Source organism: Schistocerca serialis, chromosome 2, assembly GCF_023864345.2.
Source record: "Schistocerca serialis cubense isolate TAMUIC-IGC-003099 chromosome 2, iqSchSeri2.2, whole genome shotgun sequence".
NCBI classification, from domain to species: domain Eukaryota; kingdom Metazoa; phylum Arthropoda; class Insecta; order Orthoptera; family Acrididae; genus Schistocerca; species Schistocerca serialis.
Window position 1 is genome coordinate 971,113,113 of NC_064639.1, and position 144,179 is coordinate 971,257,291.

Below are 144,179 nucleotides of genomic sequence, written 5' to 3' on the forward strand. Positions count from 1 at the left end.
TCTGTGTTTGACAGTGGAATTCCAATTACACTCTTAATGTTGCCACCCTTGCTTTTAATTTCACAGTAGACTGTTTTAACTTTTCTGTACACTGAACCAGGACTTCCAAAGATGATTTCATTTTCAATTTCTTCACATTTTTCCTGTATCCATTTCAGCTTGGCTCACCTGAACTTCCACAAGTGGCTTTCATTGCTGCATTCCTGTCTTTTCTGAATAATTTTGTACCTTCTTCTTTTGTCAATCAACTGAAGCATTTCTTCTGTTACTCAAGGCTTCTTCACAGTTACCTTCCTTGTGTTTAGACTTGTCTGTCCAACTTCTGTGATTAAACTTTTATCATTATATTACTTCGCACACATCTCATCATTCCTCAGTATATACTCCTTCTTTAAATCTCTCCCTCTCTCCTCTACACACAGACCAGTAAATAGGCATTGTGTTTTCCAGCATGTCGACAACAATGATGCATGTTGCTTGGATTCTGAGGCCATCCTCATTTCTTACAAGCAGCTGGTGGAAGGCATGAAGATTGCTAGCCTCGCTTGTGGGGTGGAAGCAGGTTGGTTGTAAATTTTAGTTTTTTTATTTATCAACTATGTGTTTCACCTTGTTTAGGCATCTTCAGACTGATCTTAATTTGGTATTTCTTAGGACGATCCTTTAGATAGTGTAGCTAAAGGGCATCATCGAGCACATCAGGCGAACATTGCCTTCGTTAACCTCAGTAAATACTTTCTAAATGGACACGAGTGACTCCAAGACCTGCATAAAAGGAGCTCCTGTGAACATGAACGTGTCACTGGTGTCCATCTAGAAAGTATTTACTGAGGTTAACGAAGGCGATGTTGGCTGATGTACTTGACAATGCCCTTTAGCTACAACGTCAAAAGTATCATACTAAGAAATACCAAATTAAGATCAGCCTGAAGATGCCTAAATAAGGTGAAATGCGTAGTTGATAAATAAAAAAACTAAAATTGCAACCAAGACTGTTTTCAACTAATACTATTAATATCCAAAACACTCGTTCTGGTAACTTGCAAAAATATAGTTTTGTAAGCGTCTGAAAATTTTCAAAAATAACCTATTTCTCATGTAATTATACTATGAAATTAGAGAATGACTATTTTGGATGAGGATAGCCTACTGCTCTCAAGAATTATAAAAGAGCAAAAGTAAATTTAAGCCTACAATTGACAACAGCAGTACGAGTTTATCACTGCACTTGTGAATGTTCAAAATTTCACAATACATCACAATACAAATTGGTACTGATAAATTAATGAAAGATTACGCAGAAGCAATGTGAACAGTAAAATATGTGAATCTACATATTCAATTGGCACACAAATCTTGTACACGCAGTCTCACACAAAGTAAAAAACCAAAGTCGGCTTTTACATATAAATAAACGTGTAAATAGTGCAGATTTTTCACTTAGCTGTTTCCGTGCCACCTTCCACACAGGCATGCCAAAGAGGAACACTGCAACGTGCATTTATCTCAGTCAAAATTGCTAAAATGTGCAACACCAACAAATTATGTCTTCTGCCTGTTGCAGCTAACAATGCAACAATGTGGTGAGTAACAATCCATCCATTTTATATTGTTGTTATTTCATATGAAAGTGTAATAGAGACGCCCAGGAGACTTAAAAGAGAAGCTTCAGAAGATGATGTTATTGTCATGAAATTGTGTTGGATGAATTTGGGGAACTTGTATTTGGAAGAAAGTGCAACAGTTCAACTGCCTCCATTGCATATCTCACATAGGAACCTTAAGAAGAAGGTAAGAAAGATTATAGATAAATTGAGGGAAAGTCAACCACTCACTTATAGTGGATCTATGTGTGGAGCACAGAAACACATACAGGAAAAAGCATTCACACTAGCTTTCAAGCACTAGCTTACTGTCTAGCAACAGTAAACACACACATACACACACACACATCTTGGCCATGGGATTATTCATTTGGGTGGTGGTTATGTGGTTGTATGTGTGAATGTATGTACTATTGCTAGATAAAGAGCTAGTGCTCAAAAGCTGGTGTGACTGCTGAGTGGTCATCCTTACTCTACTTTACATTTTGTTGCGTCCACAAATTCCCATTATTGTGCATACCAAGGCATACAGAAAGTCTTTTTTTTCCTTGCTCAATATGCAAATGGAATGAGATAGAAAATAACTAGTGTTAGTACAAAAGTATTGTGCTGTGACTTGCAGAGTATATATGGAGCTTTAAATGATTACTGGAATTTCATTCATCCAGTTAATCATATTCAATAGATACTATCACAAGAAAAATCTACAGGAGTGAAGAATGTGTTTAGGTATATATTAACAGACAAAATCATTTGTAAGAAACTGCATTAATAACTAACTAATGGATAAATGTCGTGATTACACAAGATAGATTTAATATAGTAAAATACAGCTTAGAATCAGCTTCTCTATGTCCCACTAAGTGATCCTCTTGGTTCTCAAAGTGCAAGGTGAATCTAGGAAATTGGGTGGTGAATCTACAAAATGTGAAAGGTGAATCTAAAAATGGTAAGTGCTACCTGACAGAGACTATGTCGTTTGATTCTGTGAAGAACCATCTGCTGATGAGAACAAAAATGGAAAAAAACCAGCATAGAGGAGGATCTACTGATAACAAATGATTACGTTATTAATGGCACAAAATTGTAAATGGATATTGTACAATAGGTTATTAATGGCACAAAACTGTAAATGGATATTGTACAATACAGACAGAGAAAATGAAATAAATAATTTCTTTATTATTTTAAATGGTCTTCAGGGATGTTATTACACCAAACAGCCAAAACAAATATTTAAAATTTTTGAATAGCTTGCTCAAAAGTTAATGTCATCTAGGCAGTTTCTCTACATAAACATGAGACATCTACTGTAATTAGGTCACAATACTCTTAGTACTGCATAACACTATCAGAAACTAATTATGCATACTGTATGTACTTCTGTCACCAAAAACTGTAATACTGTTGGATCACAACACAAATGTAGATATACGTTGTGTGTTTTAGTTTACATTTTGAATTATAAGGGTGTAAAGTAATGATCGTAATTACCTTTTCTCTATTTTCTTTTACACCAAGTCCTTGTAGTATATGCAACTTCTCTTTTTCAGAAATACGTGGATGTTGGCTAGGAGAATCATAAATCAGAAAAATCCAGGGTATAAACCAGATAACTGCAACTACTCCAAACAAGTAGAAAGCCATTGGCCAATCACTGGCTCCAACCAATACGCCAGAAATGGCCATGGAAATCAGGGTTCCAAAACTGGGAGCTGCAGGCATGAGAAAATAACATACTTCATACTTTCAGTGAGGAAACATTTTTACTCTACACTGAGATGACAAAAGTCATGGGATAGCTATATGCACATATACAGAGGTACACAAGGTATAAAAAGGCAGCATATTGTCAGAGCTATTATTTGTACTTACATGATCCATGTGAAAAGGTTTCTGATGCAATTATGGCTGTACAATGGGAATTAACAGACTTTGAGTGTGGACTGGTAGTTTGAGCTAGGTGCATGGGACATTTTATTTCTGATATCGTTACGGAATTCAATATTCCGAGGTCCACAGTGTATGCCGAGATACAAAATTATAGGCATTACCTCTCACCATGGACAACGCAGTGGCCGATGGCCTTCACTTACAGACTGAGAGCAGTAGCATTTGTGTAGAGTTGTTGGTGCTAACAGACAAGCAGCACTGTGGGCCTCAATCGCAGAAATCAATGTGGGATTGCGACAAATGTATTTGTTAGGACAGTGTGGTGAAATCTGACATTAATGGGCTATGGCAGCAGACAACCTATGCGAGTGCCCTCATCACTTGAAGCACTTCTCCTGGGCTCATCACCATAACAGTTGAACCCAGTTGGAAAACCATGACCTAGGCAGATGAGTCCTTATTTCAGCTGGTAAGAGCTGATGGTACAGTTCAGGTGTGGTCAGACCCCATGAAGCCATGGACCAAGTTGTCAACAAGACACTGGGCAAAATGGTAGTGGTTTCTTAACAGTGTGGGTTGTGTTCACATAAAATGGACTAGATCCTCTAATCCAACGGAACTGACCACTGGCTGGGAATGGTTATGTGCGGGTACTTGGAGAACATTTGCAGCCATTCATGGATGCCATGGTCCCAAACAGCAATGGAATTTTTATGGGTGGCAATGCAATACATCACTAGGACACATTTGTTCATGATTGGTTACAAGAAATTTCTGAATGACATGAGCAAATGATTTGACCACCGAGATCACCTGACACATATCCAGTCAATATTTATGGGAAATAACTGAGAGGTCAGTTCATCCCCTTCATCCTTTGCGGGCAATACTTGCTCAATTATGGATGCCTATAGAGGCACTACAGCTCAATATTTATGCAGGGGCTTCCAACAACTTGTTGAGTCCATGTCACACCTAGTTGATGCACTACGTCAGGCAGAGGATATGCAACACAATATTAGGAGTATCCCCTGATTTTTGTCACCTCAGCGTATACTTAAATCTATAACATAATAACAAGAACACAGAGAAAAGCAGTTAACTACTACCTTTTGATTCTATGGCATACATGTGAATCACTACCACTCAGATATGTGATAGGATTGCACAGTTACATTGTCGAAGCAAAGTGGATGATAAAATGTTAACAGCATACTTGTAAGACATTTTTATTGATAAGATATTATTCCATGCAACATATTTCATCAAAAGACAATATAGAGTCATGTAGAACAATGCGTGATGCAACTAAAATTGTCTAGAACTCGTGAAAAAAAGTCATGAGTGATTATGTAAGTCAAAGATACTGGGTGGACAGGAAATACAACAGTCAGAAAACTGACATAAAGGCCATTACAAAATCATTCTAAATGATGGCATAGCTACCAGTATGAAGCAGTAGAATGTAAATGGATAGATGAAAAATCTACTCACCAAGCAGCGGCAGGAGAACACACACACAAAATAGTTTAACTTTTACAAGCTTTCGGAGCCAGTGGCTCCTTCTTCTGGCAGAGGAGTTGAAGGGGAAGGTAGAGGGTTGAAGGAAAAGGACTGGAGAGGTTTAGGGAAAAGGACACAGTTCAGAAAAGTTACCCCAAACCCCGGGTCAGGGGCGATTTACCAAAAAGGATGGGAAGGAAAGGGTGAGTAGATTTTTTTATCTATCTATTTGCATTATATTTTCAATACTTGATTATTTTCGTTGTTAAGCGTGAAGTAGTAGGTAAAACAAAGACAGAGTAGACTAAGGTGAAGAGAAAATGCAGTGGCTTCTTCTAATGAAGTGGCTGCTTCACAACCTGTGCCATCTGTATCCTTCCATACATCAGTTTCACTGGATCATGTAGATGGGAACTCTTCTTGCAACACATTCTTTGATTCTGTTAACACTCATAGCCTCTATCTCCATTAGCACCTGTCCCACACCCTCCTCCATCCTTCTCACCATGCTCCCTGATTCACTCATCCTGTAATCACACCCTCCTCTCCACAGTCTCCCTCGTCCTCTTGTTCTACTTCCTCCTTTGAAACCATAGCTCCACCATGCACAACCCACCAAAACCCCTTACCCCAGTCAAAGCACAGTACCAGCAATGTTGTCCACCTGGGACAATATACGCATGCAGGTACATGTGTATTCTTTTAGTTCTGGAGGAGGTTTCATCCAAAGGCTCGACAACATTCTCTGTTTAGTTCATGTGCCAAGGAGCAGCTCAACACCCCACCTATGCAGTGAGTTGTTGCCTTTATTCCTTCCATTATTTAAATTCAACCAAGGACTTCCTACAACCCTACATCTTCATCTATGTTATTTCCTAAAATCTTTGTATTACATGTTCTTTAATTGTCCAAGCTATTTATTTTATTATTTACACCATGTGTTTCACACTATCTGATTTCAAAAACTACATACATTGTTTTGGGTTAATTCACAAAAAGATTTTTTTTAATAGGCACTTATTTGTATTATAAGTATTTAGGGCAGCCTCATTCCAGGCTCCTCCTTTGTCTGAGTCACTCTATAATTTTCATTTCATCAACACACACTGTAAGTTTCTGATCAACAATGTGTCAGAAATCATTAACATAAATAATAAATATGAAAATTCTTGCAGATTAAAACTGTGTGCTGGACTGACAATCAAACTTGGGACCCTTGCCTTTCGCAGGCAAGTGCTCTACCAACTGAGCTACCCAAGCACAACTCACGAACTGCCCTCACAGCTTTGGTTCCACCTGTACCTCATCTCCTACCTTCCAAACTTCACAGAAGCTCTCCTGCAAAACTTGCAAGACTAGCAGTCCTGGAAGAAAGAATATTGCAGAGACATGGCTCAGCCACATCCTGGAGGATGTTTCCAGAATGAAATTTTCTCCCTGCAGTGGGTTGTGTGCTGATATAAAACTTCCTGGCAGATTAAAACTGTGTGCCAGACCAAGACCCGAACTCGGATCCTTCAATACCCTTTCTTCCAAGAGTGCTAGTCTTGCAAGAGAACTTCTGTGAAGTTCGGAGGGTGAGGACGAGGTTCTGGTGGAAGTAAAGCTGTGGAGACACGTTGTGAATCGTGCTTGGGTAGCTCAGTCAGTAGAGCACTTGCCTGAGTTTGAGTCTTGGTCTGGCGTAGAGCTTTAAACTGCCAGGAAGCTTCATGTCAGCGCACACTCCACTGCTGAATGAAAACTTCATTCTGGAATAATAAATATTATTACTGTAAGTAAAGAACCTTTCAGCACACCATGTTTGATTGTTCATAACTTATGTCTGTACTTGATTATATTTCCTCTACCTGTACATCTGATTTCTGTTCATCATGTCTTGTACAATTTTATAATGTCACATTTTGCTTAAATCCCTTACTAGAACAGCTTCCCGTAACCTCAGAATGATTTCCACTGTCAAATATCTTAAGCAGGTCTTCAATTAACTCGTAAATCTTCTGTTATCCATCTAGAGATCTCACAATATGATTAACTAAATCTGCTGTTGTCACTTTTGTTGATTCACCTTCCCTGAAACCATGTAATGTCTGCAAAAGAATGAATGATACTGACATATAACTTCCTAACTCACATTTGTTCTGCCAACTTTACAAATTTTTAATACATCTGGATACATTTATTTATTTATTTATTTATTTATCTATTGCTTATTAAGCCTGACCAGATTAGGGCCTTAAGTCTCTCTCTTACATCTGACCAGGAGCGACACATACCAGACATATTACAAAAACTTCCCAATAATAATAATCACAACAATGCTGACAATAAAATTAATAATAATAATAATAGTAATATTGTTGTTGTTGTGGTCTTCAGTCCTGAGATGTTGTTGTTGTGGTCTTCAGTTCTGAGACTGGTTTGATGCAGCTCTCCATGATACTCTATCCTGTGCAAGCTTCTTCATCTCCCAGTACTTACTACAACCTACATCCTTCTGAATCTGCTTAGTGTATTCATCTCTTGGTCTCCCTCTATGATTTTTACCCTCCACACTGCCCTCCAATGCCAAACTTGTGATCCCCTGGTGCCTCAGAACATGTCCTACCGACCGACCTCTTCTTCTAGTCAAGTTGCGCCACAAACTCCTCTTCTCCCCAATTCTATTCAATACCTCCTCATTAGTTATGTGATCCACCCATCTAATCTTCAGCATTCTTCTGTAGCACCACATTTCGAAAGCTTCTATTCTCTTCTTGTCCAAACTATATATTGTCCATGTTTCACTTCCATACATGGCTACACTCCATACAAATACTTTCAGAAACGACTTCCTGACACTTAAATCTATACTCTATGTTAACAAATTTCTCTTTTTCAGAAACGCTTTCCTTGCCTTGCCAGTCTACATTTTTTTATCCTCTCTACTTCGACCATCATCAGTTATTTTGCTCCCCAAATAGCAAAACTCCTTTACTACTTTAAGTGTCTCATTTCCTAATCTAATTCCCTCAGCATCACCAGACTTTATTCGACTACATTCCATTATCCTCGTTTTGCTTTTGTTGATGTTCATCTTATATCCTCCTTTCAAGACACTGTCCATTCCGTTCAACTGCTCTTCCAAGTCCTTTGCTGTCTCTGACAGAATTACAATGTCATCGGTGAACCTCAAAGTATTTATTTCTTCTCCATGGATTTTTAATGCCTACTCCAAACTTTTCTTTTGTTTCCTTTGCTGCTTGCTCAATATACAGATTGAATAACATTGGGGAGAGGCTACAACCCAGTCTCACTCCCTTCCCAACCACTGATTCCCTTTCATGCCCCTCGACTCTTATAACTGCCATCTGGTTTCTGTACAAATTGTAAATAGCCTTTCACTCCCTGTATTTTACCTCTGCCACCTTTAGAATTTGAAAGAGAGTATTCCAGTCAACATCGTCAAAAGCTTTCTCTAAGTCTACAAATGCTGGAAACGTAGGTTTGCCTTTCCTTAATCTTAGTTCTAAGATAAGTCGTAAGGTCAGTATTGCCTCACGTGTTCCAGTATTTCTATGGAATCCAAACTGATCTTTCCCGCGGTCGGCTTCTACTAGTTTTTCCATTCGTCTGTAAAAAATTCACATTAGTACTTTGCAGCTGTGACTTATTGAACTGATTGTTCGGCAATTTTCGCATCTGTCAACACCTGCTTTCTTTGGGATTGGAATTATTATATTCTTCTTGAAGCCTGAGGGTATTTCTCCTGTCTCATACATCTTGCTCACCAGATGGCAGAGATTTGTCAGGACTGGCTCTCCCAAGGCCATCAGTACTTCTAATGGAATGTTGTCTACACCTGGGGCCTTGTTTCGACTCAGGTCTTTCAGTGCTCTGTCAAACTCTTCATGCAGTATCATACCTCACATTTCATCTTCATCTACATCCTCTTACATTTCTATAATATTGTCCTCAAGTACATCGCCCTTGTATAGACCCTCTATATACTCCTTCCACCTTTCTGCTTTCCCTTCTTTGCTTAAAACTGGGTTTCCATCTGAGCTCTTGATATTTATACAAGAGGCTCTCTTTTCTCCAAAGGTCTCTTTAATTTTCCTGTAGGCAGTATCTATCTTGCCCCTAGTGATATATGCCTCTACAGCCTTACATTTGTCCTCTAGCCATCCCTGCTTAGCCATTTTGCGCTTCCTGTCGATCTCATTTTTGAGACATTTGTATTCCTTTTTGCCTGTTTCATTTACTGCATTTTTATATTTTCTTCTTTCATCAATTAAATTCAATATTTCTTCTGCTACCCAAGCATTTCTACTAGCCCTCGTCTTTTTACCTACTTGATCCTCTGCTGCATTCACTACTTCATCCCTCAGAGCTACCCATTCTTCTTCTACTGTACTTCTTTCCCCCATTCCTGTCAATTGTTCCCTTATGCTCTCCCTGAAACTATGTACAACCTCTGTTTTAGTCAGTTTATCCAGTCCAGGTCCCATCTCCTTAAATTCCCACCTTTTTGCAGTTTCTTCAGTTTTAATCTACAGTTCATAATCAATAGATTGTGGTCAGAGCCCACATCTGCCCCTGGAAATGTCTTACAATTTAAAACCTGGTTCCTAAATCTCTCTCTTACCAGTATATAATCTATCTGATACCTGCTAGTATCTCCAGGATTCTTCCATGTATACAACCTTCTTTTATGATTCTTGAACCAAGTGTTAGCTATGATTAAGTTATGCTCAGTGCAAAATTCTACCAGACAGCTTCCTCTTTCATTTCTTAACCCCAATCTATATTCAACTACTATGTTTCCTTCTCTCCCTTTTCCTACTCTCAAATTCCAGTCACCCATGACTATTAAATTTTCATCTCTCTTCACTACCTGAATAATTTCTTTTATCTCATCATACATTTCATCAATTTCTTCATCCTCTGCAGAGCTAGTTGGCATATAAACTTGTACTACTGTAGTAGGCATGGACTTCGTGTCTATCTTAGCCACAATAATGTGTTCACTATGCTGTTTGTAGCAGCTTACCCGCACTCCTATTTTTTTTATTCATTATTAAACCTACTCCTGCATTACCCCTATTTGATTTTGTGTTATAACCCGGTATTCACCTGACCAAAAGTCTTGTTCCTCCTGCCAGCGAACTTCACTAAAACAACAACAACAATAATAATAGTAAAGTGCATTTAGAATGATATGGATTAGCTTAGCACATTTGAAGCTATGTTTATTATTATCAGAAGCAGAATGGATAAAGGAAGAGGAGAAGATTGAAATGACAGTGACAGTCTCTTTTAGGACAGAACAAAATATAAACAGAGAATGCTGATGACAAGGAGTAGGGAAAAGTTTTTGGGGAGGGGGACTAATGTGAATGAGTTGCACAAAGTGTAGGAGAGATGGCTACGGTGATAGAAATCTGATCATTAGCAGTCTTTTGAAATTTGGAAGGTATTTAATTTCTCTTATATTTTGATGAGGATTGTTGCAAAGTGAGGTTCCTGATATAGAAAATGATTTAGAAAACATTGCAGGGCTATGTGATGGTGGAGAGAGAATTTTAGTTTGTTAAGAACACGTATTTCTGCTGTGCTGTTCAGACAGTAGAGTAACAGTTGAGGACAAATAAGGGGGAGTGCAATGATTGAGAAGGCAGTAGAACAAACATAGAATATGATAGTCTCTAAACTTATTGACATGTAGCCATGATAACTGTTTAAAGGCTGGTGTGATATGGTCGAAAAAGTGTACGTCACAAATGTATCGTACCAAAGCATTCATTGTCAGTTCCCGCCTGTGTGAGCTTTTATGAAATTCTTGGAGAATGGCACCACCATAGTCAAATATTGGAAGTGTTTGTGTTACTATGAGCTTCTTTTTAAGTTCAAAAGGAAATACTTTTTCATATTTCTGTAGTGACTGAAAAGACACGTCTTCATTCAGTACAGTCTAAATGATGGTCCAGAATTATCCCCAAGTTCCTTGCTGAAGAAGAAAAGGTTATTTCCGAGCCATTTAGAATTAATGGTGGAAGAGATTCTCTGAACTGAGTTGTAATAAGACAGTCTAAGATTCCTTGCATTTTAGATGGGTTAAGTGTCAAACCTATACTCTGCACCCACAGCGATAGGGCAAGTAAATCAGCATTTACGAGGTGGATGGTTTGTTGGACTTGCACTTAGATATAACTGAATGTCGTTAATGTATATGTGATATTTGCTTTGACAGAAAATAGTTAACATGTCATTAACATATAATGAGAAGACTAATGGACCCAATACTGATGCTTGTGGGACCCCTGATCCTATGTCATTCCACTGTGAGCTTTTCATTCCAATCATTACACAATACTGGCGAGATGTAAGGTATTAGTGGAACCACTGTACACCACTTGAAGAAAAATTCTGACTTGTAAGTTTAGCCAGTAGAATGTCAAAGTCAACAGTGTGAAAAGCTTTGCTGAAATCCAAAGAGAACATAATAATCACCTGCTGTTTATCCATGGCTTGTTTCAGTTACTTAGTCAATTTCATAAGAGCAGTCATTGTGCTGCAATTTTGCCAGAAACCAGACTGGTATCCATCTAAAAGATTACTTGATGTTAAATAACTAATAAGCTGCTAATGTATTATAAAGCCTTGGATAGCACTGGTAGAATGCAAATGGGCCTGTAGTTGGAAGACTGTTTGACAGATTCCTTCTTGGATAATGGTTTTATGAGATCCTGTTTCCAGGAAAGATGCTGGAAGTCAGAGAATGGTTTAAAATGTCCGTTACTCTTGGCAGCAGAGGACTGATGAGATGATAGATCATTTGTACTGTTATATTATCATGCCCTGCAGCTTCTGAACAAATTTGCTCAATTGACTTCTGGACCATGTAAGAGCATAGAAGCTGCAGAAAGAATTTTTTGTCTGTAGCAACCATTGATACTTTAACGGAACTGATGGCTTGTGGCCTCATGCATTGCTCGAATAAAGATATTGGCCAGGCAAAATACTTATTTAGATCCTCAGTAGCAACTAGAGGTTTGGCTGAAGATTTGGGTTTGCTTACTCCTAGACTTCATAGGTTTTTGCACACAACGGCCGGTCTGTGAAAGTCCTCAGTCAGTGAGAGGGCATACCTGCGTTTTGCACTCCTCACAGATTGGCTAACTCAGTTGTGTAGTAGGTGATTGTAGGTAAGATGATTATCAGAAGTTAGGTGGCATTTGTATGTCCTCTGTGCTGCACTTCCAACACTCATAATGTATTTGAGGTTGTCTGTATGCCATGATGCATGTTTTCTCCTTACTCTTACTATTTCTGGAGGTCCACATTTGTTGTAACAATTACTGAATCTCGTAGTGAAGTTGGACGCTTTACACTGAAGTTATTTCTTGCCATTGTCTTCCAAGAAATATCATAGGCACCAGCTGTAGGCTCAGACATATATGAGTCCTTAAAATCTCTAAAAGTCACCACCTGTGGTTTGTTCTTTGGGAATTGCAATGAGCAGTTCATGAATATTACATCATGAACAGACAAGCTGGGTGCAGATATCTGATTGGTGCACCTTACTCTGTTTGGAGATTTAGTTGCAAATATATTGATAATGTATTGACTGTCTGCTGTATTGTGAGTATGCCCAAGTGGGATCAGTGTAAGGTATGAGCAGGAAAGCATACACGTGAATTTTGATACAGAAAGGCTGCTGTTTATAAAATTTATGGTGATAACTTCAGTCAAAATTATGTGGTCATACAATGATTGAAGGCTTGAGAGATTTAAAGCTATAAAGCTGTCCAACTTCAGGTGGACAAATATATTACATAGATGACACACATTTTACTGAGTGATTTGATCTCAATGAACACGTATCAGGTTGTTTGTCCTCATTTTTGGATGTGAGCACAACCTTGGGGAACAAATTTGCATGTGCAAATACTGTCATAGCTTCCGCCCTCATTTCCTATATCTGTGAACTCTCACAAAATGTAACCGTCAGGACTTACAGAATCAGAAGGGATAGCCAGATTCAGCCATGTTTCAAGGTCCTGAAATATGCAGCAGAACTTGGTCAGGTGAGCTGGTAAGGACTGCACATTTGTGCAAGTGAGCAGTAGTGTAAAGCTGTAATGAGTTGTCTCCACTACTATCCAGCAGGTAGGGCAGACAACTGTCCCAGAGTCAGTCATAACTGAGTGTCTTGTGGAATGCATTGAGTAGGGGAGGAGGGAGGCACATGGAGCTATAAATGGCAGGTAGGAAGTGGGATAAAACAGCTAGAGGAAGTGGTGAGTTCTGGATGGGGTACACTTGCCCAACACAGAGCATGTTTTCTAGAAATTGATAAAACATGGTGATAGTATGAGCAGTGTATGACAGTACGATATAATGGTAGTAAAAGAGTGATATACTGAAAATAATAATAATAGTAATATTAATAATAATAAACCCCGTGGAGGCCCGGGAAAAGAATAGGCCTCCGGTATGTTCTGCCAGTCGTAAAAGGCGATGAAAAGAACAAACCACTAATAGGGCTAACCCCCCTTTTAGTGTGATTAGTTGGTTCAGGACAGAACTAAAGAAGCCTCGGACAAGCGCCGTCATGGTCGGGGACGACGCTTGAACCCTATGCCCGCCCACAATGGTAACGACACTGCTAGCCAACTGGAAAATGATTTAAATCCAAATAGAGGTGTTTTGCAGGATATGCTTCCTGCAACCACCCTAGAAGGAAAACAAAGACAGAGGATGAGATGGTCAGATGAAGTTAATCGACACCTCATGTTCTGTTATTACCAAACAACAAACCTAGGAACCAACACAAATGGATACAGATCACAAGTATGCACAACATTTATTACCAGATACCCAGAATTAAAATTTTTAACAGAACAACGACTAGCTGATCAGATCCGTGTAATAATCAAAAATAACAGGATACCCCAGTCAGAATTAGACAACATCAAACAACAAGTACAACAAATACTGGAACAAAATAATGTGCAATTAGAAGAAGAAGAAAATACAGTAATGGACTCAAACATCCCAGAGCAAACAAACAAAGAACAACACACATCAATTAAACAATCAGAGGAAAACGAAATCTTAGGACAGCCACCAGAACAAGCACAAATAGAACACGAAGTGACACGGATGTTAGATATAGAAGAAGAATTTCAGCTGATATATATAGAATACAAAGACACAAATACAGACATTAGACCATTGTTGCATAGACCGCCAAATAACCCACAAGTCGAAACAACAATAAAAACTATCAACACAATCATACACAACAAAATAAATGAAAACACAACTATGGAAGAGTTACAACTACTGGTTTATGTAGAAGCACTCACTACACTAAATATACACACTAGGCAGAGATCAGAAGGAACCAACACACAGAAGAAACCCACAAAACCAGCATGGCAACACAGGCTACAGATCAGAATAGAAAAACTGAGAAAAGACATCGGACAGCTAACACAATTTATAAGAAATGAAATGTCGGAACAAAAACGAAAAAGGTTAGGTAAAATCTCACAACAAGAAGCGATAGAGCAATTAGATGAAAAGAAGCAAAAATTACAAGCATTGGCCAAACGACTTAGAAGATACAAAAAAAGTGAAAATAGAAGGAAACAAAACCAAACATTCAACACAAACCAAAAGAAATTTTACCAGACAATAGATAACACACACATTAAAATAGACAATCCACCAAACATAACAGACATGGAACACTTCTGGAGCAACATATGGTCAAACCCGGTAGAACATAACAGGCATGCACGGTGGATACAAGCAGAAACAGACACATACAAGATGATACCACAAATGCCTGAAGTGATAATTTTGCAACATGGGGCACCCAAGCAATTAATTCTACTCACAATTGGAAAGTCTCTGGAAAAGATAAAAAAGCAAATTTCTGGCTAAAGAAGTTCACCTCAACACATTCACATCTAACTAAATTATTTAACATTAATGATATGAATATAATAGAGGGAAACATTCCACGTGGGAAAAATATATCTGAAAACAAAGAAGATGAGACTTGCCAAACAAAAGCACTGGCAGGTCGATAGACACACAAACAAACACAAACACACACACAAAATTCTAGCTTTCGCAACCAAAGGTTGCTTCATCAGGAAAGAGGGAAGGAGAGGGAAAGACGAAAGGATGTAGGTTTTAAGGGAGAGGGTAACGAGTCATTCCAATCCCGGGAGCGGAAAGCCTTACCTTAGGGGGAAAAAAGGACAGGTATACACTCGCACACACGCACATATCCATCCGCACATACACAGACACCAACTGTTGCTTCATCATGTGTGGATGGATATGTGCGTGTGTGCGAGTGTATACCTGTCCTTTTTTCCCCCTAAGGTAAGTCTTTCCGCTCCCGGGATTGGAATGACTCCTTACCCTCTCCCTTAAAACCCACATCCTTTCGTCTTTCCTTCTCCTTCCCTCTTTCCTGATGAAACAACCGTTGGTTGCGAAAGCTAGAATTTTGTGTGTGTGTTTGTGTTTGTTTGTGTGTCTATCAACCTGCCAGCGCTTTTGTTTGGTAAGTCTCATCATCTTTGTTTTTAGATATAAATTATTTAACAGTTACATTGCAGACCCATACACATTCCCTGATACACTTACACATGGAATAACTTATCTGAAACCTAAAGATCAAGCAGACACAGCAAACCCAGCTAAATATCGCCCCATAACATGCCTACCAACAATATACAAAATATTAACTTCAGTCATTACACAGAAATTAATGACACATACAACACAGAACAAAATTATAAATGAAGAACAAAAAGGCTGTTGCAAAGGAGCACGAGGATGTAAAGAGCAACTGATAATAGATGCAGAGGTGACATATCAAGCTAAAACTAAACAAAGGTCACTACACTATGCATACATTGATTACCAAAAAGGTTTTGATAGTGTACCCCACTCATGGTTACTACAAATATTGGAAATATACAAAGTAGATCCTAAATTGATACAATTCCTAAACATAGTAATGAAAAATTGGAAAATCACACTTAATATCCAAACAAATTCAAATAATATCACATCACAGCCAATACAGATTAAGCGTGGAATATACCAAGGAGACTCATTAAGTCCTTTCTGGTTCTGCCTTGCTCTGAACCCACTATCCAACATGCTAAATAATACATATTATGGATACAATATTACTGGAAAATACCCACACAAAATCACATATTTGCTATACATGGATGATCTAAAACTAATGGCAGCAACAAATCAACAACTCAAGCAATTACTAAAGATAACAGAAGTATTCAGCAATAATATAAATATGGCTTTTGGAACGGACAAATGTGAGAAAAATAGCATAGTCAAGGGAAAACACACTAAACAAGAAGATTACATATTGGATAACCACAGCAACTGCATAGAAGCGAAGGAAAAAACAGATGCCTATAAATATCTAGGATACAGACAAAAAATAGGAATAGATAATACAGATATTAAAGAAGAACTAAAAGAAAAATATAGACAAAGACTAACAAAAATACTTAAAACAGAATTGACAGCAAGAAACAAGACAAAAGCTACAAATACTTATGCTATACCAATATTGACCTACTCATCTGGAGTAGTGAAATGGAGTAACACAGACCTAGAAGCACTCAATACACTTACACAATCACAATGCCACAAATATAGAATACATCACATACATTCAGCAACAGAAAGATTCACATTAAGCAGAAAGGAAGGAGGAAAGGGATTTATTGACATAAAAAACCTACATTATGGACAGGTAGACAATTTAAGAAAATTCTTTCTAGAACGAGCAGAAACTAGCAAAATACACAAAGCAGTCACTCATATAAATACATCGGCTACACCACTGCAATTTCATAACCACTTCTACAACCCTTTAGATCACATAACATCAGCAGATACGAAGAAAGTAAACTGGAAAAAGAAAACACTACATTGCAAGCACCCGTATCATCTAACACAGCCACACATCGATCAAGACGCATCCAACACACGGCTAAGAAAAGGCAATATATACAGTGAGACGGAAGGATTCATGATTGCAATACAGGATCAAAGAATAAACACCAGATACTACAGCAAGCATATTATTAAAGATCCCAATACCACAACAGATAACTGCAGACTTCGCAAACACCAAATAGAAACAGTAGATCACATCACAAGCAGATGTACAATACTAGCAAATACAGAATACCCCAGAACAAACCTGACATCATACTCACCAATAAAAAGAAGAAATTAACACAACTAATCGAAATATCCATACCCAATACAACAAATATACAAAAGAAAACAGGAGAAAAAATTGAAAAATACATCCAACTGGCTCAGGAAGTCAAGGACATGTGGCATCAGGATAAATTTGACATTATACCCATTATACTATCAACTACTGGAGTCATACCAAACAATATCCACCAGTACATCAATGCAATACAGCTACATCCAAACTTATATATACAACTACAAAAATCCGTAATTACCCGAAAGTTCCTAAATGCAATATAACATAAACCGTACAGTTAAAAGGAAGTCACGCTTGATCAAGGTCCGCGTCACTTTCCATTTTTGACCAGACATAACGTCTGAGAAAAGAAAGAAATAGTAATAATAATAGAGGGAACAGTAAGAGCAACAGTTTATAATAAAACAGGAATAAAATAATAGCATAAAACAAAACAGTAAGAGATGCAGGGAAACAATATATCTAAGGTTATGTCAATAATGAATTACATGATTATTTGGCAGTAAATTAACTGTCTGAATCAAAATCCTGTGAGACTATTGTAGTAATAGCAAAATAATGACTATATTGGTACTATTGAGTATGAAAACTGAACAAAAATATATAACTAATACTAATAATAAACCTAAACAAACAAACAATGATAACAGGAAACTGTTTCAAAGAAAACACTAGAGAACAAAATGTTTGTTTACAAAAGATCACTCTTTTCGAGCTCACACAGCTTAGTCTTCTAAGTTCCATACTGTTGCTCCCTGTGTGCTTTTTTGTAGCAGTCTGTACAATTATCGTACCATCCCTGGTCCACAAATTTTACAACCCGAACTGAGAGATGGCACCATTCAATACTTCCCTCCTTTCACATGTAAGGTTCTCATGTATGATTACACCTGATTTTGCTAATTTCTTCTCTGTCCCTTCTTCTACACAAGTATTCAGCACCTGTATAAGGTCTTTAGCAGATTGTTACTGCACTCCTTTATGAGATATGTTTAATTGCTTTATTATGTTTAATTCCTCCATATTAGTTGCTGTGATGAATACAAGGCCAAAAAAGAGTGGACTATAGTTATTTAAGGTGCTATTTTTAGTACTGGCAATGAAAATATTTAAAGTAGAAAATACTAATTCTAATTTTTGGAACTACGTGTTTTTTCTTCAGGAAGGGCAGCAGTACTGAATGAGAAAGTGTGGAGAAGGGAGGGTGTGATATGAGGTGGCTGTGGACATGGGGAGGCAAAGGTGAAGGAAAAGGAGGCAGAGAGAGTAGGTTGTCAAAGGTAATACATTAGAGGTTATGCTGTTAAGTGGCATAGCAAGATGTAAAAAACAGTTGAAAGAGGAAGAGAAATGAAAAATGGAAGGAATAATACAGAAGGAAAAGATGGAAGCAAAGGAAACTAGGGTCTCCTGTATAGTATCCAATGAGATCATTGGAGGTGGAGTATAAGCTCAGACTGGGGAAGGAAATCAGCCATGTTGTTTCTGAGGGAACCATCTCAGCATTTGCCTTACACAATTTTGGGAAACTATAAAAACCCCAAATCTGGATGGCCAGTTGGGGATTTTAATCACCATCCTTCCAAGCAAGTTGAGTGTCTTACCACTACATCGCCTTGCTCTGTCTGAGCCTCAGTGAAATAGAGGTCTGCATTCAGGAAGCTGACTTTCGATAAGTAACAGATCAGTTTATGTTGGTGAAAAGGTATTAAGCTTTGACGGAAGCAGAGCAATTCTTCACCACAAGTCTAGACCAAAATGTGCTGTCAATAGTGCTGTATCAAGCCAGGAGGTGATGTTTCTAGAGTATGATGAGGATTACCTCTTTGTTGACAGAATGTGTGCGACAATGAACAACGATTTTGGAAGACAGTCTGGTGGTCACTAGAAGACATAGTTTTCATGGGCTGAGTGCCCATGAGACATGGGATGGTAGGGCAAGGTCATATGGGTGATGATAAGGGAGGTTTCAAATGGACAGTCGGTGGAAAAGGATCTGAGACATTACCAGGATGGATTGGTGTCACTCAACCTACTTCTCTCTCTCTCTCTCTCTCTCTCTCTCTCTCTCTGCGCGCGCGCGCGCGCGCGCGTGTGTGTGTGTGTGTGTGTGTGTGTGTGTGTGTGTGTGTGTGTGTGTGTAGTGTGCACACACGTTGCTTGCACTGAAGCAGAATTTTTTATATTTTGTTTCCACTCATGATTTTTCATTGTGGTAAAATAAAGAGAATGCAAAAGTAGTTACACAACAGAAAAATAGTAATTTTCCTGTAACTCTTCAGGCTTTCCCGGTGAGATCTTGACATGTGGAATAATCGGGTCTACTGTACACCCCAGGAGCACCATCAGGTGGGCGCGGACTGCGAATGGAGCGCCCGACACTAGACGGGCCTCAGACAGCTGCCACAGCTGCAGATGGTGGGTGAGGCAGGCGCGGATGTCCGTCGGAGCACCAGGGAAGTGCCAACACCTCAGGAGCAGCGCCAAGTGGGCACAGACCGCGAATGGAATGCCTGACACAGGACAGGCCTCAGAGAGCTGTCACAGATGGCGACCAAGTCAGGCGCGGACATCCGAGGGAGCACCGGGGAAGAGAGAACACATTACAAGCAGGGCTAGGCGGGCGTGGACGGCAAAGAGAGCACCCAGTGCCCTCTGGGCATAAATACTGGACAAGATCCTCCAATACGGCAGTCTCAGGTAGCACCTGAAGGAGGCAACGAGCTACGTAGCCGAAATATTGTGCCAGAGCGACACAAACATCCGGCAGTAGACCCGATTATTCCACATGTCAGTCATTTTCCTGATGGTCATGTTTTCAGCATGGATGTGAAACACAATTTCGATTTGATAGGAAGTCACCTTGAGCTACCACTGCAATCAGTCAGTGATACAAAGAGTATTTTCTGAGTAGCTAAAATATGCAGCAGTTGTGTCCATTTATAAAAGTGTAGTAAGCTCTACTTACAAACTAATCCCATTTCTTCTTATACTTCTAAATGTTTTGAGAAAAGCAGATTACAATAGAATATATACCTACTTTCCTGACAATAATGTGAGGGCGACCTCTCACCTTGCCTTTTGTGAAGGTTTCTCTGTGGAGAAAGTCTACAAAGGAGAAAGCTAACAAAACGCACGTCACATCCTAGAATATTGCTTTAACTATGTGAAACTCAGACTTAATAGGACAAACGCAGGAATACTGAATGTAAAAAAAGAACAGTACAAGTTGTCACAAGTTTGTTCCATCATCTTTCAAATGTGCATCCAGAATAATATTTCTTCTTCTGATATTTTAGTTGATCACCTTACAGCCATCTTCAAGGTGAGCCCCTGGCACAATTTAAATCACTTGACACAATACTGTGGAGTAAATGCATGTGCATCAGAGATTCAGAGATAACATGGGTCACAGATTTGTTTAACTCATCAGAGAGTATCACAGAAAAGTTGAAAAACCTGAAGAGGTAGAAGCAGTAAAACAGATGCCAGCTAACCTGTGAAAGCCTGCTTATATTGTTTATTTGTCCCAGAATCATTTTAGTACACTGTTTGCACATGTGGTATAGGACAGTGGTAAGCCTAGTTAATTTACAATACAGTAGCCATTTTGACTACATAGTTGACATAATCAAAATGTATAATAATGTAGGTTGGTGTACTACATTGCTTCTGCATGTGATAATACCAGTTATTAAGTGAGATGACATGAAAAGCACAACGTAAACTATTTTATGAATTGACAATTAGTAAAATTTGGTAAATGAGGTTTACTTATTACGATGTTCCATAAACTCAGACAAAGAATAGAAGCAGTGGTCAAGCAAGATCTGTTTTAACTTTATTTTATATGCAGTTAATGTTTGGTATGCATTTGAGGTAAGAAGACAAATGGTTTTATAACATAACTCCAATATGATACACTCCTCTTTTGCATAAGTTTGTATTTACTGTATTCATGTGTAGGTTCATCTTCTGCCTAGTTTCATCTATGCATATATCATAGTTGTGTTTGAAGAAATTTTTCTTTTTTAAGATGCTGTCTTTTGTGAAAATTAGCATTTTGTATATATAACAGGTCCAGAACCAACCCTTGTGGGACTCCATAGCTGATTTTCTCTTCATCACTGTAAAAACTAGAAATTTTTTGTGTTTCACTATCTTTGTGTTTTATTTTTGTAATCTGCTGATAATTACTGAGGTACGACTGGAGCCACCTTTCAGACTGACCTCTAATTCCATCAGTAACATTGAAGGCTTTACTTAGATCCAGAAATATCCTAGTCTACCGTATCTTCCTTCGCCGTCGGCGTTGTCATGGTTACCGTGAGACACCGTTATACCAAGAGGAAAGGCGCGTCGATCTTAGAGCATGAGATATGATGACCTTAAGCCATTGACAACACACAACGGTCACGGTAGCACCTGATTCCAGAATAGCTGCAGTAGTTAAGATCTACGAACTATCCCCTGTTGACCAGGTCCCCGAAACTTAACTCGTAACGAGATCCCTTCAAAGCAAATTGTCATAACGATCATCTATAAAGGCTTCGTACAACGAGAATAAATGTTACGGTTTATGGAATAATAACAGATACGACCAAACTGTCTTGTCTCTTCTGCTTTATTTAACATAACTTCGTTCACAGTTTCATTTCGCATTCACCACTCATTCACCGAAACCCTTTGATGAACAGTTTTGGTTGCTTAACACCAACAGTCAATGATAATGATACAGCTTTTCTCCTTTTTATAAATTGAAGCCCGCTCTCCGTGATATAATAAAAAAAAACCGGTCTCAATACCGTGTGCCTCGTGAGACGCGAATAGACTTATCCTGGAACTGACCGCCCTGTAGGTGTACTCAATTTAATGACCACACTTCACTGTCGGCTATTTCGCATAACTGAATGTCCATTTGTTAATCTGATTATACACTGTAGCTATTTAAAATTCGCCCCTATATTTTTCACAACGCACAATTAGCACTTCGTTACTTGTTTTCTTTTTTTTCTTCTAAGAGTAAACGGAAAAAAAAAGACGCCGTATCATCGGCTTAGTCGATATAAAGCAAAACACCTTAATATGCCCAATTTTACCTCTTCTTATAGGATCGGCTACCTTACTCATTAATTTATTACATATTATTTCCAATAACGCTAAACAGGTATCGCCGTTATATTTTAATTGTATTCAAAAGCATGTTACTACTATTATGATCGACCAAATCATAACAAATCGCGCGGCGTGCGTTTTTAACGATAACTTTACGCTATTCAAGTTCCGTTACAGCTGTCTTGACTCGTAATGTTACACTAGGTACATGCTGCTCATCATCCAATGCCTTTAATACTTCAGTTTTGAAGGCAGAATTTGCTGTGAGTTGACTTTCCAGCTCTGAGCCCATGTTTGGAGTCACTTATCAGCATCCCTATATTTAAGAAAACTGTTAATCTTCTAAGGAACATTTTTTCCATAATTTTGCTGAAGCCTGACTATACTGAATCTGGCTTATAATTAGCAATATCACTTTTTGCACCATTCTTATGCAAATGTTACTTTTGCATTTTTTAGAGTATTTGGAAACATACCAGTCTACAAAGATGGATTTACTGTCTGTTAATGGTACTGCAATAAATGTCATGCTAGCTTTGATAATTCATTCACTTCCATGTCCAGTCAGCATTCCCAAAAAATAGTAGCTGTGATAGCATTGTCATTTCCTACATAAACATCTTGTATTGTGCATGGGTTGTCCAGGAGGGGGCATACAAGTGGGTGGCTTGGATATTCTTCAGCCCTGCAGTCGCAAGAGATGTCTGTGCTTGCTGGAAGGAATCCCCAGTTCTTCAGGTTGGTCTTGCATCAGGGAACGCACACTCTTATGCAGTTGAGGGACCTCCATACAGGGTATTGTAGGTTTGCGAGAGGAGCTAGTTGTTCTGGTCGATAATAGCATCTGGTATCTCATCAACACCCACTGAATATTTATTAGGTAATTCTTTTAGGATTCTTGACAGCTCCTCAGGTGTCGCTGAATACAAGAAAATGTGTTTGGATGAATTTTTTGGCCTGAGTAACTGGCTAACTGTTTGTAGAGGTGTAAAGTTTAACAAAACAGTATTAAGTGAAGAATTTTGGAATATACTAGAGCCCCTTTTGTGTCACTCTCACAGGGACCACAAAAACAACATTACACTAATTACAGCAAGCACAGGTGAATTTAAGCAGTTATTCTTCCCATACTTTGTATGCAATTGGAATGGGAAGAAAACCTGAACAGAATTTTCTTAGTTTTCATGTTAGGTCAATTGAGATAAAATTCTTGAGCTTTTGACAGCATTCATCAGCATTCATCACCATCACCCTCAGATTTTGGAGATGATTAAGAAGCTGAAAGCAGCCCAAAATGATACTGTGTTAAGTCTTGATGTATTGTCACTATTTATGAGAGTGCATTGCATTGGATCTTTTGGCTAAAGGTTTTCTACCCACTACAATATTATCAGATTGTTTTGCCATAGCCTAACAATAGCATATTTCCTGTACCACAGCGAATATTATGAAATGACAGGTGATGCACTCTCCTTTTTTGCCAAAAGTGGCAAATTTCTTCACAGAACATTTTGAAGAACAAACACTCAGGTCTGCACTATTTCAACCATTTTGCTTTTTCTGATACACTGATGACACTTTCTTAATATTGACTCACAGTGAATTGGCACCGCAACAGTTCACAGATCAAATGAATGATGTACATCGCTACATCAAGTTTGCATCGAAGTTGGAAAGGGATGGCAATCTAGTTTTCTTGGAGCGCTAATTGAGTGCAAGGTAGATGGTTGGCTTGGTCGTGTGATCTGCAGGAAGGCACCCCACATCAATAGATATCTGAATGCTGATAGTTTTCATCATGTTGTGGCAAAGTGGTCATGAACACTTTAATACATAGAGGTGTGGCAATTTGCTATGATGACCATCTTCAGTTCAAACTAAATCATTTAAAATAGTTAAACAAAAACAACAATTACACCACAAAAGATGTTCCAGACACTTTCAGGTGCAACTGATGTAGGACACTTCATGATTCAGCTAAATAGGCTATGTCAGCAGCATTTCTTCCTTAGTGTGGTGCAATGACTAACAATATAAGAAGTGTTGTCCAGAGGTATGTATTGTGAGACTGGTATTCTAGCCTGCTCCAAAAAAAGATTCAGGAAAAATTACGCTTCTATTAATGATTATGCTTGTCTTAATAATGCCAGGTGTGTATGTTATTCTGTACTCCATAGGACAAACCACCTAACAGTTGCCAAGTTCTGTGCTGAGTGCAGGCACACTATGAAACAAAGACAACTGCATTAGTCAGCCAAGGCTGGATATTGTCTATTGCAGGCCAGTCAGTAAGTGGCTAGGTGAGCACAAGTGCACATATTAACTTGCCATCTTTGTAGTGAGTGTTCACAGTACAGTGTGTCTGTTAGACATTATGTAGTGCAGGGAAAGTGCAGGCTGTGTGCTGTCTTCAGAGGACTGACTATATGGCAAGTTCACACAATATGGTAAGTAGCTCTTTTAAAGTTGATGAAAAGCACCATTCTGTTCAAATTAGGAACCTCAAGGTGTATGCCAGTATCAATTTATAAAATGTCACTGTAGGATCCCTAGCTACAGTCAGAACTTACAAACCTGCAGTGGATAGGAAGCTACGTGAAAAGGTTCATAATAAAATAAATTTTGTAGACTTGTATAAAATGTTTCTTTAACATAAATTTCCACAGCTTAACAAGGTCACAGCTATGATTATGTCAATGTTTGGGCCCACATATTTTTGCGAGTAATTTTCTTCTGCAATGAAGAGAGTGGAACTTATCTATGGAAGCTCATGACAGACTTCAATTTAAAATCTTATCTTCAAATCAGCTGTGCTCAGAAAGTAATACCAGACAATGATGCTTTAGTGACAAGCAAACGTAGAATTTGTCGACATGAAGTGTTTCTATATTTAGCGTATGAGCAAAATAGTTGCAAAATGTAAGTTGATGTCTATTTAAACTTCATTCAAAAACAACATTTATCATAAGGCTGCACCAATCATAATGAGTATCATGTTTCGTACTTAGCTGCTCCGTATTCTTCACCTCAGAGATTAAAAGAAATGTAAGTTTCATTTCATTGTCATTTTTCAACAATGCAAGAGTTTCAGGAACTAAATTTGGTACAAAAGGCATTAACTAGTCACAATAAAGCAATACACCTCAGCAAAACTATTGGCAGCCATAGAATAGACTTGTTGACAATAGTTGCTTGTGCTGAGCTACCATGTTCTGATTCCTCTCAACCTCCCCTCCTCTTCCCCCTTCCATTACTCGCTGTGAGCTTGTAGGTTGTTTACTGCTGACACACGAGTGTGAGCCAGCTAGCAAATGCAGACTGGTGAACAGGCCTGGCCTTGAGAATGACCATAGAGTACAATTTGAGTAAAAAAGGATCTAGGCTATGGTGACTAAATACTACAATTCTGATATAAAAGAAACAACCAAGACTGGATTATAGCATAATAATTTCAACAGAGTATATGGCCACATACTTAATAAGGTATGGGGGCTGCTTTGGAAACCAAACAGAAACATAAGAAATGCTTGACAGTTACAGATTAACAAAATTCTGTAAGAGTTAGAAAACTATTAGTATTTTATGTAACCTTACCAAGGTCTTTAATATATCATGAAATCAAAACATTAAAATATTGTGATGTCAGCTGTACACTACATGTTTGCGAGGGGAAACACAGAGAGTAGCATTAACATATTGTCGCACATTAAGGATATCGACAACTTCTGTTGAACTCCTCAAGCCACTGTACGTGTGGTGGAGAACAAAAAGTGCACAAGAATCATCCTCTTCCTTTTATATTCTAATCACTGACTGCCCACAGGACAAATAGTTGTTGCAATCTCTCTTTGTAACCATGAAATGTTCTTATTTTATCATTTTGGTCACTAAACTTGTTGTGTGACAGAGAGAACAAGTTTTCTTGGCTTACTTACTAAACTGAAATGAAGGCTTTCCACGGTACACTTTTTTAAAATGTTTCCTGAGCAAGGTTATTGAGCATTCCCATGATGTTCTCTTATATAGTGGGCAATGCTATGATAAATCACACAATTGTCCAATCAATCTTCTCTTTCTTGCTGCTAATGTAACCCGTTGAGCCCAGATTGACAAAAAATACTCGAAATTGAGAGAAAGATGGTTTTGTGAGTGAGTGCGTTACATAGTTATTTTTTTTTTGTTCATAACTGCAACCAGTCGCTATGATGTGAATGAATTAGTTTTACGATTATATTACACTTTCTCTGTAAAAAAATATGGCAACATGCAGACAATTTATGCAGTTGTCTTAAGTTATATTTTTTTCTCTCTCCTTTAAACACAGTGATTTCCATTGCTGCTCACAAAAATTGCAACAACTTGAACATGGCATACAACATACATCCAACTGGCATGAAGTGTACTATATGCTTGGATATACAAATGATTAGCATTTCAGTGCAATCACACAAGCAGGCAGGAGTAATGTCCTCCACATTCTGTACATAAGGAAAGGTTATACAGTGATGACATTTAAATATTGTTTGTTAAAACACTGTGTTGTGCTTTTTGTAAGAAACAGAAATAACTACCAGCTCATGTTTGGCAGTGGTACAATAGTGGTCTGTCGAGGTTGTAGTTTATTGTTTTGCAATATCTCTGCTCACTTTGGTTGGTACCTCGCAAGTTCATGTGAATAAGGAACTGAAGGGTTCAGGAGTGCCATACTGAGTACCACGCAGGGTCTCAAGAGTACCACACGATTAGCAGCTGAGAGGAAAGACCTACTGTATGCTCAGATGTTCAGAATTCCACAGCCATAACATGAACTTGTTGCACCCAGACTATTGGTGTGGCTTCCCTTGATGCAGCAACAGAGGGAATTGTGCTAGCAATGATACACCAACAACAACAACACAGGGTACAAGAGTGGTATTACGTCATCCTCTCAGACAGTACTGTGAACAGCATCATAATGGATTTATCCATGTACAGAGGCTCTGTGGAGAATGAATGTTGCCAGATTGCATTTGTCACTGTCATAAAGACCCAGCACCTGGTGTGATGGTATGGGGTGCCACTGGGTATACAAAATGATCATCTCTGGTTTGGTAACTAGTAATTTGGACAGCAGGCTTTATTTTTGTTATCTTTGAGGTCTCCGTGATACTATATTTCTATAAGACAATCCAAGACTGTCTATTGTCTGTGACATCCTGACCTACCTCAATACAGAGGATGGTTGACTGACGACCTGGCCAGCATGTTCTACAGATCTCTCACCCAATGAAATCATGTGGCCATTGGCTGTCGGGGGATTGGCATGTACCTTTTGACATCCACTACAACTCAGCCATAAAGTTGAAGCACCTTGTGATCACATACTTCTATCTGTCATCAGAGCTCAGTTTGAGTTGATGCCCAGCCGGGCAGCTGTTGTTGCTACCACAGATGGCTGTTCTGTGTACTACGTTTTGCACCTTGTATGACCCCCACAATTATTTTATAATGATACCATCAACTGGGACTCCTTTACTCAACCAGGGTTACTTTACACACCTCCCACTAAATTCTATTGAGCACCACATGTCACTGGTTTTGAAAGTTCTGAGTAAAATGGCTGCCTAGATAAGACACAGTGAACTTCACTAGTAGTCTTAAAATTGTAATTGTGTTGTTCATACATCATCCTGCTGAATGATGAATGTAATTAATGGGATGTAGATATTTTACATTGCCAAGAAACTTTCACTGTCATGTCATAGTTATGTTCTAGCTGTTATTCTTGTTTGTATGGAATGTATTCCAATAAGGGGTCAAGAGGTGGGAACTGTAGGTGAAGGTCTTATTTTGTTGAGGCATGTTACTAGCAAGCCGAAAACAACTGAACTCATGCTGGGGCGGGGATTTTTACAAAGGCTGTTAGATATAAACAAAAGTCAACTAGCACTACTGCGTGTTCAGTGTATTTGAGAGTTGTAGACAGCAAAATGGCCTAAGCATCTTTTATAAGGTCATTTACATATATGCAGACACTTATGCTAGTACACTTGTTGTTTTAGGTTCAGATTCAAACCCCAACACTGCCAAGAACAGATGGTAGGAAACCTGGTTCTCACAGCCATGCAGACTACATACAGCATGATATTGACTGTGTAGTAGAAGCTGTACAGAAGGGACTGGATTTGTGGCAGATGAATGCAAGTTCCACATCCCTATGAAAACCATTGTAAACAAAGTGAAGGAACTTCAAGGGAAAAACCCTGGAAGGCCAACATTGTTTTCTCAAGATGAAGAATTACAGTTAGTGCAACTGAAATGACTCACCATATTCCATTTATTCTTGTAACAGGCACCGACAAGTCAATAAAGCTATTAAAAGTGTCACACAACTTGAGATTTCTGTTTTGTTTGCATTTAAAATGTCCAGACACATATAAAGTTACCCATTGTGAGGGAATACTGTCGAATATCTCGCTAAGTACATTGTGTGATAAAAAGTATCCGGACACTCCCAGAAACATACATTTCTCATATTAGGTGCATTGTGCTGCCACCTACTGCCAGGTACCTGGCAGTACTCCGTATCAGTGACCTCAGTAGTCCAGCAGTCATTAGACATCATGAGAGAGCAGAATGGGGTGCTCCGCAGAACTCACGGACTTCGAATGTGGTCAAGTGATTGGGTGTCACTTGTGTCATACATCTGTATGTGAGATTTCCACACTTCTAAAAATCCCTAGGTCCACTCTTTCCGATTTGATAGTGAAGTGGAAACGTGAAGGGACACATACAGCACAAAAGCATACAGGTCGACCTCGTCTGTTGACTCACAGAGACCGCCGACAGTTGAAGAGGGTCGTAATGTGTAATACGAGGGGCGTTTGAAAATTCCATGCAAAAATAAAAACTACTTATGTGTTTGGGGTAAACCTTTTTTTATTTTTTGACATAGTCTCCGTTTGGACTTATACCTTTTTGTCCAATGCTGTTCTAAGTTGTTGATCCCTTCCAAATAATAGGAATTGTTCAAGTCTGCAAAATAGCTATTAGTTGCTGCAATCACCTCCTCGTTTGAATAAAATCTTTGTCCCACCAGCCATTTCTTCAAATTGCAGAACAAATAGTAGTCCGAAGGAGCCAAGTCTGGAGAATACGGGGATGTGAAACAAGTTGGAATCCTATTTCCATTAATTTTGCGACCACAACTGCTGAGGTGTGTGCTGGTGCATTGTCGTGATGGAAAAGGATTTTTTTGCGGTCCAATTGCCGCCGGCATTTTTCTTGCAGCTTGGTTTTCAAACGGTCGAATAATGATGAATAATATGCATCTGTAATAGTTGTATGCTTTTCCAGATAGTCGATGAGGATTATCCCTTGCAAATCCCAAAAGACAGTTGCCATAACCTTTCTGGCCGAAGGAACGATCTTCACCTTTTTTGGGGCAGATTCCCCCTTAGTAACCCATTGTTTAGATTGTTGTTTGGTCTCAGGAGTGATGAAACGATGCTTAAAGTCCTGTGGATTCTTCCTGAACAGCTGCAAACCATCCTTGCAACACTTCACACGATTCCGTTTTTGGTGAAGCATGAGCAATCGTGGAACCGATCTTGCAGATATCTTTCTCAAGTCCAAATGTTTATGCAAAATATTATGTAAGCGTTCATTCGAGATGCCCACAGCACTAGCAATCTCACGCACCTTAACTCTTCTATCATCCACCACCATATCACGGATTTCATCAATGATTTCTGGAGTTGTAACCACCACAGGGCGTCCAGAATGTTCAGCATCATTTATGCTCATAAGGCCACTCTGAATTTTGTTTTAATTTTTTTAAATTTTATAGCAGCAAAATAGCCATTATAGTTATACATTAGATTACAATCATTTGAGAGTGAATTACAAGGATGTATTGAGAGTTTGCATAAATCTTAGTAGTAGATTACATTCAGTGCAGGTATTATAACAGATTATCATTTGAACCATTTATTGCATAGTCTCTAATTGATCTGGTCCTCTTGTTGCATATTTCTATATGGTATCTCTCACAAGACTGTCCACATAGTGTACACTTGCAAAGGTTTGACGGTTCGTGGTACGTTGTATTTGCACAAATTTCATGGTGGAATCCGTGTACTGTGAGTCTTGTAAGTACGTGCCTCATCTCAAAATTTGCTGCTGTCCAAGTGCGGTCGACCATGGCCCCAGATCCATAGAATTCCGTTGGTACTTCCTCTCTTTTCTTGAGTAGCGATGTGTTGGGAAATAAGAACCTTGTCCTAGATCCTCTATGAGGAAAGATTCTCGGGCGAGAAGGTAGACTAATCTTGATCTTGTGGTTTTTGCTACCCCTAATGCTCTTTTGATATAGGTTGCTTTTACTCTTTCCAATGTTTCTAAGTTCTTTTCATTTAGGTGTATCCATATGATTTCTATCCCATAAGCCAGTATCGATATTATTTTTGATTTCAAGAGTGCCATAGCTGTGTCTAGATTTAGTGTTCTGATGGAACTTACTTCGTTTATTGTTCTGATGGCTTGTGTCGCTTTCTCTGTTGTGTGTTTAGTGAAGCACTTTGCGGATGGCTGGAGTGTTATCCCTAGATATTTGTAATGTTTTGTGATAGATATTTGCTTTCCTTGTAGTGCAATTCTTGTCTTTTTGGGATTTGCCCGCCTGGTCTGAATACCATCATTTCCGTTTTGTCGGTGTTGATTACGAACTTGTGTTTTGTGCACCATTTTTCCACTCTGAAAATTTTGAAACCACTTATAAATTGTTCTAATCGAAGGAGCAGAGTCACCTCAATGTTTATCAAGCTTCTCTTTAGGCGTTTTGCCTTTCATAAAGTAATGTTTAATCACCACACGAAATTCTTTTTCGTCCATTTTTTGACAATCACTCGACTCCCTTAATTCACATGAATGCCAAACACAAAGAAATAGACCAATATAGCTGAAGCTTGGTGTGCATTCTTTCCAAAGATGCTACTAACTAAACATGACCTTGATATGCGCCAGTGGTGCCATCTCTCGGACTTTGCACGGACTTTTCAAACGCCCCTCATAGGCAGACATCTACCCAGACCATCACACAGGAATTCCAAATTGCATCAGCATTCACTGCAAGTACTATGACAGTTGGGCAGGAGGTGAGAAAACTTGGATTTCATGGTCGAGTAGTTGCTCATAAGCCACACATCATGCCGGTAAATGCCAAATGACGCCTTGCTTGGTGTAAGGAGCATAAACATTGGACAATTGAAAAGTGTAAAAATGTTGTGAAGAGTGACGAATCATGGTACACAATGTGGCAATCCGATGGCAGGGTGTGGGTATGCCGAATGCCCAGTGAATGTCATCTGCCAGCATGTGCAGTGCCGAAGTAAAATTCAGAGACGGTGGTGATATGGTGTGGTCATGTTTTCCATGGAGGGGGCTTGCACCCCTTGTTGTTTTGCATGGCACTATCACAGCACAGGCCTACATTGATGTTTTAAGTATCTTCTTGCTTCCCACTGTTGAAGAGCAATTTGGGGATTGCATCTTTCAACATGATTGAGAACCAGTTCATAATGCATGGCCTGTGGCGCAGTGGCTACACGACAATAACATTGGACTGGCCTGCACAGATTCCTGACCTGAATCATATAGAACACCTTTGGGATGTTTTGGAACGCCGACTTTATGCCAGGCCTCACCAACCAACATCGATACCTCTCCTCAGTGCAGCACTCTGTGAAGAATGGGCTGCCATTCCCCAAGAAACCTTCCAGCACCTGACTGAACGTACACTGTGGAGGCTGTCATCAAGGCTAAGGGTGGGCCAACACCATACTGAATTCCAGCATTACCGATGGAGGGCGCCACGAACTTGTAAGTCATTTTCAGCCAGGTGTTTGGATACTTTTGATCACATATTGTATGTGTATGTGTAAAGTTACCCCTTGACAGGGTAACTTTACACACAATGGTTTGTTTTCTTTTAAAGGCATGTCACAAAGGTTAAAATTTCCTTAAGAACATTGATAGTACACACAAATCCATTTCTATCAATTATACAACTAATCACACTTCATAAAATAAAAAAAAACACAAAAAATGTGTGTAGTGACCGCAGTTGACAGGTTTCAATTTTTGCTTTGATAAGTGATGATCTTTCACATCAATGCATCCCATGAATAGGAAGTACTTGTTACGCAAAAACAAATAGGAATATTATATGTTTTTGATTATCAAATAACTAGCTGAGATTTCTTTACAAAACTTCAATTTCATGCACTTCCATGCCAGTACATATGCTGTTTAACCCTTTGAATGTGACATGTGAGACATCCTAGCCAAGTCTCATATGCTGCACTGTCACACACTCACAGTCACTTGCATGCTGATAACTCCCCCATGTACTTCCCAGTTTTCAGTTTTTCTTTGCTCCACGCTTTTGACAGGTGCTGGATGGGTTTGGAGTATTTACATTCTTTACAATATTTGCACTCTACACAGTAGTCTGTCACAATACAACAGTCTCAAAACAAAGTGCAAAACTGTGGAATGAACAGAAATCACAGGATGGACATTGAAGAATCATTTGTTGGGTTTACGGAAAACTGTTCAGTGCAGTGACATCTCATAGCATGTGTTGAGATTGAACTGAGAACAAAATGAGTTTCTGTACAGTGAAACATCATCTGTTTTGTTTGTAGCGAGCAAGCAAGTCTGGCAAGGGGTTTTCAAAGCCCTGACATGAAACCCAAGTCATGTACTGTACAATGACTGGCCACGCCTGTGTTTAGTGCAAACAATAAAAATTTGTGAGAATCCACCAACAGTGCTGCAATCAAATGGACATCATCTCCCACCACAACTAAATGATGAAAATCTGTAAGTCTCAAAACTTCTATAGCAATCACCAAGCCACAGACATGTTGGCACTGAACTGTTATGGCTGTCAACTGCTCTCGGGACACAGTACATTAACAGCCCACAATAGTTAAGTGGTTAATATCAATCATGGCAAATAATAAAGATCAGTTTCAAATGGACTCTGTTAAAAATGACTACAACACAACAAACAACAAATTATTTTCATGTCTAATCATACATGCATGACTGTTGCAGGGAGGCTCTTGTAGAATGTAAATACTTTAGCATTAACTTTAATCCTAAAGTATATACATGCATGGCTACAGTACAAAGTTGAGTTACTTACTCAGCTGCATAAAACTTGAACAAACTGTTCACAAGCGTAGCACTACAAATTGGAAATTAACAGAAACACAAAACTTAATTAAAAGAGTACGTCATTAACCACACCTCCTATAAATTATCTCTCTGTATATGAAGTCACTGTTTCTCTTATATACATGTGGCACACAGCCTAGTTAAAGAATCTCTAGTTGATAACATGTATGACGAGATAAAAGAAAATATTCAGGTAGTGAAGTGAGACGAAAATTTAATAGTCATGGGTGACTGGAATTCGTCAGTAGGAAAAGGGAGAGAAGGAAACATAGTAGGTGAATATGGATTGGGAGGAAGAAATGAAAGAGGAAGCTGTCTGGTAGAATTTTGCACAGAGCATAACTTAATCATAACTAACACTTCGTTCAAGAATCATAAAAGAAGGTTGTATACCTGGAAGAATCCTGGAGATACTAAAAGGTATCAGATAGATTATATAATGGTAAGACAGAGATTTCGGAACCAGGTTTTAAATTGTAAGACATTTCCAGGGGCAGATGTGGATTCTGACCACAATCTATTGGTTATGAACTGCAGATTGAAACTGAAGAAACTGCAAAAAGGTGGAAATTTAAGGAGATGGGACCTGGATAAACTGAAAGAACCAGAGGTTGTAGAGAGTTTCAGGGAGAGCATAAGGGAACAATTGACAGGAATGGGGGAAAGAAATACAGTAGAAGAAGAATGGGTAGCTCTGAGGGATGAAGTAGTGAAGGCAGCAGAGGATCAAGTAGGTAATAAGACGAGGGCTAATAGAAATCCTTGGGTAACAGAAGAAATATTGAATTTAATTGATGAAAGGAGAAAATATAAAAATGCAGTAAATGAAGCAGGCAAAAAAGAATACAAACGTCTCAAAAATGAGATCGACAGGAAGTGTAAAATGGCTAAGCAGGGATGGCTAGAGGACAAATGTAAGGATGTAGAGGCTTGTCTCACTAGGGGTAAGATAGATACTGCCTACAGGAAAATTAAAGAGACCTTTGGAGAGAAGAGAACCACTTGTATGAATATCAAGAGCTCAGATGGCAACCCAGTTCTAAACAAAGAAGGGAAAGCAGAAAGGTGGAAGGAGTATATAGAGGGTTTATACAAGGGCAATGTACTTGAGGACAATATTATGGAAATGGAAGAGGATGTAGATGAAGACGAAATGGGAGATAAGATACTGCGTGAAGAGTTTGACAGAGCACTGAAAGACCTGAGTCGAAACAAGGCCCCGGGAGTAGACAACATTCCATCAGAACTACTGATGGCCTTTGGAGAGCCAGTCATGACAAAACTCTACCATCTGGTGAGCAAGATGTATGAGACAGGCGAAATACCCTCAGACTTCAAGAAGAATATAATAATTCCAATCCCAAAGAAAGCAGGTGTTGACAGATGTGAAAATTACCGAACTATCAGTTTAATAAGTCACAGCTGCAAAATACTAACGCGAATTCTTTACAGACGAATGGAAAAACTGGTAGAAGCAGACCTCGGGGAAGATCAGTTTGGATTCCGTAGAAATGTTGGAACACGTGAGGCAATACTAACCTTACGACTTATCTTAGAAGAAAGATTAAGAAAAGGCAAACCTACGTTTCTAGCATTTGTAGACTTAGAGAAAGCTTTTGACAATGTTGACTGGAATACTCTCTTTCAAATTCTGAAGGTGGCAGGGGTAAAATACAGGGAGCGAAAGGCTATTTACAATTTGTACAGAAACCAGATGGCAGTTATAAGAGTCGAGGGGCATGAAAGGGAAGCAGTGGTTGGGAAAGGAGTGAGACAGGGTTTTAGCCTCTCCCTGATGTTATTCAATCTGTATATAGAGCAGGCAGTAAAGGAAACAAAAGAAAAATTCGGAGTAGGTATTAAAATTCATGGAGAAGAAGTAAAAACTTTGAGGTTCGCCGATGACATTGTAATTCTGACAGAGACAGCAAAGGACTTGGAAGAGCTGTTGAACGGAATGGACAGTGTCTTGAAAGGAGGATATAAGATGAACATCAACAAAAGCAAAACGAGGATAATGGAATGTAGTCAAATTAAATCGGGTGATGCTGAGGGAATTAGATTAGGAAATGAGACACTTAAAGTAGTAAAGGAGTTTTGCTATTTAGGGAGTAAAATAACTGATGATGGTCGAAGTAGAGAGGATATAAAATGTAGACTGGCAATGGGAAGGAAAGCGTTTCTGAAGAAGAGAAATTTGTTAACATCGAGTATAGATTTAAGTGTCAGGAAGTCGTTTCTGAAAGTATTTGTATGGAGTGTAGCCATGTATGGAAGTGAAACATGGACGATAAATAGTTTAGACAAGAAGAGAATAGAAGCTTTCGAAATGTGGTGCCACAGAAGAATGCTGAAGATTAGATGGGTAGATCACGTAACTAATGAGGAGGTATTGAATAGGATTGGGGAGAAGAGAAGTTTGTGGCACAACTTGAGTAGAAGAAGGGATCGGTTGGTAGGACATGTTTTGAGGCATCAAGGAATCACAAATTTAGCATTGGAGGGCAGCGTGGAGGGTAAAAATCGTAGAGGGAGACCAAGAGATGAATACACTAAGCAGATTCAGAAGGATGTAGGTTGCAGTACGTACTGGGAGATGAAGAAGCTTGCACAGGATAGAGTAGCATGGAGAGCTGCGTCAAACCAGTCTCAGGACTGAAGACCACAACAACAACAACAGTTGACAACATTTGAATAACTCTGATGTAATGTGTCTTTCTTGTTATGGTTTTGAGTAAGTAAGTATGATGCATGTGCACACAGTGTAGAGTCATATTTGTCCTCTTGCCATTGCTGCTGATGATCATAATAATCTGAAATACAATCATAATGATGATGAGAGAAGACAGATGGTGAAATCCAGCCTACTACTTTCGAATACCAACAAATGGAGTGCTGAGTTTAATATCTTCATCTGGCGATTGAATTACCATCAGCAGTAGCACATGCCCTCACTCCATGAAACAGTAGTAAGAGGTTTGGAATTTAAGCCAGGTCATTGGTGAAAAACCTAGCGACCAGGAGTGTTAGATCTTCTCCTCTCCTTACCTTGTGATCAAATCCTTGAGATGAAAATTTATCACCATCAGGATTCAAACTGGCTTCCTCTGTGGAGAGTTACCATGGAAGCATGTGTAAGCAACCTCAGTTATGTTAATTGCAAACAGCCTATCTTTGTACAGTATGAGTAGGTAGCTGTTTTCTTCAACATTAATTAAGATACTCGTGCAAGTTTATACTACAGAAGGGATGTGACAGTGCCACAGCTGATACGTAAACTCTTACCTATGCCTCAGTACATTTTTGTATTTTCAGTGTCTTGATGTTTGCTTTTCAGTGCTGTATTGAAAGGTATTAAAATTGTACATAACATCATTACAACACCAGCAAAATGATTGTAAAATGTCCATCATGAACTCTCAGTATAAAAATTAAAGGTGTTGTGTTGTGACAGAAGTATGATGCAAAGATCCTTTGGACAAGCATGCTTGTCTGAAGGAACAGGCACTGCAGTGACTATAGCTGTTACGAAATACACGAAATGTATACACAGTTGCGAATATGGACAAACATCAGCTGTATAATGGAATGACGACAATGAAAATTTGTTCCACACCAGGATTTGAACCCAAATTAACTTTCAATTAACAACTTTTCAATGTCATCATTCCACTACACAGCTGATGGTTGTCCATATTCACAGCTGCAAATACGTTTCATTAACTGACTATGTTTAGCTCATTTAAAAAACAAAATCTTCCACAACTTCAAGACATGATACTAAAATATGAGTAGACAGGAGAGTGGAGACATTAAGAAATTTCAGAAACAAAAGAAAACTAGATACATTAGCCAATAACAAAAGTCTGAACTATGTATTACACTTACCTATAGCAGTAATGATGACCAAGCCAACAAGAACCATAACATACAATTATTGCTTTCTCCAGCTTTCTGAACTGAAGACTCCCTGCACAGACAATGAAATAAATAACTGAAGAATGAAGAAGACATGGCGAAGTAAAAGCTGACTCAGAATATGAATACAATCAGATGACAGATGAGAACAAGTTGGAAAAAAGGAAAACATGAATTTTTCCTTCTTTGCTTCTCTGAGCATGTGATTATGTTCTTAACAGTTAACAGGACTTACAATTCCAGTAGGCCGACCAACATTTCACTGTGATGAAAGTGTTTTTACAGGTCTTTGCTATCTATTTAAGAAGAAATGTGACATTAATAATTGTCATCGAGTAACTCTTTGTTTATGAATTTCTTTTGAAGTTTTTCACTCTACAGTTGAATGGTAGTGACACTTTTTACTTATCTACTGATTCTCCATCATCCGAGTGATTCTTTACGTAAGTATTATTTGAAACTGCCCTTTTAATAATATTGTTTGATTTGAAACTGAAAACCTTTTCGTGTACAACAAACAGTAATGTAAAATATTATACAGACACTGAGCTGATCACAGAATACATGAATGTAAAGTTGATATGGAAGAATAACTTTTACATTCTATATTGTTGTTGTCACATATTTAAGGCATCGTTTTAGCTAGCTTTCATTATTTGCGATCAATAAAACAAAAGTGTCATCTTTGAGGCCAAAGCAGCAAGCTAGTGCAATGGTTCCTGATGTGGAAGAAGACAGTTTAAACCCTCATGTTAGCAGAAGTTTCATATTCAGTATGCGGTCAACAAGAAGACAAAAAGAGGTGGCAAAGTTTTCTTGATCAGGCCATTCAAAAAATCCCCAAACCTCTCAGCAGTACCTCATGGAATGAAGCAATGTGACATTGTTCAAACTGATTCATCCACAAACTGGAGACATTAAGCTCATTGATCCCCAACTACTATCTGGGGGTATTAGGCTATGTGCAAGAACCAAATTTCACTTTTTTCACTTAACTCTTTCTCTGACTCTTATAATATAACAGAATTAGTAGGATGAACATAGCACTTCATTCTACACACTCTCTTCACAGTTACCTGAACTAAGTATGGTACTTGTACTTTGAGCAAAACACCAATGATTCTAGAAGAGGAAGTGCCAAAGACTGTAAAAAAATTATCAATTAAGCAATGGAAAGTCTAGGATGAAATGGCAAAATAATATGCAATGGATTGAATGGCGCTCACCACATAAAGGAGGCATTGAGCTGCAGACACGCACAAAGAAAGATAATATTAAAAATATTTAAATTTTCACGTTGCTGAAGGGGTGTGGGTCGGGGTGGAAGGGTAAGGAAGAGGAGGGGAGAGAAGTAGAGAAGAGCAAAGGACTTGTAGGTGAATTAGTGGAACAGAAGGCGTTTGTGTACTGTAGTGGCAGCAGGGAAAGGGGGTCCACAGATGGTGGACAGGACCTAGCAAAGGCTACAGCCAGGGTGGTTAAAAAACTGTCCTCTTCAGCCGAATACGCCTCAGAAGGCACAACGGTACCAACCAACTGCAGTATCATCCTCAGCTGGTAGGTGTCATTGGATACGGATAGGGAGGGTATATGGTCAGCACACTGTTCTGGTCAGTTTTTGTGACCAGAGCTGCTGCTTATCAGTCAAGTAACTACTCAATTGCCCTCAAAAGGGCTGACTGCACCCAGCTTACAAACAGTGCTTGGAAGAGCTGGATGGTCACCTATTCAAATGCTAGTCAAATCTGACAACGCTTACCTTCAGTGATCTGCAAAACCAATGGCATAGTGTGCTTATGAAAATGAAGGACATGTTGTAGGGTGAGTTCCCACCACTGCAATTCAGAAAAGAAGAATCCAAGTGGCAAGGGCTGTGAAGTAGTAATTAAAATGAAGCACATCACGCTGGGAAGCATGTTCAGCAACTGGGTGAGCCAGTTGTCGTTAGGCCACAGTTTAATGGTGGTCATCCATACAGCGAGACAGCTTGTTAGTAGTTATGCCCACACAGAATGCAGGACAGTGGTTCTACATCTACATCTACATCCATACTCCGCAAGCCACCTGACGGTGTGTGGTGGGGGGTACCTTGACTACCTCTATCAGTTCTCCCTTCTATTCCAGTCTTGTATTGTTTGTGGAAAGAAAGATTGGTGGTATGCCTCTGTGTGGGCTCTAATCTCTCTGATTTTATCCTTATGGTCTCTTTGCGAGACATACGTAGGAGGGAGCAATATACTGCTTTTGACTCCTCGCGGAAGGTATGTTCTCGAAACTTCAACAAAAGCCCGTACCCAGCTACTGAGCGTCTCTCTAGCAGAGTCTTCCACTGGAGTTTATCTATCATCTCCGTAATGCTTTTGTGATTACTAAATGACCCTGTAACAAAGTGTGCTGCTATCCATTGGATATTCTCTATCTCTTCTATCAACCCTATCTGGTACGGATCCCACACCGGTGAGCAGTATTCAAGCAGTGGGTGAACAAGTGTACTGTAACCTAGTTCCTTTGTTTTCGGACTGCATTTGCTTAGGATTCTTCCAATGAATCTCAGTCTGTCATCTGCTTTACTGACGATTAATTTTATATGGTCATGCCATTTTAAATCACTCCTAATGCCTACTCCCAGATAATTTATGGAATTAACTGCTTCCAGTTGATCACCTGCAATATTGTAGCTAAATGATGAAGGATATTTCTTTCTATGTATTCGTAGCACATTACACTTGTCTACATTGAGATTCAATTGCCATTCCCTGCACCATGTGTCAATTCATTGCAGATCCTCCTGCATTTCAGTACAATTTTCCATTGTTACAACTTCTCGATATACGACAAAGTTTATAGATCCCAAGGCTGCATTCACGGATGTCCTTGCCTTTGGTGGTGTAGGAGGTGCCAGTGACATGGATATAATAGAAGGACAAGTCTTGCATCTGTGTCTATCACAGGGATATTAGCCATGATGCAAGAAGTTGGGACCAAAAGTGCAGTAGGAACAGACAAGGATATTGTGTAGATTGGCTGGGTGGAGAATACCAATGTGGGAGAGGTGGGGAGGATAGTGGAGAGGGTATTTCTCATTCCGGGATGAGAGATAGTCAGATCCCTGATGAAGACTGTGACTCAGTTGCTCGAGTCCTGGTTTGTACCGAGTCATGAGAGAATTGCTTTTTTCTGGCCTGACTATTGGTATGTTGGGGATTGGAAGTGACTGGTGAGACAAGGCATGGGAGATTTTTTTCTGTACAAGGGTGGGTAATTATGCTTTCAGCAAGACCATTGTTATACTTGGAGAGGGAAGTTTGCCACTGCAGATGCGATGACCAAGGGTGGCTAAGCTCTTTGGAAGGGACTTCTTGGTGTGGAATGGATGGTGGCTGTCAAAGTGGAAGTATTGCTGGTGGTTGGTAGGTTTGATGTGGACATGGGTACTGATGTAGCCATCCCTGAGGTTGAGGTCAACATTTTGAAAGCCTGTATGCTGGGCTAAAGGGGACCAATGTGAAACAAAAGGCGCAGGAGGTGTTTAGGTTCTGGAGGAATGTAGATATGGCATATCCTCACCCTCTGTCCAGATCATGAAAATGTCATCAACCAATATCAAACAACTGAGGGGTTTGAGATTCTTTGTGGTCAGGAAGGATTTCTGTAGATGGCACATGAATAGGTCTATATAAGAAGGAGCCATGTGGATGCCCATGGCTTCACCATGCAGTCAAAGGAGAAGTATAGTTGGTCATGGTGAACAGGAAGGAGGTTGTTTGTTTAGGGTCAGTCAGGCATTGGGAAAGGTAGTTCTCAATAGTGGCATGATCACGAGCATTGAGGAGATTATGTGGAGGGAGGTGGCACCACCAGTGATGAGAAGGGTGCCAGGTGGTAAAGAAGAAGCAACTGTGGAGAACTGGTTGCTCTCTTTTATATAAGAGGTTAGGCTACAGGTAAAAGGCCTAAGGCAGTGGTCCACAGGGGCAGTGATTCTCTATGTGGGGCACAGTAACCAGCCACGATTGAACACCCTGGGTGGTTGGGTTTATGGACCTTAGGAGGCATGTTGAAAGCAGGAGTTTGTGGAGTGATGGGACTAAGGAGAGAGATAGGGCAAATTTTCCGGAATGGAATCAAGGATTTGAGGAAGGAATAGAGCCTGTTGAATTTCTGGAATGGGGTCACTGTGGCAGGGCTTGTTGGTGGATGGATCTCGCAGTTGGCAGAGTCCTTCTGCCAGGTACCCCTGGTAATAACAACACTGGTAGAGCATTTGGTGGGACATAGTATTATAAGGCCAGGGATAAGACTGGTGGTTTGTGGTTCTTTCTGCAGATGTGATATTCATTTGCATGTTGATGGATTTGGGGAATGACGGTGAGATGAAGTTCAAACTTAGGATATTCTGGAAAGTTAACAGTGCGTGATTTGGGGGTAGTGGGGTGGAACACTGTTGGACAGAGAAGTAAACTGAGTCAGACAGGTTTCAATATTGGTTCTGGATTGAGTCTAATTGGTAGGGGGATAGGTGCAAAAGTGTTTCCACTATAGGGACCAGGAGAAGGAGAGTTAGTCTTTAACAAGCCCAGCATGACTAAATTTGGGAGTGGTGTGAAAGGGAAGGCCTCTGAAAAGGACTGATAGTTCTGCAGGACCAAGGCTTTTGGATAAGAGGTTCACTGCAATATTGTACAAAAGCTCAGTGTCTGGGTTCTGTAGGGTGGTGGGAGGGGGTTTCTGAGGATGTGGTAAATGTAGTAGGTCTGCAAGGCAGGGTTTGGTGGCTACAAGGGGATATGGGGGAGGTTTGGTGGAAGCTCTTGTAGTGGTGATGCATACTGGTAGTACAACATGGGAATATTAGGTGAATAGATTTTACACTTTTTTTAGGTGGCATTGTGTGTACTGCTCTAGTTCCTGGAGGGCCATGATTTCCTTCTGGGATATTGGATGCATGAATTTGGGATTGCAGTGCAGGAGAATTTTATGTATGTAGAAGAGGTAGTGGAAGGGGTTTGGACCTGTCTGATATGGTTTTACAGGGCCAGATTGGTGAGGCTTATGGACAGAAATTTGAACAGATAGAGTTCAATGTGGAAGGAGGGGTTGCAGCCGGTAATGAGTAATCTGATTGTCAGGGCATTTGGGGAGATTCCACAAGCTAGGCAACAACACAGTACCAGTATGTGGGACTGGCTTCTGGCTAGGGAGACTGAACCTTTCCTTTATTGGAGCAGATGAAATGAGTAACAATCCACAGCAGAGTACATAAAATGCACAAACTACCAGTTCCAGTCAGCAATGATCATCTTCAGATACTGGCATCGTCAAATAATAAACACAAAATCACTGCCAGCAGCATCACACATAATATAAAATATGGTATATACTAGAGTCATCTTGTTCACAGTGCTACTGTACAAAACAAACTCCCAGTTTGTTTCAAACAGTAGCACTGTTAACAAGACGACTCTAGTATATGCCAAATTTTATGTATGTGTGATGATGCTGGCACTGATTTTGTGTTTATCATTTGACGATGCCACTACGGCTCCATTACTTTTTCTCCCCTGGTAGTCTGAGGACCTACAACTTTGTGACCATAGACGTGAAAGATAGAAATTTATTTTACACTTTCTGGATCACTGTTCCATTCATGATCATGTCGCAGCTTGTGAAGCACAAAAATACATCCTCTCCAAATATAGCAGTGGTCTCGTTGAGGCTTTCACCTTGTCCAAAAACAGATCTCCCATGTCTTGTCTCACCAGTCACCTCCCATCCCCCATATACCCATAGTCAGGCCACTAAGCAGCACTCCTCTAGTGACTCAGTACCCCTCAGGACTGGAGCAACTGAATCCTATTCTCCACCAGGGTTTCAACTATCTCTCATCCTGCCCTGAAATGGGAAATATCCTCCCCACCTTTCCCATAATGGTGTTCTACCACACACCCAACCTATGCAATATCCTTCTCCATCCCTACTTCATCTCTGCTCCCAACCCATTGCCTCACGGTTCATACCCCTGCAACAGACCCAGATGCTAAACCTGTCCCTTGCACCTGACACTACTGCTTATTCCAATCCTGTCACTGGCATCTCCTAAATCACCAAAGATCCGTCTGTTATTCTGCCCTGAAATGAGAAATATACTTCTCATTATCCTCCCCAGCCCTCCCACAGTGATTTCTATCGCCTACCCAACTACACAATATCCAAATCCATCCCTCTTCCACCCCTGCTCCCAACCCATTGCCTCATGTCTCGTACCCCTAAATAGACCCAGATGCAAGACTTGTCTCATACATCCTCCCACTACCACTTAATCCAGTCCTGCCATTGGAATACCTTACACCTGCAAAGACAGGGCTATCTGTAAAAGCTGCTATGTGATCTACAAACTTAGCTGCAATCACTGCGCAACACTCTGTGTTGGCATGACTGCTAACAAGCTGTCTGTCTGCATGAAAGGCTACCAACAAACTATGGCCAAATGACAACTGGACCACCCAGTTGCTGAACATGTAACATCATATTTTCTGAACTGCACAGGTGGGAACTCTCCCTACAGGATGTGCTTTGTTCCCATAGCCCCCCTGGGTTCAACCTTCACTAGTCCCTATCTTCCACATTTCCCCTTCTCTACTTACCTCAGCACAGCCTCCCGATGCTACACCTAGCAGCTCTATCCTGGCCTCACCAAGTCCCTACACACTCCCACAGGCAGCAACAGCTTCTTGCCTCACCCCTACCCTGTTATCTCTCTCCCCCCTTTCTGATGTGTGCCTCCTCCTTAACTCCACCAACCACCCACACCCAGCAGATTGCTGTTCACATCAGATGCAGTCGCACTCTGAGCTTAATGCCACGTGTGCGAGTTGTTGTGTGAATGTTTTGGGAGTTCTACTTCTGATGAAGGACTTTGTCAAAAAGCTTAAATATCTCTAGTAAAATTTTCAATTATGTAGTTATGTTTCCAATACGAACTTTATTTTTGACATTAAACAATAAATGTACTGGCATGTAAGTGCAAGAGTTCATGGAAAAGGTCCATGAAAATCTTCTTCCATAACTCTATGTCATATTCTTATCAATCAATATTGGCCTCAGCACACTGCCTCATAAGATCATCCCGTAACATGGCAGGCAGAGAATGTATGCAGAGAGGCCAAGGCATAAAAAATGCATTTAATAACAAAGTAGGCTGAATTGAATTTCTTAATTTGTTAATCCATGTATTGATTGGATAATAAACCGTCATTCAGTGGACATTGTGGAATTTTGCACGTCAATTTTCATTTGTTAGCATGTGCCATATCTTCAGACATTCCCAATCCTTCCACAACCACCAAGAATCAGCTACAAAGGTTCCACCCCATTGTCACCCAATTTCACCATGGACTGGAATAACTGAACCATATCTTTATCAGGTCTTTGAATATCTCTCATCATGCCCTGAAATGATAGACATCCCACCCAAGATCCTTCCCACACCTCCTAAAGTGGAGTTCCATCACACATCCAACCTACAACATGTCCTAGTCTGTTCCTGCACCACTCCCACTTCCAATCCCTTGCACAGGGATCATTTCCCTGTGGCACATTAAGGTGCAAAACCTGCCCAATTCCCTCAACCAGCACTGCCCACTCCAACCCTAACAGGCTTACCTTACCATATCAGATGCCAGGCCACCTGTGAAAGCAGCTATGTCACACATCAAGTTGTCCACCAGGATGAATGGTCACTGCCAAACTGCTGTAAAGAACAAAGTTGATCACCTGCTGGCACAACATGCAGCTGAGCACAATACACTCAATTTCAAAGGCTGCTTCACAACCTCCGCCATCTGGATCCCACCCTCTACCACCTTCTCTGAACTGTGTAGATGGGAATTATCATCACGACACATCTTTTGCTTCCATAATCTCCCTAAACTCATTCTCCAGTAACCCACTGCCCCACACTCTTCAGCCAACAGTTTCCCCTTCCCCCATCCTGTCATTTCCTTCATGTCTCCACATCATTTCCAGTGTGTGTAGCTCCCCACTGGCTCTGACAGCCATGTGTCACCATTTCTAGCCCGGGTACCTGCCACTCCTCCCTCCTGCATTTCTAGCTGGCAAGCTGGCTGTCTCCCTCTGAGCCACTAGTCACTCACCACAATTCTACTCTCTGCCTCCCACTTCTCTCTCCCTCTATCCATGCCATCCAACACTACCCCCACCACAATCTAAGACCATTTGCTGAAATGCAGTGCTGGCACTGTTCGCCCAGGTGGCACCATATTAGGGCATAGGTAAGTGTGTGTGTGTATGTGTGTGTGTGTGTGTGTGTGTGTGTGTGTGTGCATGTGTGCGTGCGCGTGTGGTTCAGTTTACATTAACTAATAATAATAACACAGTAGGAACAAACTCATGAGTTTCACAGCCCTAAGGAAGCTTTTGATCTACTTCAATTTCAAAAGCTTATGTATCAATGTTGCAGCTATTTTTCTGTCCACATGAAACTGAGTGGACACTACAGGTATTTCAGGCTTTTCAGCTCAAAATATGTTCAGTGGTCACTGCACCACATCAAAAATCCTTGAAGATAACAAACAGACCTCAGAGATTCTTGAAATTAATTTAAAGTTGAAGCTCTTTTTTAAAATCCCTCTCACTTATGACTGTCAGTTCCAATTGACTGACATCAAGAGTGTCTTGAGAACTGTACTCCTCCCACAGAAAGTGGGAAATTTGTCATTGCAACATGTAGTGAAAATGTAGACACTGAACAAGATACAGCAAATGGAATGTCCTTAAGTGGATACAGATACAAGCATAATGTTAGAAAAATAAATAAAAATTCCATAAGTGTACAGAAACTTCAGAGAAATGTTTTATTTTACAGTGACTTATTGTCACATAATAAAGACAGGAAATAATAAAACAATGATATATTTCCAACCAACTTTCAAAGAAGCATGTGAGAACTCAATAATAATGAGATAAACATTAGTAATACAGTATACTTTGTGTGAAGTTATTCTAGGAGCACTCTCAACATACAAACTTGAGCAATTGGTTAGAAAACCAACTCGAGTTGGGAACATATTAGATATCTTGGCAACAAACAGACCTGATCTTTTTGAGGAAGTTAACCTAGAAGAAGGTATTAGTGACCATAATGTCGTTGTGGCTTCTATGTCAGTGGAAGTTGCAAAAAAAACCAAAGAAACAGTGTGGAGTTTTCTTGTTTGGGAAAGCAAATAAACATTAATGAATATCTTCATAGTCAGCTCCAAGCATTCACTGCAGCACACAAAGATATTAAGCATCTTTGGTTGGAATTTAAAGGTATTGTCCACCATGTGCTAGAGAAGTATGTGCCTAGCAAAAATATAGGAGAAGGAAAGGATCCACCTTGATACAACAAACATATTAGGAAGTTGCTGAGAAAGCAGAGAATTTTGCACAGTCATATTAAACGTAGTCACTGCCCTGCTGACAAACAAAAATTATGTGAAATGAAAGCAGCTGTCAAAAGGTCAATGAGAGATTCTTTTAATGAATTTGAAAGCAATACTTTATCTGCAGATTCTAAAAATAACCCCAAAAAATTTTAGTCGTACGTAAAATCTATGAACGCTACAAATAATTCAGTACCTTCTCTTGCTGACAGTACAGGTAATGTAACTGATGATGGTAAACAGAAGGCCGAAATCCTAAACCTAGCTTTCAAAAACTCATTTACAGTAGAGGGCTGCAGCACCATTCCCCTTTCAATTATTAAACAAACACAAGAATGGCTGACATAGTGTTTAGTGTCTCTGGAATTGTAAAACAGTTAAGATCCTTAGACACCAGGAAGGCATCTGGCCCAGATCGTATCCCCGTAAGATTATATGTTGACTATGCTACAAATATAGCACCATTCTTATCCATCACCTATCAGAGATCATTGGAAGGGCAGAAAGTTCCATGGGACTGGAAGAAGGCCCAGGTCATAGCAATCTATAAAATGGGTAGAAAATTGGATGCACATAATTACTGGCCAATTTCACTGACATCGATTTGTTGTAGAATCATGGAACTTTTTGTGTTCAGACATAATGACCTTTCTAGACTCTGAGAACCTCATCTGCAGAAACCAGCACAGTTTTAGGAAACAGTGGTCATGCGAGACACAGCTGGCCCTCTTTGTGCATGATAAACAACAGGCTCTAGATACTGGCTCCCAGGCTGATGCCATATTTCTCGACTTTCGAAAGGCATTCGACTCAGTTCCGCACTGTTGCTTGCTCCAAAAAGTGTGCGCTTACGGTCTATCCGATGACATATGCGGTTGGATAGAAAGTTTTCTAACAGACAGGGAGCAGTGTGTCGTCCTGAATGGGGTGACTTCATCAGAAATAAGCGTAGCTTCAGGTGTGCCCCACGGCAATGTAATAGGTCCGCTGCTTTTTACAATTTACGTAAATGATCTGGTTGATGGTATTGACAGTGGCATTGGACTGTGTGCCGATGATGCTGTAGTCTACAGGAAAGTAGTATCACACGAAAGTTGTGAACAAATCAATGAGGATTTGCAGAAAATAAAAGCGTGGTGTAATGACTGGCAGTTATCTCTCAATATTGGTAAGAGTGTGACTATTCGAAATGATCTCAAATGGAATGATCAGATTACACAAGTAATGGGCAAGGCAAACTGTAGATTGCAGTTTATTGGTAGAATCCTGAAGCGATGCAGTCCTTAGGAAACAGCTTACAATACGTTAGATCGCGCATTCTTAGAGTATTGTTCGTCTGTATGAGACCCTTACCAGTTGGGTCTGATTCAAGAGATTGAGAAGGTCCAAAGAAGAGTGACAAGATTCATGACTGGTACATTGCGAGAGCATTAGAAAATTTGAAGTGGGTCACCCTTGCAGATAGACGGCACGTGAAACGGAAGGGGCTGCTCACTTAATTCCGAAATCCGATCTTCGCTGAGGATGTAGAGCACATATTATTACCACCAACTTTCAAATTGTTCAATGATCACCATTCAAAGATAAGGGAAATTAGAGCTCGTACTGTGGCGTTCAGACAGTCGTTTTTCCCTTGCGCGATCCGCAAGTGGAAAAGATGGAGGGGGGGGGGGGGGGATTTGACTTTGGCGCGAATTGTGCCCTCCACCACACACCACTTGGTAGCTAGCGGAGTATATATGTAGATGTAGATGAAGTAGTAAAACATTATTAACTTTTAAAGGAAGAAAATGGTAAGTAGCAACTTCTGAATAAATTAAAGCAGTGTACCAGGCCATGTCCCTAACACACACCCTTGCCTTTCAAGGGCAATGACCTACTAACTGAACTGCCCAGGCTTGACTCACGACCTGCCTTCACAACATAAATTGTCTGTGTGTGTGCGTCTGTGTTTGTATGTCTGGAGCTTATGGGCACTCAATGGCGAGGTTATCAGCACCTGTGCACTCATTAAAACGAACAAATGTGGACAAAATCTCCAAAATTTTTCCAGACTCAAGCACTCAAACTGACCACACAACCACTCTATCTCATATGCACCAAAACAAAAGAGAAAGAGTAAAAGTAGCTATACAAGAAATTAAAACACAAGTAAAATGACAAAGGAGCTAAAAGAATAACAAAAGGAAATGTCACTGGCTGACCACTTACAAAAAATATGGGTGAGCCAGTCATCCTGTTAACACATTAAAATCATCTCCCTGAAATCTTGGGAAAAACATTGGACAATTCACAAAACTCTAAAGCTCGAACCACATTTGCTTGAATGTTACTTAAAACAGAGGGCAGATCCATCAGAAAATCCACCGTCGCCCACTAATCAGAAAATAAAACACAGTCCAGGAAAATGTGATGCACAGTGATCTGTACATCATAAGCACCACATGTTGGAGGGTCCTCTTGCCGGAGCAAGAAGACATGCATCATAGGGCTGTGGCCTCTGTGAAAATGAGTAACGAGGACCTTGTCCCGTCAACATGGCAGGAAGGAGGTACGCCACGCTCACAATGTGGGCTTTACTAGACGGAGCTTATCACCTGTCGGCTACTTATCCTCGCACCACCACGAGACTCTGGATCTTAATAGTGACGCTATAGTATGCAGGGGGATGACACCAAACAAGATCATAACATGCCTCCTTGGCTGATAGATCAGCCCTTTAATTCCTGCAATATCCATGTGCCCTGGCACCCTGCAGAAAGATACCTCCTTCCACACTAGTTGTAGCTGGAGGAGGGCATGTTGGATATTCTGAACTACTTTATCTGCTGGGTACACAAGTTGTAGAGAGTGAAGGGCACTCAGAGAATGGGAACAGACAAGAAATTTAGCACTGGAAAAATGTTTCATCTGCTCCAGTGTCTGCAAGATCGCATATAATTCTGTGTCGAAGACAGTAAAGTACTGAGGCAGCTGGATCTTGAGGACACAATCCGGGAAAACAACAGAGCAACCAATAGAGTCATCTGTAAACACAGCTACATAGTTATGGTTCTCATACAAAATGTCAGAAAATATTGATTAGAAACAGAAGCAGGAATGCAATCTCTCCTGTACTGTACTAAATCAAAAACCATCGTGGGCCTTTGTAGTGACAAAGGTGGCAGGCAGTTAAAATCCTGGATTTGTGGCTCCACACCAAGTGACTCCAGCATACACTGCATGCAGATCCCAAACAGCAGTGTTGCTCATGGACGATTGGAGAAAAGGCATTCCAGAGGTAGATGAGCAACAGTATGGTATGCAGGTGAAGTTGGAGCTGTGAGGAACTCACATGCCTGATGCACCACGAGGAGCTGCCGCAGGATAGTGAGTGGCAGCTTCCCAGCCTCTCCCACAGACTGGTATGGAGCTGGTCCTGTAAGCACCTGTGGCTGGCCTATTCCCCTCATTGTGGATAGCATCAATAATTTTGCTGACCTGTACACTGTGCAGCCATAGTCCAGCTGCCAACACAAATGCCGTATAGAAATGGAGCATATGTGGCCTGTTTGCTCCCCAACCAGACTAGATGACGGTTAACCATTTGCTGCAGGGTCTTTCCTACACAGCTCACTAACGTGATGCTCCTGTAACTACTGGGAGATGTGCAGTCCTCTTCTCGTCTGAGCAGAAGTATCAGAATTGCCTCTCCCCATGAATGGGGGAAGTTTTCTGTCCGCCATACAAGATTAAAACATTCGAGAAGTATTTCCTTCAACACTGCTAGCAAATGTCGAAGCACACAGTACCAGATCTGGTCGTGACTGAGTGCAGTGTCACAAGTCTCAGACAGTGCAGAGTCCAAATCCTACATGGAGAAAGCGGAGTTGTAGGACTAAGAAGTGTTGGATCTGTAGTCCAACTTGCCCTCTCTACAGTCAAACGATAGTGACCAAATGCTGGATCATGGCTTGCATTGGCAGTAGTTTTTTGCAAAACTAGTATCTGAGCGAGGCCTCTGGATGTTGTTTGGAGAACACCTATTTCATCAGTGCTGCTATTAGTAAAGAACTGAGTTAATCAGAAATCCTACGAATGACTTCAAATACTTTGGTACAAGACGTGGAACTGTTAATACAGCCCAGGAATGCTTGCTATGACCATTTCTTGCTCTCCTTAATGATGCGCTGACCTTCGGCCCTCACGACTTGAAATGCTCGGAGGTTGTCTGCTGTCAGGAGGCAGTCAAACTGTCGAAGAGACGCACGCCTGTCCCTGATTGCTGAAGGGGCCTCAGCCGTACACCAAGCTATAGGTCTCCTCCTAAGATGACCTGAGGACTTCGGGATTCACAGGTTAATGGCACAATGTATCATTTGTGTGATGTGTTCCACCCATTCCTGTATACTGACACAGTGTTCAAACACAGCCAGCTGGCTGAACAGCACCCACTTAACCCTGCTGATTGTCCACTTCAGTGGCTTCTCTTAAAGCAATCCTCCATCCAGTAGGTGGATCCACATTGGGAAGTGGTCACTGGAATGAGGGTCATCAGCTGTTTCCCACTGTGCTGAGTCTGCAAGAGCTGGAGAGCAGAAAGAGAGATCGATGGCTGAGGATGACCCAGCAGCAGTCGAGAAATGAGTGGGGCTGCTCATGCTGAGGGTGCACAGCTCCTGACACATCATGGGATTCTCCAAGATTCGACCCCTGGGGCAAGTATAGCTTGAGCCCCAAAATACATTACTGGCACTGAGATCACCCAGTAGGAGAAACAGATGGGGGAGTTGTCCAATAAGGCCTGTGAGAGCCTCAGAGTCTATTGCATCCTACAAAGGTAAATAAACAGAGCAGATAATGATCTTCGGACCCACATGAACTGAAACAGCTACTGCTTGCAGGTCAGTGACCAAACTGAGAGCAGAGGAGTGGTGTGTGTTATTGACAAACATGCAACACATCCCTTGGCTCTTTCCTCAGCCAGGTCATCCTTTCCGAGCAGGACATAGCCCAGTAGCACAGGGGCATCAGTGACTTTGAAATGTGTTACCTGTAAACACAAGCACAGGGGCCATACCTATGCCAGGAGTTTCAGTTCCTCCACATGAGTCCTGAACCCATTCATGTTCCACTGTAGTGTGAGAGCAATTTATCACACAGATTGTACTTCTACCCTATCTTTCCACCAGGGTGGGGTACCCACAATGAGCAGAGTTTCAGCCCTGGGGCAAGATAGTTGCCACAGGCAGACTTCACAGTCTATTTGCTCTGAAGCAGACCCAGCAGAACCATCAAGTTAAATGACATCAACATTATCCGATTATTTACTGCCTGTTTTCACCTGTGGTGGAAGCTTCCCATTTGCTTTTCTAATCTGGGAGGGCTCTGTTGGAGCTACTGCGACAGTAGCTGAGGCAATGCCAGACTTTAAACTGGGCTCTGCCTTTGGAGGCACCAGGAGGTCTGCAGTAGTGGCAACTGTTGCTTTATTTGACGTTCTAGGGAGGGCTGTGGGATCTAAAACAACTGCTGCTTGACATGTGCATTGACAAATGCCAGTACTAGTGCTGACACTAGCAACCTCTGTTTGGATAAGTGTTGGCTGTTGAAAGAGACCTTTTAAGGGCTGAAGCAAATGATGTAGTGAATGTGGGAGGCTGCAAGGCATTATAGATCTTCTCGACCTCGCGATATGGGGTGCAATTCAATGTCTTAATCTCTTATATTTTCCTTTCTTCAAGGAAGATAATGAAATCCCTCTTCCAGATAGGGTGATCCCCAGAGCAATTCACACATTTCAGAGGGGAGGAGCAACCAACTCCATCATGGGCAGCCTTGCCACATGTGGCTTCGCTCTTACATTCTAAGGGGGTGTGCCAAAGTGACGGCATTGAAAACAGTGTGTTGGCTGGAGACATATGACCATACATTTGGACGAACGAAACCTCCTCAAAATGCTCTGGGAGTTTCGTGCCACTGAAGATAATAATGAAGGAGTCATATTCTATGAGATCCCCATCCACCCTTTCCACTATATTTTTCCACATCAATGATCCCTTCCTGAGTCTATTCATCCTTCAGTTCCTCCTTTCAAATGTTGACCCGATCTCTAACGGTCACAACACACATGCTATAGTTCAAGGTGTTGTGGAGCTCTGTTTCCATGGCATATTTCCCAAGGCACTTAGCCCTCTGGCAGTTGGCGACTTGCTGGGAAGTAGCAGTTTCAACCAACAACATTCTGGTATGCAGTCGCTTGACTGATTTCAGGATACCTGTGATGCCCTCTAAACCTTTCTGAATATATAAAGATGAAACCTTATCAAAGCTGTCCTCTTTTCGCTTCACAATTAAAAACACATTCTGACCAGCAGTATGACCAGCAGTATGTGTTCTGTTACAATAGACTGAAGAACTCCATATAATCCCTGTATCAGAAGGGCATGCTACATGCACCTTCTTGTTAAACCGGGTGTTAGTACCTATCAATGGAGCACCATTTCTGCTGGGAGAAGGAGATGATTTGGAGGGTTCCATTTCAGTCCCATGGGCAGCCAAGGAAATAAGAATCCACTCAGAGACCCACAAGTCTGAGTAAACCTTATACAAGTGAGGTGGGGCAGGTTCCCCAGAGGTTGCTGGCTAAAGACTGTTCCAACTGAACAGCTATGCATCTCATCAGTGCACAGCGCATCTTGAGACTGACATGCTTTTTTTAGAGGTTTTTACCATCCTTGCAATTCAGGTGGTCAAGCCAAGATCCCCATTCCCTGTACACACAATGTTCTACTGCTACACCACACAGTGGTCGCTGATGCACAGCCAGAACTTACGATGACAGACGATTGGTGGCACTTACCAGTCCCCACCTCAGGAACCCTGGGGTCACCAAGCCCATATCCAGCAAGCAAATGCTGAGCCCCTCAGGACCACAACATAAGTTCTCCTGTATCTGTCCACTACCTTAAAGGCCCTACGAAAGCTGACCTGCATATCATGATGGAGTTTCAGTCCTGAATTTATTAAACTCAGAAGAAATTGCCAGTATTAGTGAACGCAGCTGAAACAGTTAAAGCTTCATTTGACCTGGTTAAGACGTATGCAATGAATATTTGAAAGACAGTATTCTGAACATGTCATATTAACAGTTAATGAAGCTGAATATTGTTTTATTGAAAAAAATCTAGAAATTATGACAATATTATGAAAATTATACATTGCTACTCACAATATACAGGAGATGCTGAGTCGCAAACAGGCACAACAAAAAGTCTTTTTGTTGTACCTGTCTTGTGATGCAACCTCTGATGCATATGGTGAATAGCAATCCATCCTTTTCATAATACTGTCATTATTCCATCCTGGATTTTCCACTGCTTAAATCTAGAAACTGACATTTGCAGCTTCTTACTATAAAATAATGTTATGAGAGGGCTTTTGCAAACATGTATTTTAATCACATACATTCATAACTTACCAGAAAATATTAATCCTGTTAATTGTGTTCTTTCTTTTGGAGTGAGCCATTTTGCAACTAAGCAGTGGACCGAAGGCAATACAACACCCTGTAAATAATAGAGAAATTTTGGAAAAGGACTTTTGCTGCAGTTTTTAAAAAATAAACAGCAAGTTCAGACGTAACAAGTGGGTACTCCTCATCTGTCCTCACCAGCTTCCAATAATTATCGCTTTTTTCCCCCCAAGTCTACTATATCTTCAATACAGTTGTCTATGTAACATGTGATAGATACATGAAAATATGCAAATCATTTATCAGGCCAAGTTCAACCTATGAGCCAATTAACAGAATTCAATGTAATGACCTACACCATTCAAAAGCTAAGTATTCTGACTTGACAGTAACATACTTTAAATTACCTAAGTGTAATTATCTTCTGAAATAGTTTAACTTGAAGTTCAGAGCCACTTAACATTTTCATGCAGATTTTGCCCTAATCACTGTGATTCTAACCTTCCATTACCTACTTTTGTTACAATAACTCTTCTGCACAATATGACACACAGTACTAATTAATTAACTCACTAATTAATAATTCCACGTAATTTACTATACCGTGCTTACACTTGCAAACACGGGGATTCACATCACAGAATTGTAATAGTATCTGTGTATTTTTCTAAATTTCCAAACAATAACATATTTGTACGTCAAAATTTAGCAAAGGCTTGCTGCTCATTCAAAACAGTCAGGTTCAACCTAGCTAATTTTCAAAGTTTTATATAGTTTACAAAATACCAGTTTGTTCTTATGCCAATATTTATAATACCATTTGAGCCCCAAAATCTGCAGTCTGTGGTCATAAGTCATATAAGCGGCAAGTTCATGAGAAAGTTCATCACAATAGGTCCAGTACAGCTAAAGCACATAAAATGTACAGCACTCAAGTCAAATTTCATGTTTTTTTCATTTATCTCTTAATAACTCAGTGACATTACATTCCAATTACTTCTTATTCTGAATCTGTGTGTGACACAGTTGACAGTTTCAGATCTCAGCAATGTCCTACTGAGACAGCGATAATCAATTGCCAGCAGAGAAGTCTTAACTAATGAGAATATACGTTAATGTGCACTTGTTTAGTTTTGGCGTAGCTGCTCAATCTGAAAGACAATGTGTTATTCTAGTGGGATTGTCCTGCCACTTTACATAGTATTTAGCTCTGTGTCTATAATGTCAATTGTTCTTACGCTACCCTAAACAATTACTAATTATCTGACTGAGGTTAGGTCCACTGCACTAGGACTGTGTAACAGTAATGACAAATAAGAGCAGTATGTAGCTGTTTATTTACCTGAATTTAACAGAAGCTTGTGAGATTGGAACTGGCTATAAACAGTAACTTTTAATTGTATCAAAAGTGATATTACAAGTGTTTTCAGCCAGCTTCGATAACTGAGAGAAGGGGTACCAGCTACTGAGGGCAACAAAGTGGGTAAAGTGAATTTGATACAAAGAATCTAACCAAAGTTTATGTTCGATGAAGTAGTACATAAACAGAAAGAAAATAAATATGAAAAAAGATGAACAAGAACAAGTTTTATAGCAGATAATATCTGTATACATTTATTATGAGCAGAAGACATATGCAGATGTGTTATATAAGAGAGGAGCACATGCTAAACAAAATCCTTGCAGTCTTATGAGTTAAATTTCTTTCAGGCCTGTGTTGTAATGAATATTCACAGTATCTTAAAATTGTTCAGTGAAGCTGGACATGCACTTGGATCCTTAACTTAATAGCGCACATTTCAATTATTTCCTAACATTTATAAAATCTACATCCATACTCAGTGTGTTTTGTGCAGATAAGGCTACAAATTTTATGATAACCATTTCCCCCTTTCCTTTCATGGATGGGATGGGAAGAGAGATTATCAGTACATCCCTGCACAGCTCAAATCTCTTTAATTTTACCGTCAGCAGCGTTACACAATATGTATGTTGGAGGAAGAAATACATTTAGTGAGTTGTTTTGGAATGTGTACTCCTGGAATTATTATTATTACTATTATTATTGTTATTATTATTATTATTATTAGAGGAGAGTCTTCCATGATGACACACATCTTTCCTGTAGCCTTTCCCAATGAATGTCGTTGGCCCTTTAACACTGATGAAACAAACCCATGATGAACCTTGCAGCTATTATTCTGATCTTCTCTATCTTGTCCACTAAGTCAGAAATGAAAGTGTCCCAGACTTGTTAAATGAGGATTTTGTAAGTGAAAGTTTTCATGTGTAAGTGAAAGTTTTCATGGATGAATTACACTTCCTTAAGTTTCTTATGATAAAGTCAGTCTGGCTTATGTATTGTTTGTACACTTAATGCATGTGCTCAGTACATTCTAAATCAGTGAAGGATGATTCCCGTGAATAAAAACATCAGGTTTGAAACTTCCTGGCAGATTTAATATGTGTGCCGGACTGAGACTCTAATTCAGGATCTTTGCATATCACAGGCAAGTGCCCTACCAACTGAGCTACTCAAGCATGACTCACAACCCTTCCTCACAGCTTCACTTCCACCAGCACCTCATCTCCTACCTTCCAAACTGAGGAAGCTATGAGAAAAGGTTGTGAGTCGTGTTTGGGTAGCTCAGCTTGTAGAGCACTTGCCTGCAAAAGCCAAAGGTCCTGAGTTTAAATCTTGGCCCGGCACTCAGTTAATCTGGCAGGAAGTTTCATATCAGCTCACACTTCGCTGCAGAGCGAAAATTTCGTTCTATGAACATCATATTTTTCAGCTCTGTACACACATTACATCATATTTATTTACTATGGGAGCCAGGCAACAAGTTTTACACAAAGAACTGTTCATCTGCAAGCTTTCCTGTACTTTATAACATTTTTTACAATATGATCTCAATGAAATTAATTGAATTCCCTGCAAACAGCTTCAAAGAGATACAAATATTGTTTTCCTCATCACATATTAATGTCAACAACAGAGCTACTGACAGTCCAGAAAATGCAGGAAATTTCTGTTACACATCTGGGAGGAAATTTAAGAAAAATGTAGAAAGTCCTGCATTCTTAGGAATGTTTTAAATACAGCCAATTCAGCCACATGAGCAGCAGCAGCAGTAGCAGCAGCAGGAATCCTGACTGTGACATGTTTCTGCCTGATTTTCAGCAAAGCCTCCACAAACTGTGCTTTAATGTAAGAGGTCTGTTCAAAAAATTCTGGAAAATTTGTAATTTTGTACCAACGGTGTGCTGGAGTGAAATGTGGTTGGCATCCCTGCACACGCCTGTGTTTAATGTGTAACTGCCATAAGTTTCATTGTTGTACATCTGTTAGTTATTTTTTAGTGCTGTATCGGGTAGAACACTGTGTCACACAGTTTGCAAATTTCAAGATGGCAGAGTAAAAGGAGCAATGCATCTGCATTAAGTTTTTCATGAAACTCAAGAAAACCTTTACAGAGACACACCAAATGACACAGGAAGCATACGGTGATTAATGCTTCAGCCATACTCAGCGTTAAAAGTGGTTCACGCAGTTCAAAAATCGCCAGATGAAAGTTACAGATGACTCTTGTTCAGCACGACCTTCGACGTTTACTGACGATGCTCATGTCAGGAACATCAATGAAACTGTGCAAGTCAATTGCAGACTGACTGTCTGAGAGAATGCAGAAGAATATGATATTTCAGTTGGATCATGTCATGAAATCCTGACACAGCATCTTGGAGTGCATCCTGTCACTGCCAAGTTTTTCTCATGGTTCATGAGTCAAGACTAGAAAGACCTCCATCTCACAATCTCTGAAGAGCTTTTGGATCATGCAAATGAGAACGAAATGTTCCTTAAAAGAGTCATAACTGGTGATGAGATGTGGGTCTAAGTTATGATGTTGAGACCTAGGTTCATTCTTCACAATGGGTCAGGTAAAGTTCTCCTAGGCAAAAACAGCTCGTCAGGTTAGGTCAAATGTCAAAGCCATGCTGATGATTTTCTTTGCCCGCAAAAAAGCCAAATGTCCTGAGTTTAAGCCTTGGTCCGGCACTCAGTTAATCTGGCAGGGAGTTTCACATCAGCTTGTGGCAGTCCTGCCTGCTTTTTATTTTCTTCATTTGGTATCCTCAGTGTCATCATATTGTGTTGCTCCATGGGCTGAAAAATGGGATGTAGATTCCGACACTGACTACTGTAAATAATGTTGCCTACAGGTGGACAGTTGCATTTCACCGTACTTTAATTTCACTTTGCACAACCACCCAATAATACAGTTATATGGCCAGTGCACTATTATGTAACCTTCAATAAGCATCATTAACAATTACCAGGCAAAACTCCACATACTGCTACAATAGTTTCTCGTTAAACATCTACGACCAGTGAAACCTAACCACAAAGTTCACAGTTCTTGAAGAATAATAAGGTACATATGGGGCAGACACTGTCACTGTTTTAACACACAGCCTAATTATTTAACACTTATTCCACAGTTAATTAGAAGCATTGTTGTTGTTGTTGTTCTAACCAGCACAGGTTACTTGTCTGAAACTCAGCTGTGGACTGACTGTCTCGTGACCAAAAATCAGGTCCTTATATTTCATCACAATAATCGGTACTGAAACTACACATTGCTCGAAGTTAAATTTACACTAAAACTTAACTCACTCAGTTAACTGAATACATAGAAAAATGAGTTCTTTTTAGCAGTTTCTTCTACTGCAAAAGTTAGGCCGAATTATTTGTTTAAATAATGAAATTAACATATATAGTTACAAAAACAATACTTTTGGCAAAACTGTTAATTACTTTGGAATTAATTAAGACTGGCTTTGCTAACATGTTTTCGAATATAGCCAAATAGATACTTTAAGATTACTAGCATTTTGTCTCCCAAACATTTATAATCAGTGCAGAATTTATATTTGTTTATACGACAACAGTAGAATTTAAGTTATGAAACAATGACTGATTTCGCCTTATAATGAAAGACACTAACTAGGAATAGTCCAAATAAATTAGAAAATCAATTAGATACATAAAACTTAACACAAAATTAGATCTGGTGTTCTATCCTTTAAAACAGATGGTCAGCCTTTCTCTTTTATGGAAATGCCGATAATATTCATGTATGCTAATGGTAAACAGTTAAAAGTAACAAAACTAATTTAAGGAGGCAGATGGCAAAACAAGAGGGGAATTAAAATTATCCCAGCTTACTTCATCACAAGCTCACACTTTGCTGCAGAGTGAAAATTTCATTCTGTGAATATCAGATTTTTCAGCTCCGTACACACATTACATCACTATGAGAGCCAGGCAGCATGTTTTACACAAAGAACTGTTCATCTGCAAGCTTTCCTGTACTTTATAACACTTTTTAACAATATGATCTCAATGAAATTAACTGAATTGCCTGCAAACAGATTCAAAGAGATACAAATATTGTTTTCCTCATCACATATTAATGTCAACAACAGAGCTACTGATAGTCCAGAAAATGCAGGAAATTTCTGTTACGCATCTGGGAGGAAATTTAAGAAAAATGTAGAAAGTCCTGCATTCTTAGGAATGTTTTAAATACAGCCAATTCAGCCACATGAGCAGCAGCAGCAGCAGCAGCAGCAGGAATCCTGACTGTGACATGTTTCTGCCTGATTTTCAGCAAAGCCTCCACAAACTGTGCTTTAATGTAAGAGGTCTGTTCAAAAACTTCTGGAAAATTTGTAATTTTGTACCAACGGTGTGCTGGAGTGAAATGTGGTTGGCATCCCTGCACACGCCTGTGTTTAATGTGTAACTGCCATAAGTTTCATTGTTGTACATCTGTTAGTTATTTTTTAGTGCTGTATCGGGTAGAACACTGTGTCACACAGTTTGCAAATTTCAAGATGGCAGAGTAAAAGGAGCAATGCATCTGCATTAAGTTTTTCATGAAACTCACGAAAACCTTTACAGAGACACAGCAAATGATACAGGAAGCCTACGGTGATCAATGCTTCAGCCACACTCAATGTTAAAAGTGGTTCACGCAGTTCAAAAATGGCCAGATGAAACTTAAAGATGACTCTTGTTCAGGATAACCTTTGACGTCTACTGATGATGCTCATGTCAGGAACATCAATGAAATTGCACAAGCCAATTGCAGACTGACTGTCTGAAAGACTGCAGAAGAATATGACATTTCAGTTGGATCATGTCATGAAATCCTGACACGGCATCTTGGAATGTATCATGTCACTGCCAAGTTTGTCCCACAGCTCATGAGTCGAGACTAGAAAGATCTTTGTCTCACAATCTGTGAAGAGCTTGTCGATGATGCAAATGAGAATGAAATGTTCCTTAAGAGAATCATAACTGGTGATGAGATGTGGGTCTAAATTATGATGTTGAGACCCAGGTTCAGTCTTCACAATGGGTTGGGAAAAGTTCTCCAAGGCAAAAAACAGTTCATCAGGTCAGGTCAAATGTCAAAGCAATGCTGATGGCATTCTTTGACACAGAAGGATTAGTTCATCATAAATTTGTGTCACAGGGACAATCTGTTATTTGATGTTACTACTGGCATGTGTTGTGACACCTGCACGGAAGTGTGAGAAGGAAACGGCCTGAAATGTGGCGAGACAATTCTTGGCTCTTGCATTATGATAACGAACCCTCACATTCATCCCTGTTGGTGTGCGACTACTGCACTAAAAACGAAATCACTGTGGTGCCCCATTCTCCTTACTCTCCAGACCTGGCCCCTGTGGACTTTATTTCCAAAGTTGGAAACACCATTGATAGGATGAAGGTTTGCAACGACAGATGAGACAAAAGAAAATTCGCAGACAGTGCTTTGCATGATCCAGCAAGAGGCATACCAAGACTGCTTCCAGAAGCAGTAATGGCATCGTAGGCAGTGTATAAACTGCGGAGGAGAGTAAAGACCATGCACAATAAGTAAAAGCTCATCACAGAAAAATTTTTTGGACTAAGTTCCACAATTTTTTGAACAGACCTCTTATAGTTATTCTTACTCTTCTCCATTGCTGTCAGTATGAGATCCTGTATCTGCTGCATCATAAATCATGCTCTTAGCTGTGAGGCAATGGCAGATGTCTGCGCATGTCACTGCTATGCCAGACTGCCAGCTATACCGCTTTTGATATTTGTGATCATTCACTATCTTCTCCATTTTACCAAAAATAATTTTACTGTAGGTTCATAGCTCCTAAAATCATCTCAAATAACTCTTCCATAGCAACACATTATTTCTTTATTTGGTCAGTACTAATTCCAAGGCCAAAGTCGCACTATGAAGTGCTATGAAATACCAGGAACAACATGTAAGTGATATGGAGATGCTTTTGGATCTCAAATGGGAATCCCTGGAGGGATTTGAAGCTGGCTGCTGAACGATTCTACTGCCGCCAACATACACTGTGTATAAGGATCACAAAGATAAGATATGAGAAATTAGGGCTCATATGGAGGCATATTGACAGTCACTTTTCCCTCGTTCTATTTACAAGTGGAACAGGAGAGGAAATAACAATTAGTGGTGCAGGGTACCCTCCACCACGCAACGTATGATGGCTTGTGGAATATCTATGTAGATGTATAAAAAATACATGAAGAGTGAGTCTCAGTTAGCACACAGATACAAAGTATTGTGAGATACAGACAAAACTTTCCAAAAAATTATACACCCCATCTATCCAGAAGAAAACCATACCTATCATAAATGTTCTTACTGTTAGTTATGCTGCCATCATTTAGGAATAGTTAGCCATAATTTGTTTTTTTTTTTTTTTTTTTCATTGGAGACTTCACTTTGCAGCTCAAAAATAATTTTGACAAACAGCACTTCCAGACTGAAATAAATGTGCACACACTTCTAGAATGTTTAGACAAATATTGACCATACAACTACCACATTTGTGCTATACACAAGAAAACTGTGCTCTATCTGATAAATTATTCATTATTGATAAACTCTTATATGGAAATAATTATTTAGGAGTCAATATAATGCTTAAATATGAAACACTCCATTTCAAATTGCAGTTCATTCCTAAAAGCGATACACTATCACCTAATGCTCAGCCACCAGACAAACAGCTGTGTAACGTGAGCTGTCACCATTCCCAAAACCTAGCAAGGCAAGTCCCAGAGACTACACCTCCAGCAGTAAACTCAATACTGAAAAAGAAAAGCCTCCGAACAAAGAAAAGAGTAGGTCAAAAGCAGGAGAGCCAGAAAGCTATGCCTCTGCCCAGAGCTGTTGTAAGTACACACAAAAGAAAGGAAACTGAGGACACTGTTTCTGATATCTCTTTGAAGAGCGATAATAGCACGAATTATGTCAATCCCCTTGGGAAAACACCACCAGATTTGACTCTAATGAGTGATCCAGCACATGCAGGTGGTGCTAAATTTAGCGTAGAAAGAGGAATTCATACAGCTACAGTTGTGTGCGCACCATACATGATGTACTGGAAAATGACCTACAAGTTATGGGTCTAGAGTCTGGGCACGAGGGCAAAATGCACTGATGTAAAAAAAATAAATAAATAAATACCGGGTGATCAAAAAGTCTGTATAAATTTGAAAACTTAGTAAACCACGGCATAATGTAGCTAGAGAGGTAAAAATTGACACACATGCTTGGAATGATATGGGGTTTTATTAGAACCAAAAGGAAAACAAAGTTCACAAAATGTCCGACAGATGGCGCTGGACAGCAAAACAGCAGTGACTGTGCATGACAATCATGTATAAAAGGAGCTGTAATGAGAGAGAGAATCAGATGCGCCAGCAGTCACAGCATGTTGACGTTACCTGAAAAGGCGCTTTTAGTGAAGCTGTATTATCAGAATGGGGAATGTGGTAGTTCAGTGTTACGATCCTATCGCCATAGGAAGGGGATTCGAACGGGTAAACGTCCGTTGACAAACGCAGCTGTGGCGAGAATGATTTCGAAGTTCGAAGCCATGGGTTGTTTAGACAGTAGACCCCATAGTGGCCGACCAAGCACAAGGCGTAATACTGCTGAGAAAGTTCAGGAAGAAATGGAGACTGTAGCGGGTTCATCTATGCACGGGGAAGTCAGCGCTCGTGCAGTCGCACGTCGCACCGGCATTCCATACACTACTGTTTGGTTGGCACTTAGGCATACCCTCCGATGCTATCCGTACAAAATCCATCAGCATCATGAACTGTTACCTGGCGATTTAGTGAATCGGAGGGCATTTGCGGTGTGGGAATTTCAAAAGATGGCGGAAGATGACGATTGGTTGTGTAACGTGTTGTGGACCGATGAAGCTCATTTCACACTCCGAGGGTCTATCAACGCCCACAGCTGCAAAATTTGGGCTACCGAAAATCCTAGAACTGTCGTGGAAACTCCATTGCACGACGCAAAAGTCACGGTATGGGTTGGATTTACCACATCTACCGTTATCGGGCCTTTTTTCTTTGAGGAAATGCGTGATTCTGGTTTTGTAACTGCTACCGTGATTGGTCAGAGGTACGCCGATATGTTACAGAATCACATCATCCCCAGCCTGGCTGATAAACACCTGCTGGAACGTATGATGTTTATGCAGGTTGGCGCTCCACTCCATATTGCTAGACACATGAAAGATCTCTTGCGCGTGTTGTTTGCTGATGATCGTGTGCTCAGCCGCCACTTATGTCATGCTTGGCCTCCCAGGTCCCCAGACCTCAGTCCGTGCGATTATTGGCTTTGGGGTTACCTGAAGTCGCAAGTCTATCGTGATCGACCGACATCTCTAGGGATGCTGAAAGACAACATCTGATGCCAATGCCTCACCATAACTCCGGACATGCTTTACAGTGATGTTCACAACATTATTCCTCGACTACAGCTATTGTTGAGGAATGATGGTAGACATATTGAGCATTTCCTGTAAAGAACATCATCTTTGCTTTGTCTTACTTTGTTATGCTAATTATTGGTGTTCTGATCAGATGAAGCGCCATCTGTCGGACGTTTTTTAAACTTTTGTATTTTTTTGGTTCTAATAAAACCCCATGTCATTCCAAGCATGTGTGTCAATTTGTAGCTCTCTATCTACATTATTCTGTGACTTTTTGATCACCCGGTAAATAAAAAATAAAAACGAGGAGGAGTTGTTTGAGCTAAATGGAAGTTGGTAGGTGTGTTTCTATATCTGAAACACGATGTCTGTTCGAACTTCACTCCAGTCACATACAACTGGTGCTACTATGAAGACTCAAATCACAGTTGCTTTAGATATGTGCTGTTGGTCATGAGTGTTAGTCACCCTTGGGATTGGATGTAGCGAGTTGATATTAATCAAGAATCCCTTTACTACTACAAAGGTGCTATAATCAACAGCTCACTGAGTTTGAATGAGGTCATGCAATAGGGCTATGAGAAGCTGGATGTTCCTTCTGTGATACTGCAGAAAAACTTGGCAGGAATGTAGTCACTGTACATGACTGCTGGCAGTGGTGGCCATGTGAAGGTATGGCTGCAAGAAGACCGGGCTCAAGACAGCCACATGGCACTACTGAGAGGGACGACTGTCATTTTCAGTGTATGGCTGTGGCGCATCACACTGCATCTGCATCAGCAATTCGAGTAGGAGATGTCACCACAGTGACACAATTAGCTGTAACAAATTGATTACTTCAAGGACAGCTCCAAATAGACACCCTGTTGTGTACATTCCACTGACTCCAAACCTCTGCCATTTGCGACTCCTGTGGTGTCAAACAAGAGCTCATTGGAGGATGGAGTGTAGGTCTGTTGTATTTTCTGATGAAAGCTGGTTCTGCTTCAGTGATAGTGATGGCCGTGTATTAGTTAGAAGGAGGACACATGAGTGCCTGCGAAACCCCTTCTGAGGCCTAGACACACTGGACCTACACTTGGAGTTATGGTCTGAGGTACAATTTGGTATGACAGCAGGAGCACATACTCTGGCTGCAAATTTAAACATCTGTTTAGTGGTTCAACCTGCTGTGCTACTATTCATGAACAGCAGTCCAGGTGGTGTTTATCAACAGGATAATGCTCACCCACATACTGCTGTTGTAATCCAGTGTGCTCTGCAGTGTTGTGTTGCCTTAACCGCTCAATCACCATATTTGTCTCCAATCAAGCATGTATGAGACACCATCGGACAAAAACTCCAGCATCATCCACAAAAAGTATTAACTGTCCCTATCGTAACCGACAATGTGCAACAGGCATAGAACTCTATTCCACAAACTGACATCCAGCACCTGAATGACACAATGCATGCACAGCTGCATGCTTCCATTCAACATTCTGACAATTACACCAGTTATTAGTGTAATGGCATTTCACATCTGCAATGGCTTTTCTCACACTTACATTGGCCTGTAAACCAGCCACATTAATCACTTAAATATGTTACCTGGACAAATGTATTCCTGAAATTTCATTACTCTTGATGTTAGGACTTTTATTCCTGTTGGTGTAGTTTTCAAATTAGACACTTCTCTTATTAATAAGAGCAATGTGATAGGGAAGATCTTCTGTCGACATGGATGTTATTGAAGACACAGTTCTGGTGTAGTACTTCTCTACTTCAAAGTGTGTTACACTAAAACGTATATATCAAATCATTTCTGTGATTTTCTGTTCTGATACAGACAACTTTTTGTCATCTATATAGAACACCATCATGTAAAAAGTAAGAAATTCTTAGTTTTCCCTCACCACTGCTACCATACTTCCTTTTCACCAGCTTTAAACACCTGCTAGTATTCTGTCCTCTGTGGATTTGTCTCAGTATTTCCCATACTTCTTTCTCATACTTCACCGCCTTCAGCACATTCATAATTAACATTCCTCCTTCCCATTTTTTTCTAAAATCACCAGCAACTGTGACACCTTATGAGTCACCCAAGTTGCGACTTAGTCTTTATTATAAACGGCAGTGCTTTGTGATTTGTTACTAAAATGGTTTCCTACAGGCTCAATAGTAGCTAAATTTAATAAATCCATACAACAATGCTATTGTCTCCTTCTCTGTGACAAAGTTCCTCCTCTCCCAGGGAGTCAAGATGCTACTGGTGAATGCTATTGTTCTTTCCATGAACTTACCTACTTCTTTGTCTACTTTGTTTAGATAGGCTCCCACTTTTTATTTTAAACTGTCACACACCAAGTAAAATACTTTCATCAGGTCTGTGTGTCCTAAGATTCCAAATTATTCAATTTTTTCTTAACTCCTTGAAACCCATCTTTGCATTCCTTACTCCAGTGCAGATACTCTGCTTCTTCAGCAATCTATTTAGCAATTCATTGTTCAGGGTTCATTAATCTACAAAACAGTGATAGAAAGAGAAAATATCAAAGAAACTCTTCAACTACTTTATTTTGTTTTTTTACAAAATAATCACTCTCACAGATATGAATCTGAAACATGTACTCTTCTTGTATTGGACACTGCCACTTTAGAACATGTTTAATAATATAGGAAAGGGTGACATTAAGTAAAATCCACAAATGAATTTTAAATTAAGTAAAATTTTGTACTCATCTGTATAATACTTGCAGTTCCAAATTCAAGGCTCATTGTCTTCTTTGTCTAGGGATGAAAAACAGGCTCTGGGTTTTATATTCACAGTAAAGAAGCTTTTTTTTTTATAATGAAACTTGCAATGGCTTATTTGACATTTCTGTTTCTTGTTAGAACACCAAAATTCACAGTGTAAACACTTTTCATACTAAAGGGCACTTCTCTGTAAATACAGCCTTTTCATGATAAGTATAAGTCACAGAGCACAAATATAAACATAAGATGCAATATTCACACATACATGTAGCCACCTACTGATTGATACAAATAGCATATTTGTTGCACAAGTTACTTGTTAGATACCGACTCAATGACTGTCAATTAACTGGACTACTTTGGGTCAGAATTTGTTCTATATATTAGAACATGACCTTCAAGTTTGTATAGCTAAAAATTCTGTTCACTACCCATCTCGACAAGTTTTTCCATCACATGTACTATTTTAGCCTCGTTACACTAGTTTTAACTTCCTGGCATTGTACAACAATTAATTCACAACATTTCTACTTCTACCCAACAACACTTACAGCAACAGTGCCATATACAGTCTAGTATGCCAGTAAACATTTTGCAACTCTTACTTGTTTTTCTGTTTGAGAATGTAACTTACTGCACTGCCATCATTGTTATGTAGTGATACCAATGTCTATTACCAGGGTAACTTTCCTGCATAGTGATGGAGGCCATTGTTTCACACGTATGACACTTCTTCCACATGTATCAATAACTACTGTTATTCACACTCATGGTATGTTCCCTAAAGTTGCCTTGCACATTTCAACATCATTCCACTGCCTGGTTGTTGGATCTGAACACTGTGTCATGCCACTGTAGGTCACTTTCAAGCTTTCAGTTTTCAAATGCACATCACAGCACGTGAAAGGCAAGGTTCTGGTTTTGAGCCCTAGTCTGGCACAGAGATTTAATCTTCCAGGAAGTTTTGAACAAAATCCACACTCCACTGCATAGTGGACGATTTATTTTGGATTTACATGTATTTTCAAATAACAGGTGGGAGATTAACTTATGAAGTGGTACTAGCACTTTTTGATTAGCTCTTGTACTTACAAGTAGCCTTGTACACACTTACCGAGACTGCTCCAATTGTGATGCGTAGTACAATGAAGGCTGGCAGCCCCGCTCGTGCAGCGGCCGGTGCAGCTAATGAGAGCAACCCTGCAGCCAGTACAGCAGGCCCACACACATATCGTGCACCTAAACACTCAGAGACCCAGCCCCCTAACAGCTGTGTAGCCACATAGCCATAGTAGTAGCTGGACAGAGCTTGTGCCTGGTCAGCCTCATCCCATTCCAGCTCCCCGCCACTGGCTGGCTCACTCTGCAGGAATAAAATCGTTGATGGCAAAACAACGTAAATTTTTTGAATAGAAGAATAAACAGTACATTATATTTGCTTAGCCAGCTGGCCAAAAATGCTGGAAACTGTTTTACCAATTATAAATTATGGGATAGAACTGTGGGGATGTACTGCTGCTGTTTATTTTAACAGAGTAGTGGCGCTACAAAGGAGGACTGTTAGGCTGATACACGGGCTAAGGTACAGGTGGATCTGATGATGTGCTCTTCTCAAAATAAATAGCTCTCTGTCTACTCCTTGTTGAGTCATAGTAAATAGCTTGTTGTTGTGTTTCGAAATACTAACCACAATACAAAAAATATGCAGTGTTATTTCAAGCAAAGAATGAAACTGAAAATACCAGACACAATCTATACATCAGTGGCTTTATTTTTTACTACAAATTGCCAGATTCTAAAAGAACACATACTGAGGACTCATGTAAAACATTATTAAAATCATTTCTTATAAGTAAATACACTCACTGAAAAAGTTGTAAGCCCCTTAAAGATCCAACTTTATAATATGAAACAAAATTGTGCATGACAGTAAAACATGAAGCTAGTATAAGATGTAGATTTTTGTAAACAGTAAGAGAAGACAGAAGATATGAAAGTATCAGTAGAGCACAACATAAATTTGCTAGACAACAAAAATAAATAAGATGGTAAATTGTGAAAACAGTTACATTTATATAAATGATTTTATGAATTAACTTTTGTACATAAATGTAATATTACGAACTGTACAATGTGTCATTATTATTAAGTATTGTAACAGCCTGAATATTTTTTATTCTTCTTCCAAGTTAGCGACATGAGAACCCACATGTCATACCACCAGTGCCGATGCTGTGGTGTCAGTGCTGATGTTGTGGTAATGCCCTGGTGACTGACAAGCTTTCGCCAACCAGATCAGGTGAGTTTATCTATAGCAGATCGGGGAGGATGCTTGCTCTTCGGTTACTGCTTTTGGCAAGCATCCGATCAATCTTGGAGAGACTGAAGTTTTGCACAATGCTTCCCCTTATATAGGATCTCTGTATCCCTTTGATTTAAACAGGTCATCTGGTTAGAACAGCATGCACATATCTATTATGTTTAGGTGCTCCAAGGTGGATGGAGGATCTGTGACAGTGCAAATAAATCAGTGACACACAAATATACCCTTCACCGTGCTGCGATACTTGACTTAAGTTGTACAGCAACTTGTTGGATGTGCTTATGGACAGACACAACTAGGCATTGGCCTGTCAAGTCAACAAGACTATGTCCATCACAATGTCAATCATTGTAGTAAAGATTTGTCCCTATGTGAAGGCTACAGGTGACTCCACTAAGTCTCGCAGGCTGATCTCCACAATGAACTGTAGCCATGATCAGCAACCCTGGAACTCCATAACAGAGCTGTCATATGCCAACACCGGACATGAACCACTGCTGCCTGTGGCCACAGCTTATCACAATGCAGAAGTCCAACTCACTGGCAGTGAGCAGAGGTTGCTGATTGGATTGTGCTTGTGACTGGCAGCAAACTTCAAAGTGCCACCCAGGGTGCCAGTCAGAAACTGTGTCAGCACACCAGCTCCTGTTGTGTCCATTGGTGAGGTCACAATACCCTTCTACCCAATAAACCAATAAACATTTTGGTGTCAATTATACCTTCATCTTATTACCCCCTAAATGGTTAGGACTAGGGCTCAGGGAAAAGATCCATGTAGACAAAGTCTTTCAGTTGTTGAGAGAATTATTAACAGTAATTGTGTTAAGAATGAGCCAAGTATGGATCAGTTAGATCAGTTACAGCAGTAAATTGCTGGACTCAAATTAGAAAGTCAACAAAATTTAAATTCAGCAGTTGCAGTTGCAACTGCAAGAGTATCTAGTGGAGATGAAAAAATGGAAATCAAACCAACCCCCCCCCCTCCCTCCCCCCAGGCAGCACATGTGTCAAATCCACAAGTTCCTGTGGTTTCACCACCGGTGGCAATAGCAGTTAATCCAGTAGTAGACTTTTCATTGAGTAATTTTATACAATCTTTTTCACGATGCTTGAATGAAAATGTGTGTACGTTTCTACAAAATGTTAGAGATGTTGGTTGTATGTGGCTGAGTAAATTTTAATTGAATATTACTCAACTTAAATTATTTGGTGATGCCAGGAGGTATGTTGAATCAGTAGATTCACTTACAAGGGCTTCCTCTTTCAAAATCCTTGGGTGTGGATTGGTGGAATGTTTTGCACACAAAAAAAGGTGTTACTCTGTATTGGGATAAGTTATCTACATTGAGGAAAAACCTGCTGGAGATTTTGAATCATTTTCATACAGAATCTGGACAAAATAATGATATCCCGTTACGTGAGGCAGATGTGCATGCAATTCATGTCTTTATAACACAGGTTGATCCTAGAATAGGAAATGAGATAAAATTAGGGTCCCCTGATACATTACAAGTAGCGGTATAACTTGCTCTACTAAGGGGGGAGGCAAACCAATTTGTAACAACTGCAAGCCAAGTGACAAATGCACACCGTGTCTGTGTAACTGGTGCCTCGTGTGGTTGCTGCTACAGTGGCGCATGGGTGCTGAGAGCCGTGTTGCACACATTGCCAAAAAATACATCATATGCAATAGGCATGCCCTAGTTTGTGATACCAGCATAACATGTCTCAAGTGTTAAGAGATGCTCGCAGAGGAAATAATAGAGGATGATATTTTGGAAATATATCAGGAGCTGGAGTAGCCACTGCCCCAAGCTCCCACTGACTCAGATTAATCTGGTGAGGAACGAAGGCATAGAAAAGGTCGGAAAAGTGACTTTGAATCGTGAATGGGATAACAAAAATGTGAAGTTATTATGGGATAACAGTACACAGGTTAGTTGCGATGACCACTGTGTCCACATGGTGTTGTGATTGGCGCGTCTGCCTAGTAATCAAGAGACTTGAGTTTGAATACTGGTCCAGCAAGAATTTTCAACCTTCCACATTGATTTAAATTAGTGCCCACTTGCAGCCGATGCTTGTAATTCTTTTGTGTCTTAAGAGTTTATTATTTTCTCCCCTTAGTGACCAGCATGCCTTGCCGCAGGTTCGCTGTCATCTGAGTAGATTGGTAAGTGAAATAATAAGCCTAGAGATTATTTTGAAGATTGGTTAAGTATTATTTGCACTTACAGGAGATGTACAGTCACAGGACAATCCAGATTTTGAATTGCTCCTAGAGAGTGATTTACAGTGCTGCATTTGTGGTACAGTTGATTTTGGTTGTGTAGTGCCTGAATAGGTGACCAAGAATTTCTGTTTGGCAGTGACAGTATTATACAGGCATGAGAAGGGCAGGAAAGGATTCACCCTATCATGCTCAGAAGACTGATGCATTTCAGTGCTTAAATCAACTGACTGCAAAACTACATGCAGTGGGATGTGAAGGGTTCTCTGAGTGAAGTTCAAATCTAAATATCACAAACTCACTTACTCTGGTCGATCTGATTTCCAGGAATGAGCTGGTCAATGAGATGCAAGCACACATGAAAAGAAGTATATGTCAACAGGCTGAACTGAATAAAGACACATTTTTGCCAGTTAGTAGTGATGATATCCAAGTGTACATGTTTAGCAACTATACAAGAGTTACTGGCAAATGACACTGTGAACTGGGAAGACAAGAGAAAGAAAAGGAACAGGAGGAAATTAAGGTGTAATATGTAAATAACAGAGATGTCACAACTCTCCTAAAACATAAATTACAGGAAAAGTTGATGCATTTGGCCAAGGATAGAAAGTAATTTAGCACCAAAATGAGGAAGGTAGGAGACGAGGTACTGACAGAATTGAAGCTGGGTCATTCTACATGAAGTGTCCTAGGGTTCCCAGCTCGACCATCTTCAATTTTGATGAAATTTGTACAGGATGTACCTGAGGGTCCTAAATGAACTTATGCAAAGTTTCAGGCTCACCTGTAACTTGGTTGAGGTGCTAGAGCCATTTTCGTGAAGACTACTTTTACAGAGACCGAAAAGTTGTGAAGAAATCATCAAGTTTGGCATTCCACTGTTCCTAATGTAAAAGAGCTAGACTCTTGCTTCTGAGTATAGTGGTACAACTTTGTGTGCTCTACACACAAATGTCGCAAGTAGAGTTCAGAAAACAATGCATTTGGCATAATGTCAGTTCAAAGTGGGCAACAAATCTTGTCGTAAGAAATTTGCCCCATAGTTTAACAAGGCATAAGTAGTGGAGAAAGTGCGCTATGGAACTGGTCTTTTGCCAAACTACTGTCTGTCTGGGTGTTTAGTATATCACAAATTTTGGCCTGGCTTGTGTGTTTAATTACAGTGCTACCATCCTGTAAATTTGCCAAAAAACATGAATGTATCAAAATATACCCGTGTTCAAAGTCATGTATCTCAAAATGGTCACCTACCACAATACATTCATTAACACCATTCAACAGAGTACATTTCATTCTATTAGAAAAACTTATTTTCATTTTGTTGTCTCTTTGGGTAAGATGCAAAAATGTCGCCTAGCATTCGGAATTTTGTTGATTATGTCTTCTTTCTTTAGATATTCATTTTGCTGTTTATTTGGTGACTTTAAACCTGTTTGTGACAGATTCATTGCTAAATTTAACCATTTAACAGTACTAGAGACAGCTACATAATTTTTGGGAAGCTGAATGCTTATTAATTTTATTCCTTTTCTTTATTTAGGACTCGACAATTTGATTTTAGTGTCTGAAGCATATCAAGTTGTTGCTAAAATGGAAGAACAAGATGAAGTTAATGTATGCAATTTTGGAAATACTGATTCCCCATGCCATTTAATGACATACAGTGCCTTAAAAGGACTGAAAGCTGTGAAGCAACTTTCCTTAGAAGAACAAGAATTACTAGACAGAGTGTTTTACACTCAACTGAAAATACTCAACTATGCTTTCATCATGAAGCTTTACTCCTAAAAAGATTTGAATTTTTGCAAAGATCATGCTGCAACCCATTTGGCAAGAAATACCACACTATACGAAAAAGCTTGCGCTCAATCAACATAGAAACAGCTGACCTACTAAAAAGGATAACCATGTCTGATATTAAACCAAAAAATGTGCCCTTACTGTGCAAAAGAATTTGGTATGTTGAAATATTCACAAATGAACATTACATATCAGTCAGATGAAGATGATGAAACTAATGTTGGTCGCAATTTGAATACAAGCTTAACATCTGTTGGAAAATCACCATTAAAATTTCAACGATTTGGTGCAAGGGATACAAAAGGGTATGCAAAGTGCAAAATACATCAAGTTGAAGGTGCAGTTATTAAGAAAATTGCAGAAGTGGGAGGACTTGATCCCAGCGAATTGGAGCAACCATCTCAAACCAGGAGACTTGATTATATTAATGGATTTCGCAGAAAATTACTCCTTTATTGTCCAAGAAGCAGTGCAGGGATTCCACTGGGAAAATAGTCAAGCTACAGTACATCCATTTGTCATTTACTACAAAGATAACGAAGACCTAAAGAGTGTCAGCTACTGCATAATCAGTGATTGCCTCCGACATGACACAGTTGCAGTGCATGTGTTTTTAACATACGTGATCAAATCCCTTAAGTGCATTTTTAAAGAAATTAAGCATTTTCATTATTTTAGCGACAGTTCTGCAGCACAGTACAAAAATTTTAAGAGCTTCCTAAATCTTTGCCATCATCAAAAAGATTTTGGCATTACTGCAGAATGGAATTTTTTTGGAACAAGCCATGGGAAATCACCATGTGATGGAAATGGGGGCACAGTTAAGCATTTAGCACCAAGGCATGGTGCACGGCCAGCACATCTTGGCACAGTGTTACACCGTCCAGGTTATCTGGATACTTCCCACCAACACCAACCTATCCGAACTCCGGAGATGGGAATTTGCTCTTCAATATATCCTCTCTTCCCGTTACCCACCAGGCCTCAATCTCCGCTAATTTCAAGTTGCCGCCACTCATACCTCACCTGTCATTCAACATCATCTTTGCCTCTGCACTTCCGCCTCGACTGACATCTCTGCCCAAACTCTTTGTCTTTAAATATGTCTGCTTGTGTCTGTATATGTGTGGATGGATATGTGTGTGTGTGTGCGAGTGTATACCCGTCCTTTTTTCCCCCTAAGGTAAGTCTTTCCGCTCCCGGGATTGGAATGACTCCTTACCCTCTCCCTTAAAACCCACTTCCTTTCGTCTTTCCCTCTCCTTCCCTCTTTCCTGATGAGGCAACAGTTTGTTGCGAAAGCTTGAATTTTGTGTGTATGTATGTGTCTGTTTGTGTTTCTATCAACCTGCCAGCGCTTTCGTATGGTAAGTCACATCATCTTTGTTTTTTTATATATATATATATATATATATATATATATATATATATATATATATATATATATATATATATATATATATATATAAAAAAACCCTTGTAAATTTTTTTTTCATTTGGAAGATTTTAACGTATCTTTATGGTAATTTTTTTTAACATTTAGATATAATACACAAACTTATTCCAAAATTTCATACTGATATCTTGAGAATTCTTTAATATACAAATTTTTTTAGTTGTGAGGACACGTTTAAGTTACGATTTCCGATTGCTGAAACAACGTCAAATATAAAAACTTTAAAAATTGATAAAAGAAAAACTAAAAGAGACACAGCAAAAAAATTTTACAAGTGCTTTCAGGATGATAAAAGAAGTAACTGTACCAAGTTTCATCAAAATCTGACATGGTTGGTGTCAAGGCCTGGGTGACTTGACATGGAATGACCCTCATGACACACTGAACACTTCACGACTTCATCCAAAAATCTCAATAGTTGAAGAAATTTTATTAGAGACAATGCACTGTCCCCAATCATTGCCGACAACTGAAAACTGTTGACCTCGTCAGTCATATCCATACCTACCAAAGACATAAACAAACAATTTACCAAAATTCACACATGACGAACAGAAAAAAAACTGCAATAACATCAGCATAACAAAACTAAAATTGTTAACTCACTGAAAAGTATTCTGCTGAAAGCACAGTCACTACCGATACCACACACGCGCAATGCTCCCACGCAAATGAACCCCATACGCCACATAACACACTACCCATAAACACATCACCAGAGAGAAACACCGACCGCAACAATACGCCAACTGTAAAGACGCCACACACGCAAACTAAACCTAAAACATCACCTAACACACAACACATAAACACACCACCAGAGACCACCACCGATCACATCAAAACGACACCTACAAACATGCCACTCTCACAAACTAAATTCCGCGCTGTCGTGATGTCACACACCACAACAGCCTTACGTCATGGGTCAAAGCCGACAGGTGGGATCAGACACTTCAGTCAATCTGAGACCATCACCATTTTGTGCCAATTCATGAAAAGCGACTTAAGATTCACAGAGTATCAAATGATACATTGCCCTTTATAGCAAATGTTAACTGACATGCTAAAGTTGCTACGAAACATGTTGCCATTAATGAACTACAGCCTGGCCAGTATGTTGCTTGCATTTACGATGGAAAATGATAGGAAATATCTGTGGAGTTTCATGTGAAGAAAAAGATGCCTTGATTAATTTCATGCATCCTCATGGAGCTGCTCAACCATTTCATTGGCCTACTAGAAAAAGACACATACTGGATCCCAGAACAACAGATAATTGCAGTCATACCAGTCCCAGCTGCTTCAATGATGGGGCGATAATACAGTTTGCTGGAAGCAATAGTTTTGGACGTCAGCAAAAAATTTAAATCATTTAACAATTGAAGAATTCTGTATTATGGCTTGGGAACTACAGAGAGACCCAAAAAAGGCTTGGGAACCTGCTAGATACCAACATTCAGACTTGGGAACCTGCTAGATATTCGCATTCTGGCTTGGGAACCTGCTAGACACCCACTTTCAGGCTTGGGAAGCAGCAGTAAAGAAACCCACCAGTGGCTGACCTTGCATGGTTATCGGGCTTGGCCCCCTGGCGATGGGGTTACCAGTCTTGAGCTTGGTTTGAACACTGGTATATTTTGATACATTCATGTTTTTTGGCAAATTTACAGGATGGTAGCACAGTAATTAAAGACACAAGCCAGGCCAAAATTTGTGATATACTAAACACCCAGACAGACAGTAGTTTGGCAAAAGACCAGTTCCATAGCACACTTTCTCCACTACTTATGCCTCGTTAAACTATGGGGCAAATTTCTTCGACAAGATTTGTTGCCCACTTTGAACTGACATTATGCCAAATGCATTGCTTTCTGAACTCTACTTGCAACATTTGTGTGTAGAGCACACAAAGTTGTACCACTATATTCAGAAGCAAGAGTCTAGCTCTTTTACATTAGGAACAGTGGAATGCCGAACTTGACGATTTCTTCACGACTTTTCGGTCTCTGTAAAAGTAGTCTTCACGAAAATGGCTCTAGCACCTCAACCAAGTTACAGTTGAGCCTGAAACTTTGCATAAGTTCATGTGGGGCCCTCAAGTACATCTTGTACAAATTTCATCAAAACTGAAGATGGTCAAGCTAGGATCATCTTCTAAACTGGGACATTTGACATGGAATGACCCAGCTGTGAGGACAGGTCATGAGTCGCGCTTGGGTAGATCAGATGGTAGAGCACTTGGCCGCGAAAGGCAAAGGTCCCAAGTTCGAGTCTCGGACCGGCACACAGTTTTAATCTGTCAGGAAGTTTAATTTAGTACCGTTTTTGAAGAACATCAGGATTTGCCTGTTACAAATCTGAGGCAATATGAGACTTCCACTGGAGATTTTAGGCCGATCATTTGAACATCATATATAATACCACATTATTTGCAACCTGTGGCTGAAGAGAGCATTAGAGAACAGTTGGAATTGGGGATAATACAACCATCATGCAGTCTCTGGTCTTTGCCTAATGTTGTTGTCCTGAAATGGACACAAGTTGGAGAAAAAACTTACCAAATATGTGTTGACATGTAAGCTTTGAATAAAGCAACAACTTCAGACTCATATCCTCTCTTCAGAATGGATGAAACACTGGACCGCATAGGAAATTGCTAATATTTCACAAGATTACATATGCATTATGCCTATCATTTATACTCTTCACCCCAGCAGATCATGAGAAAACTACATTTTAGTACCGTCACAGCATTATGAGTACAAGAGGATGTCATATGAAATCAAATGCAAATTTCCAGAACCACATGTAAATTATTTGGGCCACATAATTTTGGTCAATGAAGTTCAACTCAATCCATGGTTAACTGATGCAGTAAAATACTTCTGCTGCACCCTCCTCCCACGACCCCGTCCCATCCCGTCTTTGTAATGTGAAAGAATTACAGTTATTTCTCAGTTTAGCAAACTATTATCATCATTTTGTGCCACAGTATGTCATTATTGCCAAACCTCTTACCAAATTGTTAAAGAAAGGAGTAATAATCATGTGGTCTCCTGAGTGTGGAACAGCAATACTCAAATTAAAAGAAATCCTAACACAATCACCTGTTTTGGCATACCCTAATTTTGAGATATCACTTATACTCTCCTGTGATGTCAGCAATTTTTCAATCGGCTGTGTTCTTAGCCAAGTACAAAGAGAATTTGAATGCCCTTTTCGGTATGCATCTAGGCAATTAAATACAGAGGACAAGAGAGAAGGCGCTATTAGCTCCAGTGTATGAAGTGAACTATTTTAAATGCTACATGTAGGGGAGAAAATTTACCATTGTAATTGATCATGCCACCATAATGTGGTTTGTTGAGCGTAAAGGACTCTAGTAGCAAGTTGACTAGATGGCCCTTAAGATGAGTGAGTGTGATTACTCACTAAGGCACAAGCCAGCAAAGCTACATCAAAATGCTGATGCCTTAAGTTGAAAAGTTCAGTATGTACAGACTGACAAGGTCGTAATTTCTGGTCCAGAGACAAGGCAGTAAGATGATGCAGAATGCAAGAAATCTGCTGCACCCCCAGACTTTTGCTGATAAAATCGTTTGTCATAAAACACCCCAAGGCTATCGGCTTGTTATTCTGAAATCCCTAAGAGAAAGAATTATGCAGCAGTCACATGATTGTGCCACAGTGGTAAAAAGATAACTACTGCATGAATTGTATCAGAGTTCTGGCTGCGTACTCATAAGCAGGATGCTAAAAATTATGCATTGTCCTGCTTACCGTGAGCACAAAAAGCCAAATACATAAAACCAAAAATGCCCCTCCAAACTCTTCCAGAAGCCACTAAATCTTTTAAAATGGTTGCTCTTGACATTGTGGGACCATTCCTAATTTCATCTCAAAACAATAAATATGTTTTATCAATTATTGACCACTTTTACAGTTTCTGAATTATGGGGCCTCCAGCAGATAGGAGTGCAGAAACACTCAACAAAGCTTTCGTGACACATCTTATTTTGCTGCAAGGAAGCCCTGAAGCCATCATAACATGTCAAGTGAGCAACTTCTTATCATCTCCTTTCATGCAGGTTTGCAAGTTATTAAAAATCAAGAAATCCATCCAAAAACCAATGGTAAGTAGAGCATGTCTACAATTCTGTTCTCAAAACACTGTTTTATTATGTGAATCAAAGCCATACAGGCTGGGACAGACTGCCCCAGTTCATCGTGTCTACAAAGAATGAGAGAGAGCATGAATCTATTGGTTGCACTTTGTTCAAGATGGTACAAAGATGCAAAACATGTTCACTATTCAAACTAGAAGTTGCCCCCACATGTTTATGCACCAGCAGTAAAATAGCTGCCTGTAAAATGGGGGATCACTAGGAAGTTCACATCTCTCTTGGAAGATCTCTACTAAATAATATGCTTAACTCATTAGTAAATGCAGAATTACAGTTGCCACACCTGGTAGCACTTTGACCAGCTAAAACTTTACCACGAATGACATGGCAGTGATTGGCAGAAATCAGCTGATTCAGAGCCTCAGACTCATAAAGAACAGCCACACACCCCAAAATTGCACCCCAGTTGGCATTGTACTCCTAAGCACTTGTATCCTTTAGTTACATGCTATTCATATGTACACTCACTTCTCAGCTTTGGAATGCTTTTCTGGGGAGCACATGCACAAAATATGGACACAGTTTTCAAACTACAGAAAAGGGCTATAAAAATAATAACAGAAATAGTAGTCAAGTTCATGGTAAAGATTCAAAACACTGGGGATTTTAACCATACCACATGAGTACATTTACTGATGGGTTGTACACATCAAAAATAACATTCATAATTACAGCACAAACTGCTCTGTCCATGACCAAGGAACATGAGTAAGACTGAACTTACATTTAGCAAGAAAGAATAAATATAAAACTTAAAGCATTTTCTACTGAAGAATAAAACTGTATAACAAATTACCCAAGGACATAAAAAGGTCAAATGAAGCTTATTTAAAAAGGCAGTTAAAAAATACCAGTGAAACAATACATTCTATACTTCTAGACAACCTGATAGGTTTCCTGTGGTTTCCCTAAATTAATTCAGGCAAATGGTGGCATAACTACCTCCAAAACTGAGTGGTCTATGCAACTGACTGCTACGCAAGGACCCAGCTTCAATTCCTGCTACTGCTGGGGATTTTTTTCTTTGTGGGAGGATTGGAGCAGACTGCACTCAGCCTCGTGATGCCAACTGAGAAGCTATATGACCAAGTAGTAGCGGCTACCAGTCACAAAGACTGACTACAGTTGGGAGAGCAGAATATTGATTGCATGACCCTACATAATGCAGCCAATGATGTCACTGGTGGAGGATGATATAGCACTCAATTGGTACCGATGGGCCTACCAAGGTCTGTAGATGGAGTTTACGTAAATGCCAGGATGGTTCCAACCATAAGGCCACACATGACTCCCTGTCCCATCCTTGTCAAACTAGACCTGTATTGTATATAAATGGCCGGTATATATAATCTAAGGGGAAGGACAGATTGCTGCTCACTATAAAGATGACAAGTTGACTTGCACACAGGCACAATGAAAAGATATAGATTTAGCCAAAGCTTTCTTCAGGAAACATGCACACACACGCCCACACACACACAAACACACATACATACACAAACACACACACACACATTCAGAAGACCAAACACACCTCACAAGAGCAAACACACCTCATGCACACACAATTGCCATAGCCGGCGACGTGGACTGGAATGCAACTGTCATGTTGAACAAAAGCAGCAATCTGGAGTGGGGTGTGGAAGGGGGAGGGATAGCAGGGTATGATGGGGGCGAGGGGAGGGGAGAAGAGTGCTGTCTGGGCCATCTTGATCCTCCCCTCCACCACCAGCTTTTCCAAACTGCACAGAGGGGAGTTATGTTAGAACACCTTCTCCACGCCCAAAATAATGCCAGCATCAACCTATTGTCCACTCACCTTCCACTCAACAGTTTCTGCCCCCATCCTATCACCTCCTCCCTATTCAAGTCCTTGTGCCCTCCCTCACTGTGCGTCACTATCTGCCTATGTACCTGTCTGTGTTTCCCCTTTTCTGCTCCCCCTTCCCCTTCTTCCCTGCCCTACAGTTTTCCGAAGCCGCACCTGGCAGTCTTGTCTTGCCTCCATCTAGTTCCTACACACTCCGCCAGATTGCACTCTTCTCTCCCTCCAGCCGTACGCCGCTGTCCCTTCCCATTCCCACCCCACACCAGACTGTTTCTTTAATTCAACATGACCGAGATGGCAGTCATATGTGTTTGACTTCTGCTTGATTCTGTGAAAATATATCTGTGTGTGTGTGTGTGTGTGTGTGTGTGTGTGTGTGTGTGTGTGTGTTTGTGTTTACTTTTCTGAAGGTTTTGGCCAAAATGTAAATGTGTATCAGTCTTTTCATTGTGGCTGTCTGCAACTCAAAGTTTCACCTTTACAATGAATAGCAATCTTCCCTTTTCCTAATATTATTGATGTTATAACCTGGGGTTTTCATCATTTGATTTTGAATAAATGATCTTAAATTGTAATACCTAGAAAATCCTTTTAAAACTGATTTACAGATCAATAAATGGCTACTACTACTACTACTACCACATCGAGAGATAGGTAAATTACACACAGACACAATGAAAAGACTGCTCAGGCCACAGCAGCCAGAAACAGATGCCATATGTGTGTGTGTTTTTTCTATTTTGGAAGAAGGACGTTTTTGTCTGAAAGCTAGCTTAAATGTTCAGCAGTCTCTTCACTGTGTCGCTCTGCAACTCAATGCCTTCTCTATGTAGTGAGCAGCAATCTATCCTTTTTTATATTGTTGTTATGAATCAGTATTCAGTACCATTACCTTTTTTGATAATGATGGATACTCTCCACCAACCTTTTGTTAGAGTGCTGCAATTTATGATTTAAAAAAACTAATCTGATTTTTTAATGTAAATGGGTAGATAAAAAAAATCTAGTCACCAAGCAGCGGCAGGAGAACACACACACAAACATGTTTAACTTTTACAAGCTTTCAGAGCCAGTGGCTCCTTCTTCTCGCAGAAGAGTTGAAGGAGAAGGGAGGGGGGTGAAGGAGAAGGACTGGAGAGATTTAAGGAAACGGGTACAGTTTAGAAAAGTCACTTGGAACAAGGGGTTAGGGAAGACTTCCCAGATGAGATGAGAAGGAAAGACTGATTGTTGGGGAGTGCACCTGAAGAGATTTGAAATACTGAGAGCTTAAAGGTGGAAGACAGGGTAATATGCAAGACAGAGATTACTAATAAAACAGTGCATGAATTAAAAAGAGTGAAAAGCTGAGTGCACTGTACGTAACAGAGGTGGAAGATGAGATGGTGAAAAATAGACGGGTCAGGAAATGAACGATGTAGAAAATTAAATTGGAGTGAAGAAAGGAGTAGTTACTGTGAATAAATGCTGAGATGGAAGGAATTAATGCAAATTAAGGTCAGATGAATGGCGAAAACTAAGGACATGTTGTGGTGCTAGTTCCCACCTGCAAACTTCTGAGATACTGATATCTGGGAGAAGAATCCAAACGGTGTGTGTGGCGAAACAGGCATCGAGGTCATGACTGTCTTGTTGTGGATCATGCTCTGCAACAGGATATTGAGTGTTTCTGGTATACACCTTCTGCCTATATCCATTCATCCTGACTGATAACTGGGTGGTAGTCCTACCGATCTAAAAGGCCAAATGGTGTTTATATAACAGCTGATATATGACATGTCGTTTCACAGGTGGCTCTCCATTTGATAGCATATGTTTAGCCAGTTATAGGGTTGCAAAAGGTGGTGATAGGAGGGTGCATAGGGTAAGTCTTGCAAGGGGGATGGACACATGGGTAGGAGCCATAGGGTGGAGAGATGGATGCAGAAGGAGCATAGTGTCTGACAAGGATATTGCAGAGATTAGGATGGCAATGAACTGCTATTCTAGGTATGGTGGGCAAAATCCAAGACAGAATGGATCACATTTCAGGGCATGATTTTAGAAAGTCATAGCCTTCTTGAAGTAGCTGATTAATACATTCATGACCAGGACTGAGTGACAAGTAGTGTGCTCTGAAGTTGCTTTTTGAAGGGATCAGCAGTACCAGGATTAGATGTGATGGCCTGGGAAATCTGCTTTTGAACTAGGCTGTTGGGATAATTACGCCCAATGAAGGATGAGGTGAGAGTGGTGGTATATTTCTGTAAAGAATCTGAATCCGAACAAATAAGTCTGACTGAATGTCAAGGCTGTATGGGAGGTAATGTTTCACATAGAAAGGGTGGCAACTGTCAAAATGTAGGTATTGTTGTTTGATTATTTTTGTTGTTATTTGATTTTTATACATTCTCATTCCTTGTGTATCCTGCACCCCTCACTTCCTGTGATCTGAATGACCAGCTTTTTCTTTTTAACCTTTCCTATTCTATCCCTCTCTCCTCCCTGAGGAAGGAACAAATAGTTCCAAAGCTAGCATAATATAATTAGTGCTAAGCATTTTCCCCTTTGAACATAAGGACTTACCAGTACTTGTGTTTCATACTTTATCAGTAAAAATTTATTATTGGATTGTTGTCTTTTTGGAATTAAATAAATTGTACTTTAGCTCAAACATCATTATTTGAAAATATTAAATCTCCCACTGAAAAATGTATTCAAACCAGGGAATTATTTGTCAATTTTCCATATTACATCAGTTAACAGTAGAACTTACCACTGATAGAATGTGCTAACTTATTCACGTGTGAATGGACAGTCTTTATAGCTTGCATAGACCATGCAATCCTTAACATTAGCCCTTTGCTGCAGGGTTTACTGGGCAAAGTAGTATAGTTGTATGACTGTAATCAAATCCAGGAAGACTACCATTCAGATTCCCCTCTGGCCATCTACATGTAAGTTTTCCACGATTACCCCAAACCACTTAAGGCGAATGGTGAAGTGCCCATTTAAAAGGCATGTTTAATTTTCAGCCCCATTCTTTCTCAGTCTGACTCTGTGCTCCAACCCTAAAGTTTTCAGCTACATTTCACATTAGCATATATTTGTCAAGGAAGGCCCCATCTGTTAGTAGTGCAGGAAGCAGATGGAATGGAAAGCCAGCACAATCGATTCGAAGCCCAGATCCCGTCACCACAACAAAGGCTGAAACTCTCTCCTCTCTTCTGAAGGCATGCAATTGGTCCTCCTAACAATACTTCCTGTCACATACCAGTAGTTTTAACAGTTCATTTCTGACAGGAATGTGACACAAGATGATGAGTAGAAACTCACTGAAATGTTGACTCAAGATGGCACTGCCACTCGGCTGATAACCCAAGAAGGTCAGTACCTTATCATTCTATCTTTTTAGATGATATCACACAACTTACAAATGGAAAACATGTTCTCAAGTTATATGACTTGAAAATGTGTTTCCTCGTACTTCCTGAACCTGTTCTCTGTTATCAACTGAGTGCTAAAATGGCTTCTCAACTTTCCCTTGTTCTCCTATAATGAACCTGCTGACTTTCTAACATACTTTTCATTTTCCTTTCCATTCTTCAGTACAGTTTTTTTGTGTATTGTATTTTACACTACTGGCCATTAAAATTGCTACACCAAGAAGAAATGCAGATGATAATCGGGTATTCATTGGACAAATATATTATACGAGAACTGACATGTGATTACATTTTCATGCAGTTTAGGTGCATAGATCCTGAGAAATCAGTACCCAGAACAACCACCTCTGGCCATAATAATGGCCTAGATACGCCTGGACATTGAGTCAAACAGAGCTTGGATGGCGTGTACAGGTACAGCTGCCCATGCAGCTTCAACACGATGCCACAATTCATCAAGAGTAGTGACTGGCGTCTTTTTACGAGCCAGTTGCTCGGCCACCATTGACCAGACGTTTTCAGTTGGTGAGAGATCTGGAGAATGTGCTGGCCAGGGGAGCAGTTGAACATTTTCTGTATCCAGAAAGGCCCGTACAGGAAATGCAACATGTGGTCGTGCATTATCCTGCTGAAATGTAGGGTTTCGCAGGGATCGAATGAAGGGTAGAGACACGGGTCGTAACACATCTGAAATGTAACATCCACTGTTCAAATTGCCGTCAATGCGAACAAGAGGTGACCGAGACGTGTAACCAATGGCACCCCATACCATCACGCCGGGTGATACGCCAGTATGGTGATGACAAATACACACTTCCAATGTGCGTTCACCACGATGTTGCCAAACATGGATGCAACCATCATGATGCTGTAAACAGAACCTGGATTCATCCGAAAAAATCACGTTTTGCCATTCGTGCACCCAGGTTCGTCATTGAGTACAGCATCGCAGGTGCTCCTGTCTGTGATGCAGCATCAAGGGTAACCGCAACCATGGTCTTCGAGCTGATAGTCCATGCTGCTGCAAACGTCGTCGAACTGTTCGTGCAGATGGTTGTTGCTACAATCCGACCTTTATCAAAGTCGGAAAGGTGATGGTACGCATTTCTCCTCCTTACACGAGGCATCACAACAACGTTTCACCAGGCAACGCCGGTCAACTGCTGTTTGTGTATGAGAAATCGGTTGGAAACTTTCCTCATATCAGCACATTGTAGGTGTCGCCACCGGCGCCAACCTTGTGTGAATGCTCTGAAAAGCTAATCATTTGCATATCACAGCATCTTCTTCCTGTCGGTTAAATTTCGTGTCTGTAGCACGTCATCTTCGTGGAGTAGCAATTTTAATGGCCAGTAGTGTAATACTATGATACTAGATAAACAATTTAGCAATGACTTCATGATTTACTCGCAGTACTTTAGGACTTACCTGTGATGCTGTGTCGTTGCTGTATGGATACACGTCAGTGATCATATGAGAGGTGGAAGCCGTCTCAGTCTTGACCATAGCCACGATGGCTACCGACAGGTTGACCTTGAGTGTGTACTGCACAGCGATCCCCATGAACGCCATGAAAGACACAATGTAGCGGGTGGGGATTGCTACCATCAGTCCTGCAGAAGTACACAATACTGTCCAAAACTCTTGTAATTATTCATCATCCCACAAAATATTTTGCAAAGGCTCTGCAGATTATTTGGACATGTATTTCACCTCTGTGCAGTCTACGGGCTAAGGCAAAACAAGTGTGTTTTGAAAGAGCTAACTTTAAAACCAGATGTAAAGACTAAAGTACTGCATGCTACCTCCGTGGCCGGTCATAAATCAGGCCGACCACTTCAGCCATAGGCTGTACTGACACCAATGCAGATTTTTTTCTAGTGGACATTTCACACAAACAGTTGTTGTTTGCTTGTAGCACTTAGGTTAACTAAACTACAAGCTGCCATTGGCCTAGTCTTGGTGACCTATATACCATTCTGCTTATTATTCTTTCTCTCTTGCACATGTAATGCTTACTGACTGAAAATAACATTATTTTGGTGTGGTTAACTATTTTACTGGTATATTAAGGTGCAATAGTCATGAAAAATGAAAAAGGGATGCTATTAATTGTTATTTATTTGAGGCAGCCAAATATACTGTCCTCTTGAACTGGAAAACTTTTAGGAAACTCTCATTCCTTCACCTAAACTGATTATCGCCCCAGTGCCACATATTCAAAAAGATCACTTATTATGTGGCGTACCGGTAATCCCCATATTCCAACTTTTTAATTCAGGCTTTCACCAACCTAGTGGCACACCAAATTAAAGTATTATCACAAGGTCATCATAACTGACACATAATGTGTCTCCAGTTAAACCCCAACTCTAATTGACTTTTCAGCATCTAAAATTCAGTATTAGATTTTCAACAGCCTTCACGCCAGCTTCAATTCTCTTATAAAGCTTATAATTTTAGAATACCTGGCAATCAGAAATATAATTATTATACAAATTTATGATGAGATTTGAAAAATGAACTCAAAGTGGGAATTACTACAGGGAAGATAATGCTCTTCTGACAAGGCACTATTATAGAACCAGGATTTGAGACCAACTGCAGAATGGTTCTGCTCCCACTAATGTACACTTTACGTAAGGACACAAAGATAAGATGGGAGAAATTAGTGCTTATATGGAAGCTAAAGCCAGTTGTTTCTCCCTGTTTTATTTACGAGTGGAATAGGAAAGAAAATGACTAGTAGTGGAATGTGGTACCCTCCACAATGCATAGTACAGTGGCTTGGAGAGTATGTATGTAGTCGCAAATATAGATCCATTGGTAAAGATTTGTGACCATTGCATTCTGTCATTCGAACTGCAAGCAGATCTCCACACAAGGATGACCTGTCCTCACTCCATTATTCTCCAATACCTGACCATCTGTTGCAACAGATGACACTTGTGCACAACTACCTGTGGAAGTGAGCACTTGCTGCCTCTTAACTGTAGCCCTGCTCATGCCCCACACCACTATGACTTTATAATTGGCATCCAACTCCAAATTACTTGCAATAAAATGATCAAAGAGCACAATATGCTGCTTGCATTGTTACAGGAACTGTCACAATGTGGGCTGTCAATTCAGCTTGAATAAAACACTGGTGTCCCATACACTAGGATTCAAATCTTCCAGTAATATTCTGCTGAATTAAGTACGACAAAGAATCAAATAAAAATGGTAAACATGCAATAAAAAAGAGAAAAATAATGTCTGTGACCTGTCAGTGGATTAAGCATGTTCCTAACAGTGTGCCAGATGTTCATTACGTGGCACATTGAGTGGAAGCACAAATACTGATTCATCAGTAGAGTGAGTATGGTCTCCCCAACAGTAACTTGCATCAGTGTTCTGCTATTTGGTTTCAGCACACAGAAAATGTGAAACATATTAAAATTAAGTGCAAAATGAAGGTCCAGTATGGTGATGCACAGTAGAAAATCTAAGAATGAGGTTGTAAGTTTAAAAATGATCTGACATCCATGGGTGATTCTAATTGTCCAGGTCAGGTATGTAGCATTGTGCTTCCACAAAACATTTCAGTTACTGAAGCTACTAAAACTGGGCTTCACTGTAGGAACTGTAAACATTAGGCATGTTTCAGTACACCACACTGTGTATGATGTGCACCAATATCACAAAGTGCTGGGTGCCCCAATAGCTAACTCCGGAGTGTGTTGATATGGTGAACAACTTTTGTTTGCACTGGATCAGAAAGTGATTCCTCTGCATGCAAGAATCTTCACTAGGAACACAACCATCAACCAAACATGATGAGTTAAAGGCCAGTCTTCATTACTCAAACCAAAACAGTTCTAAGACAATCAACAGCAGAGCAGATTAAGTTGACCATCTTTTGTGATGAAAACGGCGTCTCTTTCAAAGATTACTTTACTAAAAGGTTAATAATCAATATTTATGCATGTTGCACCAAAATGATGCTGACAAGCTTCAGGGAGTTGTAGAGGGTGTCTTGAGGAATCAACTAAGGACAGGCACCTGTGTCCAGAAATGTAATCCAATAATGCAACAGGGCATTGAAAATTCATGGGTAATACTTATCAACTAGCCACCTCTTCAGCAGCAAACATGAGCTCATACACTGATTGACGGCAGGAGGAACTTCATACAATTGGTCTGAAAGAATACAGGATTTAGAGAAAAATAGAAAAACCTTGTGGAAAATCAGTTTGAGTTTCAGAGAAATGGAGGACACACAAGGCAATTATACTTACCTTACAACTTATCTTAGAAGAAAGGGTGAGGAAGAGCAGGCCTGAGTTTGTGACATTTGTAGATTTGGAGAAAAATTTTTATAGTGTTGACTGCAACACACCCTTTGAAATTCTGAAGGTAGCAAGGATAAAATACAGTGTGTGAACATTTATGTATAACTTATTTGGAAACCACACCATAGTCAAAGGGCATGGAGGGGACAGAGAAGTTGAGAATGGAGTGACACACAAGCTGTGAAAGAAACCAAGGACAACTTTGGAAAGCAAATTAAAATTAAGTCAGAACACATTTAAACTTTGAGGTTTGCCAATGACGTGATAATTCCATCAGAGATGGCAAAGGACCTGGAAGAGAAGCTGAATAGAATGGACACTGTCTTGAGAAAAGATGATAACCTGAATTTCAATGGAGGTAAAACAAGGGTAATGGAGTGAAGCCAAATTAAAACAGGTGATGCTGAGGGAATAAATTAGAAAATAAGACACTGATAGTAGGAGATACACTATGTGATCAAAAGTACCTGGAAACCCCCAAAAACATACATTTTTCGTATCAGGTGCATTGTGCCGCCAACTACTGCCAGGTACTCCATATCAGCAACCTCAGTATTCATTAGACATCGTGAGAGAGCAGAATGGGGCTCTCCGCGGAAATCACGGACATCGTATGTGGTCAGGTGATTGGGTCTCACTTGTGTCATATGTCTGTACTCGAGATTTCCACACTGCTAAACATTCCTAGATCCACTGTTTCCGATGTGATAGTGAGGAGGAAATGTGAAGGGACACAAAAGTGTACAGGCCGACCTCGTCTGTTGACTGACAAAGACTGCCGACATTTGAAGAGGGTCATAGTGTGTAATAGACAGACATCTATCCAGACCATCACACAGGAATTCCAAACTGTATCAGGATCCACTGCAAGTACTATGACAGTTAGGCGGCACATGAGAAAACTTGGAGTTCACGGTCGAGCGGCTGCTCATAAGCCTCACATCACGCTGGTAAATGCCAAACAACTCCTCGCTTGGTGTAAGGAGCGTAAATATTGGACGATTGAACAGTGGAAAAATGTTGTGTGGAGTGACGTATCATGGTACACAATGTGGTGATCCAATGGTAGTGTGTGGGTATGGCGAATGCCCGCTGAATGTCATCTGCCAGCAAATGTAGTGCCAACAGTAAAATTCGGAGGTGGTGGTGTTATGGTGTGGTCATGTTTTTTAAGGAGGCGGCTTGCACCCTTTGTTGTTTTGCATGCCACTATCACAGCACAGGCCTACATTGATGTTTTAAGCACCTTCCTGCTTCCTACTGTTGAGAGAAATTTGGGGACAGGGATTGCATCTAACACCAACGAGCACCTGTTCATTATGAATGGCCTGTGGCGGAGTGGTTGCATGACAATAACATCCCTGTACTGGACTGGCCAGCACAGAGTCCTGACCTGAATCTTTTAAAATACCTTTGGGATGTTTTGGAACACCAACTTCGTGCCAGGCCTCACTGACCGACATTGACACTTCTCCTCAGTGCAGCACTCTGTGAAGAATGGGCTGCCATTCCCCAAGAAACCTTTCAGCGCCTGATTGAACATATGCCTGTGAGAGTGGAAACTGTCATCAAGGCTAAGGCTGGGCCAACACCATACTGAATTCCAGCATTACTGATGGAGGGTGTCACGAACTTTTCAGCCGGGTGTCCAGATACTTTTGATCACATGGTGTATTTAGTCAACATAATACCTGAAAATGGCAAAAGTACACAGGCTTTAAGGTGCAGATTGACAATAGGAAGAGAAACATTTCTGAGAAAGAGAACTCTGTTAACACCAAATACAAATTTACATGTTAGGAGGATCTTTTCTGATAAACAGTTCACAGAAGATGAGAGTAGGTCTGAAATGTACTGTTACAGGAGAATGTTGAACATTGAATAGGAACATAAAAAAAAGAGGAGGTACTGAATTCAACAGCTAGAAAGAAAATGTATGGCACAACTTTACTAAAAGAAGAAAGTTGACAGAACTCATCTAGATGTAGCAAGGAATCATCGAATTGGTAATGGAGGGAAGTGTGGGGGTAAAATTCCTGGAGGGATACCAATGCCTTACAGAAGCAAGTAGATTTAAATGGGTGTAGACTGCAGTAGTTATGCAGAGATGAAGGGGCTGACACAGGATAGATTAGCATGCAGAGCTGCATCGAATGAGTCTTCGGATTGAGGACCACAACAACAACAGAGAATGTTGATGCATTTACATCTGACACAACAACATTGCTTCGGGCCTGTCACAGTTTTATCTGGGAAAAAAGGACAGGTATACACTCGCACACACACACATATCCATCCACACATATACAGACACAAGCAGACATATTTAAAGGCAAAGAGTTTGGGCAGAGATGTCAGTCGAGGCGGAAGTGCAGAGGCAAAGATGATGTTGAATGACAGGTGAGGTATGAGTGGCGGCAACTTGAAATTAGCGGAGATTGAGGCCTGGTGGATAACGGGAAGAGAAGATATCTTGAAGGGCAAGTTCCCATCTCCGGAGTTTGGATAGGTTGGTGTTAGTCGGAAGTATCCAGATAACCCGGACGGTTTAACACTGTGCCAAGATGTGCTGGCCGTGCACCAAGGCATGTTTAGCCACAGGGTGATCCTCATTACCAACAAACACTGTCTGCCTGTGTCCATTCATGTGAATGGACAGATTGTTGCTGGTCATTCCCACATAGAAAGCGTCACAGTGTAGGCAGGTCAGTTGGTAAATCACGTGGGTGCTTTCACACGTGGCTCTGCCTTTGATCGTGTACACCTTCCGGGTTACAGGACTGGAATAGGTGGTGGTGGGAGGGTGCATGGGACAGGTTTTACACCGGGGGCGGTTACAGTGGTGGGAGCCAGAGGGTAGGGAAGGTGGTTTGGGGATTTCATAGGGATGAACCAAGAGGTTACGAAGGTTAGGTGAACGGCGGAAAGACACTCTTGGTGGAGTGGGGAGGATTTCATGAAGGATGGATCTCATTTCGGGGCAGGATTTGAGGAAGTCGTATCCCTGCTGGAGAGCCACATTCAGAGTCTGATCCAGTCCCGGGAAGTATCCTGTCACAAGTGGGGCACTTTTGGGGTTCTTCTGTGAGAGGTTCTGGGTTTGAGGGGATGAGGAAGTGGCTCTGGTTATTTGCTTCTGTACCAGGTCGGGAGGGTAGTTGCAGGATGCGAAAGCTGTTTTCAGGTTGTTGGTGTAATGGTTCAGGGATTCAGGACTGGAGCAGATTCGTTTTCCACGAAGGCCTAGGCTGTAGGGAAGGGACCGTTTGATATGGAATGGGTGGCAGCTGTCATAATGGAGGTACTGTTGCTTGTTGGTGGGTTTGATGTGGACGGATGTGTGAAGCTGGCCATTGGACAGATGGAGGTCAACGTCAAGGAAAGTGGCATGGAATTTGGAGTAGGACCAGGTGAATCTGATGGAACCAAAGGAGTTGAGGTTGGAGAGGAAATTCTGGAGTTCTTCTTCACTGTGAGTCCAGATCATGACGATGTCATCAATAAATCTGTACCAAACTTTGGGTTGGCAGGCTTGGGTAACCAAGAAGGCTTCCTCTCTAAGCTGGTGGTGGTGGATTCATTTCTATTGACTGTCATGATGAATCAGTTATATGAACGCGTTGTGTCTGTTCTTTTGGACATGTCCAAAATGACATACACAATGCGGAATTCACATCTGTGATACATATTATGTAAATTGGAGGTGGATAGGAGAAAAGGAATGGAAAGGGAAGAAACTATTGATGTCAGCTGCATTGGGACTTCATGCTAAATCAGCGGTGATGGGGAAAATGTCTGCCGAACCGGGATTCGAACTCGGGGTGTCCTGTTTATTAGGCAGTTGCATTAACCATTGCACCACCCAAACACAGTGTTAATCACAATTGCACGGACTATCTCCGTACGCCCCTCGGCCAACCCATACTGCCACCTAGCACCACCAATCCACAAAACCCCATCTATGTCCTCCATGTTCACTACTTTGAGATTCCCACAGGAGATCAAACAAAACTGTGCATCAGCACCGGAGGTGGTGGATTCATAGTCCATTGAGGCAAATCAATTACATGAATGCAAGGTGTCCTTTCTTTCAGGCATGTCTGAAAGAACAGACTCAACAAATTCATATAATTTGTAAATTGTCTGCATGAAAGAATGGACACCACACATTGATATAATTTAAGGGCAATGAATCCACCATTTCCTGAGTGGATGCACAATTTCATTTGACCCTCTGTGGGAATCTCAAAGTAGCGAACATGGAGGACATAGATGGAGATTGTGGATAGGTGGTGCTAGGTGGGAGTATGGGTTGGCTGAGGGGCGTACCAAGGCAGTCCGCACAGTTGTGATAAACGTTGTGTCCAGGTGGCACAGTGGTTAACACAATTGCCTGGTAAGCAGGAGATCCCAAGTTTGAATCATGGCCCAGCACACATTTTCATTTATCAGGTGCTGATTCCGCATAAAGTCCCAATGCAGCAGACACTGATACTTAACACCCCTTTCCATTCCTTTCTCCCCTATCTATCTTTAATTAATGTACTAAGTATTACAGCTGCGGATGAATGCTATAGATTACTGTTTGCAGGTATTCTGTTACATACAAGACTTCACATGCCATGCATTCCGAAACCTTGTTTCTATCACATCTACCATATCTATCAGATCTAGGCAGTTTCTATATGTTTGGAGCCCTCACTGAAATTTTTATTTTATTTCATTTCATGTTCTGCATCCCTGTAGCGAGTGAATTGCAACGATATGGAATGTGTCAGATTCTACATAGTTCAAATACAACTTGTATAAATACAATAAAAAGATACAATGTAAATAAAAATCAACTAAACAACAGCACAATCAATTAACAGAAAATTGTGTTTCACATGTTAGGGATGAGTAACATATTTCTAATATGGAATGTGTCAGATTGTACACAGTTTGAATATGTCTTACATAAATAAAAGATATAATGTAAATAAGGTATCAGCTAAACAACAGCACATTCACTTAACAGAACATTTTTGTTTCACATGTTAAGGACATGTAATATATAAAGGAGTCAAGATAAACTAAATATTCCAAAGGAAATACAGGAATACCAATAAATAATTGTGATATGCCTATGATAGTACTCAAAATAAAATTAATTACTAAGTTAACAACACTTGCAAATTTATTGATTATAATCATTTTCTTTCACATATTCATCAACTGTATAAAAAGAGTTCTCTATCAGGCACTCCTTGAGAGTTTGAATGCTGGAAATCTTTTGTGAAGGCATTTGATGTGTGGTGGAAGAGCATTAAATAGCTTAATGCTGGAGTAACAAGTTTCTTTTTGAAACATAGTGAGACTTTTCAGTTCAACGTCCAGACTGTTATTGGTTCTTGTATTATAGTCATGAAATTGGCGGTTATCTTTGTAGACAGAAGGGTTTTTATAAACAAAGGTCAACGAGGAAAAGATATATTGTGAGAAGGTGGTAAGGATCCCCATCATTTGAAACAAGTGCCTGCAAGAGTGCCCGTGATGGACACCACTCATTATTGTAACAGCTTTTTTTTTGTGCAGTGAAAATTTTCTTTGCGAGAGGTTGTTTGCCCCAGAATATAATAGCATATGACATTAATGAACGAAAATAGGCGAAGTACAAAGCCTTAATGGTGTCTACTTCAGCCACTGAAGCAATAACCCGAAGTGCAAATATTGCTGAGCTAGGTGTTTTATAAAGATGAAGAATGTGTGCTGACCAGTTACATTTTCTGTCTATATAAGCACCCAGGAATTTTGTAACCTCAGCTTTTTGTATTTCTTGATCTCTGAAGGGCAGCAAGATGTTCCACTCCAATTAAAATGTAAGTTATATTGTGCATACTTCCAAACAATTTCTTTCATGATGGGATGCATGCAGATAACGAGTGATGACATGCAGAAGGCAATTAACAATATCAACTGATTTTCACATGGGTAATTAACTGTTGCAAACTGCAACATCCATATTATTGTCTGCCTTCACAAGACAGTATTTCAAAATGACTGCAGTCATAACAAATCCTGAGTTGCGAATTGAAACAACGATTTGGTGGTAGTAGTAGTAGTAATACTAGCTGTATTAAAAGTAGTAGTAGTTCTATGTCATTATATACACGGATCATTTTTACAAGGGTAATGGACATGTATGTTACTACAGCTTATGAACAAAAAAAGTAAAATCATTCATGTATATTAGCATTTACAAACTTAAAGATCCAGCTCTAAAATGATGGGACAGGTAGCTGGCCACAGCCATGTAATAGGAACCATCCTGGCATTAGGCCTACCTTAAGTAATTTAGACACATCACAGGAAACCAAAATCAGGATGGTGGATGGAGATTGGTGTCTCCATCCTTCTGAATACAAGCCCAGTTCCTTTTAAACAGTGCTACTTTATTCGGTTTATTCCTAGTGTACAAACCTGTTTCGTAAATAAGTTCTTTAATAATCTAAATGACTAGTGCTACATTGTTCATTAATTTCCCACCACATTATTTTCTAACGTAACACTACACACACTATCAGCTTACACTGGGACCACAGCGAGTACGTTTGGTATCCATTTTTTGTACTGGAACTTATTATATGCCAACCTGAGGAAGCAGACTCAGTATCTGTCTATAATGAGAGGGACACTGAACTGAGAAAAAGGCTTATGTGCTAGTATCATACACTGCAGAGCTTTGGGAGTTGGGTTTTCCAGAAAAGAAGAAGAACAGTGTTTGAAAGTATTATGTGAAATGATAAACATTTTACGTTACTTTAAACTTTCAGTTGGTTGTGAGGCAAGCTTGGAAGGTGTACTAGGTAGCATACTGCTTTTCAAAGGCAGGATTACAAGTTCAAACTGAAGAAACACTAAAATGTGTTGTCTGCTGGCTAGTGTTGACACCTTTCTGGATGTCTTCCTTGAGCGAGCTCACAGTTTTGCCAACACTGAATGTATTGTCCGTTTATGATTCACTACAGGTATAAAAATTAATTTAATAACTTTCAGTCTTGCTAATGAATTTAATAAAGAAGATTTGCTTTATTTATTTTTTAAAAATTTGTTTCTTAGAATACTGGCACAGACATTGATGTCTGAAAATTACTGGGGAGGCTTTCATTCACACTACAGTACTAAATTTTAATTTCTTTCTGCAATAATTCTTCAATGAAGCTGGCAAACCAAGCCCAAGTAATGCACTTCATCTCCCTATCTTCTGCTCATTAAACTGATTCTGTGTGCATCTAATAATTAAGTAAACATGTGTGGCTTTCAAAGCACTATCCCATTTTTTTACAATTTAATTCTCAGAATGTAGGCAAAGACTTAGATACATGAAAATTACTGGGGAAGAATTTATTCATGCAACATTTTAAAAAAATCTTGTTTTCTCTCTGCAATTAATGCATAAAAGTGTACAAGTAAGTTCTCAGATGTAGGATCTGGATCAAACTTTAGCAGACACGCAGAACCAATTAAAAGTCATGGTCATGTGTCACATACATACCTATGATACTGAAATGTAGAGAAGTATATCTTTAACTACAAATCACAACACCTGTCACACAGAATGCCAAAAATTGTAGTTTAAGAAAAATATGCAAAATAAGAATTACAATTGGCAACAAGAGACACTGACTGATTACATAAGATGGCAAATGTCATTGTTACGTGACTTATAAGAAAATAAACAGTGGCATAATATATAAATACGAACAACATTATGCATATAATTTGGAATAACTGTAGAATGGAATCGACAGTGTCTCGAAAAGAGATTAGATGATAAACATCAACAAAAGTAAAATAAAGGTAATGGAATGGACTGGAGTGTAGTCTAATTAAATCAGATGATGGTGAGAATTTTGATTAGGAAATGAGACACTTAGGCAGCTAAATGACAATGTGGCTGGCAATAGCAAGACAATTTTTTTCTGAAAAAGAGAAGTTTGTTAACATAAAACAAAAATTTAGGTGTTATGATGTTTTTCCTGCAGGTTGGTTGGTTGGTTTGGGGAAGGAGACCAGACAGCGTGGTCATCGGTCTCATCGGATTAGGGAAGGATGGGGAAGGAAGTCGGCCGTGCCCTTTCAGAGGAACCATCCCGGCATTTGCCTGGAGTGATTTAGGGAAATCACGGAAAACCTAAATCAGGATGGCCGGACGCGGGATTGAAGCGTCGTCCTTCCGACTTCCTGCGGGTATTTCTGTGGAATGTAGCCAAGTAAAATAAACGAAAAGCTTTTGAAATGTGGTGCTAGAGAAGATGGCTGAAGACTAGATGCTGGATCAAATAACTACTGAGGAAGAACTGAATCAACTTGGTGAAAAACGAAATTCTTGGCAAACATCGATTAAAAGAAGCGACAGAGCACATCCTGAGGATCAAGAAATGGCTAGTTCTATAAAGGATGGGCGTATGGACGGCAAACATTGTAGAGGGACACCAAGGCATGACACACAATTAAACAGATGAAAATGGATTTCGATAAGATTTCAAAGCGGTGCAAAAATTGCAACTTACTTTAAATGTTGAGAAACGTAAAACCGTGCTTTTCACAAAACTATGAAACACAGTATCTTATGACTACAATATCAATGAGTCACAGCTGGAATCGGTACCTGGATGCAAGAGTTTGTAAGGATATGTAATGGAACCTAACAAAGGGGCAGATAACAGATTGCCTTTTACTGGTCGAATACTGGGGAACTGGAAAACAGTCGTGCAACCCATCCTAGAATACTAGTGAAGTGTGTGAGACCTGTACCAAATAGGACGAAGAGGTGATATTCAAGGAAGAATTACCCCTTTGTTTGACCCACGGGAGAGCGTCATGAAAATGCTGAAAGAAATGAACTGGCAGACACTTGAAGATTGACACAAACTATCTCGCAAAAGCCTTATTAGAAAGTTTCTCGAGCCGAACAAACTGTAATCGACGACTCTACGAATTTACTACAACCCCTTACTTATCGCTCCCACATGGGTCGAGAAGACATGGCTAGACTAATTACACTGCAAACGGAGCCATTTACCCAGTCATTCTTCCCGCGCTCCATGCCGTGTACGTGAACGGAAAACGGAGAAAAGCCCAAATACAATGTCGACATACTAAGGTAAATGTCCTTTGCCATGTACTTCACTGTGGTTTGCAGAGTGTGTATGTAGATGTCGATTCCAATACCGTAGTAACGCAGATATAAAGAGATTTGCTCAGTTAGACTAGTGTGAAGAACTACATCACACCAGTCTTCGAACAGAGGACCATAACAACAATAAGATGCTATTTGTTCACAACGTCCTATTCGAGGGCTCCCTAGATCTGTATCTAAGTTGCTCGATTCCATGTAATGAACATTTTGTGTCCGGCCACAGCCAACAATGGTGATCTAAAAATACAGTACCTGTCTGTACAATAGCCATTACGAAGTGATTGTACTGCCACGACGAATCAGTAAGCACATGTGTAATGTCAGCACTGCTTGACAAATGCGCAGCTTGTACAACTCCCACTTATTACTGTCCTGTGCTGCCACTCTCCCAGAGACCTTCAATGCGTTGGACTTGCATGGGTGGAGTTTACTCCCTTCGCTCTTCAAAAATCTCGGACCGGACGTCGTGGACAGTCCTTGGAGCGGATATGCAAATAAATTTTTTATCCATCTTTTCGATATTGTAACTCTTCTTACTTTCCGTGGTTGCTAACAAAATTTATCTTTAATTATGTTTTGCATTTAGGTCCCTACTTAACCACCACCTAGGAAATCGCTACACATTCCAAAAGTTATGCCAGCATGTGCAACAATGATGATTGTAAAGGTCATTGCTCGTTTCAATCTCATAAATTTAAGCTGTGCTCTTACGTCACAACATAACCACCACCTCGGAAACCACTACAAATTATGAAAAAAACCGTATGATATAAACCAAGTAACAATGTCTCACTGCATATCACAGAGTTACCGCATTTTTTGACAAATGATATACCATAAAATCCCATTTAGTTAATATATATTCCGGAAGAGGCGCTATATCTGCGACGATCCCAAACTAGTTCGTTGATTATCCGCAAAAGGCGCTAGCACAGCCCTCACTCATTCTCCCTTGGGCCCGGATTTATGGTGAAATATAGCCGTGACATCGCTTATTTATGTTCCATAAGTAATATTTTATAATTATTAGTTACTGAGGTTTTGAAATGAACTGTGTTTGACACCAGTACGTTTGACAACATACAATACTGCGACACAAGCTCGCCTCCGGAAAATAATCATGACATGATTGTAACCGATGGTGGAATAAAATATTAGCTGCTGTGGTGGACAAAAACGTGTTTATTTATTCACGATACAGTTTCAAATAACCGATTCAGAGGATTTCAGTGTTCGCTAGTGACGTAAATAAATTGAAGATAATAACAAAGAGATTTCGGAGAATTTTCTAACATTTTCTCTGCTATCATCAATAAAAATCTCTGTTAATAGGCTAAACTTGTTTTCAAACAAAAAAAAGAATAAATGGGTGCATATTTTGCAACTTTCTCAGAATCTCATAGCATCTACGACGAACTCGATAACTTAATGCCCTATTTCACGACATGTGAGTTATAAACTTCTGTGAACAGTTTCGTAAGCGACTACGAAATTTTAAAGCGAATGATTATATTTGCTGCTGTCATTTTCACAGGTAGTGCCGGGCGATTTATGCTTCCCATCAAACTGAAAAGTTTCCCGTGAAATTTTTCGCTATTACATCCAACAATTATTCCAGAATTAATTTACGGATACTGCATTTCCTGTACCAGTGCGGTAAGTGAAACGAAAGGAATTGTCCTGAGATTCGTATGAAAACTGATCACCAAAATACTGATGATGTCGACATTTAAAGTGGGCTAATTCTTTCAAATGTCACAACTCCTGTTTAGGAAGGTGAGTCATTAGTGAAGAAGGAAAGAAATATTTTAGCTCTTAAAACAGTAATAGGTAATACCTTCGAGATGATCTGTTAATTCACCGAAACTCTTAAATCACGATATTTAATCACTGGTCACAAATCTTCAAAGGGCAGTGCGTGATATGCAACGTACGGGTTCCTTCTGTAACTGAAACTGCGAGAAAATGTAGTCCCAAAAAGTAAATAATGTCATCTTGGACTGAATATATTACATCTTTTCTCATGGTGAAAAATAACTTACTCGACATCATTTCCATTCTCAAAATTAGACGACAATGACACGCACAGTTGACGCAATTCCATTGTTATGATTTTATAGGTGACACAAGCACCAAGTAACATCCTTACGAAGAGTTGGAGTTATCCAAGTCACCGCAAGTACTACTAAACTTGGCATACGTTACTTTGCAGTTTTTGCGTTTCCGTTCATAACAAAAAATGTTCAAAATTTGTGTGAAATCTTATGGGACTTAACTGCTAAGGTCATCAGTCCCTAAACTTACACACTACTTAACGTAAATTACCCTAAGGACAAACACACACACCCATGCCAGAGGGAGGACTCCATGACTGCAGCGCCCTGGACCGCTCGGTTAATCACGCGCGGCGGTTCATAACAACATTACAGGACAGAAACTGTAATTTAAAAAAAAAACATCACTGCTTTCACAAAACTACCATCTGCTGCTCACATGGCGAACTAGTATAGTATCAGTTTTTGTTGTTTGTGGCCGTTTACGAACGGGTAACTAATATGGAGAACGGAAATATACTCAGTGAAAGGTCTGGAAATTACACGATAGCAGTGATATTTCTCGCATTCCGGTAAAACGATCCAGTAAAAGCAGAAAGAGTCGCCGAAATATTTTACTATCGAAAAACAAGAAGTATTATTTATTTAGGTTAATTAACAAGGTCCAGAAAACAATTTTAACTGACTAATAGAAATCAGAAGGCTGGTTGTTTCTTGTCAAAATAGTACGGCATTGTTGAACTTTAAATCTCCAACGACAGCTCAGGCACTCTAGTGGAAATGCTTCAATAACTGGCTTTGCAGAGTCGTCATCATCATCCTCATCACCATCATCAGCCATTTGAAATCCGGAGTAAAAGTATGGTATCTCTCAGTCTTTCCCATTCATTACAGTGTTCAGATGTACGTATCCGTGTTGCTCCAGCAGGTTTTTGAAGAATATCTCTTGGAATTCACCAGACTATTTCCTTGTTTCATTGACATTTCATTCACCAAGCTTATATGCTAGAGTACCCTTTCATTTTCATTATGGCCACAATTACATCTTCCACTCCACTCTCTGTCCAAATCGGTTTGTTTGTTTCCTATCTTACCTATTTAATTCCAACATGCATGTCTCCGTTCCTCTCCTTATGTCATTCGTTTATTACGTTTTAGCGTCGGAAGCCCGTGTCTCATATTCATAAGTCAAATCAAGTAACGCAAACTTATTGTTTGTTTATTTATTTTGTGTTCCGTAGATCCAGATAGCGAGTGAATCGCAAAAATATGGAACGATGTAACGTAAATAAAATGTCAATTACAGAACATGTACTGAATTAATGTAAAATTGTGTTTCACTATGGAAGGGTGAATAATATACACAGGAAGCAAAGTTACGCTAAATATTACAATAAATAAAAACATAAACATAAAAACTAAATTTTCACTTGTCTGTGATAGTGCTCAAAATATTTAAAAAAAATGGTTCAAATGGCTGAGCACTATGGGACTTAAATTCTGAGGTCATCAGTCCCCTAGAACTTAGAACTACTTAAACCTAACTAACCTGACATCACATACATCCATGCCTGAGGCAGGATTCGAACCTGCCACCGTAGCGGTTGCGCGGTTCCAGACTGTAGCGCCTAGAACCGCTCGGCCACTACGGCCGGCTCAAAATATTAGGTTGGTGCATAAGTTCGTAGTATTTTTGTATTGCATGCTGGTATTTCAGTAGCTATTGGTTTATTTATCGATTGCCATATTGTATTTGCAGTTCACTGCAGCTACTTTAGTTTACATTTTGTCGTTTAGAGATAGTGAGTTACGGACGCTATAAATTGGAATGTCAAGTGAAGAAGTTGGAACTTTTCAGAGTTCAATAGAGGGATGACGACAGCGGAGACAGCCAGAAACATTTGCACCATGTTTGGGGATAATGCCGTTGGACAGACCACGGCAAGAAAACGGTTTTCTAGTTTTAAGAAGGATCGTTTTGACATTAGTGACTCTCCACGTTCAATAAGATCAACCCATTAATCTACAACGATGCACGTCAGTGTACTCGAGAATTGGTAAATCCGATAAACTGTGATCATTCCACCATTGTGCGACATTTGCATGCAATGAGGAAGCTTCAAACGCTGGGTGTGTAGGTACCACATGCTTTAAGCGAAAATCACAAAAATCAGTGGGTGGCCATATGTGCACATCTGCTGCCCCGTCATCAGTTGGTTCGTGTATTGTTATAGGCGACGAGAAAATGTGTCATTATGCTAACATAATGAAAAGAAAGGAATGGTTAGCTCAAACAAAGCAGCAAATGGCTCTGAGCACTATGGGACTTAACAGCTGAGCTCATCAGTCGCCTAGAACTTAGAACTACTTAAACCTAACTAACCTAAAGACATCACACACATCCATGCCCGAGGTAGGATTCGAACCTGCGGCCGTGGCAGTCGCGCGGTTCCAGACTGAAGCGCCTAGAACCTCTCGGCCACCGAGGCCGGCCACAAAGAAGCAACTTTCCATATAAAGACCTGCGCGCATTCACAAAAAATAGTGCTATGCATCTGGTGGGACAGCGATGATGTGTTGTACTACGAATTGCTTCCACTAGGTGTAACCATTACTGGTGACATTTATTGTCAACTGAGACACTACAGACGTAATCCAAGAAAAGCGACCAGGAAGGCTGTGTGACGTTATGCTACTCCATGATAACGCCCGCCCACATTCTGCTGGCCTGACAAAACGCACTATACTAGTGGGAAATCATTCCGCACCAAACTTACTCGCCTAATCTTCGGCCCTCAGATTTTCAGATTTTAGTCTTTCTGTCGAACGATCTTCAAGGAACTTCCTTTCCAGACGAAAATGCGATCAGAACATGTCTCAGCGAGTTCCACGCCACAAAACCACGTCGTTTCTACAGCCACGCACAGGCGCCGACTCCATGGGGCCTGAGGGGGCCCGAGCCCCCTCAACAATTCCTTTGGGGCGGCGGAGCCCCCCCCCCCCCTCCCCAATAATTTAAGAAAATAATTAGTTATATTATGCTCTGTAACATCACAAAATTATGTTGTTGTTGTTGTGGTCTTCAGTCCTGAAGCTGGTTTGATGCAGCTCTCCATGCTACTCTATCTTGTGCAAGCTTCTTCATCTCCCAGTACCTACTGCAGCCTACATCCTTCTGAATCTGCTTAGTGTATTCATCTCTTGGTCTCCCTCTACGATTTTTACCCTCCACGCTGCCCTACAATGCTAAATTTGTGATCCCTTGATGCCTCAGAACATGTCCTACCAACCGGTCATTTCTTCTTGTCAAGTTGTGCCACAAACTCCTCTTCTCCCCAATTCTACTCAATACTTCCTCGTTGCTTATGTGATCTACCCATCTAATCTTCAGCATTCTTCTGTAACACCACATTTCGAAAGCTTCTATTCTCTTCTTGTCCAAACTATTTCTCGTCCATGTTTCACTTCTACATAGAGCTACACTCCATACAAATACTTTCAGGAACGTCTTCCTGACACTTAAATCTATACTCGATGTTAACAAATTTCTCTTCTTCAGAAACGCTTTCCTTGCCATTGCCAGTCTACATTTTATATCCCCTCTACTTCGACCATCATCAGTTATTTTGCTCCCCAAATAGCAAAACTCCTTTACTACTTTAAGTGTCTCATTTCCTAATCTAATTCCCTCAGCATCACCCGACTTAATTCGACTACATTCCATTATCCACGTTTTCTTTTGTTGATGTTCATCTTATATCCTCCTTTCAAGACACTGTCCATTCCGTTCAACTGCTCTTCCAAGTCCTTTGCTGTCTCTGACAGAATTACAGTGTCATTGGCGAACCTCAAAGTTTTTATTTCTTCTCCATGGATTTTAATACCTACTCCGAATATTTCTTTTGTTTCCTTTACTGCTTGCTCAATATACAGATTGAATAACATCGGGGACAGGCTACAACCCGGTCTCACTCCCTTCCCAACCACTGCTTCCCTTTCATGCCCCTCGACTCTTATAACTGCCATCTGGTCTCTGTACAAATTGTAAATAGCCTTTCGCTCCCTGTATTTTACCCCTGCCACCTTTAGAATTTGCAAGAGAGTATTCCAGTTAACATTATCAAAAGCTTTCTCTAAGTCTACAAATGCTAGAAACGTAGGTTTGCCTTTCCTTAATCTTTCTTCTAAGATAAGTCGTAAGGTCAGTATTGCCTCACGTGTTCCAACATTTCTACGGAATCCAAACTGATCTATCCCGAGGTCGGCTTCTACCAGTTTCTCCATTCGTCTGTAAAGAATTGCGTGTTAGTATTTTGCAGCTGTGACTTATTAAACTGATAGTTCGGTAATTTTCACATCTGTCAACACCTGCTTTCTTTGGAATTGGAATTATTATATTCTTCTTGAAGTCTGAGGGTATTTCGCCTGTCCCGTACATCTTGCTCACCAGATGGTAGAGTTTTGTCAGGACTGGCTTTCCCAGGGCCGTCAGTAATTCTAATGGAATGTTGTGTATTCCCAGGGCCTTGTTTCGACTCAGGTCTTTCAGTGCTCTGTCAAACTCTTCACGCAGTATCGTATCTCCCATTTCATCTTCATCTACATCCTCTTCCATTTCCATGGTATTGTCCTCAAGTACATCGCGCTTGTACAGATCCTCTATACACTCCTTCCACCTTTCTACTTTCCCTTCATTGCTTAGAACTGGGTTTCCATCTGAGCTCTTGATATTCATACAAGTGGCTCTCTTTTCTCCAAAGGTCTCTTTAACTTTCCTGTAGGCAGTATCTATCTTACCCCTAGTGAGATAAGCCTCTACATCCTTACATTTGTCCTCTAGCCATCCCTGCTTAGCCATTTTGCACTTCCTGTCGATCTCATTTTTGAGTCGTTTGTATTCCTTTTCGCCTACTTCATTTACTGCATTTTTATATTTTCTCCTTTCATCAATTAAATTCAATATTTCTTCTGTTACCCAAGGATTTCTACTAGCCCTCGTCTTTTTACCTACTTGATCCTCTGCTGCCTTCATTACTTCATCCCTCAGACCTACCAATTCTTCTTCTACTGTATTTCTTTCCCCCATTCCTGTCAATTATGCTGGAATTTTTTATTTTCCTTGTTTGACGATAGTTACCTTTTAAAATACTTTCAGTAATGAGTTAAAACAATTATTATGGTAGTAAGCAGGTTAACTGAAAACGAGTGTTGTGAATCACGATGGTGTTACGATGCTGCGGGCACACTTAGAATTTGTCCCGGTGCGCGAACCTTCGGGTAAAGTCTGGCGCCGGCGGGCCGGTACTGCGGCCGTGGCGACATCAGGACTGGAGCAGAAGCGCCTGGAACCCTCTACCTTGACCCTTCGAAACATTACGACACCGCGGCCATATAAAGTCCACGCTGCTGTCGCAGTCATTCAGTGTGGATAGTTTCGTTCAGTGCACGCTGCAGACGTGTTTATTGTTCCGACTTTTGTGTCTAGTGGATTATTTTATATGACTATATTTTATTCGTTTAATTTAGTTTCTTAGTATATTGTGAATTAACACTTTGAGGACTGAGCGCGAGTGTGAACGCTTAACCGGCTGGTACTGAGCGATTTCACAGTTTTTTCTGAATTTCCTACAGCAATTCTATACCACAGAAAATACATTGCTCTTTTGCATTTAAAAACTACGTCCGTTCCCTTCAGAGTACTGCAAAGAAATAAACATTTACGTTAGTGGCAAGGGTTGTATATTATTTTGAGACTATGCTGTTTTCACAGTGAAAAAAATTTTTTTAAAGTTTTAGGACCTCTATGTTACATAGGATTGAAGTTGTTAGTTTTAAATGAATAACTGTTGAAATAAGAACTTTTTTTTAATTAATAATCACACAGTTACATTTGCTTTTCTATGAAATATTTCGAAACATTTTGGAAAACAAAGCCCTACGTCACAGGTTTCACAATAATATCGCGTGTCTTTCCTTGAAACTTTACCATATCTAGCCTTGCTTGTTTCTGCGCATACTTTGCACCTTCTCTGAGGCCACTTAGACAAATTTGTGGGTGGAATTAATTTTGGAAAATGTCTTCTGCTTAGTCTATTGATGGGTGAACTATTCTGATAAGTGCATGAGTCTAAGAGGCCACCTTTGTGAACCAAGTTCTCTGCTAACTCTGTAATGTATAACCAGATACACTCCTGGAAATGGAAAAAAGAACACATTGACACCGGTGTGTCAGACCCACCACACTTGCTCCGGACACTGCGAGAGGGCTGTACAAGCAATGATCACACGCACGGCACAGCGGACACACCAGGAACCGCGGTGTAGGCCGTCGAATGGCGCTAGCTGCGCAGCATTTGTGCACCGCCGCCGTCAGTGTCAGCCAGTTTGCCGTGGCATACGGAGCTCCATCGCAGTCTTTAACACTGGTAGCATGCCGCGACAGCGTGGACGTGAACCGTATGTGCAGTTGACGGACTTTGAGCGAGGGCGTATAGTGGGCATGCGGGAGGCCGGGTGGACGTACCGCCGAATTGCTCAACACGTGGGGCGTGAGGTCTCCACAGTACATCGATGTTGTCGCCAGTGGTCGGCGGAAGGTGCACGTGCCCGTCGACCTGGGACCGGACCGCAGCGACGCACGGATGCACGCCAAGACCGTAGGATCCTACGCAGTGCCGTAGGGGACCGCACCGCCACTTCCCAGCAAATTAGGGACACTGTTGCTCCTGGGGTATCGGCGAGGACCATTCGCAACCGTCTCCATGAAGCTGGGCTACGGTCCTGCACACCGTTAGGCCGTCTTCCGCTCACGCCCCAACATCGTGCAGCCCGCCTCCAGTGGTGTCGCGACAGGCGTGAATGGAGGGACGAATGGAGACGTGTCGTCTTCAGCGATGAGAGTCGCTTCTGCCTTGGTGCCAATGATGGTCGTATGCGTGTTTGGCGCCGTGCAGGTGAGCGCCACAATCAGGACTGCATACGACCGAGGCACACAGGGCCAACACCCGGCATCATGGTGTGGGGAGCGATCTCCTACACTGGCCGTACACCACTGGTGATCGTCGAGGGGACACTGAATAGTGCACGGTACATCCAAACCGTCATCGAACCCATCGTTCTACCATTCCTACACCGGCAAGGGAACTTGCTGTTCCAACAGGACAATGCACGTCCGCATGTATCCCGTGCCACCCAACGTGCTCTAGAAGGTGTAAGTCAACTACCCTGGCCAGCAAGATCTCCGGATCTGTCCCCCATTGAGCATGTTTGGGACTGGATGAAGCGTCGTCTCACGCAGTCTGCACGTCCAGCACGAACGCTGGTCCAACTGAGGCGCCAGGTGGAAATGGCATGGCAAGCCGTTCCACAGGACTACATCCAGCATCTCTACGATCGTCTCCATGGGAGAATAACAGCCTGCATTGCTGCGAAAGGTGGATATACACTGTACTAGTGCCGACATTGTGCATGCTCTGTTGCCTGTGTCTATGTGCCTGTGGTTCTGTCAGTGTGATCATGTGATGTATCTGACCCCAGGAATGTGTCAATAAAGTTTCCCCTTCCTGGGACAATGAATTCACGGTGTTCTTATTTCAATTTCCAGGAGTGTATTTGCTTGTATTTCGCGACGTTTTGTACAAAATGTATGAATTTACTGTCATTTACACTATTGTTCAATAAAAACTCTATTTCTTCATCTCGCAAGCCCATGACGAAAATAAAGCGCAAAGCTATCAGCCGACAACAATCTAAAGTTTCGAACTGCCGCGCGCCTGTTGAAGTCGAGTGTGAACGCGGCAAAGCAAATGACTCAAAATATACTCCTGTATCACCTCCAACAGTGACATATGCTGCCATCTATAATTTTTTCTTGGTACTAGGATAACCAGAGAGTACTTTTATACCTACTGAATATGAAAGTCACGCGCTGGGAGTCGTTAACATCGCTGATAATCGGCCGACGTAGGAGCTACGTCGATTGTGTTTTTGGGGTACTGTCGGGCCGACGTAGAAGCTACGTCGCTCGTCTCGAAAGTGTTAAGTTTGCAATGGATACATTTCTTACCAAAAAGGCGCGCTTGGAAGTTGATGCTACTGAAAGTCAACCACCAACAATTATTGTGTCGTCAATTGCTTCGTCGTCTTCAGGCGAGAACCGTTCACAGCCAAAACCTGGACAATCCGATAAGGGAAGATCATTTCAGAAGTCTTGGTTGGTCAAATATTCATGGCTAGAATATGAAGTTCTTCGCAAAACCTGCAAAGAGGCAGATGCTAAAAATCTATTACAATTTTCTTCACTTAACTGGAAAAAGGCTTCGTAAAAATTCCGTCTTCATGAATATACGCTTATGCATAAAGAAGGTGTTCTGAAACTAAATTCTGTCAATAACCGAAGTGTTGCCTCCCAATTGAATGAACAGGTTAGATAGTGATATGAAGAAAAGCCGTTTAGCTCTTGAGACAGTTTCTACTACCGTGCAATTTCTATGCCGACAAAGACTAGCAATGAGAGGGCACGAAGATGTAAACACAATTTTTTTTCAACTGTTGGAATTCCGAAAGAATGACATAGCTGAGTTTAAAGATTGGTTAGAGCGTTCGGGGTATAAGTGGACGTCCCACGATATTCAAAACGAGATCATTGACCTACTAGGAAAGTCTGTGTTGAGAAAGTTATTGGCTTCATTCAAGAAGACTGAACATTTTGCTATTATGGTTGACGAAACAAGTGATTCTTCGATTCACCAACTAGTGTCATTTTGTATTCGTACTGTCGATGATTCCTTAATAATTAACGAAGACTTTATTGGCTTATACGAGACCCCCAACACTGAATCACAAAATCTGTTTAGTATTTTAAAAGACGTTTTTGCTCGTCTTGATTTGTCAATGGATAACTTAAGAGGATGGTGCCTCGAATATGAAAGGTAAGTTCAAAGGACCGAAAAAGTTAGTTTTGGATATACAATCAATAGTGCGCCCTCAACTGGCCTTCTTCTAAACAACGCACGACCATCACTGGCATCGAGGCAGGACCAGCTTTCATCACAAAACACAGCAGACCTCCACCCTGCCCTCCAATAAGCTCTCGCTTGACACCTCTGAACTCACCAGTGGTGGTGGTTTGGGGTCAGGGCGTCTGGCTCGGAGCTGTCCTTGAATTAAGCGATTTTTAACAGTTCGTTGTGTCACTGTGGTGCCAACGGCTGCTCATGTTGCTGTTGCAGATGCAGTACGATGCGCCATAGCCGTCCACCGAACACGATGGTCTCCCTTCTCGGTAGCGCCACGTAGCCATCCGGAGCCTGATCTTCGCAGGAGCGTACACTTTCGTGATCACCGCTGCTAGCAATAATGTACAATGCCTACATACCTGCCACGTCTTTGTGCAACATCGCAGAATGCATATCCAGCTTCTTGTAGCCCTATTATTAAAAAAAGTAAACGGCCTTGTTCAAACTAACTGTGCTGTTGATAGTGGCTTCTTTGTCGCCTTAAAGGTATTCTGACGAACGTCAATGCACTGCGTCCAATCTCAAATGCAACAAGCGCTCACGACCGTTACAGCGTGTATCTAAAGCAAACTTGATTTGCGTCGTCATTGCGGCACCCCTAACGAAATTTTAATAGGTGTCATCTTTCAGATGTAGAAACACGCCAATGAACTTTCTTTTATGTCTCACAACTCCTTCTTGGTGTTGCGATTTCTTTCCGTCAATGAGCTATTCATAAACTCCGTTTAGTTTTTAAACAATGTGAATGAAACTTCCTTGCAGATTACAACTGTGTGCCGGACCGAGACTCGAACTCGGGACCTTTGCCTTTCACGGGCAAGTGCTCTACCAACTGAGATACCGCCGGCCGGTGTGGCTGTGCGGTTCTAAGCGCTTCAGTTTGGAACCGCGTGACCGCTACGGTCGCAGGTTCGAATCCTGCCTCGGGCATGGATGTGTGTGATGTCCTTAGGTTAGTTAGGTTTAAGTAGTTCTAAGTTCTAGGGGACTGATGACCTCAGATGTTGAGTCCCATAGTGCTCAGAGCCATTTGAACCATTTAAACTGAGCTACCCAAGCACGACTCACGCCCCGTCCTCACAGCCTTACTTCTGCCAGTACCTCGTAGAAAAGCTTCTGTAAAGTTTGGAAGGTAGGAGACGAGGTACTGGCAGAAGTAAGGCTGTGAGGACGGGGCGTGAGTCATGCTTGGGTAGCTCAGTTGGTAGAGCACTTGCCCGTGAAAGGCAAAGGTCCCGAGTTCGAGTCTCGGTCTGGCACACAGTTTTAATCTACCAGGAAGTTTCATATCAGCACACACTCCGCTGCAGAGTGAAAATCTCATTCTGGGGACATCCCCCAGGCTGTGGCTAAGCCATGTCTCCGCAATATCGTTTCTTTCAGGAGTGCTAGTTCTGCAAGGTTAGTAGTAGAGCTTCTGTAAAGTTTGGAAGGTAGGAGACGAGGTACTGGCAGAAGTAAGGCTGTGAGGACGGGGCGTGAGTCGTGCTTGGGTAACTCGGTTGGTAGAGCACTTGCCCGCGAAAGGCAAAGGTACCGAGTTCGAGTCTCGGTCCTGCACACAGTTTTAATCTTCCAGGAAGTTTCATATCAGCGCACACTCCGCTGCAGAGTGAAAATCTCATTCTGAATGTGAATGAAGTTACAGAATTTGTCTTGCAGTTGTGTAAAAGTACACACTTACTATTTTGCCGCATTGTTTCCAATCACACTGAGATATTTTTCGTAGCGCAATAGTACAATTCTTGCCGCCTGCACCCATCTGGCATAAATCTCCGGGAGCACAAATAAAGCTGGAGTAAGACAGTCGTGCCAAATAGGTAAAAATGAGCGAACCAGTGCCCACGACGAAGAGAAAAGTGGTCGACCGAGTATTTTGAATGCGGATCTGATTTCTTTAGTTGACGACAGGATTTCTGTAAAAAGTGATTACCGAAGATTTGGATTACTGGAAATTCAATGCCAGATGGGTGCAGGCGGCAGAATTCTACGATTGCGGAATTTCAAAGCTCGTCAGACGCTGCCACAAACGTCTCACTGTGCCTGGAAACAATGTGGAAAGATAAGTTAAAGTGTGTACTTTCACACTATTGTAAGACAAAGTCTGTAACTTTATTCACATTAAAAAAAAGTGGGGGTTACTTTATGAATAGCTCTCGTATATATTATTATTGTCAGTTACTTGAATCATACTCTCCAAAGCAGATTGCGCAAAAGTTCTTGCTTTGCTGTTTTCGCGATTGTGAGAATGCTGTTCTTGCAAAAGTAAGACGATTTGTGTCCAGCCTCAACGATCCTGTGCGCTTACTAGGCTGATGGTCGTTTGGTGGCCAAATCCCACAATGGTATTAAAATTCTGCTGGAATGTTATCTATCCCTTTTATTTCGTTTGACAAAAAATTCTCCAAAGTTCTTTCAAAATCTGACTCTTGATATTTGGTCCCCTATGCCTTCCATATTGAGATACAGTCCCAGTTCTACGACGAGTGTTTGCTTCCAGACGCTCCACGCCGTACACACCAACGGCCATCTGTCCGATGGAACATAAAACGTGTTTCAGCACAGGCGCCCAAATACCAGCCTTCGTCGCTTATGAACAGCAGTGAGCATGGGTGCATAAACCAAGCGTCTGATGCGGTGGTCCGTATGGAGCAACGTTCGCCGAACAGTCGTTGAGCAGACATTTTTTTAGCCCCTTGGTTCGTCTGGCAGTCAGTTACTGAACAGTTGCACGTCTATTCGCCCGTACATACACTGAAGCGCCAAAGAAACTGGTATAGGCGTGCGTATTCAAATACAGAGATATGTAAACAGCCAGAATACGGCGTTGCGGTCGGCAACGCCTCTATAAGACAATAAGTGTCTGGCGCAGTTGTTAGATCGCTTACTGCTGCTACAATGGCAGGTTATCAAAACTTAAATGAGTTTGAACGTGGTGTTACAGTCGGCCCACGAGCGATGGGACACAGCGTACCCGAGGTAGCCGAGGTAGCGAGGAAGTGTGGATTTTCCCGTACGACCATTTCACGAGTGTATCGTGGATCCGGTAAAACATCAAATCTCCGACATCGCTGCGGCTGGAAAAAGATCCTGCAAGAACGGGACCAACGACGACTGAAGAGAATCGTTCAATGTGAGAGAAGTGCAGCCCTTCTGCAAATTGCTGCAGATTTCAATGCTGGGCCACTAACAAATGTCAGCGTGCGAACCATTCAACGAAACATCATCGACAAGGGCTTTTGGAGCTGAAGGCTCCCTCGTGAACTCTTGATGGCTGCTTGACACATACGCTTTACGCCTCGCCTGGGCCCGTCAACACCGACAGTGGACTGTTGATGTCTGGAAACATGTTGCCTGGTCTGACGAGTCTCGTATCAAATTGTATCGAGCGGATGGAGGCAACCTCATTAATCCATGGACCCTGCATATCAGTAGGGGACTATACAAGCTGGTGGAGGATCTGTAATGGTGTGTTGCGTGTGCAGTTGGAATGATATGGGATCCTCGATACTTCTAGATACGACTCTGGCAGGTGACACATACGTGAGCATCCCTCTGATCACCTGCATCCATTGTGCTTTCCGACGGACGTGTGCAAATCCAGCAGGATAATGCGAACCCCACAAGTCAAGAATTGCTACAGAATGGATCGAAGAACACTCCTCTGAGTTCAAACACTTCCGTTGGCCACCAAACACCGCAAACATGAACGTTATTGAGCGTACCTCTACATCTACATCTACATACATACTCCGCAATCCACCATACGGTGCGTGGCGGAGGGTACCTCGTACCACAACTAGCATCTTCTCTCCCTGTTCCACTCCCAAACAGGACGAGGGAAAAATGACTGCCTATATGCCTCTGTACGAGCCCTAATCTCTCTTATCTTTGTGGTCTTTCTGCGAAATGTAAGTTGGTAGCAGTAAAATTGTACTGCAGTCAGCCTCAAATGCTGGTTCTCTAAATTTCCTCAGTTGCGATTCATGAAAAGAGCGCCTCCATTCCTCTAGAGACTCCCACCCGAGTTCCTCAAGCATTTCCGTAACACTCGCGTGATGATCAAACCTACCAGTAACAAATCTAGCAGCCCACCTCTGAATTGCTTCTATGTCCTCCCTCAATCCGACCTGATAGGGATCCCAAACGCTCGAGCAGTACTCAAGAATAAGTCGTATCAGTGTTTTATAAGCGGTCTCCTTTACAGATGAACCACATCTTCCCAAAATTCTACCAATGAACCGAAGACGACTATCCGCCTTCCCCACAACTGCCATTACATGCTTGTCCCACTTCATATCGTTGTGCAATGTTACGCCCAAATATTCAATCGATGTGACTGTGTCAAGCGCTACACTACTAATAGAGTATTCAGACATTACAGGATTCTTTTTCCTATTCATCTGCATTAATTTACATTTATCTATATTTAGAGTTAGCTGTCATTCTTTACACCAATCACAAATCCTGTCCAAGTTATCTTGTATCCTCCTACAGTCACCCAACGACGACACCTTCCCGTACACCACAGCATCATCAGCAAACAGCCGCACATTGCTATACACCCTATCCAAAAGATCATTTATGTAGACAGAAAACAACAGCGGACCTACCACACTTCCCTGGGGCACTCCAGAAGATACCCTCACCTCCGATGCCTTGCTCCGTGCTGTTTAGAAGAGATCTTCCACCCCCTCGTTTTCTTACGGATTTATGGACGGCCCTGCGGGATTCATGGTGTCAATTCCCTCCAGCACTACTTCAGACATTCAGATGGTTAAAACGGCTCTAAGCACTATGGGACTTAACATCTGAGGTCATCAATCGCCTAGACTTAGAACTACTTAAACCTAACTAACCTAAGGACATCACACACATCCATAGCCGAGGCAGGATTCGAACCTGCGACTGTAGCAGCAGCGCGGTTCCGGACTGAAGCTCCTAGAACCGCTCGGCCACATCAAAAAATGGCTCTGAGCGCAATGGGACTTAACTTCTAAGGTCATCAGTCTCCTAGAACTTAGAACTACTTAAACCTCACTAACCTAAGGACATCACACACATCCATGCCCGAGGCAGGATTCGAACCTGCGACCGTAGCGGTGGCGGCGGTTCCAGACTGTAGCGCCTAGAACCGCTCGGCCACCCCGGCCGGCTAGGTCACATCGGCCGGCGCTTCAGACATTAGTCGAGTCCATGCCACGTCGTGTTGTGGCACTTCTGCGTGCTCGCAGCGATCCTACACGATATTAGGCAGGTGTACCAGTTTCTTTGGCTCTTCAGTGTATCTCTGCAACCATCGTTCACCCAAGTCATATATGGTCCGTGGTGCACCACAGCGTCATTTTGCCGTGCAATGTATACTTTAACTACAGCAGCACGCGAACAGTTTACAAAGTTCACCGTTTCGAAAATGCTTCCACCATTGGCCCGAAAGACAATGATAATGCTCTTTCGGAGGTCAGATAAATCGCTCCTTTTCAGCAACACGACATCGACCGGACGGGTTTCGCGTCCCCACGCCAAGTTCATACACGCCCTATTGGTAGTGCTGCCACCGGTTGTCTGCGAATGGTTATTGCACGTTGACGTAGGCGGTGGTGTCATTAATGTGATTGGACCTTGTAGCAGCGCGTCTAAGAATCCGTTCGATTCGTTCTGTCATGCATGGTTAGGGCTCCGAACGGTGGAACAGAAATCTCGAAGAGGACGCACTACCGTCCTGTATGCAGTTTTCTTTACAAGTTTACTGCACTTTTCCAGTGCCCTTCCAAGAACTGTAATACTTCCACTTATTTTCCCTACCACTGATTTTACGTGTTAATGTCGATTGGTAGCGTAGCCTGGAATCTCACTAGACAAAATATTAGCCACCCGCCTGAAAGACCACACTTCTCACTTTGGAGTGCTGTAGATTGCAGAAATGGAGTCGATATGTGACCCTCCACCGTCGAGGTAAGTCTTGTGGCGTGTATGTGCCAGTATGTTGTATGTTTTTTCACTTTGTGATAGTCACAAACACATGGCTCACAATTTTAGACAAACAGTTGGTAACAGGTAGGGTTTTTAAATGAAAATACAGAACGTAGGTACATTTTAAATTTTATTTCGGTTGTTCCAATGTGATACATGTACCTTCGTGAACTTATCATTTCTGAGAACGCATGTTGTTACAGCGTGATTACCTGTAAATACCATACTAATGCAATAAATGCTCAAAATTATGTCCGTCAACCTCAATGAATTTGGTAATACGTGTAGCGACATTCCTCTCAACAGCGAGTAGTTCGCCTTTCGTAATGTTCGCACATGCATTGACAATGCGCTGACGCATGTTGTCAGGCGTTGTCGGTGGATCACGATAGCAAATACTCTTCAACTTTCCCCACAGAAAGATACCCGGGGACGTCAGATCCGGTGAACGTGCGGGCCATGGTATGATACTTCGACGACCAATCCACCTGTCACGAAAAGTGCTACTCAGTACCGCTTCAACCGCACGCCAGCTATGTGCCAGATATCCATCATTTTGGAAGTACGTCACCATTCTGTCATGCAGTGAAACGTCTTGAAGTAACATCGGTATAACATTACGTCGGAAATCAGCATACATTGCACCATTTAGATTGCCATTGCCATCGATAAAATGGGGGCCAATTATCCTTCCTCCCATAATGCCGCACCATACATTAACCCGCCAAGGTCGCTGATGTTCCACTCGTCGCAGCCATCGTGGATTTTGCGTTGTCCAATAGTGCATATTATGCCGGTTTACGTTACCGCTGTTGGTCGCTAAATAGAACGCGTGCAAAAAATCTGTCATCGTCCCGTAATTTCTCTTGTGCCCAGTGGCAAACTGTACACAACGTTCAAAGTCGTCGCCATGCAATTCCTGGTGCATAGAAATATGGTACGGGTGCAATCGATGTTGATGTAGCATTCTCAACACCGACGTTTTTGAGATTCCCGATTCTCACGCAATTTGTCTGCTACTGATGTGCCGATTAGCCGCGACAGCGTACATAGCACATGCCCGTTGGGCATTTTGATCACAATAGCCATACATCAACACTATATCTAGCTCTTCCGCAATTGGTAAACGGTCTATTTTAACACGGGTAATGTATCACGAAGCAAATACCGTCCGCACTGGTGGAATGTCACGTGATACCACGTACTTATACGTTTGTGACTGTTACAGCGCCATCTATCACAAAGCGAAAAAAGTGGTCCAACTAAAACATTCACATTTCTTTACGTACTACACGAATATGTAATAAAAAATGGGGGTTCCTATTTTAAAAAACACAGTTGATATCCGTCTGACCTATGGCAGCGCCATATAGCGGGCCAAGCATAGCGCCATCTGGATTCTCCCTTCAAGCTAGGCTAGTTTCGTACTTTGTAGTTTTTTCGTTTGATGCTTATTTCTTTAGATATTTGGCCCGGTCACTATCAATGGACCACCCTGTGTAGAATATGCATGTTGTGCCGTTTAAGGGAATGGGGTAAATAATAGAAATATTAATCTTTAACACTCTAATATTTATATATTGTTTCATACGTGCATTTCTTGTGCACTTGACACATTCCACATCATAGCGGCTACCGTACCGTGCGATTGATCAATGGAACACGCAACCACATAACAAACTAACGAACTAACTCCTGTGTATGGGGACCATGTGCTCTAAGCCAAAATCACAAAAATCAGCGGGTTGCCATAACTGCATCTCTGCTCGCTCCCATCAATGCCCATTCGTATCCATTAATATTACTGGTGACGACAAATTGTAACTTTGTGCTATCGTAAGGAAAAGAAAGGAATGGTTGAGCCCAAACAAAGCAGCAACTCTTCGCACAAAGACCTGCGTGCATCCACAAAAGGTAATGTTAGGCGTCTGGTGGATCATCGACGGTATAGTGAACCACGAATTGCTTCCCCGATGTGTAACCATCACTACCGACACTTATTGTCAACAACTGAGACGTCTCGCAGACGCCGTCCAAGAAGAACGACCAGGAAGACTGCTTAAAGTGATGTTGCTCCACAATAAAGCCCGCCCGCATTCTTGTAGACTGATCAGAAACACTCTACAGGATTTGAGTTGGGAAGTCGTTCCACAACCGCCTTATTCACCTGATATTCCTCCCTCAGATTTTCAATTTTTTCAAACAACAACCTTCAAGGAACTTACTTTCCGCACGAAAATGTGCTCTCAACATGGCTCGACGAGTTCTTCACCTCAAAACCACGTCATTTCTACAGTCGCAGACTCAAAAAGTTATCCCAGCACTAGTAGACTATTATGAATAGTGAAGGAGAATATATCATTGATAACTGAAGTCTCTTTATTAAACTTACGAAAAAACGCTACGAACTTACGCATCAACCTTATCTGTTTTTTGTACATTCTCACATTTAAAGGAGAACTCAATGTTAGCAGCTTCTAGCAGAATTGGTATCCAAACTTATTGCATCTTGTCACAGTATTAATGTGTAATTCTGCTTTGAATTGCTTACCACACCATTCAAAGCAGAATTACATGCACATTACATGACAAGGAGTAGTAAGGTTAAATATTAATTCTGTCAACAGCTGCTAGCAAGGAGGTCTCCATTAAATGCGAGAACGTACGAAAAACGGATGCGAGCAAAAATAAAGTGGAATGCGAGCAATACAGTTACAACGCATTTAAACCGAGCAATTCGCACACAGATTCGTAAGCAGTGACAAATATCGTGTGTACACAGAACACGATGCTACAAAATCAGCTTGTGTTTTATATGAAAAAACCAATGTGGAGTCATTTACTTTGCCCAGTATTACGGATACGAGCAAAGATCAAGCAGATTACGAGAAACATACTTTTACAGTGCAATTCAAATGGTTCAAATGGCTCCAAACACTACGGGACTTAACATCTGAGGTGATCAGTCCCCTAGACTTAGAACTACTGAAACCTAACTAACCTAAGAACATCACACACATCCACGCCCGAGGCAGGATTCGAACCTGCGACCGTAGCAGCAGCGCGGTTCCGGACTGAAGCGCGGCTTGGTCACAGCGGCCGGCACAGTGCAATTCAAAGAGTGCAATTTTTCATCGATAGACTTTGAGAGACGTCATGTGACGTCCGCACAGATCCGATCTCTCCAAAGAACTAAGACCACGACGAAAAAGATAAGAAAAATGGATAGCGCCCTTGACTTCAGTGCAGAAGGATCCGTGTTCGATTCCCGGTGCATCAGATTTTTTTCTGTGGTAAGGAGAAGTAGTATTTCAGAGCTAGATCAGAAATGTAAGGACTATGGAATGAAGATTAGATCTTCAAAACGAAAGTAATGTCAGTGGGAAAGAGATATAAACGGATTGAGTGCCAAATAGGTGGAACAAAGTTAGAACAGGTGAACGGTTTCAAGTACTTAGGATGGATATTCTCACAGGATGGCAACATAGTGAAAGAACTGGAAGCGAGGCGTAGCAAAGCTAATGCAGTGAGCGCTCAGCTACGATCTACTCTCTTCTGCAAGAAGGAAGTCAGTACCAAGCCTAAGTTATCTGTGCACCGTTCAATCTTTCGACCAACTTTGTTGTATGGGGGCGAAAGCTGGGTGGACTCATGTTACCTTATCAATAAGGTTGAGGTTACGGATATGAAAGTAGCTAGGATGATTTCAGGTACTAGTAGGTAGGAACAATGGCAGGAGGGTGTCCACAATGAGGAAATCAAAGAAAAACTGGGAATGAACTCTACATATGTAACAGTCAGGGCGAACAGGCTTAGATGGTGGGGTCATGTTACACGCATGGGAGAAGCAAGGTTACCCAAGAGACTCATTGGGTTCAGCAGTAGAGGGTACGAGGAGTCGGGGTAGACCAAGGAGAAGGTACCTAGATTCGGTTAAGAATGATTTACAAGTAATAGGCTTAACTTCAGAAGAGGCACCAATGTTAGCACTGAATAGGGGATCATGGAGGAATTTTATAAGGGGGACTATGCTCCAGACTGAACGCTGAAAGGCATAAGCAGTCTTAAATGATGATTATGATGATTATGATGGTAAGGAGATCTGGTACGGGGTCCACCCAGCCCTCGTGAGACCAAATGAAGAGCCGTTTGAATAAAGAAGCAGCGGTATCATCAGGATTCATGTAGTAGCAATGACGGCAGGAGGGATTGTCAACATGCTGATCACATGTCCCATGATCATAGATCGCCCCTCATACTGTCTTGTAGGCAGCAATCGTTTTGTCAGAACAGGCCTAATCCGTGGGTGGTGTTTGCTTTCTTATGAAGAGGTCTCGTATTTAGGTATTGGAAGTCTGTCTAGGAAAAGATCTGTCTGAAAAGATCGAGGTTTATGATTATAAAATAATATGACTCATTTAAATGATCTCTACACAGCTACACGAACAATCGTGTCGAGCGAGTTAGCGTTCTGGTTAAGACACTGAACTCATATTCAGGAGGAACAGCGTTCAAATCTCATTTTGGGTATCCAGATTTCGGTTTTCCCTGACTTCCCTAAATGACATGATATGAACGCTCGGATGGTTCCTTTGATAAGGAAACGGCCGATTTCCTTGCCCTTCCTTATGTGCTCTGTGTTTATGCTCTGTTGTAATGATCACATCCTTGACGCGGCGTTAAATGCTTTTCATAAATGACTAACTTTCATTAGACATGTTCGAACGGGAGTCCAGAATTTAACGCTCTATCTACGATGAAGTCATTACAAGCTCGGGTTAGTCAGGGATTGGGAAGGAAATATATCGTAATGTCTTATAAGCGATAGAAACTGTAGCGAAATATCGTGCCGGAGGTGATTAATACGAGCCGCTTAGCGACTAAATAGAATACTCGTAGCACTATTCTGTCGATCGTAGGAAGTGCCAAAGTTAAAGTTTGTGCTGTAGGGACTTGGGTCTAAAAGTTATACTCTAAATGCTAGTCGCCGTCATATAATCGCAATATCGGTAACAAACCGGCAAGAAAGTTTCTTGTGCTGAAGGACAGGCCTTGACGAGCGCCGTCATAAGACTGGAGTGCCTCTTCTGAATAATCAGGTGGCGGTCAATGCTTTTGTTCTTATTCACCTACTTTCGCTCTGATAACATCTCTGACGTTCGTCGAAGGCTAAATGGCATCCGGTACTCGTATTAAATTACTTCGATTTCTTGTGCGTTTCTGCTCCTCTTCAGTTACTGTATTCTGCTTAATGTTTCTCACTATTCTTTCTTATTTATTTATTCTGAGAGTCTTTTAGATTTGTCCAGGTATTCTTCAGCTGTTTATATGGAACGCTCATTTTCACAATTGCGTTACAATATGTCCTATATTTGGTATGCAATGTAACATTTGAGGGAAAATGCTACAGAAATAGTGATATTGATGATGATGATCATGATTCCTGAAGATGCTAAGGTTGTAGCTTTTATCTCTGGGTTTGTACTGAAGCGTTGTTCAAAACGGATTATGCGCTGGTGATCTTCTAAAGAAATCAATGTGGAGACTTTTTCTATAACTTCCAGAGCTAAGTTGTTAACGTCAACCAAAACAAGAACTTTTTTCTGGATATTCACAAAGAATAGGACTGTTCAGGTAATAAGTGATGTTGCTACGCATTTTCATATTCCAGAAAGGTGTGTTTCTAATTATTGAGGAGCCAATATTTAATTTATCTTTGTCGTTAAATTCCTACAAACATGCAACAGCACAAAAAATGTTATATAAACGTGACTCAAACATAATATTTAGCGAAATTATGTTTATTGTGACTCGTAAGTAATTCAAATACAGCACTTTTATTGTTTTTCCTTTATTGCTTAATTGCTTAATAATTGCTTAATAATTGCTTAATAATTCTCAAAAATGAGATCGACAGGAAGTGCAAAATGGCTAAGCAGGGATGGCTAGAGGACAAATGTAAGGATGTAGAGGCCTATCTCACTAGGGGTAAGATAGATACCGCCTACAGGAAAATTAAAGAGACCTTTGGAGATAAGAGAACGACTTGTATGAATATTAAGAGCTCAGATGGAAACCCAGTTCTAAGCAAAGAAGGGAAAGCAGAAAGGTGGAAGGAGTATATAGAGGGTCTATACAAGGGCGATGTACTTGAGGACAATATTATGGAAATGGAAGAGGATGTAGATGAAGATGAAATGGGAGATACGATACTGCGTGAAGAGTTTGACAGGGCACTGAAAGACCTGAGTCGAAACAAGGCCCCCGGAGTAGACAATATTCCATTGGAACTACTGACGGCCTTGGGAGAGCCAGTCCTGACAAAACTCTACCATCTGGTGAGCAAGGTGTATGAAACAGGTGAAATACCCTCAGACTTCAAGAAGAATATAATAATTCCAATCCCAAAGAAAGCAGGTGTTGACAGATGTGAAAATTACCGAACTATCAGCTTAATAAGTCACAGCTGCAAAATACTAACACGAATTCTTTACAGACGAATGGAAAAACTGGTAGAAGCCAACCTCGGGGAAGATCAGTTTGGATTCCGTAGAAACACTGGAACACGTGAGGCAATACTGACCTTACGACTTATCTTAGAAGAAAGATTAAAGAAAGGCAAACCTACGTTTCTAGCATTTGTAGACTTAGAGAAAGTTTTTGACAATGTTGACTGGAATACTCTCTTTCAAATTCTAAAGGTGGCAGGGGTAAAATACAGGGAGCGAAAGGCTATTTACAATTTGTACAGAAACCAGATGGCAGTTATAAGAGTCGAGGGACATGAAAGGGAAGCAGTGGTTGGGAAGGGAGTAAGACAGGGTTGTAGCCTGTCCCCGATGTTATTCAATCTGCATATTGAGCAAGCAGTAAAGGAAACAAAAGAAAAATTCGGATTAGGTATTAAAATTCATGGAGAAGAAATAAAAACTTTGAGGTTCACTGATGACATTGTAATTCTGTCAGAGACAGCAAAGGACTTGGAAGAGCAGTTGAATGGAATGGACAGTGTCTTGAAAGGAGGATATAAGATGAACATCAACAAAAGCAAAACAAGGATAATGAAATGTAGTCTAATTAAGTCGGGTGATGCTGAGGGAATTAGATTAGGAAATGAGGCACTTAAAGTAGTAAAGGAGTTTTGCTATTTGGGGAGCAAAATAACTGATGATGGTAGAAGTAGAGAGGATATAAAATGTAGGCTGGCAATGGCAAGGAAAGCGTTTCTGAAGAAGAGAAATTTGTTAACATCCAGTATTGATTTAAGTGTCAGGAAGTCATTTCTGAAAGTATTCGTATGGAGTGTAGCCATGTATGGAAGTGAAACATGGACGATAAATAGTTTGGACAAGAAGAGAATAGAAGCTTTCGAAATGTGGTGCTACAGAAGAATGCTGAAGATTAGATGGGTAGATCACATAACTAATGAGGAAGTATTGAATAGGATTGGGGAGAAGAGAAGTTTGTGGCACAACTTGACCAGAAGAAGGGATCGGTTGGTAGGACATGTTCTGAGGCATCAAGGGATCACCAATTTAGTATTGGAGGGCAGCGTGGAGGGTAAAAATCGTAGGGGGAGACCAAGAGATGAATACACTAAGCAGATTCAGAAGGATGTAGGTTGCAGTAGGTACTGGGAGATGAAAAAGCTTGCACAGGATAGAGTAGCATGGAGAGCTGCATCAAACCAGTCTCAGGACTGAAGACCACAACAACAACAACAACAATTCTGTCCATAGAGGGTTAACAAATGAATAGTATCAGAGAGAGATGAGTAACATTAACTGTTCCGGCGTAACGACAAACGCTGACACGACGATCAAGAACGGAGGAGCAGAGCGGGCTGTGAGACGACGTCAGCCGAAAGTACGCTGACGAACCCCTGTCTAGGACGACACCAAGACAGGACGGCCTCGACACGAACAAAATACACTACTGGCCGTTAAAATTGCTACACCAAGAAGAAATGCAGATGATAAACGGGTATTCATTGGACAAATATATTATACTAGAACTGACATGTGATTACATTTTCACGCAATTTGGGTGCATAGATTCTGAGAAATCAGTACCCAGAACAACCACCTCTGGCCGTAATAACGTCCTTGATATGCCTGGGCATGAAGTCAAACAGAGCTTGAATGGCGTGTACAGGTACAGCTGCCCATGCAGTTTCAACACGATACCGCAGTTCATCAAGAGCAGCGACGGGCGTATTGTGACGAGCCAGTTGCTCGGCCACCATTGACCAGACGTTTTCAATTGGTGAGAGATCTGGAGAATGTGCTGGCGAGGGCAGCAGTCGCACATTTTCTGTATCCAGAAAGGCCCGTACAGGACCTACAACATGCGGTCGTGCATTATCCTGCTGAAATGTAGGGTTTCGTAGTGATCGATTGAAGGGTAGAGCCACGGGCCGTATAACACATCTGAAATGTAACGTCCACTGTTCAAAGTGCCGTCAATGCGTACAAGAGGTGACCGGGACGTGTAACCAATGGCACCCCATACCATCACGACGGGTGATACGCCAGTATGGCGATGACGAATACACGCTTCCAATGTGCGTTCACCGCGATGTCGCATACACGAATGCGACCATTATGATGCTGTAAACAGAACATGGATTCATCCGAAAAAATGACGTTTTGCCATTCGTGTACCCAGGTTCGTCGTTGAGTACACCATCGCAGGCGCTCCTGTCTGTGATGCAGCGTCAAGGGTAACCGCAGCCATGGTCTCCGAGCTGATAGTCCATGCTGCTGCCCCAATTCTATTCAATACCTCCTCATTAGTTATGTGCGCTACCCATCTAATCTTCAGCATTCTTCTGTAGCACCACATTTCGAAAGCTTCTATTCCCTTCTTGTCTAAACTACACTCCTGGAAATGGAAAAAAGAACACATTGACACCGGTGTGTCAGACCCACCATACTTGCTCCGGACACTGCGAGAGGGCTGTACAAGCAATGATCACACGCACGGCACAGCGGACACACCAGGAACCGCGATGTTGGCCGTCGAATGGCGCTAGCTGCGCAGCATTTGTGCACCGCCGCCGTCAGTGTCAGCCAGTTTGCCATGGCATACGGAGCTCCATCGCAGTCTTTAACACTGGTAGCATGCCGCGACAGCGTGGACGTGAACCGTATGTGCAATTGACGGACTTTGAGCGAGGGCGTATAGTGGGCATGCGGGAGGCCGGGTGGACGTACCGCCGAATTGCTCAACACGTGGGGCGTGAGGTCTCCACAGTACATCGATGTTGTTGCCAGTGGTCGGCGGAAGGTGCACGTGCCCGTCGACCTGGGACCGGACCGCAGCGACGCACGGATGCACGCCAAGACCGTAGGATCCTACGCAGTGCCGTAGGGGACCGCACCGCCACTTCCCAGCAAATTAGGGACACTGTTGCTCCTGGGGTATCGGCGAGGACCATTCGCAACCGTCTCCATGAAGCTGGGCTACGGTCCCGCACACCGTTAGGCCGTCTTCCGCTCACGCCCCAACATCGTGCAGCCCGCCTCCAGTGGTGTCGCGACAGGCGTGAATGGAGGGACGAATGGAGACGTGTCGTCTTCAGCGATGAGAGTCGCTTCTGCCTTGGTGCCAATGATGGTCGTATGCGTGTTTGGCGCCGTGCAGGTGAGCGCCACAATCAGGACTGCATACGACCGAGGCACACAGGGCCAACACCCAGCATCATGGTGTGGGGAGCGATCTCCTACACTGGCCGTACACCACTGGTGATCGTCGAGGGGACACTGAATAGTGCACGGTACATCCAAACCGTCATCGAACCCATCGTTCTACCATTCCTAGACCGGCAAGGGAACTTGCTGTTCCAACAGGACAATGCACGTCCGCATGTATCCTGTGCCACCCAACGTGCTCTAGAAGGTGTAAGTCAACTACCCTGGCCAGCAAGATCTCCGGATCTGTCCCCCATTGAGCATGTTTGGGACTGGATGAAGCGTCGTCTCACGCGGTCTGCACGTCCAGCACGAACGCTGGTCCAACTGAGGCGCCAGGTGGAAATGGCAGGGCAAGCCGTTCCACAGGACTACATTCAGCATCTCTACGATCGTCTCCATGGGAGAATAGCAGCCTGCATTGCTGCGAAAGGTGGATATACACTGTACTAGTGCCGACATTGTGCATGCTCTGTTGCCTGTGTCTATGTGCCTGTGGTTCTGTCAGTGTGATCATGTGATGTATCTGACCCCAGGAATGTGTCAATAAAGTTTCCCCTTCCTGGGACAATGAATTCACGGTGTTCTTATTTCAATTTCCAGGAGTGTATTTATCGTCCACGTTTCACTTCCATACATAGCTACACTCCATACAAATACTTTCAGAAACGACTTCCTGACACTTAAATCTATACTCGATGTTAACAAACTTCTCTTCTTCAGAAACGCTTTCCTTGCCACTGCCTGTCTACATTTTATATCCTCTCAACTTCGACCATCATCAGTTATTGTGCTCCCCAAATAACAAAACTCCTTTACAACTTTAAGTGCCTCATTTCCTAATCTAATTCCCTCAGCATCACCCGACTTAATTCGACTACATTCCATTATCCTCGTTTTGCTTTTGTTGATGTTCATCTTATACCCTCCTTTCAAGACACTGTCCATTCCATTCAACTGCTCTTCCAAGTCCCTTGCTGTCTCTGACAGAATTACAATGTCATCAGCGAACCTCAAAGTTTTTATTTCTTCTTCATGGATTTTAAAACCTACTCCGAACTTTAGTTTTGTTTCCTTTATTGCTTGCTCAATATACAGATTGAATAACATCGGGGATAGGCTACAACCCTGTCTCACTCCCTTCCCAACCACTGCTTCCCCTTCATGCCCCTCGATTCTTATAACTGTCATCTGGTTTCTGTACAAATTGTAAACAGCCTTTCGTTCCCTGTATTTTACCCCTGCCACCTTTTAAATTTGAAAGAGAGTATTCCAGTTAACATTGTCAAAAGCTTTCTCTAAGTCTACAAATGCTAGAAACGTAGGTTTGCCTTTCCTTAATCTTTCTTCTAAGATAAGTCGTAAGGTCAGTATTGCCTCACGTGTTCCAACATTTCTACGGAATCCAAACTGATCTTCCCCGAGGTTGGCTTCTACCAGTTTTTCCATTCGTCTGTAAAGAATTCGCGTTAGTATTTTGCAGCTGTGACTTATTAAACTGATAGTTCGGTAATTTTCACATCTGTCAACACCTGCTTTCTTTGGAATTGGAATTATTATATTCTTCTTGAAGTCTGAGGGTATTTCGCCTGTCCCGTACATCTTGCTCACCAGATGGTAGAGTTTTGTCAGGACTGGCTCTCACAGGGCCGTCAGTAGTTCTAATGGAATGTTGTCTATTCCCAGGGCCTTGTTTCGACTCAGGTCTTTCAGTGCTCCGTCAAACTCTTCACGCAATATCGTATCTCCCATTTCATCTTCATATACATCCTCTTCCATTTCCATGGTATTGTCCTCAAGCACATCGCCCTTGTATAGATCCTCTATATACTCCTTCCACCTTTCTGCTTTCCCTTTATTGCTTAGAACTGGGTTTCCATCTGAGCTCTTGATATTCATACAATTGGCTCTCTTTTCTCCAAAGGTCTCTTTAACTTTCCTGTAGGCAGTATCTATCTTACCCCTAGTGAGATAAGCCTCTACATCCTTACATTTGTCCTCTAGCCATCCCTGCTTAGCCATTTTGCACTTCCTGTCGATCTCATTTTTGAGACGTTTGTATTCCTTTTTGCCTGCTTCATTTACTGCATTTTTATATTTTCTCCTTTCATCAATTAAATTCAATATTTCTTCTGTTACCCAAGGGTTTCTAATAGCCCTCGTCTTTTTACCTATTTGATCCTCTGCTGCCTTCACTATTTCATCCCTCAAAGCTACCCATTCTTCTTCTACTGTATTTCTTTCCCCCATTCCTGTGGTTGTTCCCTTATGGTATCCGTGAAACTCTGTACAACCTCTGGTTCTTTCTGTTTATCCAGGTCCCATCTCCTTAAATTCCCACCATTTTGCAGTTTCTTCAGTTTTAATCTACAGTTCATAACCAATAGATTGTGGACAGAGTCCACATCTGCACCTAGAAATGTCTTACAATTTAAAACCTGGTTCCTAAATCTCTGCCTTACCATTATATAATCTATCTGATATCTTTTAGTATCTCCAGGGTTCTTCCATGTATGCAACCTTCTTTCATGATTCTTGAACCAAGTGTTAGCTACGATTAAGTTATACTCTGCACAAAATTCTAGCAGGCGGCTTCCTCTTTCTTTTCTTAGCCCCAATCCATATTCACCTAATGTGTTTCCTTCTCTCCCTTTTCCTACTCTCGAATTCCAGTCACCCATGACTATTAAATTTTCGTCCTCCTTCACTGCCTGAATAATTTCTTTTATCTCATCATACATTTCATCAATTTTTTCATCATCTGCAGAGCTAGTTGGCATATAGACTTGTACTACTGTAGTAGGCGCGGGCTTCGTGTCTATCTTGACCACAATAATGCGTTCACTATGCTGTTTGTAGTAGCTTACCCGTTCTCCTATTTTTTTTATTCATTATTAAACCTACTCCTGCATTACCCCTATTTGATTTTGTATTTATAACCCTGTATTCACCTGACCAAAAGTCTTGATCCTCCTGCCACCGAACTTCACTAATTCCCACTATATCTAACTTTAACCTATCCATTTCCCTTTTTAAATTTTCTAACCTACCTGTCCGATTAAGGGATCTGAGATTCCACACTCTGATCCGTAGAGAGCCAGTTTTCTTTCTCCTAATAACGACGTCCTCTTGAGTAGTCCCCGCCCGGAGATCCGAATGGGGGTCTATTTTACCTCCGGAATATTTTACCCAAGAGGATGCCATCATCATTTAATCATACAATAAAGCTGCATGCCCTCGGGAAAAATTACGGCTTTAGTTTCCCCTTGCTTTCAGCCGTTCGCAGTACCAGAACAGCAAGGCCATTTTGGTTAGTGTTACAAGGCCAGATCAGTCAATCATCTAGACTGTTGTCCCTGCAATTTCTGAAAAGGCTGCTAGGAAACAACGTTTGTCTGGCCTCACAACAGATACCCCTCCGTTGTGGTTGCACGGATAAGAAAAACAAAATTGGTAAGTTGTATGTTCTTTTTTCAATTTTAATACCTTATTTTTCGAACAATGAAAGGCTAGCGATATTTAGTTGCTTCCCCTGTACAAGTCCATTTCACTAACTAATTAGTTGGCAATACCTGTGGTGTCGGACGCCTGTGATCCGAGAGTGTTCACCACAGTCACTGGTGACCATCACTGGCGACCGTCCCCAGTGTCCCAGAGTGAAACGGGACTAAAGTAATGTACGCTCGGCAGAAAAATCACACACATTACTGCACTGATATTTAATGGCAAATGGACTCTTCCGTCTGAAATGTTTGCGGTAACGAGAAATATTTCATGGTCAAGAACGCATATCAGAAGTGGTTCAGTTACAAGAAAGCGAGACCTCTCTGTCGTCAGCCATTTCGCTTCTGCTGGCTCGTCATTTGACAGGAACGTCCGGCACGAGTAGTGTTCTCAAGAACCAAGAACTGCGCAACGCAGTGTAGCATATCGCATGGTGCATGCCATCTATTGACGATACAGCGAAGTCATTCACGGAGTATCTAGAACATTCACCACAGAATGACGCCCTGCTACCAGCTACGTCTTCAGTTTTTTAGGTCCTCTGCTGTTGTTCTCTGGTTATTGCGACATGACATGCTGCATATAGCTGAACACAGTGTCAGTGCATAGTGAGATACGGGCCCCACACTGTTACATGTGTGCCTGTGATTGTTTGCGATAAATGTTAAAGTTTTAATAACAGCATTTGGTTGGGCTTCAGGATGCCTTGAAAGGATACGGATCCTGTACACCTCCCGCAAACTCGATCCTCCTCACGCGCTCGTCTCCCCGATCCTCTCCCACCCCCGCCCGCTGCCGCGCCTGTATTCGCACGTCCCACCCGGTCTCCATTTCTCCACCCTTCTTACCCTCTCCCAAGGTGGCTTCCGCCAGCTCCCCCTCCCTGATGATGCCCTCCTCCCTTCCATCTACCCCTCCTATCAACTTTGACTCTGCCCCACCCCCCACTTCCGGTGTCCTTTCCTTTGGGCACCCTCCCTCCCTTCTCTTCCCTTCCCTTCTCTTTCCTTTTCCCACGTCCCCTCCCTCCACCCCTCTTCCCACGGGTTTCCCCTCCCCCTTCCTCCCTCCCCCCTTTCTCCCCATCCTGTGGCATCTCTGCTCTCCCCTCTCGCTCTCCCACTCCCCTCCCTCCTCCTCCTCTCTTGGCATGTCACCAGACTCGCACACGCATAGTGACCATTCGCGCGCTGGAGATTGTCGACATCAGTATCTCGTGTGTGTGCTTCGTTTTGTGTTTCGTGCAGTTACGACTCCACTGTTCCCATGTGCCATCGCCGTTCTCCGTGTTTTGTGCGCCGTGTCCACAAGTGTTAGTGTTTTTATCGTCCAACGTGAACGGCTTCATGTTTCTTGTTTTTTTGTATCTCCATTTTTTGCCCGCCGTTTTTTGTATTGTCTGTATCACCTCTGTCATGTTATTGTTCCACTTAAGGCTGAAGAGCAGCGTAATGTGCTGTTGCCAGCCTGCCTGTATAGGTGATTAAAATTACAATAAAGGAAAAAAAAAAAAACTTCAGGATGATCTGAGTTTCCAAAACAAATGCGTCTGCAGAGAAATATATTAAACACAGAGTTCTTTTAATGTCTATCAGTGATGATAATGTTTTCATTAACTAGTTTTTGTAGTAAATAAGTGATTTTATAGCACATAGTGTATCTCTTATTGCTTAATATTTGGTATAATAAACTATAGGTCAATTTTTAATTTTAATCATATCTGTGATGTAGATAATTTTTTTTAAAATTCCTGTAAATACAGAAAATATCTACCAGTGTGTCAAAATATCGATGTATCGATGTTTTTGTGTCTGTGACATCTATATTTTTTGTAAGCATCGATATAATATATCGATATTTCCAAAATTTTACTCATCCCTGTGTAATAGAACTGAAAATGGAGTACAATGTGGGTGCAGGAACAAGTTTTGTGGAGCGCACCATTCAGCGTGGTCTGCAGGAAAGTAGTATCACACGAAAGTTGTGAACAAATCAATGAGGATTTGCAGAAAATAAAAGCATGGTATAAAGACTGGCAGTTATCTCTCAATATCAGTAAGTGTAACCTACTGCGTATAACAAGGCGAAAATCCCCATTAACATACGAGTACAAAATAAATGCCCAGTCCTTGCAAGTGGTAACATCTGTCAAGTATCTGAGTGTGAGTATTCGAAATGATCTCAAATGGAACGATCAGATTACACAAGTAACGGGTAAGGCGAACTCTAGAGTGCGGTTTATTGGTTGAATCCTGAAGCAATGCATTCCTTCAACAAAGTATACTGCTTACAATACGTTAGTTCGTCCAGTCTCAAGAGTATTGTTCGTCTGTATGGGACCCTTACCAGTTGGGTCTGATTCAAGAGATTGAGAAGGTCCAAAGAAGAGCGGCAAAATTCGTCACTGGTACATTTAGCCATCGTGAGAGCGTTACAAATCTCATTGAAAGTTTGAAGTAGGACACACTTGGAGATAGACGACGCGCTAAACGGAAGGGGCTGCTGACTAAATTCCAAAATTCGATCTCCGCCGAGGATGTAGAGCATATATTATTACCACCAAATTTCAAATCGCGCAATGATCACCATTCAAAGGTAAGGGAAATTAGAGCTCGTACTGAGGCGTTCAGACAGTCGTTTTTCCCTCACGTGATCCGCGAGTGGGACAGAGGGAGGAGAGGGGGGGGGGGAATATGACTTTGGCGCGAATAGTGCCCTCCACCATACACCGCTTGGTGGTTAGTGGAGTATATATGTAGATGTAGATGTTGTACATCGCGCTCTGCAGCGGACTACCTCAACATGTTCTCTTGTTGATTCAACAACATAGACAGTAACAAGTGCAGTGGACAGGGGATCGCCAAGGTAGGCTAAAATGGCTCTGAGCACTATGGGACTTAAGAGCTGAGGTCATCAGCCCCCTAGAACTTAGAGCTACTTAAACCTAACTAACCTAAGGACATCACACACATCCATGCCCGAGGCAGGATTCGAACCTGCGACGGTAGCGGTCGCGCGGTTCCATACTGTAGCGCCCAAAACCGCTCGGCCACTCCGGCCGGCTCGCCAAGGTAGGACTGCAGATCACTGGAGAAGTGTTGCTTGGTCAGATGAACACGCTTTTTGTTAGTACAAGTTGATGTTCGTGCCCAGACACACTGTCAGAAAGGGGAACTGCTGCTCGAAATGTGCACTGCGTCACGGACACGGGTCGGCGGGGCTAGTATTGTGCTCTGAAGGACATTCACCTGGGCTTCCGTGGGCCCTGTGAGAAGTATCGAAGGCACCATGACCATTGTAGACTAAGTATAGATAATGCCAACAGTTTGCATCCCTTCATACTTGATGTCTTTCCCGACTGTGATGTCGTCTTCCAGCAGGATAAGTATCCACGTTACTAGACCACAATCGTTCTACAGTGGCTGGAGGGAGCAGATAAAGACTTCACTCTGATGTCTTAGCCATGAAATTCGCCTTATCTGAGCCTGAGGATTCTCACGCAGGATGGTATCGGTCGCCAGTTACGCGCCCATAAACTACCGGCCTGTAATTTAAGTGACTTGTGTGACCTGTGCATAGACGCATAGTGCCACATACCTCCGATAAACTATAAAAAAATTAGCCAAATACATACTACGCAGAACTGCTGCTACAGCAGGCTCCAGTTATTACATCTACATCTACATAGATACTTCGCAAGCCACCGTACGGTGTGTGGCGGAGGGTACCCTGTTCCTCTACTTGTCATTTCCTTTCCTGACCCACTCGCAAATAGAGCGAGGGAAAAACGACTGTTTGTATGCTTCCGTATGAGCCCTAATTTTTCGTATCTTATCTTCGTGGTCCTTGTTTGTTGTTGTTGTGGTCTTCAGTCCTGAGACTGGTTTGATGCAGCTCTCCATGCTACTCTATGCTGTACAAGCTTCTTCATCTTTGAAATGGCTCTGAGCACTATGGGACTTTACATCTATGGTCATCAGTCCCCTAGAACTTAAAACTACTTAAACCTAACTAAGCTAAGGACATCACACAACACCCAGTCATCACGAGGCAGAGAAAATCCCTGACCCCGCCGGGAATCGAACCCGGGAACCCGGGCGTGGGAAGCGAGAACGCTACCGCACGAGCATCTCCCAGTACCTATTGCAGACTACATCCTGGTGGTGGTGGGGGGGGGGGGGGAGTTCAAATGGCCCTGAGCACTATGGGACTCAACTGCTGTGGTCATCAGTCCCCTAGAACTTAGAACTACTTAAACCTAACTAACCTAAGGACATCACACACATCCATGCCCGAGGCAGGATTCGAACCTGCGACCGTAGCAGCAGCGCGGCTCAGGCCTGGAGCGCCTAGAACCGCACGGCCACCGCGGCCGGCGGGGGGGGGGGGGGGGTCGTGGTCCTTATTCGTATTGTATGTTGGCGGCAGTAGAATCGTTCTTCACTCAGTTTCAAACAGCAGTTCTCTTAATTTTCTCAATAATGTTTCTCGAAAAGAACATCACCTTCCCTCCAGGGATTCCTGTCTGAATTCCTGAAGAATCTCCGTAACACTTACGTGTTGTTCAACCCTACTCGCAACAAATCTAGCAGCCTGCCTCTGAATTGCTTCGATCTCTTCCTTCAATCCGACCTGATATATATTCCAAACACTCGAGCAGTACTCAAGAATAGGTCGCACCAGCGTCCTATACGGGGTCTCCTTTACAAGTGAACCACTCTTTCCTAAAAATCTCCCAATAAAAAGTCGATCATTTGCCTTCCCTTACATGCTCGTTCCATCTCGTATCGCTGTGCAACGTTATGCCCAGATATTTAAACGAATTGACTGTGTCAGTCAAAACACTGGTAATAATGTATCGGAGCTTTACAGGTTTGATCTTCCTACTCACCCGCATTAACTTCCATTTTTCCATATCTAGGGCTAGCTGCCGTTCATCACGCCAACTGGAAATTTGGTCTAAGTCTTCTTGTATCTCCCTCCAGTCACTCAGCTTCGACACCTTACAGTACACCACGACATCATCAGCAGACAATTGCAGATTGCTGTCCACCCTGTTCGCCAGATCATTTATGTATATAGAGAACAACAGTGGTGCAATAACCTTTACCTGGGACACTCCTGACGATACCCTTGTGTCTGACGAGCGCTCGCTGTCGAGGACAACGTACTGGGTTCCATTATTTAAGAAATCTTCAAGCTACTCAAGTATCTGTCAACTTATTCCATATGCTCGTACGTTCGTTAACAGCTTGTAATGGTGCAATGGGACACATTATCAAATGCTTTCCAGTCTAGAAATACGGAACCTGCCTGTTGCCCTTCATCCATAGTTCTCAGTATATCATGTGAGAGAAGGGCAGGGTGAGTTTTGCATTAGCGATGCCTTCTAAAACCGTCCTGGTTCTTGGATATAAATATGTGAGTCTCAAGAAAGTTTATTATATTCGAATTGAGAATATGTTCATGGATTCTGCAACAAGCATAGCAGTCTGTAAACAGTTGGTACCATATTTTGGCTCGTTAATTAAATACGTAATCCTTAACGCTTGTAGTGAGTTGAATAGAAACAGCCTGATCTTTCGTACAGCTATAACACTAAATATTGGTTTTCTCCGCCTTTGCATCAGTCATTACTGACAGAAACCACAATATAGTTAAAAGATTAGAGCTTAAATTCAAGTTACTTTATTTGATTGCTCATTGTTTAATTATTTTGACAATGATGAAATATCACTGAAACATATCAGAGTGATAAAAGAGGAACTGTGATTTGCTCAAGGCAGGATCTCTTCAAGCATATTCATTATTGAAGGAGATTACAATACAAGAAGCGAGCTTTCATAAAGAAAAATTACCTCAAGAAGAAGTTCGTATTTTCCGCTCTAAAGCAGAGGAAGTGCGAAACGCCAGCCGCGCGTTGTGTCCGCGTGGTCTTAGGCGCAATGTGACGGATTGCGCGGCCCCTCCCGCCGGAGGTTCGGGTCCTCCCTTGGGCATGGGTGCGTATGTTGTTCTTAGCATAAGTTACTTTAAGTAGTGTGTAAGTCTTGGGACCGATGATCTAAGCAGTTTGATCCCTTAGGAATTCATACACACGCGCGAAACGCGGAATAACTTCCAACAAGGTCTGTAACCTCGGTTCCTTACCTCTGCTGGTCATATTGTTGGGTTGTGCTGGGCCACCTGCTCAGGACGTAGCCGACCAGCTGATGGGACGCTCTGCACATCTATGGTAAACTGAATTAATTGCCCCACTTCGTGTTGGCACTCGCCTTATCGTCCTGTTCCTTTGATAGCTGCCCACTCAAAACGAACCGTTACGAAATAAGAACAATTAAGACATGTTATCTCTGCAATCAACATCGAGTGAGGTCTCTTGTCTTTCGAGAAGGTCATATTAACCATTCAAGGCCATCTGACAACCTTCAGTGGCAGTGACAATCGTATATGTAAAATTTGAAGAACCCGTAAATTCTTGTGGAGAGACCAGACTAACTTGTCGTTCCTGAAGAGCGGCTGTCGTCTTTTCAGCACTTGCGGGAGCATCAGTCCGGATGACTGGCCCATAAAGCTTTATAACAGAGACCGGTACTGTCTTGGTATGTTGATACTGAGAACAACTAAAAGCAAAGGGAATCTACACTGAGGTGACAAAAGCCGGAAGATACCACCTCCTACTATCGTGTTGGAACTCTTTTTGCTCAGTTTAGTGCAGAAACTCACTTGGCATGGGCTCTACAAGTCGTTGGAAATCCCCTGCAGAAATATTGAACCATGCTCTCTCTATAGCCGCCAATAATAGCGGAAGTGTTTCCGGTGCAGGATTTTGTTCACAAACTGACCTCTCGATTTATGTCCGATAAATGTTCGATGGAATTCATGTCCAAACCATTCGCTCAAACTGTCCACAATGTTCTTCAAGCCAATCACGAACAGTTGTGACCTGGTGACATGGCGCATTGTCGTCGATAAAAATTCCATCGCTGAATGGCTGCAAACGGGCTCCAAGTAGCCGAAAATAACCATTTCGAGTCAATGATCGGTTCAGTTGGACAAAAGAACCAAGTCCATTCCAGATTAACACAGCCCACACCATTATGGAGCCACCACCAGCTTGCACAGTGTCTTGTTGACAACTTGGATCCATTGCTTTGTGGGGTCTGAGCCATGCACGAAACCTACTATCAGCTCTAATCAACTGAGATCGGGACTCATCTGGCAAGGCCACGGTTTTCCAGTGGTCTAGGGTCCAACCGATGTGTCACAAGCCCAGGAGAAGCACTGCAGACGATGTCTGCAGACGGTGTCGTGATGTTAGCAAAGACTGTCGCGTCGGTCGTCTGTTGCCATAGCCTGTTACCGTCAAATTTCGCCGCACTGTACTTACGGATACGTTTCTCGTACGTCCCACATCGAGTTCTGCGGTTATTTCATGCCGTGTTGCTTGGCTGTTAGCACTGATAACTGTACGCAAATGCTGCTGCTCTCGGTCGTTAAGTGAAAGCCGTCGGCGGCTGCTTGTCCGTTGTGAGTGGTAATGCCTGAAATTTGTATTCTCGGCACGCTCTTGAAACTCCGGATCTCGGAATATTGTATTCCGTAACGATTTCCGAAATGAAATCTCCTACGCGTTTAGCACCAACTACCTACCCGCGTTCCAAGTCTGTTGGTTCCCGTCGTGTGGCCATAATCACGCCGGAAACCTTTTCATATGAATCACCAGAGTACAAATGAGAGCTCCGCCAATGAACTGCCCTTTCGTACCTCGTGTACGCAATACAACCGCCATCTGTATATTTGCATGCAGCCTATCCGATGACTTTTGTCATCTCTTTGTACATGTGATTTGTGAACTGCGTCAGGTGAAATTTACGCCCACGAAAGATCGAAGAAGGGTCCACTAACCCCCACATCCGACCCCGCAGCTTTCCCGCCACGGAGAAGTACCGCAGGCTTTAACGTGGTGTTTCACTCTGTAATAATTACTGGCGAAAAGGCTGGATTATATTAGGTTAGATCAGATTCCGTTTTCGCTCCATAGATCTAAAAATGAGATTATTGTCGTGGGCGTGGAACAATTCAGAAAGTATAACATAAAAAATTTTAATATAATACTCACTACCCAGATTATCTGTCAGGAGATTCTCAAAATATGTGAATACATTGCAGTTTTTATTCTCAAGTCATAAACATAAAAATTTACAGTAGCCTCACACATCAGTATATATATATATTACATGTGCCCAGTACTTTGCAACCTCCAAGGTGCTTGGCGTGGCTTGTAGGAGATCATTCTTCGTGCAGGATATAGGACACAAAGGGCACTGAAGCATGTGGCTTGTGGTTTGTCGTTGTCCACAATCACAGGACGTGTCTTCTGTTATGAAGCCCCATCTCTTCAGGTTATCTCTGGATCGTCCAACTCCTGATCGTAATCTGTTTAAAGATTTCCACACCAGCCAGCTTTCATTGTATCTAGGTAGTAGTTATTCAGCTTCTGGCATCCACCCGCGCAGGTGAGGCGACGACTTCTTCCATAACTCCTTGCCTTCTCTGGTGAAACGGTGAGCTTCTCGGATGTCCTCCTTCCGCGAGCTCAGCCGTTGCTGTGTTGGATTTTGTCCGTGCAGTGGATGGGCACTGTTCTGTTCCACTTTCAGTCTCTCCTTGTTGGCAGCCGCTGCTCTGCGTACCCATGGTGGAGCTATTCCAGCCAGGTAGTAGAGCTTATCGGTTGGGGTAGGTCTTAAGCAACCTGTGATCAACCTGCAGGTTTCGTTGAGAGCGGTGTGTACTTGTCTGGCGTGAGATGACCTGTACGAGACTGGGGAAGCATATTCGGCAGTAGGAAAGCACAGTGTCATTGCAGAAGAGCGAATAGTTTCTGGATGTGAGCTCCACTGTGGGCCCGCTAGTTTGCGAATGAGGTTGTGTCGATTGGGAACTTTAATTTTGGTGTTGTTGCAGTGGGTTTTGAACGTCAGAGTTCTATCGAGAGTGACTCCCAAGTATTTAAGGGCGTGATGATGCTGCAATTGGATGCCTGACCATTCAACATGTAGCACACGATTCGCTTCCCCGTAGGTGTATTTGTATCTTCGAAGGGTTTGGTCTGACTTGGTTTCGATTGTAGTAGCTTGAAATTCCCCCCCCCCCCCATGAACCATGGACCTTGCCGTTGGTGGGGAGGCTTGCGTGCCTCAGCGATACAGATAGCCGTACCATAGGTGCAACCACAACGGAGGGGTATCTGTTGAGAGGCCAGACAAACGTGTGGTTCCTGAAGAGGGGCAGCAGCCTTTTCTGTAGCTGCAAGGGCAACAGTCTGGATGATTGACTGATCTGGCCTTGTAACATTAACCAAAACGGCCTTGCCGTGCTGGTACTGCGAACGACTGAAAGCAAGGGGAAACTACAGCCGTAATTTTTCCCGAGGGCATGCAGCTTTACTGTATGATTACATGATGATGGCGTCCTCTTGGGTAAAATATTCCGGAGGTAAAATAGTCCCCCATTCGGATCTCCGGGCGGGGACTACTCAAGAGGATGTCGTTATCAGGAGAAAGAAAACTGGCGTTCTACGGATCGGAGCGTGGAATGTGAGATCCCTTAATCGGGCAGGTAGGTTAGAAAATTTAAAAAGGGAAATGGATAGGTTGAAGCTAGATATAGTGGGAATTAGTGAAGTTCGGTGGCAGGAGGAACAAGACTTCTGGTCAGGTGACTACAGGGTTATAAACACAAAATCAAATAGGGGTAATGCAGGAGTAGGTTTAATAATGAATAGGAAAATAGGAATGCGGGTAAGCTACTACAAACAGCATAGTGAACGCATTATTGTGGCCAAGATAGATACGAAGCCCACACCTACTACAGTAGTACAAGTTTATATGCCAACTAGCTCTGCAGATGACGAAGAAATTGAAGAAATGTATGATGAAATAAAAGAAATTATTCAGATTGTGAAGGGAGACGAAAATTTAATAGTCATGGGTGACTGGAATTCGAGTGTAGGAAAAGGGAGAGAAGGAAACATAGTAGGTGAATATGGATTGGGGGACAGAAATGAAAGAGGAAGCCGCCTGGTAGAATTTTGCACAGAGCACAACATAATCATAACTAACACTTGGTTTAAGAATCATGAAAGAAGGTTGTATACATGGAAGAACCCTGGAGATACTAAAAGGTATCAGATAGATTATATAATGGTAAGACAGAGATTTAGGAACCAGGTTTTAAATTGTAAGACATTTCCAGGGGCAGATGTGGACTCTGACCACAATCTATTGGTTATGACCTGTAGATTAAAACTGAAGAAACTGCAAAAAGGTGGGAATTTAAGGAGATGTGACCTGGATAAACTAAAAGAACCAGAGGTTGTACAGAGATTCAGGGAGAGCATAAGGGAGCAATTGACAGGAATGGGGGAAATAAATACAGTAGAAGAAGAATGGGTCGCTTTGAGGGATGAAGTAGTGAAGGCAGCAGTGGATCAAGTAGGTAAAAAGACGAGGGCTAGTAGAAATCCTTGGGTAACAGAAGAAATATTGAATTTAATTGATGAAAGGAGAAAATATAAAAATGCAGTAAGTGAAACAGGCAAAAAGGAATACAAACGTCTCAAAAATGAGATCGACAGGCAGTGCAAAATGGCTAAGCAGGGATGGCTAGAGGACAAATGTAAGGATGTAGAGGCCTATCTCACTAGGGGTAAGATAGATACCGCCTACAGGAAAATTAAAGAGACCTTTGGAGATAAGAGAACGACTTGTATGAATATCAAGAGCTCAGATGGAAACCCAATTCTAAGCAAAGAAGGGAAAGCAGAAAGGTGGAAGGAGTATATAGAGGGTCTATACAAGGGCGATGTACTTGAGGACAATATAATGGAAATGGAAGAGGATGTAGATGAAGATGAAATGGGAGATATGATACTGCGTGAAGAGTTTGACAGAGCACTAAAAGACCTGAGTCGAAACACGGCCCCCGGAGTAGACAATATTCCATTGGAACTACTGACGGCCGTGGGAGAGCCAGTCCTGACAAAACTCTACCATCTGGTGCGCAAGATGTATGAAACAGGCGAAATACCCACAGACTTCAAGAAGAATATAATAATTCCAATCCCAAAGAAAGCAGGTGTTGACAGATGTGAAAATTACCGAACTATCAGCTTAATAAGTCACAGCTGCAAAATACTAACACGAATTCTTTACAGACGAATGGAAAAACTAGTAGAAGCCAACCTCGGGGAAGATCAGTTTGGATTCCGTAGAAACACTGGAACACGTGAGGCAATACTGACCTTACGACTTATCTTAGAAGAAAGATTAAGGAAAGGCAAACCTACGTTTCTAGCATTTGTAGACTTAGAGAAAGCTTTTGACAATGTTCACTGGAATACTCTCTTTCAAATTCTAAAGGTGGCAGGGGTAAAATACAGGGAGCGAAAGGCTATTTACAATTTGTACAGAAACCAGATGGCAGTTATAAGAGTCGAGGGACATGAAAGGGAAGCAGTGGTTGGGAAGGGAGTAAGACAGGGTTGTAGCCTCTCCCCGATGTTGTTCAATCTGTATATTGAGCAAGCAGTAAAGGAAACAAAAGAAAAATTCGGAGTAGGTATTAAAATTCATGGAGTAGAAATAAAAACTTTGAGGTTCGCCGATGACATTGTAATTCTGTCAGAGACAGCAAAGGACTTGGAAGAGCAGTTGAATGGAATGGACAGTGTCTTGAAAGGAGGATATAAGATGAACATCAACAAAAGCAAAACAAGGATAATGGAATGTAGTCGAATTAAGTCGGGTGATGCTGAGGGAATTAGATTAGGAAATGAGGCACTTAAAGTAGTAAAGGAGTTTCGCTATTTGGGGAGCAAAATAACTGATGATGGTCGAAGTAGAGAGGATATAAAATGTAGGCTGGCAATGGCAAGGAAAACGTTTCTGAAGAAGAGAAATTTGTTAACATCCAGTATTGATTTAAGTGTCAGGAAGTCATTTCTGAAAGTATTCGTATGGAGTGTAGCCATGTATGGAAGTGAAACATGGACGATAAATAGTTTGGACAAGAAGAGAATAGAAGCTTTCGAAATGTGGTGCTACAGAAGAATGCTGAAGATTAGATGGGTAGATCACATAACTAATGAGGAAGTATTGAATAGGATTGGGGAGAAGAGAAGTTTGTGGCACAACTTGACCAGAAGAAGGGATCGGTTGGTAGGACATGTTCTGAGGCATCAAGGGATCACCAATTTAGTAATGGAGGGGAGCGTGGAGGGTAAAAATCGTAGAGGGAGACCAAGAGATGAATACACTAAGCAGATTCAGAAGGATGTAGGTTGCAGTAGGTACTGGGAGATGAAAAAGCTTGCACAGGATAGAGTAGCATGGAGAGCTGCATCAAACCAGTCTCAGGACTGAAGACCACAACAACAACAACAGCTTGAAATTGCAATTGTCAGATTTCTTTCCATTGTTTCAAAGCCTGAGTTCCTCGTAGCAAGGGTTAGGTCATCTGCATATACACTCCTGGAAATGGAAAAAAGAACACATTGACACCGGTGTGTCAGACCCACCATACTTGCTCCGGACACTGCGAGAGGGCTGTACAAGCAATGATCACACGCACGGCACAGCGGACACACCAGGAACCGCGGTGTTGGCCGTCGAATGGCGCTAGCTACGCAGCATTTGTGCACCGCCGCCGTCAGTGTCAGCCAGTTTGCCGTGGCATACGGAGCTCCATCGCAGTCTTTAACACTGGTAGCATGCCGCGACAGCGTGGACGTGAACCGTATGTGCAGTTGACGGACTTTGAGCGAGGGCGTATAGTGGGCATGCGGGAGGCCGGGTGGACGTACCGCCGAATTGCTCAACACGTGGGGCGTGAGGTCTCCACAGTACATCGATGTTGTCGCCAGTGGTCGGCGGAAGGTGCACGTGCCCGTCGACCTGGGACCGGACCGCAGCGACGCACGGATGCACGCCAAGACCGTAGGATCCTACGCAGTGCCGTAGGGGACCGCACCGCCACTTCCCAGCAAATTAGGGACACTGTTGCTCCTGGGGTATCGGCGAGGACCATTCGCAACCGTCTCCATGAAGCTGGGCTACGGTCCCGCACACCGTTAGGCCGTCTTCCGCTCATGCCCCAACATCGTGCAGCCCGCCTCCAGTGGTGTCGCGACAGGCGTGAATGGAGGGACGAATGGAGACGTGTCGTCTTCAGCGATGAGAGTCGCTTCTGCCTTGGTGCCAATGATGGTCGTATGCGTGTTTGGCGCCGTGCAGGTGAGTGCCACAATCAGGACTGCATACGACCGAGGCACACAGGGCCAACACCCGGCATCATGGTGTGGGGAGCGATCTCCTACACTGGCCGTACACCACTGGTGATCGTCGAGGGGACACTGAATAGTGCACGGTACATCCAAACCGTCATCGAACCCATCGTTCTACCATTCCTACACCGGCAAGGGAACTTGCTGTTCCAACAGGACAATGCACGTCCACATGTATCCCGTGCCACCCAACGTGCTCTAGAAAGTGTAAGTCAACTACCCTGGCCAACAAGCATTGAGCCTGTTTGGGACTGGATGAAGCGTCGTCTCACGCGGTCTGCACGTCCAGCATGAACGCTGGTCCAACTGAGGCGCCAGGTGGAAATGGCATGGCAAGCCGTTCCACAGGACTACATCCAGCATCTCTACGATCGTCTCCATGGGAGAATAGCAGCCTGCATTGCTGCGAAAGGTGGATATACACTGTACTAGTGCCGACATTGTGCATGCTCTGTTGCCTGTGTCTATGTGCCTGTGGTTCTGTCAGTGTGATCATGTGATGTATCTGACCCCAGGAATGTGTCAATAAAGTTTCCCCTTCCTGGGACAATGAATTCACTGTGTTCTTATTTCAATTTCCAGGAGTGTATCTCCTCGTCCCCGGGATCAATGGCTGGTCGTTGGTATAAATGTTGAAGAGAAGTGGAGCTATGACGTTTCCCTGAGGTAGTCCATTTTTCTGCGCTCTCCAGCGACTGCGTTGTCTTTGAAATTAAAAAAAAAACCTGCTATTTCAGAGGAGGGTGCTGATTAGTCTAATTAGGTGGGCGTTCTTGATCATATTGCATAATTTTGCGTGGAGTAACCGATAACAGACAATATCATATGCTGCTATGAGATCCACGAAGACCACGCCCAGTACTTGTCGGGTTTCTACATCTACATATATACTCCGCTAGCCACCAAGCGGTGTGTGGCGCAGGGCACAATTAGCGCCGAAGTCAAATTCCCCCACTCCCCCCCCCCTCCCCTCTGTCCCACTAGCGGATCGCACGAGGGAATAACGACTATCTGAACGCCTCAGTACGAGCTCTAATTTTCCTTATCTTTGAATGGTGATCATAGCGCGATTTGAAAGTTGGTGGTAATAATATATGCTCTGCATCCTCGGCGAAGATCGGATTTTGGAATTTAGTGAGCAGCCCCTTCCGTTTAGCGCGTCGTCTATATGCAAGTGTGTCCCACTTCAAACTTTTCATTGAGATTTGTAACGCTCTCGCGTTGGCTAAATGTACCAGTGACGAATCTTGCCGCTCTTCCTAGGACATTCTCAATCTCTTGAATCATACCCAATTGGTAAGGGTCCCATACAGACGAACAATACTCTTAAGGTTGGACTAACTAACGTATTGTAAGCAATTTCTTTTGAAGGACTACATCGCTTCAGGATTCTACCAATAAACTGCAGTCTACAGTTCATCTTGTCCGTTACTTGTGCAATCTGATCATACCATTTGAGATTATTTCGAATAGTCACACCCAGATACTTGACGGATGTTATCGCTTCCAAAGACTGGGTATTTATTTTGTACTCGTACATTAATAGGGATTTTCGCCTTGGTATACGCAGTAGGTTACACCTACTAATATTCAGAGATAACTGCCAGTCATTACACCACACATTTATTTTCTGCAAATCCTAATTGATCTCTACATCTACATCCATACTCCGCAAGCCACCTGACGGTGTGTGGTGGAGGGTACCTTTAGTACCGCTATCGATTCTCCCTTCTATTCCAGTCTCGTATTGTTCCTGGAAAGAAAGATTGTCGGTATGCCTCTGTGTGGGCTCTAATCTTTCTGATTTTATCCTCATGGTCTCTTCGCGAGATATACGTAGGAGGGAGCAATATACTGCTTGACTCCTCAGTGAAGGTATGTTCTCGAAACATCAACAAAAGTCCGTACTGAGCTACTGAGCGTCTCTCTTGCAGCGTGCCGGCCGAAGTGGCCGTGCGGTTAAAGGCGCTGCAGTCTGGAACCGCAAGACCGCTACGGTCGCAGGTTCGAATCCTGCCTCGGGCATGGATGTGTGTAATGTCCTTAGGTTAGTTAGGTTTAACTAGTTCTAAGTTCTAGGGGACTAATGACCTCAGCAGTTGAGTCCCATCGTGCTCAGAGCCAGCCATTTCTTCAGCGTCTTCCACTGGAGTTTATCTATCATCTCCGTAACGCTTTCGCGATTACTAAATTATCCTGTAACGAAGCGCACTGCTCTCCGTTGGATCTTCTCTATCTCTTCTATCAACCCTAACTGGTATGGATCCCACACCGGTGAGCAGTAATCAATCAGTGGGCTAATAAGTGTACTGTAACCTACTTCCTTTGTTTTCGGACTGCATTTGCTTAGGATTCTTCCAGTGAATCTCAGTCTGGCATCTACTTTACCGACGATTAATTTTATACGGTCATTCCATTTTAAATCACTCCTAATTCCTACTCCCAGATAGTTTATGCTTACAGTTGCTGACCTGCTATATTGTAGCTGAATGATAAAGGATATTTCTTTCTATGTATTCGCAGCACATTACACTTGTCTACATTGAGATACAATTGCCATTCCCTGCACCATGCGTCAATTCATTGCAGATCCTCCTGTATTTCAGTACAATATTCCATTGTTGCAAACTCTCGAAATACTATAGCATCATCCGCAAAAAGCCTCAGTGAACTTCCGATGTTATCCACAAGGTCATTTATATATATTGTGAATAGCAACGGTCCTACGACACTCCCCTCCGGCACACCTGATATCACTCTTACTTCTGAAGACTTCTCTCCATTCAGAATGATATGCTGCGTTCTGTTAT

The 144,179-nt window shown here is 41.5% G+C and overlaps 1 protein-coding gene across 1 annotated transcript; it reads right to left on the bottom strand.

The window, feature by feature from the left end:
- Positions 1 to 7,003: 7,003 nt before the first annotated feature.
- Positions 7,004 to 98,136, bottom strand: LOC126456558 (sialin-like). Its single transcript, XM_050092305.1, has 4 exons — positions 98,034 to 98,136; positions 85,695 to 85,879; positions 68,129 to 68,377; positions 7,004 to 7,090 (listed from the first exon to the last, which is right to left on the bottom strand). Exons 1-4 carry the CDS (start codon positions 98,050 to 98,052, stop codon positions 7,004 to 7,006), a joined length of 540 nt encoding a protein of 179 aa, XP_049948262.1. The 5' UTR covers positions 98,053 to 98,136.
- Between the last annotated feature and the right edge of the window lie 46,043 nt (positions 98,137 to 144,179).

Bases quoted from the DNA above. Each gene is read 5' to 3' on its own strand.
- LOC126456558 (XM_050092305.1), bottom strand. The intron at 68,378-85,694 runs GTAAGTCCTAAA...TTATTCCTGCAG, and splicing joins GCAACGACACAGCATCACAG to AGTGAGCCAGCCAGTGGCGG. The intron at 7,091-68,128 runs GTAAGTGTGTAC...ATTCTTTTGCAG, and splicing joins TCACAATTGGAGCAGTCTCG to ACATTACATGGTTTCAGGGA.